The 144,179-nt window shown below is 39.6% G+C and overlaps 2 protein-coding genes across 2 annotated transcripts; one reads left to right on the top strand and one right to left on the bottom strand.

The window, feature by feature from the left end:
- Window positions 1-45,957: 45,957 nt before the first annotated feature.
- On the bottom strand, window positions 45,958-64,734 carry LOC103299778 (neurofilament light polypeptide-like). The gene is given in 2 exon segments (XM_054724639.1): window positions 45,958-47,113; window positions 64,673-64,734. Coding segments are annotated over 2 exon segments (1,218 nt in total).
- Window positions 64,735-84,827: 20,093 nt separating this feature from the next.
- LOC114229997 (uncharacterized) lies at window positions 84,828-90,293 on the top strand. Its single transcript, XM_054724645.1, is given in 2 exon segments — window positions 84,828-85,475; window positions 85,704-90,293. Coding segments are annotated over 2 exon segments (5,238 nt in total).
- Window positions 90,294-144,179: the final 53,886 nt, after the last annotated feature.

Genomic DNA, 144,179 nt, shown 5'->3' on the forward strand with positions numbered 1-144,179 from the left:
CCCTGCCATGCACAAATTTCATGCACGAGACCACTAGTTGATAAATAAAATCCTGAGATTTTAAGATAAGATAAAACCCAGAAAGACATTGCTATGAGAGACAATCACAAACAAAATATTAGTTTGTTTTAATTTTTCATTTCTTATTTTTGTTTTCATTTCCTTGGTTGATAATATAAGAACAGAATGTGACATCCTAGGCAAATATCAAAATACCTACAACAGTAATATTTATATGTGAAAAATTTAAACATGATGTAAAAAACATTAGGCAGAAGGTGGATGCTCTAATTGGTAAAAACATAATACTTTGGACTTACATTAATGCCTCAGAATAAATTAGTAGCCATCAGGTTTTTACATAAATACAGAGAGATGTAATAAAGTTAGCACCCATAAAATACATATTTAACATATAAATAATGGCCACTTTGATATGTTACCTTCAAAATGACCTACAGTCCCCAGTTATTCAATCAAACACTATTCCTAGTGTTGCTGTGGAGATATTTTATAGATGTGATTAAAATCCATAATCAGTTTGAAGGCAGATATTTTAGATAACCTGTGTAATACAACCAGTTAAAAAGTAGAACTGATGCTTCTTTGAAGAAGAAATTCTGCCTGTGGATAGCAGCTTCAGCCTTTGCCTTCAAATTCCAGGTTGTCTTTTCTGACAGCCAGCCCTAGGGATTTTACACTTGCCTAGCCCCATGATCACATTAAGTCAAGTTCTTACAATAACTTTCTCAATATATATCACCTACTTATTCCGTTTCTCTGGTTGAACTTTGACTGTTATAGCATACATGGAGCTGAGGAACAATATTATATTCTCTGGGATATTGAGACAATAAATGTGCTTATTGATTAAAATGTGGCATAAACCAAGACAGTTGATATGTCTTCAAGGTAAGACCAGGAAGTTACACTGCTATGAAAGTCCACCTTTCACTACCACATGTAGTGTTTCATGTCTACTAGTACAGATGTGATGGTTAATTTTCTGTATTTGACTGAGGCATAAGGTGCCCAGATATTGGGTTATCTGTGAGGGTGTTTCTGGATGAGACTAGCATTTGAATAAGTAAAGTGAGGAAAGCAAATTGGTCCTCTATCGTGACTGGGCATGATTCCATCCACTGAGGAGTGGGAATAAAATAAAATGTTGGAAAAAAGGATAATTCAGTTTTGCTCTACCTGACTGCTTGAGGTGGGAAATCTGTCTTCTGTCCTCAGACTAGAACTTACACCATCAGTTCCCCTGGTTTTCTGGTCTTTGTGCTAGGATGAAAACTATGCTACTCTAAAGATCACTAGGGTCTTCAACTTGCCAACTGCTGATCATATGACTTCTCATCTTGCATAATCAATTAAGCCCATCTAAAAATATTTTATGTATATACCTATTCTATTGGTTCTGTTTCTTTGAAGAACACTGACTAATACAAGAGCTATAAAGGAAAACATAGCCAGGCTTGTGTGGCTCTGTGGTTGAGAATCAACCAATGGACTGGGAGGTCATGATTTGATCCTTAGTCAGGGTACAAGCCCGGATTGTGGGCTTGATCGCCAGTGGAGGGCATGCAGGAGGCAGCTGGTCAGTGATTCTCTCTCATCATTGATGTTTCTCTCTCTCCCTCTCCCTTCCTCTCTGAAATAAATAAAAATATATTTTTTAAAAAAGAAAAAGTAAACATAGCTGCATATCAAATTCCAGGATATGAAATTTTTTTCCAGATAAGAAGTAATATCTTGAACAGTAAATGCAAAGTTAAATAATAAAATCTGCACATATTCAAGTGGTAATCAAGTGAGATAAATTAGGATATAATAGGAGTACCTACTTCTGTACCTTTCAAATTATTTATGGTGGCATTTGTTTCTGCAAATCCTCCCAAAATAGAATATTATCTTTGGCTCACAATTTTGAAAGCAAACTCTGGTTCCACAGGCCTTTTCCACCAAAAGAGTCATCCTTCTATGAGTAGGGAAATCAATATATGGAAAGATGAAAATTTTCAGAATAGAAGCATAGCTCCTAATTAACATATTAATTAAATAAAGTCATCAATGAAGTTACAAAGTTATATACTGTGATCAAGTAGGGTTTATCCTAGCAATGCAAGAATGATTTAATATTTGAAATATATCTATGAAAACCACTTCACTAATGGAGTTAAAAGAAAATATGTCAAGGGACATGTGGTAAATTCTATTTCATTGAACATTTTTGTTAAAATAGAAATAGACTATTTAATTTGAAAAATCTGTTAAAAACATGTCAGAAGGGAAAATATTTTTCTCTGTCTGATATAGAAGACTAACAAGAAGTATGAAAGAGTTGATATTTTAGTCTACTTAAAAATTTACATTTTAACCTGCCACAGTTCCATGGAATCCAATGGAAATAAAACTCTTAGATCAAAGACACAGGACTGTATTAGTCACAGTACAGCAAACACAAAGAGCATCAGCATATTGTGTCAGTCCTCATTATCTGCAAGTGCCACCGCAGCAACTCAATGGCTCAGATGGATTCCTCCACATGCTATAAGAAAATAACTCTGGCCTTAGGAACCGAATCTTTTAGAATATTCAGTAAGCATGCTTATCCTTTGCTTTAACATGAGACCAGGTCTTCGGTATACTAGAGAATAAAAATGCCTTCCTCCTTTGCTTTGGAGAAAGTTATTATATCTATATTCCAAGACTCTATGCAAGCAAATCTACCTTTTGGTTCCTATTGAATCACTACTTCCAACTTTAAAGATTGTTTTCATTATAAACATTAAAAAAATAGTCTTGAATAAAGGCAAGCATGGGTTCCTTTCACAAGAGAGGCAGGAACATGAAAAACCCATAAAGGATTATCTCCCAACAATATACACCCCTCAGTAATGAACACATCTGGGTGTCTGGTTATTTTTCCCATAAGTACTCCACTCTGGCAGCTGCTCTGATTAATTTAATAGTGTCTGGTGCTAAATCTATTCAGTGTGTCTCATACAACATTTAATTTAGGTTACTATTAACGGGATTCCAAGCATCAAGTAGAGGCCACCCTACAGTACTGAACTCAAACTTGTTCCCAGGGTTCTGGACCTGATTATCTAAAGAAAACCATCAGGGAACATTTTTTTAATTGATCTTACCGCTTGGCCTGATATATTAATTGCATTAGCCCTTGCACAGACACTGCCTTGACCTGAATGCTGGACATCTAGAGCAATTCTATCATTCATTGCAACCTTGGCCAGGGAACAGAGGCTGACCTGAATGCCTTCTATGGTTGATGTGGTTTCATTGATCATTTCAGCTTTTCTAATTGGTTCATCCCCATTCTAGGGATAATGAGTCATTTAATACTCCAGTGAGATTCCCTGAGTAAACAAGGGTAGCTGAATTTTGGAGACATTTCTTCCAATGTCTGGGGCTACATGGCTCTCAGTGGAGTTTCCTTATAGATTTGAATATCTTTTATGATATGTCTATGGTAGAAATCACTATGTTTTTGGCAGGGTGGCACATTGAACATTATGTTTGGCTTTGACACAAGAAGCACAGTTTCTAAAGTGCACATGTTGTCCCCGGAAAGAAAATAGTTTTTGCAATTTTTATCCTCCCCAAGTGACTTACCTCATTCGGGAGTCAGTTTGGCAGTGACCCCAGCATGGCACACCACTAGTGGGAGGAATTCATTTGCCTCTTGAAATTACTTAGTAAGCACTATGGGGAGATGTCCAGTGGTGTTGACAGGTATTTTTATCATTGCTTTGGAGATTCCTGTGATCAGCATACACATAGCCAAATTGCCCTAAGTGGGGATGGGACATGTGTTGTTCCAGTGTCATGAGAATGGCTCTTTCCTTGCCTGTTTAAAGGATAGTAAGCAATAACCCCACTACTATCTGGACACCTTGCTTCAGTTCTTCTTCCGCTGCTCATCCTTTCAATACTCATTAACAGGTAATACAATGAGGAAACTTTGTTACTCCCATATCCGCCACAACCACTTGGATGACAGCATTTACTACTGGATTTCAGGGAATCTTTTCACATCACAGAATCTAGTCCACAGGGACTTTGTCCTTCTTCTTCCACGAAGTCCTATCTCTTACAGAATCCCATTCTGATTGGCAAAACTGTCAGAAAGTATAAAGGGTCTGATATTTTGCTTTAAAGGTAAGCTTACAAATTAATCTGCTGGTAGAAGACATGGAACTCTGAGTCTATGAGAAAAGTCTAGTTTTTACAGCACAGAAAGTAACATAAGCAGGAACCATCTATTTTGCTTTTTTGCTGATGTCACTCCAATTTTGTCCTGCTTTTATTCATTATATCTCAACAATCTATTCTTGGCTATCAATGTTTTATGTTCTCCCCTTACACAATCAGAGAAAGAGAGAGAGGAAGAGAGATAGAGAGAGAGATTCAAAAGAAGGGGGGGTTGTAGCAACTAAATAGTTTCAATATATAAAAAATGATTAAGCAAACAATTAATGAAAAACCATCATACCATATGTCATAATAGATATTAGGAAGCTTACATTTTGATATCCATATTTCTGTCTTCACCATATGCAAATAAAAATGCATTTTTTCCCACCTGCCTAGTGCAGGGTATTTCATGATTTTTTTTTAATTTCTAGTAGCTTCCAAATCCATAAATCTTTAATTTGTCAAAACATAGGTAATTTTTCTGGAACTTAACAGATCTATGTTTAAGGGAGTTGCCCAGCTGCTGAGGAATTAGGCCCAGAAATTAACACTTGACCAATCACTTCCCCTTCACAACATGCTATGTCATTATTCCTTTCCAGCCCATATGCGTTCATTTGTTCTCTTTGTGTCTATGACATGGCACCATAGTATGCATACATCCTGACCCTAATAAGTTCTGTTGTTTCTTTCTCTATGAAAAAACTTTATCCCTTGGTCAAGCCAAATATGTTTTAAAATTGCTTTACTAATTGACAAAAAGAAAGAGTGGAGGGATGTTGTCTTGGAAGAACCTCAGACCACATTCTGAATTAAATTCTGTGTTTTATAATATTGGGGAAAATCTCAAAATGATATAGAAGGCAACAATTCCTCTTTTGTGTCTTATTGAAAATATTTCCTCATATAAATTTGCACTGAAAAGTATAAATGCTTCCCCTGATAACAAAAAATAGTAGACATATAAGAGTCCCAGAAGCTTGTCATAAATGAGTCCTCTAAAATGTGAGCCTTAAAAATTACAATTTAATTTCAAATTTTCATAGCAGTCTAAGTGAAGAATATCATGTATGACTCACTAAATGCTTGCCTCATTGTTCTCAGTAGATTTTCATGGGAGAAACATTTGGTTTGTTGGCAATAGTACCAGATTTTGGAAGGCTCCAATTTTGAACTTATCAAAATCTTCATACTCCTCAAAGATATCATCTAAACATGAGTGTAGTATGGCCTTTTACAATTACAAGCACTGTTTTTTGCCAGTATATAATAACAAACAATTTGTAGTATGCAGTAAGTTATCTAGAAGGTATGCTAAAATATGCCATCCTCGTAATTTGAAGACCTGTTATCAAGAATTTAAATAACTCTGAATCTAGTTGACAACAACAACAAAAATATTCAATATGAAGTGAGAGGTTTTCAAGAATTCATTAGACTTTTTCTGTAACTCAGTTACTATAAAACGCTGAAAATAATTACATTTTTCTTCATCAAAGATTTTAGGGATTCAGTTTTATTATCTAGCAAGAGGAGAATGGAAAATATTTGTGTTGAGTCATTTGTTATAAAATCTAAAGATATATATGACTCAGATGATTCAATCTTGTTATAAAGAAATTAGTTTACTGCCTTATACTAGTAGTACATTTTAATCTTTAGAAGTACCTGAGAAGTATAAAACGATTTTATCAATTTTTGGCTAACATTGACTCAGTTTATACCATGTGCCATTTTCTAGTTAGGCACATCCTATTTATTATTATATTGAATACTCATTTGAATAGTCTCATTCTAATTTAATAGATTAGGGACCTAAAACTTAGATGCTGAAAAAACAATTGTATTACACTGCTAACATGTGGTGGATCTGAGCCATTGTTTGAATTCAAAACCCTTGCATATTAACTACTATACATTAAATTCTCATGCTAAATGGACTTTGTTGTACTTCTCAAATAATGCAATCTATTTTAATGACTTTCTATTTTTCCTAACTTATATTGCAGGTAAGTAAATTTATATGTATGTATGTATTTTACATACATCTATATAGAATCACACATGCATGCATAAATTTGTCTGCATATATATGTGTCTATATGTACACACATAAATGTATTTACCTGCACAATAAGTTTAATGGAAAATTATAAAAGTTGATTAAATTACCTTAAAAAGACAATAGTTTACTTAACAAAAACTGTATATACACTAATATGCATACTAGTTAATGTTTATACACACACAAACTCACAATTATATGTAAACCCATTAATTCTGTTTACTGTTGGAAAGGTAAATAATGATGCTTATTGATGACACTCTGGAACTTAAAATATTTTATTTTTGAGTTCCAAAATATATAGAGTGCATATTTACACAAACAGAACAAAGGGCAACTGAGAACTCTTTTTCGTTTCTACCTGCGTCACTATACTCTAGTGTGTTTAAGTTTTAGAAATATATTCTTCAAATAGGTATGATGCTGCTATTGACCTAAGATTTCAAGGATAATCTTCTTCTAAAACAAACTTTAAAAAATCCATCTGATCATGATACAAGGAGATATATTTTAGAAATAATTTTCACTCTTAATAGTTTAATCTCCTTATGTCATGGGTTAGATTATAGTAGAACAAATAGAATATCAGATATTTTTATATTAGTCATTTACTAAATATTGGGATGAGTCTTTTCCTTAATCTATGGATTTGTATATTATGATGAGATTTTTCCTGAATATACTTTAAAATTATATATAAATAAATGAATGAATTTGATAAAAAATATTTTATAAATAAATTGGCACTGCTGAAAGAGCATAACCGACTTTATAGAAGTTTCTTTAAAGAGACAAATTTTACTTTCTCACCAAGTTAATAAGGGCATTCATCATTACTTGACACACAGATGCTGTGAAATAAATGTGCTTCCAAAGAACTCAATACCTAGTTCAATTTCCTCCTGACAATAGCTTTCAAGTTATCTTCCTGGTAACTTTTGTGGGTCGACAGATAGTGTTGTAGAAGTGCTAATTGACAGGCACATTCCCCAAGTGACAGATGGTAACACACACCCAATTGTTAGAGTGCAATAATGTTAACTGTCAGAAATGAAAAACAAACATGTCAGGATCCTGTTTTACACACACACGCACAAGCACACTGCACTAAACTACAGATAGAAAGTTCATGTGATAGAAGGCAAATATCATCCTTAAGATTTAAATCTAAATTTTATTGGAACATAAATAATATTCCAGAGAGTTCCTTAGAAGAGATACAACTTTTCATAATAGTATAAAAGATGATTTTAAGGTAATTGGAATGGTTCTCAGAACAATTCCACCAAACTGATGGGCACTGTTAATATATTTTTAACTTTCCTCAATCACCATACTATCTAATAAAAAGGGAATATGCTAATTGACCCTCAAGCCATTGCAAAGATGGAGGTGCCCACAGCCAATAAGGAGGGGATATGCTAATTGACCGTCATGCCCTCAAATATGGTGGTGCCCACAGCCACAAGATGGTGGTGCCCAGTCCCCTCAGCCCCACCAGGGCGCCTGCTTCCAGAGTTCCCCAGTCCCCTCAACCCCCCAGCCACCCAGGGCCGCCCAAGGCACAGGTAACCAGGGCCGGCCGAGGCTTGCGCTGCCGTCAGTGGCAGCAGCAGAAGTGTGATGGGGGTGTCACCTTCCCATGATCACCAGGTCATCTCCTGCCCCTGAGGGCTCCCAGACTGTGAAAGGGGGCAGGCTGGGCTGAGGGAACCCCCCGTCCAGTGCATGAATTTTCATGCACCGGGCCTCTAGTAATTCACTAATGCTGTCCCAGGATTGAGAATAAAAACTTCTGTGCACTGTATCACTTAGAAATAAATATTTTATGCTTCATTTCCAACTGTATTTCAAGAGGAGAAAATGAATGTTAGTAGTAATGAAAATCAAGTGATTAAGGTCTACATAAAATCTGGTTATTTTAATTTTAAATATATTTGTAGAATTCAAAGAAAGAATCCCAACTTGTATATTGTACATTTTGCTGTTCTTAAGCACTTACTTTAAAAAGGTGGATATTACCAAAACAATTGAAACTTGTGAAGGAGACAATACTCATATAAAGAGTCATCAGAAGACAGAAGACATCTGATCTTTAAGATCTCCTCCAGCTTTCACATTTCAGTCCCAGAGACTGAATTTTCAAATTTTCTCCCATATGTCATTTTATGGGTGGGGTTATAGATAAAACTTGGCATAAATTTCATATTATGAATCTGAGAATAATTTTCTTATTATGCCCAGCTGTTAAAGATGTGAATCAGATCGAGAGTAACTTCTGAAGAACTTCATGTTTTCCTCTTTCCTGTTCTCAAAAGCTGTTCCTTTAAGTGGAAGTAGTAAACACAAGACGCACACCAATAGGTCTCGTTCAAAGCTTATAAACTGTTGTTTGTTTTAGACTTGGAGGCATTGTAATCCCACTGATGACATCAACTTAAAAGCAAATTTATGTATATATTGATTGGTTAATGTATAGTTAGTTAAAGCATGTTAAATCAAGAGATTGGCTTTTTTGGTCACTAAGAAGGAATACTGGAATTTGCATTGAAATCAACTGCCTTTGATTAAGTAGTGAACACAACAAAAGAAGCTGAGCTTCCTCTTCAAACCACACTATAATGACAATAAAATTATTTTTAAGGTATAAATCCAAAAGTACAAAGGAAACAGGAGAAATAATGATAGCTTCATATTTTTGAAATTGTTAATGGAAGAGTAGGTTGTAGCTGATTGCGTGAACCCAAGGAGGTCATATTTTAAATACAATTGTTATATTTAGCCAATCTAAATATATTGGCTATATTTAAATATAGCCAGTTAAATTTGACTCTAAGGAAAACAATGAACATTTCTTTTAGAATAAGTATGTCCAAATTTAATTGAGAATCCTGAGCCTTATCGGGAAATTCTAATCTAAGTTTTAAGTGGGAGAAGCTGGAAAACAAAAAGACTTAAAATAGAAAACATTAAAAAAAAATCCTCAGGAATATTTGGGAACAATAGATACAAAGAAAGGTTTTATGAAGCAATTACCCATTTAATTCAGCCAACAGAAGACTAGAGAATTATTCTCTGGAGAGAATGAAACAAAGAGTGTGTGATATACAGAAAATTCAGAGCCCATTGAATTAAATAGTATAGTGAAAACTGGGATTATGTGAAACAGGTTTTAGGACCATGATTCCTCTTTTACTCTGTGCTCTAAGAATACAGGCAGCAAGGTTTATTCCCTCCAAACTGGAGATTGAGATAGCCTTCTTTATGAAATCTGAACACTTAAGAGAAACAAACTATAGATACCAATAGAGAATTCTTAAGTGATATAGCCCATCTATATTATTCTACATTGATGACCGGAAGTCATGACTATGCACATGCACAGTGTTGTCTTCACTTCTAAGTAAATAGCCAAGAACGTGTCTAAGATATCTGAAGAAAGTGTTTAAGAAAAAGCACAATTTACAATAGCTAAGATTTGGAAACAGACTAAGTGCCCATCAGTAGATGAGTAGATAAAAAAGCCATGGTACATTTACACAATGAAATACTATGCAGCGGTAAAAAAGAAGGAACTCTTACCATTTGCAGCAGCATGGATGGACCTAGAGAGTATTATGCTAAGCGAAATAAGCCACTCAGAGAAAAATAAGTATCACATGATCTCACTCATATGTGGAATCTAATGAAAATAATAAACTGATGAACAAAATAGATCCAGAGACAGAACCATGAACAGACTAGTGAATTTCAGAGAGAAGGTGGGGGTTGGAAGGTTGAGGAGGAGAGATTAACCAGGGAACTTATATGCATACTAGAGGCCTGGCGCACAAAGATTCTTACACTGGGAGGGGGGGTTCCTCAGCCTGGGCTGGGCCCTCTCACAGTCCAAGAGTCCTCAGGGGATGTCCTACTGATGGCTTAGGCCTGCTCTCCACAGTCTGGGGAGTGGGGAGCAGGCCTAAGCTGCAGTCTGGCCTCCCTCTGCGGCAGGCCACCAGGCTGGCCAATCAGGGGACGACACCATCCCCATCACCCTGCTGCTGCCACCCAGCCCCCCTCTGTGGGGGGCAATCAGGGGATGGCGCTGCCCCCATCACCCCACCATTGCCTCCTGGCCTCCCTCTGTCTGCTGGCACATGCCTTGGCTGGCCTGGCACTGCCTGCTCACCAACCCCACCCCCCACTGACTGGTCATTCTGCTGTTTGGTCAATTTGCATATTATGCTTTTACTATATAGGATATGCATAGCTCTTGGACACAGACAATAGTGTGGTATAAAGGCTTGAGAGAGGTGGGTGAGGAGAGGAGGAGGTCAATGGGAAAGAACAACAACAAAACAAAGGGGGCATTTGTAATACTTTCAACAATAAAGGTAAATTTAAAAAATTTTAAATCATTAAAAAATAAGAAATACAAACAAACTGAAGGAAAGAACTTGGAGGAATAAGACTGTGCAAGGTGAAAACAATTCCAAAACCTCACTGAATATGAGAACATATTGCATCTATGAAAAAAGAGAAGTACTTTGAAAATAAAGCAAAATAGAAAATAAATAAAATGGGTGTTGAAAACAAATTATGGAATAATTCAATAAGCATTTCTTAAGCAAATTTGAGAAAATATATAAATTAAAGTAAAAAATAGATTAAAATTAAGGGACAAATTGAAACTCTTATATAGTTTTAGTGGGAATGTAAAATGGCAGTCACTAGTCACTATGGAAAGTAGTATGGAGGTTCCTCAAAAATTTAAAATAGAAATACAATATGAACTAGAAATTCCACTTCTGGATATCTATCCAAAATAACTGAAATTAGTATTTCAAAATGGTATTTGCATCCCTGTGTTCATTGAAGTACTACTCACAATAGCCAAGATGTGCAAACAACTTAGATGCCCATCAGTGGATGAATGGATAGAGTAAATGGACTATATACATGCAATGGAATATTTTTTACCCTTAAAAAGAAAGAAATCCTGTCATTTCTGACAACATGAATAAACTTGGAAGACATTATGCTGAGTGAAATAACCCAGTCACAGAAGGACAAATAATGTATGATTCTGCTTATGTGTGACTAGGGGCCCAGTGCACAAATTTGTGCACCTTGAAAGGAACTGTGGGCTGAGAGGCTGCAGTGGGCACAGGGTGGGTCTCGGCCCATTCTCCATGCCCCTGCCCAGCCCCTCCCACCATGGCCCCCAGTCCCCTGTCTGCCAGCAGCCCCGCTCCTGCCGCCGCCTCTCCCATGTGCTGATGGCACCGGACCCATTCGCACCCACTGACAGCATGGAATGATTGGGGCCAGCGCCAGCAGCGAGTGCAAGTGGGGCCGGCTCCGTCAGTGGGTGTGAGTGACGGCTGCTGCCCCGCTCACCCCTCGGGAGCAGGGGGAGGTGGAGAAGTCCTCAGGGAAGATCAGGGCCAGCAACCGCCACTCGCACCCACTGACGGCGCCAAGTGATTGGGACTGGCTGGTGCGAGTGGAGGCACCGGCACCGGCACCAGCAGCAGGTGCAAGTGGGGCCAGTGCCAGCAGTGGGTGTGAGCGGTGACTTCAGTGCCCACAGCGGGTGCGAGCAGGACTGTTGCCATCAGTGGGTGTGAGTGGCAGCTGCCAGCCCCGATTGCCCCTCAGGAGCAGGGGGAGGTGGAGAAGCCTTGAGGGGCGATCGGGCTGGCAGCTGCCACTTGCACCTGCTGATGGCGCCAAGTGACCAAGGCCAGCACTGGGCGCTGGCAGCAGGTGCAAGCGGGGCCGGCACCAGCAGCAGGTGCTAGCGCCAGGTGGGACCATGGTATGCGGGAGTAAAGAATTTTTAGTAACCACCAGAGGCTCGCCCCAATGACAGCGACTGGTGCCCCACCTTGGTCTGGCACCCCCGCTCACCTTCTCCACCATCCCACCACAGCCAATGCCCGCCATGTTCCACGCTCTGCCGCCCGCTGCCGACGCCTGCCATGTTCCGTGAATGCCCCCTGGTGGTCAGTGCACATCATAGTGACCACTTGTTCGGTAGTTTGGTTGTTCCACCGTTCAGTCTATTTGCATATTAGGGTTTTATGTATATAGAATATATAAAACAGCCAAAGTTGTAGAAACAGAGAATAGACTGGTAGTAGCCAGGACCTAGGGGAAGGGAAAAAAGGGGAATTGCTAATTAATGTGTATAAAATTTCAGTTATAGAAGATGCATAAGTTCTAGAGATCTGATGTAAAACATTGTGCTTATAGATAATGGTACTTAATTTTACACTTTAAAATCTGTTAAGAGGGTCCATCTCATGTTGTGATGTTATTAAAAAATAAAAAATAAAAAAAATAATTTGATTCTGGAATCACTTTTTGATCTCCTGGCTCATAAATTCAAGTCTTGCATCATTGAGAAACCTGGACTATTCCTCTTCTGTCTGGATACTATTTTCTGAAAAACCCACCTCTTTTTTTACACATGGTGTAACAGGCTACACATTCCTGAACATAGTTGGACAGAAAGTAGAAGCAGGGTTGGACTAGGGTTAGTCAATTGCATCTTTGAGGACAGGGGTGATATAAAAAGCCACTGGAGTAACAGTATATGATGACGGAGTTAAGACCTTTTTACTCCATTTTATGTCAGAGGACTGGGAATATAGGCTTTGAATAATGTTATTTCAAAACATCAGAACTGCATTCATTGCAGGGAATTGGCTAGAATCTTCTGCTTTTACCTGACTTCTTGCTGTGACTGTAGCTCTGAAGGGATATTTGATTAATAATCAATTAAAGAAATGATGGGAACAAGTGCAAGCTACCTCTCAGTCTATTATAGAAAACTGGTTCAACCTATTTTCTCAGTTGAGAGATAATCTGAGAAAGTAGTTCAAAAGGGATCAACCTATTCAAAATGAAATCAATGAAGCAGGACCAAAAATGAAAAATGCAATTATCTTTTTAAACTATAAGATAAAGTAAAAGTTTCAAATATCAAATTGGGTGAAAATCTAACCTATTATGTTATGAAATTCAGACTTGCCTTGTACTTCTGTTTTTCCTTCAGCAATAAATGCCAACATTTGTCAAGAACTGGGTTTAGCAATAACTATTTATTGGGGATTTACTGTGTGTCTGGCACAGTTTATCCACAAAAAGGTCCTATCAGGTAAAAATAGGCACAGGGAGATTAAAATTCTTTTTTATGGATAAATTTTATGAAATTATTGATGTAAAAATTATAGCTGGGATCTCAAGCTTTATAGCAGGACTTCTCTGCTCTGCTGTGTTCCTTTTCTAAAATGTAGGACCAAATAATTTAATATTTACATAAGAAAGAAAAGCAAGATGTTGTAAGATATGCATAGGTTCAGGAAATATATCACCTACTTGCCTGACTCAAAAATATTATAAAAAAAGAGAATGATAAAAATAGGACAAGCTAATTGATTGGAATAATTCAAACCACTTAAGGACAGAGGACATATTATATAAAATATGAGTTGAATAATAATATTTAACATTTAAAATCCCAGCTTATCTTAAAACAAGTCAGAAAATGTGGAAAGTATAATTTTGCATTTAATAAGTGGGCTAAATTCTTGCCTTGCAATAGAAGTGTTATAAAATTATATTAATCTTGAAAGTTGATAATTATATTCAAATAAACAGATACATTTTCACAGCAAAGAAAATATTCCTGAAATTTTCAAGAACAGTTTATTTAAATATAATGGATCTCTGTCTCAATATATTAAAAATGTGAGCAAGAAATACATAGATAATATTGATTTTAACATATATTAATACCTAAAGTAGTCTATTTTAGATATGAATCTCATATCAATGGTCAAAGATAGAAAGTTACTCTGGCTGGTTGCATTACTATTAGAATGCTTGCAAGAGCTGGTTTAGAGTGTATTTTCTGCACAGTAAGGATCCATAAACATGGCAATGATAAATCACATAACCAGAAAAACAACAAAGGAAAATAATGCACCAACACCCTCAGACTTTGAAATGTGTCATTAGTGGTTAAAGAATATAAATAATATCTGGGCTAGCAGCTAGCATGACTCAGTGGTTGAGCGGCAACCTATAAACCTGGAGGTCATTGTTCAATTCCGGTCAGGGCACATGCCCGGGTTTGAGGGCTAGATCTCCCCTGTGAGGCATGCAGGAGGCAGCAGATCAATGCTTCTCTTTCATCATTGATGTTTCTATCTCCCTTTCCCTTCCTCTATGAACTCAATACAAATATATATATTTTAAAAAGAATATAAATAATCATTTTATTAGAAACTAATGACATTTTCTTTATCATCGTGTTGTGTGCCATGTCACTGCCATTGTCTGATGTAAAATCTGAATCATTTGCCCAGTTGTGATTAAACTGAAAATGAATGAATCATTTTTGTTAGAAAATTAGAACAATACAACATTTAAAAACATATTTAGGCTGAGAAAGAAGAAATAAAATAAATTCAGATTATATTTCTACACATGTCTATTGTTATGCTTTGGAGTTAACAAAGGAGATTATTACTATTCTGAGGATGCTTCTTGCTGTCAATTATGTACGCAACTCAGGAAACAGAATTATAACCTATTTTTTTTCATGAAGGAAATGGAAGATATCCATTAGTTCTGGTTAAATAGTCTAATCCTTTCTGTCAAAAGGCCAACACAAGGCCTCTTTGGACTCATGGTAACAAATCCTGTAACAAAGGAAATCTGAAAGGTAATTAAAAAGGACTAAGCGGCAATTAGATCTTATCTAAGAACCTCAAAAAATGACACGGCACATAATAAATACTAAGGAAGTGGCAGACCCCATCTACTCGTATGCGTCACTTTACTTCCTCTCCTGCTGCTTTTCATGTTGTAAGTGGAACAGCTGTGGAAAGTGCATTGTGTGCCCATCAATATGCCACTTCCCATTATAATTCTGAGTTTGACTTACTTCTGCCTGGGACATTCATTTTCTTCCTGATACCCATACTTTATAAACAGCTAATTATGTACAACATAATTATTCCAAGTTTTGGTAATATAAATATGAAGCTTTGTCTTTTGAAATCTGCACTCTGCAGCACATGGCTTCTCTTCCCACTCTTACACAGCCAGAGTCTACGTTTTAACTTTGTAGCTATTGTTAAATGCAAACACTTTGAATGCATGAATGTTGAATATTTTCAGTTACATAGAGATAATTTTTGAACATTCAAGTGCTTTGCCTGAAATGTGTCATTTTTTTAATAGTCACTTATTTGCATGCCATTAAAATCACTTCACATTATTCTTCAACTGTTACGTTAATGAAACAAAATTTCATTAAGAGCCAGCCTTATACAAAATACTCTGGAATCAAGTAGTAGGAGACAACATGGTTAGGAAACTCACAATCTACATTCAAAAGGCTCCAAAGTAGAATCTGCGCTTAGATTTAGCAGTCAGGTGGCTTCAACTGAAGAACGGCATATATTACATATATTCTAAAGTGAGCAGTCTTTCACGGATTAAGCTCCTGCACTTTCCATCTTTCCTTTTTTCCACCATCACTTCTTCCTGAGGCAGAGCCCTGCTTATCTGGAGATGGCTTCATGTTCCTCTTCTCTACTTAAGTAACCTCTCCAGGACATAGCTCGGTTTTCTGAATGGAAATGAGTGACTTAGGATAAATGATACAACCTTAAATAAATTCACTTGTAAGATCTAATTGCTTTCCTATAGCAATTTTACTTAAATACAATTTTTCTGACTGTTTTCTATGTGCAAGGATCTAGAGCAGTGGTTCTCAACCTTCCTAATGCTGCGACCCTTTAATACAGTTCCTCATGTTGTGGTAACCCCCAACCATAAAATTATTTTCGTTGCTACTTCATAACTGTAATTGTGCTACTGTTAATGAATTGTAACGTAAATATCTGTGTTTTCCGATGGTCTTAGGGTCTACAGCAGCGGTTCTCAACCTGTGGGTCGGGGCCCACAGGTTGAGAACTGCTAGCAGGGTTGCCTAGGACCATCCGGACGAAGCTGGGGCTGCGAGGGCCGAGCCCCTTGCACAAATTTCGTGCATCAGGCCTCTAGTATATTATAGTCATGTAACAGACTCACATATTGTTTTGATAAAATCATGTGCTCTTCTATACTTATAAGTAGAATTTGGATTATAAACTTTACAGTATGTATAATTAAATAATGGATCATTTTTTTAGATCTGTTATTTATTTGCCTACTTAGCTATGTTAAAGTGCCATGATGTTTTATATTTTATTCTTTTCTGACAGAATTCATAGAGCTCTTTTTACAAGTTCACTTTGGGAATGATTCACATACAAAACTTGATGAAGCAGCATATTCTTTGCCATGTTTGTCTTCTTAATTATAGAGAGAAACGTTCCATGTAGCAGCTCTGAGCAGTTAGTATTAATGTGAGTATGGTTTTCCAAGGCAGTGTCTTCTGACAGGTTATCACTCATGCGGCTTGATTTGCATTATCAACAACTAAGAGAAACTGGAAGGCAAGCAAACTATGGCTAATATATCATAAGGTTGGTTTACAAAATTTCTACAAGCAAGTCTATTTGCTGGACATCAAATTAGCAACATGGGCAAGATGTAATTTGCAATTGCTTTCAGGTAATGTAGATGTAAAATTATTATTTACTAATGAAAGTATAATTAAGCTTCTGAAATGCTTTGTATGGATGTAAAACAAGAGCTTTCTCTTAAAAAGCAAAATATCAAGTAATTATCAATATAGGAATTGTACTCTGTTGCAAGTTCACATGTGCATCTAATGTCCCCAATCTTTGTGCAGTAATATTGATGGCAACTAATGCATCAATTCTTTGAACTTCTTCATTGACAGAATTGATTTAGAATTTAGTAATTATTTAAAAATAATTCTTAGGTTTCCATTAGCTATATACATATTTGTCATTTAAAAATTATTCTGGAAATGGGCACTTAAAAACAGATTTATTGCAAATATTTTCTCCCAATCTATGGCTTGACATTTCATTGTCTTGCATTTATCAACCAAAGGCAAGACTCACCTGTTCAGCCAGTAAAGAAACACACTTTTTAAAAAATTCAGACAATACATTACTAACATATACAACATTATCAAGGAAGTCAAAGGTGCCTCCTCCCTAAGTCCCTTCTCCCACAAGACAACACTAGAACAAACTGGTCTGAATGACTGTAACATGAATGATGGGCAACTTGTTTTTGAGGAGGTGATTTTGTGGACAGCTAAACAGTTTTATAATCTGCAGGTGTATCTCAAGGGAGGTGAGGCAGAAAGCAACATCATCATCAGAGCCAGAGGCAATGAGAAGAAACTGACTCCAGCCTCCTAGGAAAATTGAGAAGCAATAAAAAAATGGCCTTGTAGCATCTCATCACAGAATCTTCCAGGCTTCCATTGTTCTAGAGGATAATAGGCCATTCTGACCAAATTAAGTCAGCTGCAGTTAAACCTTGCCCAGGAGGCTTGTATGAATATATGCAAAGTCATCAGGATGCCATGGCAAAGCCATTCCCCCACATAGTTTTATTTTATTAACATGTTTTAATTTTACTGAACTCAAATATATCATTTATTTTTATTTTACTGTTAATAATTATTATTGTTTTCCTAGAAAATCTTGCTGACCTCAGGGTTCCCTTATATTTATTCTTTTACTTATTTCTTATATTGGCTTTATATTTGACCTTACTTTTTAGGACTTTAATGAATCTTGAATTAATTTATGCCTACAGAATAAGATTGGTTTTGAAGTTTATTCTGTTTTGCCTACATATATGTCTAGCATTTCTATCACTGCTTGTTGAAAAGGTTTTCCTTTCAACATTGATTTTTTTTTTCACACCTTTATTGAAGCTTATTTGGAAACATCAGTAAGAGTTTATTTAAATATTTTTTATTTATCTATTTGTTATCTTTATACAAATACCAAACTATTTTTCTTACTGTAATTTTACAGTATTTTGAAATAAAATAGTATGTCCCCCACTCTTTTGTTTTTCAAATTGTACTGTCTATTTTCCCCCCTCTGTAATGCCAAATAAATTTTAGAACAGGTTGTCAGGAAAAAAAAAAAAAGGAAAAGAAAAAGTTGCTATGTTGATTGGGATTGCACTGACTATAGGCGTCAATATGGAGAATATCAATATCTAAAATATATTGTATATCTCAATCAATAAAGACAGTATAACTCTTCAATTAATTATATCTTTAGATTTTCTCTTCAAATGTTTGTGAGAAATGGTTAGGAATGATTTTGGTATATTAAAACATCATGTGGCCATGGTAATCCCCTTATTAGGCCTTGTAATTTTGCAATAAATGCATCTACATTATTTTCTTTATAAATAACTAGTGGCCCAGTGCACAAAATTCATGCACTGGGGGGTGTCCCTCAGCCTGGCCTGCACCCTCTCCAATCTGGGACCCCTCGGGGGATGTATGACTATGTCGGACATCCCTCTCGCAATCTGGGACTGCTGGCTTTTAACCGCTCACCTGCCTGCCTCCCTGATTGCCCCTAACCACTCTTCCCGCCTGCCTGCTTGCCCCCAACTGTCCCCCTGCTGGCCTGGTCGTCCCCACCTCCCCTCCCCACTGACCTGCTCGCCCCCAACTGCCCCCTGCCAGCCTGCTCACCCCCAACAGACCCCTCCCACTGGCCTGATCACCCACAACTGTTGTCCCATTCTGGCTTGATCACCCCCAACTGCCCTTCCCTCTTGGCCCCTAACTGCCTTTACCTCGGCCCCACCACCATGGATTTGTCCAGAAGAATGTCCGGAAGGTCTCCTGGAAGGTCTCCCAGTCTAATTAGCATATTACCCTTTTATTAGTATAGATAGAGGCCTGGTACATGGGTGGGGGCTGGCTGGTTTGCCCTGAAGAGTGTCCCAGATCAGGGTGAAGGTACCCTTGGGGAGCAGGGTATCCTGGGTGAGGGGCTTGTGGTGGTTTGCAAGCTGGCCACGCCCCCATTGGGGTGGGGGTCCCCACGGGGGATGGTGCTGGCCTGGGAGAGGGGCTGGGGCAGTTTGCAGGCCAACCACGCCCCCATGGGGTGAGGGTCCCTGCTGGGGGGGGGGCATGGCCAACCTGGGTAAGGGGCTGAGGGCTGTTTTCAGGCTGGCCACACCCCCTTCAGGGTGGGGGTCCCTGCTGGGATGCCTGGCCAGCCTGGGTGAGGGGCTGAGGGCCATTTGCAGGCCCTTCCCTTAGTGGCTGGCCCGGGCGACCCAAGCCTCACATGCGCTCAGGCCAGCTCCGTGGCCACCACACATAAGCCCCACCTTCGACAGCCGGCCCAGGCGGGCAGGAAGCTTGGCTTCCTCCATCACTGGGGTAACCCAAGCCTTCTGCCTGCTCTGGCTGGCTTCATGGCCACTGCCACCTTTGTCCCGCTAATTTGCATATTCCCCCCTGGTTGGCTGTTGGTGTTGTAGAGTGACGGTCAATTACCATATTACTCTTTTATTAGATCGGATGGTTATATATAAACTATTTTTCTTCTGCCTTTCAAAAATTCACTGATTTAATTTCATGTTTTTGCAACTTTGTTCCCAACTAGGACCTCTATTAAATGTTGTAGTCTGGCCAGTGTTGAGTGGTTGAGCAACCAAGAGGTCACTGGTTTAATTCTTGGTAAGGACAAATGCCTGTATTGAGAGCTCGATTCCCAATGGGAATGTGCAGGAGGCAGTACATGGATGTTTCTATCTCTTTAGCTCTCTCCCTTACTCTCTCTGTAAAATCAATAAAAATATATTTTTTAAATGTTATAAATAAATAGAGAAAGCACAAATACAGCCTTGAAGATTATTGCTCTGTATTTAGTTTGCTAATTGTTTTAATCAAAGATTGGTATCAAATCTTTTCAAAAGTGTCTTTTGCATCTATTGATATGATCTTATCTTTTATATGAGTTACATGGATGATAGAATAGTAAAACAAATTCAGCTTCTTGTGATAAACTCAGCAATGATTTACTACCTTTAACAAAATACCTGCAATTTATTTGCCCAATGTATTGTTAAGGATTATTCTATTTAAATTTATGAGTTTTACTTGTCTGCATTATTTTTTTTAACCTAGGAAATGTGTTAGCAAGATTTAGTTCTTTTCTTGAGTATGATTGTTAACAGACCCTAATAAAACTGGCAAGTTTTTCCTCAAGAAAATGGATCTGGTAAGCATGTTCTAAGAGCCAACCTTAGTGAGCATGGTAAGAGTTAGAAGTGGGGAATAACAGCCATTCAAAGGCATAAAGTTCTAATCACTGAGACTTACACTGAGTGGCCAGATTATTATGCATTCAGATATATATATTAGAGGCCCGGTGCATGAATTTGTGCATGGGTGGGGTCCAGCCAGCCTGGCCAGGGGGAGGGGACATGGACGGTTGGCCAGCCTGCCTGCTGGTCAAACTCCTGATAGAGGGAACTATTTGCATATTAGCCTTTTATTATATAGGATATACACTGAGTGGCCAGATTATTATGTGTTCGGAGATCATAATAATCTGGCCACTCAGTGTATAATGCACATTATTTAGAAAAAGGAGTTAATATTACCTGATAACAGATGTGATGAATCTATGAATCTTAAATGAAGAAATTGTCTTGCTGGAAGCCAATTCCAGCATGTCAGCAGGGCTGAATCATCTGGGATGGTTGAAAGGCATTTCCCCAAACCTGAAAAGGATACATAAATTGATTGATTGCTGCCAGACAGCTGAGGACATCTCAATCTACATGTTATTGCCTCCTGTTGGCCAGACACCTGAACAGCCAAAGGCAGTTTCTCCCAAACCTGACAATCTGACAATGGATTCTGTACCTAACCCTACCCTTTGATGTGTATATCTCTACCTCGCCTTAGGACAAATTGTGTTAATAAAAAGCAAGGGATCCTGAGAGGAGGAGAACTTAATTCCTTTAGCTAAGTCTTCTCTGACTCCCTATAATGCCTTTCAAAATTATGTTTCGTCTCTGGACTCTTGATTAATTTACACACAGTGCCTTTTCCAGGTTCCTGAACCCTTCTAGATGCTGGATCAAGACCATCAGCATTATTGTATGGAGTTATCCAGGTGGTCCCTAAATGCCATCACAGTCTCCTTGTAAGAGAGATGCAAGGGAAATGGGACACATAGAGGTGATGTACAGACTGAGACAGATGTGGCCATAAGCCAAGGAACAACCAGAAAGACCTCTGGCAAAAACAATGAATGATTCTCCTGTTAAATCTTCAGAGAGATCTTGACCTGGCTGAAATATTCAGATTTTGGACCCCAGCACTGTGAAAGAATAGATTTCCCTTGTTCTATGCCACCAGGTTTTCGGTAACTTGTTATGGCAGTCACAGGAAACTAATAACAGGGAAAAATAGCAGAGTAAATAACAACCTAACATTATTGGGAATTTAAATGATATAATTCATGTGGAGTGCTGAAAATAACACTTACTGATTTTGAATGACATTGATCATTGATGGTATATTCATGGTGCAAAGAGACAACACATGATTGATTGTGGGACACATACAGCTTCATGCTTGACCAAAGCTCATGAGCAGATTTCTGTGAACTGTCAACCTGAGGGATTAAGGAATTTTCTGAGATGCATTGGAATATAATGACCTTTAAATTGCCCTGGAGCACCTCAGCAACCGAATATGGATAATTCTAGGTGAGATTTGACACAAATGAATATAGCTGGTAAAGACCTACAGTTTGGTTCTATTGCCTCCTAAACATCCTTCTGGGTTCCTGTACTCTCCATGAAGATGGACATTAGTGAGGGTTTGGGAGGTACTATTTAAAATCTCAATTGGTTCACCCAGAACTCAATCTAATCTTATGTCAGTTTGTTTGTTTACATGCAGGTTTTTTTTTTTTTTCTTGGTAGCACTATCATTATCAAATCTAATACTTCTGAACAAAGGGTCATTTTCCCTGACTCCAACTGAAAGCAAATTTTTGAACTGGAACCCGGATTCTTTGTCCGCTGGAATTGAAGAATGAATCCACGGACAGAAAGTGGTATAGCAAAGGTGGAGATTTATTGAAGAACAACTATAGACTCCCACTTGGGGAGAGGGAAAGAGTCCCACAGAATGGACTCCCAAGTAGGAAAGGGTTCCCTTTCCCTATGGCTTATAAAGTCTACAGATCCTGATGATATTCCCTCTGATTGGTCACTATCCCCTTAGACTGGTTACTATAGTAACTCCTGGGCTCAAAGGAAGAGAAGAAAGCCCAAAGGGAATAGGAAAACAATAAGGAAGGTGGAGGGGGTGAGAGAACCTCACATGTTCCATGTGAGGTTCAACCTTTGAGCGCAGGAGTTACTATAGTAACCAGTCTAAAGGAATAGTGACCAATCAGAGGGGATATCAAGGCACCAGGATCTGCAGCCTTTATAAGCCATAGGGAAAGGGAACTCAGCAGGACCTTTTCCCCTCCCTACTTGGGAGTCCATCCTGTGGGACTCTTCCCTCTCCCCACGTGGGAGTCTGTACTTGTTCTCCAATAAATCTCCACCTTTGCTATACCACTTTCAGTCCCTGTATTCATTCTTTGATTCCGGCAGACAAAGAATCCAGGATCCAGTCCAAAAATTCGGTATCATTTAGACCAGAAATTTTATATTTTGTATGCTTGAAGTTATTTTTAATATGCCTTGTTTTTTCTCTCCCCTCTCCCTCCTTGTTTGTAATGAGAAATATTATTTAACTCACATGAACTTCCTGGTTTGGTTCTAACATAACTGACACATACAGACTAAGGTAAGCAAATTAGCTTCTGTCAGGTAAATTCCTAAAAGTAGTAATCCAGAGGTATAATGTTGATTACTTCCATTTTCCCAGAAATTATTATAATAATGTTTCACTGCCCTATTACCTTCCATGTTTAAAGGACAGAAATCATGGTTTTCACATGTGTTTATTAATGTGCTGTCATATCACTAGAGCTGGGAGCATACTAAACGTTAGAGTACACACTGGATGAATGTCCTGGTCTGAGTAGGATATTTTAGGCACATAGCTGCATATGAAGGGTTGATCTTATTTCATAGTAGTAGACTATAATATACAAAAAAATGAAATTTATCTGTAATTATGATGTTCCTAAAAAACTTTTTAAATTGTATTGTTACAGAAAACTGAAGAAGAACAAAGCAATACTTAAAGAGATGGAGTTACATTTATTACGCGCGGGTCCAGAGGAAAATGTATCTCAAATTCTAGGCCCCAACATGCAGGAATTCTCCCTATTTATATGATTTTACCTTCTTTGTCTCCCAAATATGGAGTGTTTCTGGCCCCTTTTGTAAGTTCTTAAAGAGCCCATATGTGCTGGGCCTTGAGACCTCAACCAGAGGCCTAGCCTGGTGCCAGCACTGATAAACTTGTCTGGGGAAGATTTAATGGCCTCGCTGAAGTGGGAGTAGTCTTAGCAAGCAAGAATTTACAGAAGCCAATTAGCAGGGTTAAAATTTCAAACAGCAGCTTTCATATAAGATGGATGCTTCAGTATACCAGTACAAAGAAGATTAATTCTTGTTGAAACTATGAACATAACTATATTTTAATGAAGAGTAAAATGAATCAATAAAGGTACTTCAAATAATTTTTGTACTATTTACATAAGTATTAAACCACATTGTTTTGCACCATATTTTAGACACTACAGAGACACTATCTAAGAATATGTATAATTGTTTACCAATGTGGTGTGGTTAAAAATAAATTTAACACAGTATGTTTTATCAAGATAGTTGTGATTCCCTAAGCTTAATCAGAAGAGTAAAACACTCCTCTGACTTCCAATTATTACCAGCATTGTGCTCAGTTCTCCTGAGAGAAATTTGCTTCTGTTAGCAATGTTTCACTTTATAGCTTGTTACAGATTAATTTCTTTTCTTATGATTTCACCCTGGGAAATCTATGCATTTCCTTAATTCGATGGGCTCAACAATGTGAGAATTATACTGAAGAATTTAATCTCTGACTTCCTGAAGTGAATCACCTAGGACTGAGATATTATTTTTAAGTGGATTCTAAGGTACCTGTTACAACAATAAATCAACATAAAACACGTATTTTAAAAAGCCAATAAATGAAGTATCTTAAGTTATTGACTCTTTACCATTGCTTTTAATGAGTATTCATTCTAAATCATTTAAGTATACCTTAAGAAAAAGAGGGTTAAAGATAAAATAAATAGGGAACAAAGGGGAGTGGACTTTATTAAGGTCTAGAAAATAGAACATCAGAAATAGTGTCAAGAATATTCTCAGATAAACACAAATCAAATACCCCTCAAGGTTTCACCATACCCATGTAATAAGTTTTGTTCTGTTGGCCTAGGGTGAGCAGATAAATCTATTTCTCAAAATCATAGATTTCTAACATTTCTACACATCCTGGGTATTTCATTTTTCTGTGTTATTATGATGTCAGCTTACTCTGGAAGCATTTTCCTCAAAATATCCTTTGCAGTATCAACAATTGAGTGTAACTCAGTTCTTTCAGTCTCTGGCCAAAAGCTCACAAAGGAGATTTCATACAGATGAGACTGAATAGTTCAGTAGATTTATGTCAGCACTTAAAAATCAGGATTAAGAGGAGGCGAAACCCCTACCAGTGTATGATATAAGTGTATCTTCTCATATTAAGAAGTATATTAAAATTAGGCAATGATTATGGTAAGGCATAAAATATTCAAAAATAGCCATAGCTAGTTTGGCTCAGTGGATAGAGCATTAGCCTGCAGACTGAAGGGTTCCCGGTTTGATTCTGGTCAAGTGCACATGCCTGGGTTGCAGGCTCAATCCCCAGTAGGGGACTGTGCAAAAGGCAGCCAATCAATGATTATATCATCATTGATGTTTCCATCTCTCTCTACCTCCCCCTTCCTCTCTGAAATCAATAAAAATATATATAAAAAAAAAATATATACACTAATAAAAGAGTAAGATGCAAATTGACCATACCTTTGCAACTCCCACCAGACAATCAGGAGTGAATATGCAAATTAACCCAACAAAGATGGTGGGTTAATTTGTATACGCAGGCGCCGAGCGACCGGGAGCGGGGCAGGACGCTTGCATTGTCACCATGGCAATGACAAAGGTGTTCCACACCACCCCAGCTGCTCAGGGCCTCTGGGCAGTGTGGGAAGGACAAAAGGCGGCTCTGGGCCAGACCGAAGGTGGTGCTGGCAGCCAGGGGAAGGAAGGCCCATTCTAGAGGCCTGATGCACGAAGATTCAAGGCCCCACTAGAGGCCTGATGCACGAAGATTCAAGACCCCACTAGAGGCCTGATGCACGAAGATTCATGCATATACACACACACATACACACACACACACACACACACACACACACACACACACATATATATACATATACAAAAATAGTGAAAGATATTTTTATGTAATTTTCAGACTTTATCAATAAAAGATACCTCATATATTCTAGGACATGATCTAATATTTTGAGGCAAAATTAATTTGACATCACAAACCAATGTTACTCATAATACTTTTACACATCTGTGTCACATAAACATAAGCATTGTGATAAATTCTGTTTTTGCCTCATATCTACTAATATATATATATATATATATATATATATATATATATATAATGCACTACATTAGTAAGGGTATTTCCTTGGGGAGCAGAGAAGTGCTAAATCTGCAAATATCACCTGTGTTATAATCTAAAATTTTTTCAATACTGGCTTGAAATCTACATACTGAATTTTTATTTTTTTTTGTCCAGGAACAATAGAAAACCACGATACAATCACTGGGCTTGTAATTATTTCATGAGCTGGGAGCTATTTACCATACTTTGCTCTACTCCTCAAAAATTAGCTATGGTTATTTGAATTTTTGAAGTAACTTAAAGAAAGTAAACCTGTATCTTACATATGAAAAATCCAGCTGGAAGTCAGAGTAGCCAAGCCAATACCTGTCCGCTGCCAAACTCTAGAAAAACCAAATTCAGTATGAGGAAAAAAATTCTTCCATGACCATATGCCAAGGTAATCCTGTAGTTTCGTTCTTCTCCAACAGTATACAACCAGCTTCAATTTTCAGTGGGTACTTTGCCTTGGCAAATATATTTGATTTGGAAGGACCCTTGTAGCTTCTTTCTGTAAGCTCTTGAATTTAGCTCCATAAACTATTATTCAGTGCTCTAAACTATACAGTAGATCCTCGGGTTACGTTGGAGATTCGTTCTTATGGCGTGATGTAAAGTGATTTTCCCCGTAAGAACCCACCTACATAAGCACCTATGTCACTCACATGGAGCTCATACACAGCAGTAATGAAGTGAAACAGTAAAAAAAAATTTAAAAGAAAGATAACAATTCCTGACCTTTACTTGTGGTAAATAAATAATAAAAAACATAAAGCACATATGTACATACATACGTCGAAATGACGGAACTTTTTTTTTTTAAATAAATGGGAGATGGCGACGTAACCACGAAACGACATACTTTGAGTCTGACGTAACCCGAGGACTGCCTCTTCTAGTAATTTGGATACTAAACATAACAAGTGAGTCCCTAGCACACATCTAAGGCGAACAGAGAGACCAGAGGAGGAGGGGAGGCTGAGACAGGGGCCATGTGACGTTATTTGTCAACGCTGTAAAAGTTTCAGTACAAGATCCTAAACCTCAGAGTGGCTCTGTGGAATATTACTGGAAATGAAAATTTCCAAAGAATTAGGTAAAATGCTTTGGCTTTTGACCCCTCTAGTATAAGCAGAGAATTAAGACTCCCACACCAATTTTAATCACAGCCATTCTAAAATTTTTATTTATATAAAGACTCACCACTATTTTGCCTATAGCTAAGATATATGTTTAATAAATTGTTGCTATTTTATAATTACTTATTTAATAATGTTAACTTTAATTAATATTTAACATGCACCATTTAGTGTTTACCATGTGCCAAACAATGTGCAAGGCCTTACAAGGGCTACATTGTTTCTAATTAACTCTACTTCGATGGTAAATTACAGGTGTCAACTTGACTGGGCCATGAGGGTCCAGATATTTGGTTAAATGTTATTCTGGGTGTTACTGTAAAATGTCTGGATGAAATTAAAATTTCAATTGGTAGAATCAGTAAACTAGATTGCTCTCCATAGTTCGTGGACCTTATTCAATCAGTTGAAGTTTTGAATAGGGAAAAAAGCTTATATCCTATATAATAATAGACAAATATGCACATTGACCATACCTCCGACACACCCACAAGCCACGCCCACCATCCAATCAGAGCGAGCATGCAAATTAACCCAAACCAAGATGGCTACAGCCACAGAGAGCAAGGTTTCCTAGGTAACAGAGGAAGCCAAGCTTTCTGCCAGCCGTTGCAGGCCTAACCCTCCACTCAAGCTACAAAGTTTCAATTATAGAAGGTAAACAAATTCAAACAAATGGCGGCAGAATGGAGCTTGAGAGAGCAGGCCAGGGTTGCCGCCAGCAACAGGGGAAGCAAAGCTTTCCACACACCCTGGCCGGGCCCATCCGCTTAAGGCAACAAAGTTTCAATTATAACCCCAACACAAATGGCTTCGGGCCTCGGAGGGAGCCCCAGGCTTGGCTCCAGGCTACAAAGTTTCAATTGTAGAAGGAAAATAAATTCCAGATACCAGGGCCTCCGCTTTCCTTGCCAGGGGGCATGGCCGGCCTGCAAACCACCACAGGCCCCTCGCTCAGGCTGCCCCATGCCCCAAGGGTACCCCACCCTGATCAGGGACACCCTTCAGGGCAAACCAGCTGGCCCCCACCCCTGTACCAGGCCTCTATCCTATCTAATAAAAGAGTACTATGCAGATTGATCATCACTGCAACACACAATATAGCTGCCCCCATGTGGACACAGGATCGCCACCACAGCAGCAGGAGAGGGCAGTTGGGAGGCACCTGGCCTGCAAGGGAGGGCAGTTGAGATGGACCAAGCCTGCAAGGGAGGGCAGTTGGAGGTGATCAACCCTGCAGGAGAGGGCAGTTAGGGGTGACCAGGCCGGCAGAGGAGGGAAGTTGGGGCAAACAGGCTGGCAGTAGAGTGGTTAGGGGGTGATCAGGCTGGCAGGCAGAAGCAGTTAGGGGCAATCAGGAAGGCAGGCAGGCAAGCAGTTGGGAGCCAGCAGTCCTGGATTGTGAAAGTGATGTTCGACTGCCCGTTTAGGCCCGATCCCAGGGATCGGGCCTAAACGGGCAGTCGGACATCCCTTAAGGGGTCCCAGATTGGAGAGGGTACAGGCTGAGCTGAAGGACAATCCCCCTCCGTGCACGAATTTCGTGCACCGGGCCTCTATTCTCTCATAAATTAAAAAGGAATTCCTCTTGCTTGTTTGCCTTCTAGCTGGGAGCCATTTACCCTACCTTGCTCTACTCTTCAAAAATTAGCTATGGTTATTTGACATAATTTTTTTTTCCTGCCATCAGGTTTTTCTGGCTTTCTAGCCTGCCAACATTTCAGAATGAAATTACAACCTGGGCTCTCCAAAGTCTCCAGCTTGCCAACTGCAGATCTTAGGACTTGTCAGCCTCCCCAATTACCTGACCAAGTCCTTATAATAATAAATCTCCTTATATGTGACTATCTGTGTATTTGTGTAAATATACTACTGGTTCTTTTTCTCTGGAGAACCGTGACTAAATACATCTACAAATCTTTAAATGCTTTTGTTGTTGTGTTTTTTCTTTCTTTTAAAATTTTGTTTGTATCTTTGATTTTCACATAAAATATATCAAGAATGAGAGATTAAATGACTTGTCCAGGTTCAAATATTTAGTAAGTGAAAGAACACAGTTACAAAGACAACTTGTAGAGCTCAGTTTTACGGTATATGTGTATTCTCAATGAGAATTTTTGTGGGACATTCCATTTAGATTAAATCACTTAGTGATTCAAGTTATTATATATTTTAAAAAATAATTTGTGGACGAAACCGGTTTGGCTCAGTGGATAGAGCATCGGCCCGTGGACTCAATGGTCCTGGGTTCGATTCCGGTCAAGGCATGTACCTTGGTTGTGGGCACATCCTCTGTAGGGGGTGTGCAAGAGGCAGCTGATCGATGTTTCTCTCTCATCGATGTTTCTGGCTCTCTATCCCTCTCTCTTCCTCTCTGTAAAAAATCAATAAAATATATTTAAAAAAACGGAAAAAAATAAAAAATAATTTGTGGACTTTATCTATATATCCTAGCTAACATTTTCTTAAAAAACAAACAACATTAAGCCTTGGCCAGGGAGCTCAGTTGGTTAGAACATCATCCCAATACACCAAGGTTGTGGGTTCAATCCCAGGTCAGCGTACATACAAGAATCAACCAGTGAATGCATCAATAAGTGGAGCAACAAACTGATCTCTCTCTCTCTATTTTATAAGTTGAATTTTCACATTTCCTTGTGACTCTAAAGTAACTTAAAATTGCATCTGTGTCATATAAAACATATTAATGAATAATATACAACAAAGCTAACTTTTTAAAAATAGATACAAAGAAAGATGGGTAGATGGATATATTTAAAGTGTCAAAAACAAAACAAATCACTTTGCCAGACAGTTTGGTGGTTTCTTACAAAACCAAACATATTATTAACATATAATCTAGCAATCACATTCCATAGTATTAACCCAAAACAAATAAAAATTATTTTTATGCAAAAAATAACCTGCCCACAGCAGTTTTATTCATCATTACCAAAACTTAGAAGCAACCAAGATATCCTTCAATAGGTGAATGGATAAACTATTTTTATCTGTTTTTGTGCATAAACATCCAGACAACTGAGTATTATTCAGTGGGGGGGGGGGGGGGGGAAGAGCTATCAAGCCATGGAAACAAATGAGCGCATTACTAACTGAAAGTAGCCAATCTGCAAAGGCTACATACTGTATGATTCCAACTATATGATATTATGGAAAAGGTAAAACTATGGAGATAAAAAGATCAGTGGTTTGTGGGATCCAGTTGGATCAATAGGCAGAAAACAGGATTTTTAGAGCAGTGAAAATCCTCTGAATGATATTATAGTTATGGATATATGCCATTATATATTTGTCCAAACTCCTAAGATATGCATCACCAAAAGTGAACCCTTAAGTAAATTATAAACTTTGGGTGATTATGATGTGTCAATATAGGTTCATTTCGGTAAAAAAAAAAAAAAAAAAATGCCATTGTGGTGAGTGATGTTCATAATGGGGGAGGCTAGACCTGGGAGGGGCAAGCAGAAGGTATATGGACATCTCTGTACCACCTCTCAATTCTGTGGTAAACATAAAAACTCTGTATCAAAATAAAGTCTTTATAAAAACCAAGTAGAACCTGTTAACGTAAAAAAAAAACAACATTGAAATCTGTAAAGAATTTTTTTGTGAGTTTATTTGAGCCAAACTGTCGACATATGCCGGGAAGCAGAACCTCAACGAATTGAGATAATGCTCCGGAGAATGGCGGGTTACATTTGTATTTATACATTGCCATCAAAGGAGGGACGTAGGTGGGTTACATGAAATTCATTGGTGATAGATTAAGGAGGTGGGATAAAGCAAAGCTGGGAAAACCCCTGGGATTGGATAAAAAGTGAAATGATAGACACATACTTAGGTGGGTGCAGGAACAATTAACATGATAATGAAGGAATTTGTGGTATCTGTCCTGGCACCCACCACATTTGGTTGTGCCCCAGGGGCTCCAGAAAAAGGGAAGTTACAAGTTACCCAGACATTTCAAGGGTATGTCATCATAGATGCAAAAAGACAGATAGGTTCAGTTAAGGTCAAGGTTGACCTTCTCAGTGAAGATACCAGCCTAGGATGTAACTGCCCGTCATAACTGCATTTTGTTAAAGTTTAATTTCAGACCATCCTTTGTGGTTACTTTAGGTCTCTGAGTTTGCAAGACTGCCATGCAGGCCTCCCCTGAGCTTGTCAGGTCAGCATGTGGCCCCTTTCGTCCACAAACCATATATAATCTCCATAAAACAGACTATCGACACAGAATTTATAGAGCATTAATATTATGCACAACTCTATTGAGCACCATTACATAGCATTGCACCTTGCTATAATAAAATTTTGTATCTTTTTCTAAACATTAGAAAAATATGAATCTCTGAAATAGACATGGAAAACAACATACTACTTATGTGTTTTCCCAAGGTTTTTCATCAGATACATGATGAAGAGAGTAAAAATCTTTGTAAACCTATACCTTACATTCTTTCTAACTTATGATATACACTTAATACACATTGGTAAAAAATTATATACTTATAAATATATGCATAGCTTACTCATTGTGTTATGATATCTAAGTTAGGCTTGAAAAAATAAAAAGACTAAAATTTCTAAAAAGAGTAAAATGAACAATTTTAAATCTAGACTGTCATATCAACTGTGTATTTTAGGCTATTTACTCTTTATAAGTTCTTAGCTATAATATTCTCTAGACAAATGGAAATAATTAAGCATGCTTCACAAAGCTATTAAAGGAATAAATGAGATACTTTGGAAAGTATCTGTAACTAATAATCCATATTATAGATTATAAAAAAATAGTTAAAATTTAAGTTCATATTTTCTCACAAAAAATAGATCAAAGAGGATATAGTTCATGATCTCATGGATTGACATTCTTAAAATTAATTTTACTTATAACTTTTGGAATGTTTTACAGACAGGAGCAATTGAAATGAGAAAATATTTTATATTGTTTATTTACCAAATGTTTACTGAAAGCACACTATATGTCAGGCAATATTCTAATCATTTGGGATATATCCATGAACAAAACAAACAAGATATAGCTATCTTTACCTATGGAGACTATACTAGAATACAATAATGACTTCACTGAAAAGTTTAATGAGCCAAAGCAAAGGAAGGACAGGTTAATTGGAATGCTTGTGGTCATGGTTTTGTGGGATTATGTAGCTAAGATAGGTGTGTTGCCTTTTCCATTTTCTACCACTGTCCAGATCCCGTCTCTGCTTTACTTTGTAGTCTGGAAGGCTTCTACATGTGGCATCACCCAGGGTCCCTTTCCTATTGCTTTGTGACTAGGGTCAGCCAATGGGAATTAGTGATAGAAAGTCAGAAAAGAATGAGAGTGATTCTCCACACCTCCCTTTCGGCATCCTCACATTTATTCTAGAAATGATTGCCTTTTCCACAGCTATGCATACCAAGGGAAGATCAACCACCATCCCTGCTACAATTTCAGCTTTGATGAGCTCAAAAAACACAATTTGCTCACTTTTTTCCTTTGTTCTCATGAGTCTTAGAACCTAGTTATTGTTCTGACATGTGTGTGATGTTGAAAATTCACGAACCTCATGGAGCTTCTTTCCATTCCATCTTTGATTAGAGATGTTGAACTCCTCTTCATGTACATGCTGGCTTATTTCTTCTTTAAAGAAATGTCTATTCAAGTCTTTTGCTTATTTTTTTGAGTTTTGTTGTTGTTGTTTTGCTATTGAGTTGCAGGATTTTCTATAATTAACAATATAGTGCACTTTAAAACTTAGGATAGATCTCATGCTGAATGTTTCCACCACTTAACACACACACACACACACACACACACGCACACACACACACACACACAGCAGGGGACTCCTTTGAAGGTGATGGATATTCTTATTACCTTACATGTTGTGATGGTATCACAGGTGTATGCATATGTCCAAACTCAAATTGTATAAAATAAATATATGCAACTTTGTATATTAGTTCTACTTCAGTAAAGATGAAAAACACATTTAATTTAAATGTTTCTTTTCTTTCAAATCAACTAACTATGTGTTCATTTATATTATTTACTCATTTGTACATTTATATTTGCTTTCCACATACTAAGTGGCACCTACTATAAAAATGCATCTTTATATCTACTAACATTTTATAAAGATAATATTTTTTTTCATTGTAATTGTGGGGTGCAAATTCTAAGCTAATAATTATTGTTAATTTAAAGTCATACCCCTAGATGAATCTGGGTGCTCTGAAAGAAATGTGGAATAATGAATCTGGGCCAGAGCATAAGCATGAAGCATAAAATACTTAAGAAGAGAAATTGGCTATATATGTTACAATAATAAATGCTGATGAAATTGGTTGCAGATGTAATTCTCTTTACTTGTTTCTTTATTAATTTACTTATTTATTATTCATTTATTCACAGTTACATAGAAATCAATTAACCTGAATACTTCACCCATTACATTTATATTCTACTAGAGGCTCGGTGCACAAAATTCGTGCACAGGAAGGGGGTCCCTTCAGCTCGGCCTGCACTCTCTCCAATCTGGGACCCCTCAGAACCTCTGGCTCCTAACTGCTTACCTGCCTGCTGGCCTGATCCCCCTAACAGCTCTCCCTTGCTAACCTGATTCCCCTAACTGCTCTCCCCTGCTGGCCTGATCTCCCTAACTGCTCTCCCCTGCCTGCCTGATTTCCTCTAACCTCCTCTGCCTTGGCCCCGCCAACATGGCTTTGTCCAGAAGGATGTCCGGAAGGTTGTCCAGAAGATGTTCAGTCTAATTAGCATATTACCCTTTTATTAGTATACATGCCACCTTGTCCTAAAAATGCAGGTTGTTCCCAGGTTTTCCTATCGTGGGAGGGGAGCCCACAGTAGCATCCTGGGTTCTGACCAGGGCTTATGTGCTTGTGCTTTATCTCAGCAGATGTGATTCCTAGAAGAAGACTCTTGGATGTACCTTGAACATTTCTATCGAATTTACCAAATCATCCTCCAAAAATGTTGAACCACTTTAAACTCCCACCAGCAACCATGTCTGTGCTTTCTGTCCCACTTTGATGCCAATATCATTGATTTCTCCCTAGAAGCTTCCCTCCCAACAGCCGGGACTGCTTGGTACTTGAGCCAACCTCATTGTTCAGCTGGGGACTTGATTTCCCGAGATAGAATTATGGAGGAGGAAAAATAGTTTTCCTCTACCTTTCTGAGTTCTTAGTGGAGACCCTTGCAATGAAAGACAGATAACCAAGAGAAAAACAAAAGTTCATTAACATGTGTACCTCATGTATATGTGGGAGATCCCAGGGAAAAATGAATAACTCCCCAAGGTGGCTTAGAATGCAGATTTAAATACCTTCTTCCTAGGGAAAGGGGACGGGAGATATAGGCCTCTTAGAGGAGAGTAAATGATTTTTAGGAAAGATGAATGGGGGTGGGGGGAAATAGTTTGTAACAAAGTTTGGGTGTGATGTCAACTTCTACTCTCCTGTCCTATGACAGGAGTCGATCTTCTCTGCCTGATGACACTTCTCCCGTCAAGGGTACCTATGACATTTAAGCTCCTTTAGGGGGATCCGATTTTAGGCAGATCAGGAGACTTCAGTGAAAGCCTCTGCATGCAATTTGCTGTTTTTCAAGCATCTGCAGCTTAAGTTCATGAATATAACAACTCAGCATATGTTGGAGTGGCATGCTCTCTGACCTTCAGAATAAACCCCACAAAAGCTTATTTCCTCTCTTGGATGATTTGCCACAGTAGCATTATTCCCTGGAGATGGTATTCTGACCAGACCTTCCTGGGAGTGGTCATAACATACCCTGTGCTTGTAGAAAGGTATGGGCCACATCACTAAATAAACCAGGGGCAGTTTTCTCATCTTGTGGAAAGGGAGATAATATTATGATAGTTTATCTCCCTTTCTACAGGTTTCTTGCAGGTTTGTGTCTCTGCTGCCCCCCTCCCCCCCCCACCCCCCAGCAGCCCCAGTGCCTTGGCCGCGGGTCTTGGGGCTGCTGGGTGCCAGGACTGCGGGTTTGTGGTTTGTGTCTCTGATCTGGCCCCTAGCAGCCCCAGCACCATGGTGGCAGGCCTTGGGGCTGCCGAGTGCTGGGTCCCTCTGTGGGTTTGTTTCTCTGATCCGGCCCCCAGCAGCCCCAGCACCACGATGGCGGGGCTTGGGGCTGCAGGGTGCCGGGCCCCTCTGTGGGTTTGTGTCTCTGATCTGACCTCCAGCAGCCCCAGCATCACCTGGCGACTATGGACAACACCATCTTTGTTGGGTTAATTTACATACTCACTCCTGATTGGCTAGTAGCGTAGTGGAGTGATGGTCAATTTGCATGTTTCTCTTTTATTAGTGTAGATAAACTCTCTCTCTCTCTCTCTCTCTCTGTCCCTCCCTCTCCAGACTTCAGAACTGCAATATTCACTAAAACAAATCTACTGATGTGATCTTCCATCCTTCAACCCCACTCCTTCCAACAACAGTAACTACTATAATAATTCATATTAAATTATATGCCATCATTCACTTTCTTTCCTTCTTATATTCTTATTTTCACACACACACACACATAAATATATCTGTATAAAATCTTAACTGTTTTTAAATGTATTAAAATAATATCATGTTGTTTTTAATATTTGGGGATATCTCTTGCTAGAATTGTATTCCTAAAGTACATTTATTCAATTGCATATATCTATAGTTGATTTATTTTGATGGCTACATAACATTGCATATATGCCACCATTTATTAGTGCCATAACTTATTAATTAATAATTATAAATGTACCTCCATAAATGTTTCTTAAAATGCTTTCTGTTGCACATGGTTAAGACTTACTAGATTGTATGTTCAACTTTACAAGAAAAAGCCAATATGTTTTATATAGTGATTTTATCAATTTATACTCCAATCTGATTTGAGATTTTATTGACCCACATGTACTACAAAAATTAGTTTTGTCGGTATTCTTCCCCTCCCCTGAAATATATATAAAATTATCTCTTATAATCTAGGGTTCTAAGTCCCTGATTACAAATAAGGTTGAAAATCTATTTAAATCTTCTTTGGTCATATGAAACCTCTTCTCTAGGAAAATTCTGTTTATATCTTTTGTTCATTTATATTATGTTGCTTATTTGTTCCTTATTTTATTTATAGAAATAATTTATACATTCTCAATAATTTATCAGTTATGCATTTCAAATATCTTCTATCAGTTTTTCAGATATTCTGAGGTGTTTCTGAGGAAGAGGTATTCTTAATACAGAATAAAAAATGCCATTCCTAATTTGTATTAGTTCTTTATGTGTTCTCTTTCAAAAACTGTCTCTAATTTGCTGTCTAAAATACATTTGCTCATAGAGCTAAAAGCCTTAAAATTATGCATATGTATATATACACACACACACACACACACACACACACACACATATATATATATATATATATATATATATATATATATATACACATATACATATATATTTAATATTTAGGTATTTAATTTATTTGGAGTCAATATTTGTGTATAGAATAATATACCCAATATTATTTTTATTTTATATGCATAATGATGTCTTATTTCTTCATTTATTGAATCATTCTTACTTGACCCAAATTTCTATAATGTGAAATCTATCGATATCAATGTCAATGTCCACATAGACCTCAACTCTGCTTTTGGTTTTGGTTTTCCTTTTACATTTCAGTAGACCGCTACTCCTACTTTAAAAAAAAGGAAAAATAATATGACAGTATCTTATTTACGATGTCTTATAATGTTTAATAATGGTTAGGATGATCTTACCCTCTATGTACTCTTTTTTTTTTTTTTCTTAAAATAGTGTGAGCTTTTTTTACCCTTTAATCTTTGACGTGAAAATTAAAAATCAACAATTTCCATATAAAAACCTTGTATTTTGATTGGAATTACATTTAGAAAATTAGTGGCAAAATCACAACTTAGAGAAATGATTTTATGACACTTTTTTTCTGGTATGATGCTAATTTATATTTAAAAATATTTTAAAACCATACTTCAATAAAATCACTTTGGTAATGGTATAGTACATTTTTTCAGTAATTGCTGGCTTTGATTTAGTAATATTTTGTTTAGTTGCCTTTTGAATCATTTTTTGAATCTTTTTTTTAATAACAATTCTCTCTCTCTTTCTCTCTCTCTACCTCTCTCTCTCTCTCTCTCTCTCTCTCTCTCAACTGGAATCATAGAAAAAGTTAAATATTTGCTATTTCTACTTTGGAATTTTATAAAAATATTTTGAAGCTGTATTATTTGAAAGTCATTTTTTAATTTGTGTCATAGTGAAAAAAAAGGACAATCAAGTCTACAGAGTTCTTATCCAAAATTTTCACTTTCCTCATAAAAAAATCAGCTGTGTCAAACCTTTAAATAATTTTAACCTGATGTGTTTGCACATCAAATAATTTAGCTCTCTAGTGTAACACGAAATTAAATTTCCTCCGTTTCCTCTGTTTTGTCTAGATACTATCTATTAAAATAAATTAAATTTGATTATATATTCATTATCATTAATTGTTTTTGAGATTATTTTGATTAGAATGTTATTGTAGCTGAACACTAGAACTGGTTTGAAATTACATAAACAGAATAATTTTTGAGTCTTGAGACTCAGACTTTCCTTTGAGAGATAACTTGCAATTTCACTTAACAATACATTCTTGATAAACTTCAAGTAGAGTCCTTTGATGTAATCTAACAAAATGCAAAATTGATCATCAGTTTTCTCAGATTAATTCACATAGTGAATATAGGCTAAGAAAAAATTGGGGTTTCCATATAAAAAGTATATGATAATATATCTTCATTTCTTATCAATATTAGATTAGACTACGATCAGTGACCTACTCTTTGGTACAGTATAATCATAGAGATTGTTGCTTTGTTAACTGAATTCTGTTTTATGAGTGCATTTTACTTATAAAAATATAGAGTGCATTGTAACAAAGTCATTGAAAATATATTTTGATCACAATATATATTAATTATATTGATTACACAATATAAATGAATTTTGTGTTTATTTTGGTATACAAAAAATGTGAAACTAATAGCTGGAAAGATTTTTTTAAAAATATATATTTTTATTGATTTTTAGAAATAGAAAGGAAGAGAGAAAGAGAGATAGAAACAAAATGAGGAGAGAGAATCATTGATTGGCTGCCTTCTACACATCCCACACTGGGGATCGAGTCTGCGAACCATGACCTCCTGGTTCATAGGTTGATGCTCAACCACTGAGCCATGCTGGCTGGGCTTAAAAGCTTTTTTGTAAATAGTCCCTAAATACAGATTAAGGAGAAAACATAGGTGAATTAAGATAATCTGATGGGAACTTTAATTTCTCTCAGTACTTCTCCCAAACTAATAAGCTGTCATACTAAAGAACAGTCATGTGAAATTGTTCAATTTCAACAAAAAGAATTGAGGGTACTAGCAACATCTATTGATAGACACTAGAAACATTGATATGAGCGTTAGTTGATAGAGGTTTATCAAACTGTTAGCAGGAATAGCAGTTTGCCTTACTTTCCTCATCTTCCTTAAAAGTAGACTATTGATACCGAATTTTTGGACTGGAACCCGGATTCTTTGTTTGCCAGAATTGAAGAATGAATCCACAGACAGAAAGTGGTATAGCAAAAGTGGAGATTTATTGAAGAACTAGAGGCCTGGTTCACAAAATTCGTGCACGGGGGTATGTGTCCCTCAGCCCAGCCAGCACCCTTTTCAATCCGGGACGCCTCGAAGGATGTCTGACTGCCCGTTTAGGCCCGATTGGGCAGTCAGACATCCCTCTCACAATCCAGGACTGCTGGTTCCAAACCACTCACCTGCCTGCCTACCTGATTGCCACTAACCGCTTCTGCCTGCCAGACTGATGACCCCTAACCACTCCCCTGCCAGCCTGATTGATGCCTAACTGCTCCCTGCTGTCCTGATTGCCCCCAACTGTCCTCCCCTGAAGTCCTGGTCCCCCCCAACTGCTTTCCCCTACAGTCCTGGTCCCCCCAGACTGCCCTCCCCTGCAGGCCTGGTCGCTCCCAACTGCCCTCCCCTGCAGGCCTGGTCACTCCCAACTGCCCTCCCCTGCAGGCCTGGTCACTCTCAACTGCCCTCCTCTGCTAGCCTGGTCGCTCCCAACTGCCCTCCCCTGCAGGCCTGGTTTCCCCCAACTGCCCTCCACTGCAGGCCTGGTCACCCCTTACTGCCCTCCCCTGCTGGCCTGGTCACCCCTAACTGCCCTCCCCTACAGGCCTAGTCCCCCCCAACTGCCCGCCCCTGCAGGCCTGGTCACCCCTTACTGCCCTCCCCTGCTGGCCTGGTCACCCCTAACTGCCCTCCCCTGCAGGCCTAGTCCCCCCCAACTGCCCTCGCCTGCAGGCATGGTCACCCCTAACTGCCCTCCCTTGCTGGCCTGGTTGCCCCTAACTGCCCTCCCCTTCCGGCCATCCTGTGGTGGCCATCTTGTGTCCACATGGGGGTGGCCATCTTGTGTGTTTGAGTGACAGTCAATTTGCATATTACCTTTTTATCATATAGGGTAAGTACAGACTCCCACGTGGGGAGGGGGAAAAGTCCCACAGAATGGACTCCCAAGTAGGGAGGGGGAAAAGGTCCCACTGAGTTCCTTTTCCTTATGGCTTATAAAGGCTGCAGATTCTGGTGCCTTGATATCCCCTCTGATTGGTCACTATTCCCTTGGACCAGTTACTATAGTAACTCCTGGGCTCAAAGGTTGAACCTCACATGGGACATGTGAGGTTCTCCCCCCTCCTTCCTTATTGTTTTCCTATTCCCTTTGGGCTTTCTTCTTCTCCTTCTGGATGAAGGGCTTCCTTCCCTTTATTTTGTAAATATAGACCTTGTGCTGTTCCCAGCTCCCTCACTCTATGGAAATGTACCTGTTGCAGCTTTCCAGCTCCCCCATTCTATGGAAATGTACCTTCTGCTGCTCTGCAGCCCTGTGCTTCCTTTATGGTCCCCCCAATTTCCAAAATTTCTAATATTTCCTAAACCTGTCCTATCTTACCCCTAAAATTCCTGCTTCAGTATTACTATGTGACACCTGATATTATTTTACTCCAAGCTTAGCTTTTGTTGTTTATATTGTTGGTTACTATACAATTACCTTAATGACTTGATTAAATAGGGGGAATATTGAATACTTTTGAATATCTTCCCAAGATCAAAGCAAATAGTACTTTAAAGTTGTTAATTACCCATATAGGACAAGTGTTGTTAAGAATAAATTTTAAAATATTCATTCTATTGGGTATGTTTATATATTACAATGAAATAAACTCCAACAGATAATCTGAGATTGAGCAAAAGTATGCACATAGATTTCTTAATTCAAAGATTTATTCATTAATATATCCAACAATGTAACTACATATATATTGTACTATTGCTTGATACTTAGCACTGAAATTATCATCGTCGGTACAACAGTAATAATGAGCAGACATCATGGACTCAGTCCTCAAATATTAATAGTGCCAATAGTTATGATCTTTTGTCCTTACATCAGTAAAAGATGTGTACGTGTAAGTCAATAGTTAGGAACAAATAACTTCTGCCTTTAATTTTTCTGCATCCCAGTTACTGCTTATTTTTGTCTAACTAAAACACAATCTAAATCTTAGTATACTTTTAGCAAAATCAGACTACTGATAGTAACTGCCGACTACAGATTTTTAAAATTAAAAATTATATAAAATTTTGTTTTAATGTATTCTGACTATAAAGAGAATTCAGAAGTCTCTTATCTGTTGTCTTAGCACATGGTGCTAAGGGCTCCCATGCTCCATTAGTCTTATTTTGAAATGTTTTTAATTGTTTCAAATATTAACTTACTGTGCACATTGAGAAGACCACTTCAGCCTTTAAGTAGTCAGAAAAAAGTTAAAATAAGTTACATTAATATATAGATTAGTTAAGAATTATAAAGTAAAGTTCCATCCCAATAAATTTAATAAAGTAAAAAGATAAAGTAAAAAATATAAATATCACATCTGTAAAGCAAAGTTCTCCATGTTGCCAGGAAAACTGAAGGGCTTTGGAACTAATTAATTTTCCATTCAATTTTTTGTTTCAATCTTGTTCTTAGTATATCTTCAGCCTTTGTTTTCTGGCCTTTGTTTTATAGTAGCATTGAAAATAATCACTAAGATTTTATTTGACATTTTCTCTTGTTCTTTTTGTAAAGACAAAACTAAGAGGTCACAATGAAAATCTTAGAGAATAAAATGCTGTCTTGTATAAAGAGACTGACTATTATTAACCTAAAGGATTCACCTGATATAAGAAAGAAAAATGATAATATTGTATATTTCACACAGGGAAGTAGAAAGCATGGTGGTAAGATAATAATTTCTAGGTTCGAAAAGATCTGCTTTATGATGTGTGTGCCACAATTGGCAAACTGTGAGTTTATAGTTTACTTAATTTCTCTCTGCCTCAGTTTTATTTCCATGAAACAAACAGGTATATATTTTTAAAAATATATGTTTTTATTTATTTCAGAGAGAGGAAGGGAGAGGAAGAGAGGGATAGAAACATCAACGACGAGAGAGAATTATTCATCATCTGACTCCTGGATGCCCCTTACTGAAGATTGAGCTGGCAACCTGGGCATGTGCCCTGACTGGGAATTGAACTGTGACCTCCTGTTTCATGGGTTGACGTTCAACCACTGAGCAACACTATCCAGGCTAAAATTTAACCTATAGTGCATTTTAAATGATTAAATGAAGGATATTAGTGAAGTGAGTAGGACTGTACAAAACTTTAAGTAAACTTAAGCAATAAATACATATTCGCTATATTCACTTAGTCACTTGCCTCTTCTCTGGATCTGAGTTCATTATACAGATTCTGTTTAGGTTATGTAAACTCATCTATAGTATAAAGAAAGTTGAGTTCTTCAGCCATTTGCAGGACATTTAATGGGCTCAAGCAGAGAGTAAGGAAGAAAATCACCATGATTTCCATAAATCAAACTTTTCTTGTTTTTCAAATCAAGCAATTTTCAGAAGTCCCCCAGGAAGGTAACACCAATATTGTGAACATGTGCAAGGATGTGGCATCAGGATGTGCTGTCAGTACTATGACACTGAATCAAAAGGTGATGAAGCATCTATCGTATATAAAAACTGCTGTTTGAAATTTTAACCCTGCTATTTGGCTTCTGTAAATGCTTGCTTGCTTAAATAATAAGGAAAATAAGACTACTCCCACTTCAGAGAGGCCATTAAACCTTCCCTGGACGAAGTTATCAGTGCTGGCACCAGGCCAGGCCTTTGGTTGAGGTCTCAAGGCCCCAGCACATAGGGGCTCTTTATGAACTTGCAAAGGGGGCCGGAAACCCCCATATTTGGGAGACAAAGAAGGTAAAAACATATAAATAGGGAAAGTTCCTCCATGTTGGGGCCCAGAATTTGAGAGACATTTTCCTCTGGGCCTGTGCATAATAAATGTAACTCCATCTCTCTAAGCGTTGCTTGGTTCTTCTCCGGTTTTCTGTAACAGTGACAAGGACGAAAAGATCCTTGATGGCCAGCACAGAAGCAACTTCACTCACAGAGCAGAGAAGATGGCAAGATCAAGTTGAGATTGTTAGATACAAGGAGATGAATACATTAAAAAAATCTGTAAATAGAGAAAGACATTAAACATGAAGGTAAGAAATGTAAACTGAAGTAGAGAACCCTTCCTTCATTAATAAGAAAACCACACATTATCTATTAGTAAAGTGAAAACAATAAATTTGTCTTCTTTTTCATTAATTTCTTTCCTCAAAAGAAGAAATACGAATGGCAGACAAGAAAAAGAACACTAATTGTCTTAATATAAAGTGGTGGGGAAGAAAATACGTAAGAGAATGCTTCTGAATTAATGAATGATGCTAGTATATGCCATGGCAACCCAGTGCTGACTGCTTCTGCTGCAGGCCGGGTGCCCCAGCACTGACTGCTGAGGAGGCTGTGAATCAGGGCCAGAGAGAGGCCTGAAGAGAGAAGCAGAGACTAATCCGTTGCCTCTGTGGCAGCTTTAGATCAGCACTTGCCTCTCTCTTTCTCTCCCAGTCTGGCCAGCAGCTGTGCCTCCATTTCTCTCTAGGCCTCCACCAGGGCTGCTGAACAGCCCCGCCTTTCTGATCAGGCCCCGTTGATAGGCCCAGAGACACTGACTGGCATAGAAACCGACCAATAAGAACCAAATCTCGGTGAAGTGTGAGGAACCAATGGCTGCCTAGGAGGCAGAGTTTTTGACACTGACTAGCATAGAAACTGAACAATCAGAACAAAATCTGGGTCAACTGTGAGGAGCCAATGGCTGCCTAGGAGTCAGAGCTTTTGATGCTGACTGGCATAGAAACCAACCAATCAGAACCAAATTGGCTGGCAGAGGAGGGAAGTTGGGGGTGAGATCAGGCCTGCAGGAGAGGGCAGTTTGGGGCAAGATCAGGCTGGCAGTGGAGGGCAGTTGGGGCAAGATCAGGCCTGCAGTGGAGGGCAGTTGGGGGCAACCAGGCCAGCAGGGGAGGGCAGTTGGGGGCAAGATCAGGTCTGCAGGGGAGGGCAGTTAGGGGCAATCAGGCAGGCAGGCAGAGGCAGATAGGGGTGATCAGGCAGGCAGGCAGAAGCAGTTAGGGGTGATCAGGCAGGGAGGCAGGTGAGCAGTTAGGAGCCAGTGGTCCCAGATTGCGAGAGGGATGTCCAACTTCTGGTTTAGGCCCAATCACTGTGGGAGAGGGAGCAGGCTGGAATGAGGGAACCCCCCTCCATGCACGAATTTCGTGCACCAGGCCACTAGTATATAATAAAAGGCTAATATGCAAATCAACCGAATGGCAGAATGACCAGTCACTATGACATGCACTGATCACCAAGGGGCAGATGCTCAATGCAGGAGCTGCCCTCTGGTGGTCAGTGTGCTCCCACAGGGGGAGCACTGCTCAGCCAGAAGCCGGGCTTATGGCTGGTGAGCGCAGCATCAGTGGTGGGAGCCTCTCCCATCTCAATGGCAGCACTAACCCCCGATGGCTCCTGGACTGCAAGAAGGTACAGGCTGGACTGAGGGACCCCCCCGCCCCCCCCTGAGTGCACAAATTTCATGCACTGGTGTCAATAAAATCTAGGCAGTCTTGCCTAGTGGATAGTGTCAGCCACATACTGAAGGACCTTGTGTTCAATTCCAGTCAAGGACATGTACCTTGGTTGCAGGCTGGATCCTGGCCCTAGTTGGGGTGCATGTGGAAGGCAACCAATCAATGTGTCTCTCTCAGATTAGTGTTTCTCTTTCTCTGTCTCTCCCCATCCCATTCACTCTCTCTAAAAATCAATGGACAAAATATCCTCAGATGAGGATTAACAACAAAAAATAATTCAACATAACTGGGAGAATAGAACTCCTTCCTTATAAGAATTTAATTATGACCCTATCATTAACTACCTATGCTACTTTTGACAAATTAACTTTATGTTTATTAACCCACTCATCAAGGATAATAAATGTCTGAGAGGTTAGTGAAAGATTCAAAAAAATTTATGTGATGTGCCTTGCCCACACTGGTCATAACTTGAAGATAATAGTTACTGCAGATATTATCAAAACCTAAATATAAGTTTATAATCTTTCCCTTCCAAGATATACTAGTACCTGTTGATGTGACATTGACTAGAAATAATACTTATATCTTCTTTCTTTCTTTAATATCTTCCTGAGTCCAAATTACTTCTAACCACCTTTATAATTTACACTAGTGGCCTGGCGCACAAAATTCATGCACGGGGGGAGGAGGGGTGTCCCTCAGCTCAGCCTGCATCCTCTCCAATCTGGGATGCCCTGTGGGATCGGGCCTAAACCAGCAGTCAGACAACCCCCTTGCAATCTGGGACTGCTGACTCCTAACCACTCACCTGCCTACCTGCTTGATCACCCCTAACCACTCTGCCTGCTGGCCTGCTTGCCCTCAACTGCCCCCCCCACCAGCCTGATCACCCCCAACTGCCCTCCCCTCCTGTCCTGATCACCCCTAACTGCCTCTGCCTCAGCCCTGCCACCATGGCTTTGTCCGGAAGGATGTCTGGAAGGTCTCCTAGTCTAATTAGCATATTACCCTTTTATTAATATAGATAGGATATGACATACTGCCATAACTATAACATATCTACCAGTATTACTCTATGAGAATACGTACTTCATGTGATAGGAAGGCATCTAATACATTAAATTGTATATGTTGTAAGTAATAGGAAATACTGTATTCGTAGCAATAATATACACCCTGTGACTTCCCTTCCTGATTTGGGAATGGTTCCCAAGTTCTTTGAACATTTCCTGGCCCCTAATGTATTATTATTATTTATTTTTTTTTTGTCATTCAGTGTAACTTTATTTACTGTTTATTGCACATGATTTGAGGTCTTTATTTTCTAACCACCACAGATTCTAAGGACTATTTTTTTCCATGAAGTAGTTAATTCATGTACTCATGTGTTTTTATTGTAAACATCTGAATTATTCACATTGTCATAGATCCTGAACTCATAAGCGTGGACCATGCACAGGCTGGCAGCAAGCCAGCAAGCCACTCTGCAAACAAACAGATACTCTGCATAAGGAGAAAAGTCATACAACATTTAATGTCCAACCTGAGTCACCTCAGAATGTTATATATATTGACTTCTTAATTCATATAGTATCAGGAACTCAATTGCTTGGTTGGTGATGGGGTTGAACTGGTTTCGGGAGGATTATTCCTGAAATAATTAAGGAAAGGAGGGCTCAATCTTTCTTCTTGGTTGCTTGCTCCTCCCCAGCACCTTCATCTTTCTTCTCATCCTCAACTTCTTGGGCATCTTCTCCTTCACCTTCACCTCCTTCTTCCTCCTTTGTGTCCTCAAAATCTTCCTCGACACCATCTTCCTCTTCCATGCCTTCCTCTTCCTCAGCCTCTTCCTTTTCCTTTTCCTCCTCTTCAGCTTCTCCTTCAGAAGGGGGTTCATCCTTAGATTCCTCGGCTTTTGCAGCCTCAATGGTCTCCTCCACCTCAATCCGCTTCTCCTGGACATGGCTGGTGTATTAAGAAGGGAAGGAGTGAGCAGACATCAAGTAGGAGCTGGTCTGTAAACCACTGTAGGCAGATCGACCAAAGACCTGGGAACTCTGGGAGTAGCCGCTGGCTATGCTTCCCATGCTGGTGAAACTGAGCCGGGTCTCCTCACCTTCCAAGAGTTTCCTGTAAGCTGCAATGTCAATGAGCAAAGCCATCTTCACATTGATGAGGTCCTGGTATTCTTTTAAATAACCTGCCATTTCACTCTTTGTAGCTCTCAACTCATTTTCTAATTTGTTCATAGTGTCCTGCATAGCACTAACGTCGGCGTTCTGCTTATCCTCCAGCTCTTGCAGCTGCTTTCTCAGAGCTTCGTTCATGCCCCAGCTTGCTTCAATCTCCAGGGTTTTGGCCTTGAGCAGGCGGCAGCTCTCGGACACCTCATCCTTGGCGGAGCACACCGTGTAGGTGTTCTTGGCAGTGCTCTCAGTCAGCACGGTGAAGCGGCTCTTGTACCATTCATTCTGCATGTTCTTGGCAGCCAGCTTCTCGTACTGGGCGTGGATATCCTTGAGCGCGATGGAGAGGTCAGACTTGGAGAACACGTCCATCTCCGCGAAGATCTGAGCGTACCAGATCTGCGCCTGCAGCTCCGCCATCTCCTCTTTGTGTACCTTCTTCAGAAATGTGATTTCGTCCATCAGGCTGTCAATGTGCTTTACGAGCTCAGCGCCTGCGAGAGCTACCTCATGTGTACCTTTGTGCACCTCCATCAGCCAGCCCTTGGCGTCCTCATGGTTCAGCACCTCTTCCTGGTAGCTCGCCTGCGGGGTGCTCCCAGTCCCTTCTGAGCCCCGGTGCCTCCTAACTGCCCACTGCCCTCTCCTCGCCAGGGATGGGGCACGGTGGGGTAGGGCACAGGCATCCCATTTTCATTAAAATGTTCAACCCGGGTATGCTCCACCGGTGTCCTCAGGAGGCCCGGGGGCAGGCAGTGATCCCGGAGATGTTGGTCACCCCAGCCTGCCCAGGTCCCCAATCATGACCTGGACCCCGTGGGTGGTGTCTGGCACTGCCTGCTCTGCCTGCTCAGTCCCTAATTGCAGTCTGGACCCCACGGGCGACGTCAGGTGCTGCCCGTCCGGCCTTCCTGGTCCCAAATGCGGCCTGGACCCTGAGGGTGGTGTCTGGCACTGCCTGCCCCCCCTGCATATGCAAATTTACCTGTCATCTTTGTTGGGTTAATTTGCATATCACTCCAGATTGTCTGTGGGTGTAGCGGAGGCACGGTCAATTAGCATCTTTCTCTTTTATTAGTATAGATTTCTGAATCAAATTTTGCCAACTGGTAGACAAGACAATACTGATAAATGCTGACAATTCATGATAAGTTACTTAGTTTCCTATATGAATACTGGTTTTGAAATGATGGCTGCCAAATAATCAGTGGAACCCAGGAAATGAACATTCCATAAAGTATGAAGTGCAAGCTATATAATATTTGTGTAAATTAATGACACTCTGACTAAATTTTGTGCAAAGCCAGTTTATGTATTCGTGTTGTTAAAAAATTAAATTTTAGACCAGAGACTAATACCTGATATAGCATATCACATAAAATTACATATTTTTAATAGATACTGTTTTACATTCAACAGACATAGACAGCTTGGGGTGGGCGTGGGATGGGGGAGGTAGAGATTGAAAAAAAAAGAGAGAGAATTCATGGACATGGAAAACAGTGTGGTGATTGCTGGGGTGGAGGGGAATGGGTGGAGGTGATAGAGGACATAGAAGGGATAGAAAAAATTATTTAATTTTAAAAAAGAAACGCTTTAAGACTAAAAAAGGAACATTGAAAATCTATGTAAAGATAAATTCAAAATTATACCATCATACTTTATTGGCCATAAGTAGAAGATGTAAGTCAATGGAGGTGGTTATTTAAAAAGATCCTCCACATTATTACTCCTAAATGGACACTGGCATTACAATTGACATTAACATCCAAATGTCAGAAGCACAAGATACATGCATGAAGAAATTCATGAACTTAAAACTACCTAACTATAATACATTGTTAATAGGCTTCCAAAGTTACTATATGAGGAATTGGCAAATTATAAATAAAGCCAATGTTATTCCATTTGGATATAGTTACTGAACAATTTCATTTAAGAACATACATTTTTTTCCCAAAAGGGGAAAAGCTCTTGAATATTAAAAATATAGGTCCATATTTTGATATTATAACAAAAAGGACATAAAACTAAAACCCAGAGACTAACTTCTGCCAAAAATTTATGGTCTGATCTCACCTCTATCACATTCCTGCATCTCAGTTTTCCCACTATGCAATTAACAGATTGTTTAGTCATATCCTAAATTCTTTTTCTACTCTATCATTTTTAATGTCTAAACAACTATATATGTAAAATATGGCATATATGTTATTATAAATCACAAATCTAGTGTTAATATAGCCAACAAAATTTGGCAGAGTGTATATTATAAATTATGACGAAGACTCTCTCTTTGATTAAACTTTAGTCAGAATCCTCTCAGCCATTTTCATGACTAGGTTTCCACCTTTGAACATCCAAGTCTATCTTTGCATTCCCAAGAATCCTGTGCGTTTAGACAGAACTCTCAACCACTGTTAATGATCACACCTCATATCCTCATCCCTCACCACCCCAGTGATATCTAAAAATCCTGGCCTGCCTACAGCAAGAGATTTGTCAGTTGTGTTTAGCTAGAAGCACCCTTTACCCCTGGTTGTCTCTTGGTAATTTTCCATCCACTCCCCCATCTTGCTTTTGGCCATGAACCCCCACTTTTTCTTCTTGTATTCAAAATTCAATCTTATCCATCTCTCCTACTACAAACCCCATTACAGTAGTCCCTTATTCTTTTAAAGTATATTTTTATTAATATCATAATGGAAGGAAGAGGGAGAGAGAAAGAGAAATATCAATGATGAGAGAGAATCATTAATTGGCTGCCTCCCTCAGGCCCCACACTTGGAGATCCAGCTGGCAACCCAGGTATGTGCCCTACCCTGGAATCAAACTGTGATCTCCTGGTTCATAGGTCAACACTCAAGCACTGAGCCACACCAGCTGGGCAGTAGTCCCTTCTTGAATAAAGTCTCCCTTACCATCCCTGGTATTTTGTAGCTTTTAGCATACTAGTCCTTACATGTTTTGTTAAATTTGCATTTAAGTATTTCATTTTTAGAGCAATTATAAATTATGTTGCAACATTTTAATTTTGATTATTCTCATGGTCACTACTCATTTATAAATATATATAATTTTTGTGTTAATTTTGTATCCTATGACCATGATGAACTCAGTTCTAGAAGTTCTGATTGTATTTATTCTTCATTTCTTAGATTCCTTGGGATTTTTCTCCATAAAAATTCTTATGATCTGTATTTCTTTCTTTTTTTTATGAATCTGCTTATCTTTTATTTCATTCATTTATATATTCATTCATTTATTTTTTCCTTATTTCATTTTCTAGAACTTGTAGTCATATGCTGAAAAAGAGTGTTGAAAGCAGATAATCTTGCTTATTTCCCAGTCTTAAGGGTGAAAACACTAATTTTTAAGTATGATACTTGTTGTAGGGTTAAAGTCCACTAAAGTTTATGATCTTTATCAAAATTAGAATTCACCTTCCAGGTTTGCTGAGAGTTTTTTATTGTTGTTGTTTTAAACTTCCAGGTTTTTTTATTTAAAAAAAATATATTTTATTGATCTTTTAGAGACAGAGGAAATGAAAGGAAGGAGAGAGAGAGAGAGAGAGAGAGAGAGAGAGAGAGAGAGAGAGAAGAGAGAGAGAGAGAGAAACATGGATGAGTAAAAACATGACTGACTGCTTCCTACACCCGACAACCGCACCCCCCCAACCCCCACCCCAGGAATGAGGATGGAGCCCAAAACCTGACATTCAACCAACTGAGCCCCACCAGCCAGAGTATGCTGGGAGTTTTTAAAAGAACGGGTGTTAAATTTTCTCAAGTGATTTTTCAGAATAAAATTATATGATTATGTGATTTTTCTTCTTTAGTCTGATGTTTAATATGACATTTTACAGTGATTTATTTTCAAATAATGAATAAAGTTAGTATTGCTGGAATAAATCCATGTGGTAAGAATATATAATTATTTTTATATAATGTATTTTTATTATTTTTTCTTTTCTTCTTTTCTCCTTTTCTCTTTTTTTTTTCTCTTTCTTTATTGATTAAGATATTACATATGTCTCCTTATCCCGCCACTCCTCTCCGCCCCGCTCATGCCCTCACACCCCTGGTGTCTGTGTCCGTTGTATATATCATTAAATTATATTTGCTAATATTTTATAAAAATTTTTGCATGTATATATTAATAAGTGATATTGGTCTATAGAAGTTATTTTGAACCTTTTCATCTCATGGCACACATGAACTGATTACTAAAATTCTGCAGCTCACCAAAAATTGTATTTTTTTTACCACCTGACAAACAAATAGGTATAATTTTGATTCATTCACACCAGGTGGCTGTTGTTGTGTTGGCTGTTTTCAGTTTTTAATTTGACAATCTAAAGGAAAAGAGGTCCCTGTCCCTGACTAAATAGTTATTGCATGTTTTTAAAATTCTTGCGGCACACCAGTGTGCCAGGACACACTGTTTGAAAATTACTGGTCTATAGTTTCCATTTTGTGTAATGCCTCTAATTTTAATATCAGGGTAATCCTGGCTTCCTAAAATGAGTTGAAAAAGTTTCCTCTTCTTCTATTTCCTGGAAGAGATTGTCTAGACTCAATGCTCATTCTATTTTATAAGTTTGATAGAATTCTCCAATAAAACCATATAGGCTTGGCAATTTCTTTTGTGGGAGTTTTTAAATAAATGAATTCAATTTATTTAATAATTACAGGGCTATTAAAATTAGTATTTCATTTTCTGTGAGTGGCAGATTGTGCTTTTTAAAGACTTATTCCATTTTACCCAAAGTTAAAGTTTATGAATATGGAGTGGTTCCTACAATTCCATTATTATTATTATTGTTATTATTATAATTATTTATGTCTGTAAGGTCTTTAGTGATATCCCATTTCATTCCAGGTATTAGTAATTTGTCTTCTCCTATTTTTCGTTTTATGGTGTTCTGTGTTGTTGTTTTTTTAGGTCTGTCAATTTTATTGATTTCTTATAAATAAATTAGCTTTTTGTTTCATGAATTTTCTTTGTTGCTTTTCAGTTTTGTTTCATTGATTTTTGCACTTACCGTTATTATCACGATCTTGCTGCTTGCCTTGGATTTCGTTTGATCTGTAATTATCTTAAATATTCTCTTGACATATATTTAGAACTATTTTCACTTCAACTATTAAATAGAAAATTTAAGAAGGAAATGACATTGTATTTGTCCACATATTTGCTATTTCTATGTTCTTCCTTCCTAATGTCCCAAGATTTATTTTTTAAATTTGAATATTTTGTTTAAAGAATGTCCTTTAACTATTCATTTAAGATAGTTGTGCTAGCAACAAATTTTCTCAGTTTTCCATTATTTGAGAATGTATTTATTCTCCCCTTCACTCCAAATAGTAATTTCAGTAGATAGAATTCTTGGAAGGAAATATTGTTCTCATTCAATAATTGAAAAATGTTGTTTCACTTCCTTCTGGCTTCTATATTTTTGGTGAGAAATCTATTGTCATTCACATTTTTTTTTTTTTACAGAACTAGGTAAGCACTCGCTGTTTTAAGACTTTTTCCTTAATTTCCAAAAGTTTGACAGCAAGGTGTCTTGGTGTGGATTTCTTTAGGTTTTCTTAGTTTTCATTATTCTCAGCTACTTGAATCTGTCAGTTTGTCTTTTTTCCTTTCCAAATATGGAAAGTTATAAGCCATTACTCCCACTTTATTAGTCCCAACCACTTTCCCCTGGACTTCTGGGACTCTGGAGGTATTACTTTGAAACCATATGTGATAGTCTAAGATTCTGTTCATTTTTCAGTCTATTTTGATATAATTCAGATTCGGTAATCAGTATGGTTCTATCATCCAGTTCATTGATTCTTTATTTTATTCATTCTATTATTGAGCCTAATCTTGAAGTTTTTTATTTTTAATATTTTTTTAAATTTTAGTATATTTTTACAGATAAAGAAATGTTGCAACGATAATACAGACTTCCTAAATACTAGACACCAGTTTTCCACCTGATTAAAATGTTTCATTAGTATAATACATTTGTCACAATTAATGAACTAATAATGATGCACTATTACTAACTTTAGTCCATAATTTATTCAGATTGCACTGTTGTGCCTCTATTTTCTGCTGTCCATGATTTCTATTGAAAAGTCTGCCTTCATTCAAATTATTATTCCCTCTAGGCAATACATCTTTGTTGTTCTTTTTGTGTGTGTTTTTTTTTAAAGATAGTTTTCTTTATTTATAGTTTTCAATAGTGTCATTATAAAGAGTCTAGTCATGGATTTTTTTGTACTTACCCTATTTCAGATTCACTAAGCTTCTTCAATGTCTACTGTTATATCTTTTTCCTATTGTTTTCAAATATGGTTTAAATTGTTTTTCTGAAGATCTGTGAAATAACAACTTCTTTAAAATCTGTCAAATGTTTTCAACATATGTGTCATTTTATTATTGGTGTGTTTTAATGTTTTTATTCCACATTAGTTGAGATTCTCCTAGGTCTTTACATTTCTAGGAATTTTGAATTGTACCCTTGACATCTTAATGTTATACAATGAGACTCTGCATCTTGATTAAATCCTTTGGATAATGTTGATAATCTTCTGTGGGCTACAGAAGTCAATTCTGTAGTCAAGTCTAATTCAAATCCTTTAGTGCATTGTTTAGATCTTTTCCATGTATGCACTAACCAATATCCAGACATGGATGGTGGACTACCTGTTCAATTCTCAAAGTGTTTTTTGTATCGAATGGGATCTGATTTATACATGCAAACTTGAGGAAAAGCCCAGAAATTCATAAACAACTTCCTGTATCTCTTTCCTCAGCATATTCCTCCCCACATCCTCCACTGTATTTTCTAGTTTCTTTTGGGCTTATCCCTGGAATGTGAGACAAAAAGCTGGGGCTGTGTGTACTTTGCCTTGCTGTGTACCCCTGAAACTGCTCCTGCATGTGGAGCCAGGCAAAACAAGGACAGAGAAATAAAAAAAGAAAAAAAAATGTGATGGAATTTTACCAATTCTTTTGGAAACACATTTCATTGAAGGCAGAGGAAAGCTCCCATCCCTCAGAATTTTGGCTCTTCAGACTCCATTGCTGCCAGCTGCTAAAGGAATGGAGCAAAGGAGAACAGAGGAAAGAAAACAATAGAGAGAAAAAAGAATGAACACTCTTTGAGAGTTAGAGGTTCCCTCCATATTCCTTGAGTCAGAACTAGAGGCTTTCTCATGGAGCTGTGACTGTTTGGGCCCCAGTGACCTCTTCTTGTGCACTGAGTTCAAGTCAGAAGATATCAGAAGAGAGAAAAATGATAAATTCACTGCAGCTTTGATTGTATTTTGCCTACTCTATTTACTTGTGAGAGTCCTCAGTATTCATTAGAACACACACGTAGTATGTATATACATCTTATCCTGAACTTGAAATCCAAATATATATATTTTAGTGTAGTTTTATTTATAATGAAACCAAAAAGGGTTGTGAATGGTAGAATAACACTGGCAAATTTCACTTCTTTGACACTGACATATAAAATCCTAAATAAGTCCTAGCCTCTTTGGCTCAGTGGATAGAGCATTGGAACCTGGGTCTCAGGTTCGATTCAGTTCAAGGAAAGGTACCTTGGTTGCAGGCTCAATCCCAGGCCCTGGTTAGGGCACATGTAGGAGACAACCAATTGCTGTGTCTCTCTCACATAGATGTTTCTCTCTCACATTGATGTTTCTCTCTTTCTGCCCTCCCCCCCTCTAAAAATAAATGGTAAATATACTCAGGTGAGGATTAACAAAAAAAAATCCTAAGTAAGATAAATTATTGAATCCATTATTATGTAACATTTCAAGAAGCAAAGCAAAGCAATGCTGTATGTGCTCTGTATATTACATATTAAAATTTACACTATAAGTGCTTGCTTCTGTTAACACATATACTTAAAAACACATCTATATATATAAAAGCCAAGTGACTGGAATGATGGAACAACCAGAATGAATGGAACAACTGGTTGCTATGACAGGATTGCAGCAGTCAACCAGCCCGATTGGGGCCCTATCGCCCCTCCAACCTCTTATGACCCCACCCCCCAGACGGCCCAGCCCCCAATCAACCCCCCAACCCCAATCTGGGGCGCGGCCAGTGGCCAACCTCCCTCAGACCCTCCCCTCTGCCGGCCCGGCTCTAATGGGCCCCCATTGGGGTGAGCCAGCCGGACCCCACCCATGTACAAATTCATGCACCAAGGCCTCTAGTATATAATAAAAATAGTAAGAAATATGGAAATGATACTCACAAATTTCAGGAATTGGATTAATTCTTGGGAATGAGAAAGTGGAAGAAAGTATTTTGTCTATGTTTGAAAGATTTTTTTTCCTAAAAGGAGAAACAAACTCCATTAAAAGTATTATAAGGTATGTTTAATTATAACAATAAAAATATAGGTATATGTAGTATTAATTTCTGCTATTTCCTCTATTTTGAAATATGTTACAATGAAAAATTAAAATATTAAAATTCTTGTGAAATAATAATTTTAATTAATACTATAAAGTCACATTTATGAGCAGAATAATTTTGGTAATAAATGTCATTTCACTGTTAACTATAGTAAAAATTATCCAGGAAGATAATAGGAATATGGACAAAGAAATTAAAGAAACTCTTTATTAACAGTTTTAGTCATATTTTTAGTGTTATGTAATGTAGAAAATGGCAGAAAAAAATATCATTATAGCATATATCTCCAAATACAAATGATAAAGCATTTGGGCACATATATTTGACCTGTGGGCTGGTGGACTACATAAGAGAAGCAACTACATCATTAGTTGCTTATTAATGCATTTATAACTAAGAGGGTGTGTGTATTTACTTACTCAAGAAAACATACATTAGTACTGTATTAGCATTTCAAAATGTTTGAGTATGTCTAACAGACTACTTAAGAATGACTATTCTTACAAGACTCAAAAACCCCAGTCATTTAGTAAATTTGGGGATGATCTTAATTTTGAAAAGTAATATTTTCTTTTGAAATATCAATAATGAATGCATATTATACTAAATTTTATAAAATAGACTCCAGTGGGGTACATTTATTTGTCAATTATTTTTGTTTGTACAATTTAATGCTATTCTAAGCTTATACATCAAAAATCAAAAAAGATTTAATCATGCCCATTATCATTACTTTTTTCAATCTTATTTTAATAAGGACAGCATAACAATTTCTTAAAGCCTGATTTATATGTCATGCACTGAATCATCTAAATCCTTTTCAATCTTTCCTTCTTAAGAAACAGAAAAGTAAGAAAAAAAAAACTATTACTAGCTTGACCCTTTATTTATCTGAAATCATTGTAATTTCACAATTATTATTATCACATTTCATAGCAGTTAGCTAGCAAAGTTATCAGAATATAATAATACACAGTAAAAAGTGTAAAATAAGATAATAAAGAATTTAAAGACTTAGAAATTGTTAGTGTTATTCTCATATTTTAGACAAATTTATATAAATTTGTAGTCATATAAAACTTTTTTAGTTTAAAATAATTGAAACTATTTTAAAGCACATTATAAGGGATGGTTTCCTCATTTTCCAAAAGGGATATTTGTAAAGTGAGTTTATGCCCTGTATTTCTTTCCTTTTTTTTTTTTTAGCTCAATAAAAATCTGAGATTAAAGGTTATAAGCATATTGAGAGTGTAATTGAAAAACTATTATTTCTTGCCTTTAGTCTAAGTCTGAGAAAAAAAGAACACAGTTACTAGAATGTGACAGTCAGAAACCTGATAAAGTCTAGTAACCGAACCATTGAAATTCACTATGAACAGGATTATGTGTTTTATTTCCCTCTAGTGGTTAAGTAAATGAATAAGTACATGGGGAAAAGTCAATTGCTCTTTGATGTGCTTGCTTAAAAGCCATTTATATTATTGAGATGTCTCATGTGGAACACTTACAGAATTGCACTGTAAAACTTGAAAACAGGAAGTATAAATAAGCATGCTGGGAATCAGTAAAATGAATCACTAGCAAATAAGCAATCAGTACCAAATTATTTGTCTGTATTTTGAAAGCCAGTGTTCATGAGGCAGAAACAATGAGATAAAGTGATGTTTTTTTCTCTTTCAGACTAATAGCCAAAAGATATAGAACAAACATTCGGAAAAGAAAAATTATAATTTTATTTGATTTTGAGAGAAATAATTTTTGGCAAAAAAAAATAGTATTTACTTTGCTAACAATTATTCTTGATAAGGCCAACTCTAAAGTCATTTGCATCACCTGAACATGTAGTCATGGGCAGAAAAATCATTAAAACAAAAGCTATAGACAGACCACATAGTAAATATTTAGATGAACTATTTAATTTAATTCCAAGACCAGCATCATAACAAATGTACCATTATTGCTTTTACCATTTTCAAAGGAGATTGGTAAATCGTTGCTTTGTAGGTGACAGAAAATTGTACAGCAAAGATTTAAACCCACATAGTCTAGCTTTTGAATGTATATTCTAATAAGAAGGCATCAAGGCAAGTTATCTGGCAGAAAAAATTGATAAAGTTTTAAATATTTATCATGCATAATAGATAGCTTGAATAATCTGAAAACACTGATTTTTTTTATCAGAAAGTGATTGTTTTATAAATCTTATCAGCAATTTTGTGATATTGATATTGTTGTAATTAGCTAGTTAATATTAATAAAGGGAAGTCAGACATTATAAGCATGATCCCCTGGGCAGCTTCACCAGGGAGCTACAGCTTCACACACCTTTGTCCCTCCAAGGAGATTAACACCCCTCCCTTCCCCCATCTGGCTCTGGTTTGTGGGGAGACCGGCACAGGTACAGTGAGGTTGGGATGATGTAGGGAAGGTGCTTACCTGTCAGTCTAGCCTGGGGATCAATTGCTTGGCAAGGGGTTGGGTCCCTTGGAGGTGCCAAAGTCTTGGAGAGTTGATTGGTTATTTTGAAGAAACTCCTGCTTAAAATCCCCAAAGTGTTCCCTCTCTTTATTTGTTTAGTGAACCTGTGTGCTTGCCTGTTCTCTCTCCATAACTATGTGGCCCTAGAAGTCACATGCCCATGGTTATGTGGACCCCACACACAATGGACTGTAGCTAGGAACACAAGCTAAGCTAGCCTGATGCTGGAGTGGACTATACTTTAATAAGGAACAGAAGTTCTGGACAGAGATGAAACCTTGGAGGGAAACTGCCTTAATTTTGCACCATCCATAAAGCTTTCCACAAAATTCTAACCTCCATGGGGGACTCAGAAAATTCATTTCCAACTGACACCCCAAGAACTCCAATTCCATCAATAACAATATTAGTGACACAATTTGTAAATTATTAATTTATATATGTTAATAAATTGGAGGGAGAGAGAGAAACATCAGTGATGAGACAGAACCATTGATTGGCTGCCTCCGGCACACCCCCCACTGGTGATCAAGCCGCAAGCTGGGCATATGCTCTGACCAGAAATCGAACCATGACCTCCTGGTTCATAGGTCAGTAGATGCTCAACCACTGACCCACACTGTCAAGGCTGTAAATTTTAAAATATATTTTATATACTTTATTGTTAACACATTATTCTGGGTAAAGATGATCCAAAATGCTGGAATAGAGAAGAAAAATTAGAGTTATTTTGAGATATAGAATTATATTTAAAAATTAAATTAAGTATACAAAATCAAAAGAGCTAATTTTGTTTGTTTCTTTTGTTAATGCTTTCCCATGGATATTTTTTTCCATTGATTTTTAAAGAGAATGAGGGGGGTGAGAAAGAGAGAGAAATAGGAGATAGAGAGGGAAAGAGAGAAATGTGAGAGAGCCAGTCAATTGGTTGACTCTCATACTTACCCCACCAGTGTGGGGAACCTGCAACAAAGGTATGTGCCCTTGACTGTAATCAACTGGAATTGAACCTGAGACCTTCAGTGCAAGGGCCAAAGCTCTAACCACTGAGCTACCAGCCAGTGCAAAAGAGCCAATTTTAATTCTAAATTTTTCAATAGTCAGTATAAAATAACTTGTAAAATCAAATGGTGATAACATATATTGAAATTAGTTTTCAAGAAATCTTTCTATCAATGGATAGAATTTAAATCAATTATTTTAATTTTAATAGTTCCATAAGGATATATTTAATTTTCAGAAAAAATTCTAACAATGAGGAATAATAATTTTTGTCCATAATAGATATGAAAATACAATAATTTTCTCTGGTGTGTTCATATCTTTCAAGAAAGTTTTAGAAAAGTGATTTCTTAAAAAAAATTAAGTGATTTAAGTTTCATTGGATAAGTGTATATCATATGTAAAAAACAGTAAATGATCAATTTAATTGACTTCATATAATTTGGAATTTCAAAGAACACTTTAATTGGTTAAATATTTCAGTTATTTTATAATCACTTCACTGCACACTGGAAATGATTTATGATCTTAGAAATTTCATAAAATGAAATTCAGCAGAATTGGCTGCCAACCACAAATGTTTAGTTGCTGAAATGAAAGCAGTAAAAAACTAAAGCAAACCAAGTAAAAATGTTTTAACTTATCCATTGAGAAAAAATAATTTTACTATTCCTACCAACTTACACTGTCATCATCCATTATCCTATTAGTGTTAATGTGAAGATGAGAGGAATGGTGATGCTAATTATCTTAGGCTTTCTTTCTAAGTTGATGTTTTAACTTCAACTAGTCTTACCTATTTAATAATATCTTATAGAAAAATAGTGTGACAGATACCTTGCAAATTACTTTATATACTCATACCATTTAACGTAAAATGCATGCATCAGTTCCTAATATCTGGGGCTGATGGGGTTATGAATTTATTTTTTAAGATAGTTGCTCCATCTGGGTCATCAGGATCCAGACTGGTATATTTGATCAGATGTCAGAATAATATTGTTAGTTATGGAAATGATCAAAATCATTAAATTCCACTAACCCTCCTATTCAACTTCCAAAGATACCCCTGTTGTTAAATAGTTGTTCTGGGATCAGATTATAGAAACTCAAAATGCATGGCAAGGGTCTCTTAAGGACTGTGTAGCCCTACTGAGTAAGCTTAAGAAGTTCATACAGCATTTTTATCAACATAAATCCCCTGGAAGCTTTGATAATCTGAGTCCAACCAGATTCTACGAGGGATCACTCATCTCTTCTGAACCTTTTCTTGACAAGATTTAAATGCTTACTAGAGCTGCCAATTAACCAGAAATTACAGTAGAATTCAAACACTAAATATATCTATATATATAAAACCCTAATAGGCAAATAGACCAAAGGGCAGAAAAACCAAACAACCAAACAACTGGTCGCTATGATGTGTACTGACCACCAGGGGGAGCACACGGAACATGGAGGGCATCAGCTGTGGGGAGATGTTGAGCAGGTGAGCCGGGTGCCAGACAAGGCAGGGTCCCGGTTGCTGTCATCGGGGAAACCTCTGGTGGTTACTGAAAATTCTTTGCTCCCGTGTGCCACAGTCTCCCCCCCACCCCCCAGGTGCTTGCACCTGCTGCCAGCGCTGGCCCCACTCGCACCTGCTGCCAGTGCCCGGCGCCGGTCCTGATTGCTCAGCGCCATCAGTGGGTATAAGTAGCGGCTGCTGGCCCTGATTGCCCCTGAGGGCTTCTCCACCTCCCCCTGCTCCTGAGGGGCAATTGGGGCAGTAGCCGCCGCTCGCACCCGCTGCTGGCGCCGGCCCCAATCGCTCCGTGCTGTCAGCGGGTGCAAGCGGGGGCAGTGCTGTCAGTGTGTGGGAGTAGTAGCGGCAGGAGCAGGGCTACCAGCAGACAGGGGACTGGGGATCATGGCAGGAGGGGCCAGGCAGGAATGCGGAGGATGGGCTGAGACCCACCCCTGTGTCCACATCAGCCTCACAGCCCATAGTTCCCTTCAAGGTGCACAAATTTGTGCACTGGGCCCCTAGTGTGGTTATAATAGTAAGAAGCTTTAGAAAACATAGAATTGAACTTAGTGCTCAGATGGAGAAAACAAATTACTTTTATTTTTTTTTTTTTTGCATGTGGATATATTTGGTTCACATTGGATTGTTAGTTCCACCTTAATGGATAAATTTATATTAAATCTGGAACATCCATTTATCCAACCAATAATGGTTAAGCGTCTATTATGTGAGATGAAATGTAACATTGAAATGAATTTTAAAATGTACCAATACATGAAAATAGAAAATGACCTCTGTTTTCACACTGGTTACATTTCACTGGAAGGGGAGAGTGCTGATACAACACAAAGAAAATAAAATGTAGAGGATATGTTGAATGGTGGGCCCTTAACAGACCAGAACAACCCCTATGAAGGCTCCCTGTTTATTCCTCTTCTTAGAGATAACGCTAAGGTTTGGATGATAATGAGCTCTGTAGGCGAGTACCCATAGTACCTGCAAACAAATGTCTGCAGTTTTGTAGCAACGAAAACGTTAAACAGACAACTGCTCTGTGGAAGGTTGGGGGAGAGGGTGAGCTGAGGAAGCAGGCTGCTGCTGCTCTGCCTTTGTAAGAGGCAAGCAGTTTGCCAGGATTGTGAGGAAAATGTCCATTAATTCATCTGGTGTTGTGGCATCATTGGCTTCTGCCCCTGCAAGGCAGCCATAATTAGGCCTGTTTTCTCTCCTTGCATTTCTGCTTTTCTAATGCCCTCTCTTCCGCCTCTTGATCCCAGTTGTAAATTATTGACAATACTATTTTTAACAATTCTTCCATAGAGGTAGTTGGCCCCATTTCTAATTATGTAGTTTTCCTCCGAATAACTAGGGCTGATGGAGTTATGAATTTATTTTTTAGGATAGTTGCTCTAGCTGGGTCATCAGGATCCAGATTGGTGTATTTGATCAAAGCTGTCCTTAGCCTTTCTATGAAGGAGGTGGTATTTTCTTGGGAACCTGGGTCAATGGCTGCTAATTTATTGTAATTAATAGGTTTTCTTTTGGAAGCTTTCATTCCCAGCAGGACACAAAAAAGCATGTGATCTCTATCCATCACCCATCCCAATTTGGCTTAGAAGGGGGGATGGCCTCCACTCCTGGTGGGTAGATATCATTCTGAGGGGAACTTCATTTGCATAGGCTAATGCCTTTTCCTTAACACTCTCACTTTCTGATGTGCTCCCGGCTTCTTGGAGGATTATATTAATATCCCTCCAAGATAAATCATACCTTAGGGTGAGCTTTTTCCATTTTTGGATAAAGTTTTCAGGGTCATTTGTAAAAATTTCCAACCTGTCCTTTATACCTATTAATTATTGTATGTTAAATGGAACCTAAATTTTTATTATTTCCCCTGTCCTGGAGCTTCCCTCAAAGAGAAAAGCTGAGGTGTTATTTTTTAATTTTTATTTTTTTGCTTGTTTTGAATCTATTGTTTTATCCTTCCCCAAATAGTTGATTTAGTATTGGGGTGGGGCTAGTTTTGAGGCAGTTTTGGGGCTTTATGGGTGGAATTGGGCATTTACTCTTAAGATTTCTTCCTTCTTTGCTATGGCTGCTAAGAGTGTAGGGACTATCTTACAGCTCTGGTATAGTTTGGAGTGCTTTCTCAAGGCCATAAAGACCTGGACATAAGGTATTTCAGTCCACTTGCCCTGCCTTCGACAGAATGAGTCCAATTGCAAGATTGTGTTATAATTTAGGCTTCCATTTCCAGGGCAAACTTTCCCATCTCCTAATTTATATTGGGGCCAAGCTATATTTATAAAAGAAAATCAATCTCTTCTTCTTAAGGTCTGAGGGTCAAAGCTGTCCCAGTTCTTTAAAATGCATCCCAGAGGAGAATCTTGTGGTATTGAATTTTGGTTTCCCATCTGAAAGAGAATTGGGGAGATCATAGGAGAGAATGTGTATCCCTCTTCCATCTCCTATGTTACCCCTAGAGGAGGCGTCCCTTCTCAGGTGCAGGTTTCCAGGCTTAACCAGTCCTTACTGTGTAATCCCGTTGCATCTCTACTTTCAATTGATTTAAAATGTCCTCTGCCTCCCACCCCTCCTTCCCTGTGTTTTGGGGGCGGCCTCATTCCTCCTGGGTGTGCTTCTCTTCTATTTTGGCAGCAATACCACTTGTTGATTACTGACCCTTCTTTCCTGCCAAAGGCCTTGCTGGAGTAACAATTGTGTTTCTAGCCCAGCCAGCCATTATAATCACGGGACTCCTCTAAATTCTTGTACTATTTTTATTTCCTTAAAAAATTTGCTGTTTAACATATTTGTCCACTGAAGTGTTTTAAAATCTGCCATTCCTGTCTACTCCTCCTGCCTCATGGTTCCTCTGGAGCCATGCGTCACAGGTGCCTGATTAGAGAGGATAATATTTCCTTTGTCTATGTCTATGTAGTTTACAGACATCCCCTAACTTTTGATAGAACTCACCAGGAAAAAGCCAACATTCCCTGCTTTTTCAAGATACTTAACAAACTGTTTTTGAATCTCAAAGTTAGGTATCAGGGCCTGGAGTACATGCATGAAGAAGATCCCTTTATTTCAGCCATTCCACAACTAGCATGGAACTAGTCCCCTAATTAGTAAGGAGCCCTAATCAGCCTGGCAGTTTTAAGATTTTAGTCTCAATTTGTTTACTGAAGCCTTTGTTTACGTATTAGTAGTCTGTTCCTTAATCGCCTCTGGCCCATGCCCTTTTCTGATGTCTGTAAAGGGAACCTAAGGAAAGAACTTCTCTGGGTTTGTTATATACCATCTCTGAAACTTGAGGGGTCCCCACTTGGTTCTTTCCTTGCCACCCCACAGATGCGACATCTCCCTGTCTGCATTTTCTACAAGAGGAATACGTATAAAAGTAGAGCTGCCAAAAGCCAAGGGGGTGGGGCAGAGAGGCGCAGCAGACTGGCAACTGATTGATGACTTAAATGTATTCTTCTTCCCGCCATGCTCCAGAGGCAGGACAGCTAAGGATTTTATGTAGTGGGTCAAAGTGTGCCGCTTGTGGAGGGGGCTCCCAGAGGCAGCAAAACCACTGGTCATCTCCACTCCCTTTACGTGCCTCAGTTTCTCTCCCTGGCTGTCTGGAACAACTGTGAAGAATTGGAGGGCTTCTGGATGAGTCAAAGTTTAATTACAGTTGTATTCTGGATTCCCTATGAGGTCCTTGCATGTCTTAGGGTTCACCCCCAAACTCCTCTGCAAGGCCCTTACTCACATAAGGACATTTGAGATTCTTGAACCAGAAGGAGGAATTTACCTCTTTGATCCTGGGAGCCTGGGCGGGGACCCACGCACTCATTTGGCTTTATTTTCAATTTTCTGTCCCTGAGCACAGGCCTAGCATGTTTTGCTAATTTTTATTATGCTGCAACCCTCTAAACCCCAGTGGCAAAACAGAAAAAGAGTCCAGCTGGTGTTGCTCAGTGGTTGAGTGTCAACCTATGAACCAGGAGGTCATGGTTCAATTCCTGCTCAGGACATATGCCTGGGTTGGGAGCTCAATCCCCAGTGTGGAGCCTGCAGGAGGCAGCCTATCAATGAATCTCTCTCATTATTTATGTTTCTATCTCTCTCTCCCTCTCCCTTCCTCTCTGAAATCAATAAAAATATATTTTAAAAAAACATAAAAAGAAATCCCTGAAAGGACTGAACGCACGGCGATCCATCGGAAGGAATCAAGGACAACTGTGTTGCCAAGAGTTAACTGGGAGCAGTTCACCTCCGATCCCTGTCACACTCAGGATCCTCTTCCCAGCACCAAATGTCAGAGGCACCTCTCACTGACACCAGAGAGGTGTTATTGGGCAGCCCCCTGAGTCAGTGGCCGAGGGCTGTTTCCAACCTCAAGCCTTGTCTTTTCATATAAATGAGTTTATGTGAGAGACCTTTTATTAAAAAAGCAAAGTAAGCATATGTATATATTTGGCCTATGAAGTGCAGATGGGCTCCTAGCTAATTTGAAGAGTGAGGTGGGTGGGGATCCAAGGTGTTATATACCCTCCTGTCTATAGGTTTCAAAATTCCTTCGTTGAATATTTTGGTATAGATTAATTTTTAAGGTATTTTTTTATTTTTATTTTGTTGTGGTCTTCCCAGAATTCATGAGAAGCCTCTGGCAAGCCTTGAGACTTCTGGCTTTTCTGCTTAGGGAGTAAAACTGTCCTTTTTTCCCTTTCCCCTTTACTCCTCCTCTTTTGCATTTTCTTTTTCAGGAAGTGTTTAACCATTTGTTCTTACCTGTCTTTGGCTGGGGAAGAAAATGGCTCGGTAGTCACAAGCTGGTTGCAAATTGCCCACATTGTTTGGCCTTGTTTTAATTTTCCTGTCTCAGTTTCCCTATACCTTCAACCCTGGAATCCTATTAACACTCAGACCTTATACTTTCCATCATTTTATCTTCAAGTTCACTGATAGTCTTCTCCCTGCTGAAATCTACCTTTGAATCCCTCTGACAAATTTTTAATTTGTTATTGGAATTTTCAGTTCCAAAAACTATTTTTGTTTTTTTTTTTTAGGCTTCCTGTCTCTTTATTGACATTTTTGTTTTGTTCATAAATACTTTTGTTGACTTTCTCCATGTGTTCCTTTAGTTTTTTTAACATCTTTAAGGCAGTTTGTTTGTTTTTTAAGTCTTTTTCTAGCAGATAGGAGATCAGATCTTTTTCAGTGATAGTTCTGTTGATTGAATTTTTCCTCGTTGAATATGACAAAATTTCATATTTTTATATGCCTTGTGATTTTTTTGACTGAACACTCATCTGAATTTAATAATGTGGTAAATCTGGAAATCAGATTCTGTGCATTTGTAAGGGTTTGCTGCTTTTTGTTTTAAAAGTTTGTTTAGTTTTTTTTCTTTTCTCTCTTATTATAGACTAGAGGCCTGGTGCACGAATTCATGCACTGGTGGGGTCCAGCTCGCCCCGATAGGGCCTGATTGGGGCCAGGCCAGCAGGGTGGGGGGTCTGTGGGAGGTTGGCTGGCCCCATCCCAGATGGGGGAGGGGGAATGGGGTCGGGGGAATGGGGTCGGGGTGGCCTGGGGGAGACGTGGGAGGTTGGCTGGCCCCACCCCCAATTGGGGTGGGAGGCCAATCGGGGGTGGGGCAGGCCACGGGAAGGGGACATGGGCAGTTGGCCAGTTGGCCCCACCCGTGATCGAGGTGTGGGGCCATCGGGGCTGGCCTGGGCTGGCAGGGGGCTACGGGAGGTTGGAGAGGCCGATCAGGGCCCCAATTGGGCCAGTTGGCTGCTGCAGTGTGCGTTATTGCAACTGGTCATTCTGTTTGTTCCAGTCGTTCTAGTCGCTTGGCTTTTATATATATATATAGACTGTTTATGTAGCAAGGATCACTGAGGTATAAACTTAAGGTCTTCTCAAGTCTTTTCTGAGCCTGTACCTTTTCCCTTGGCATGTGTGGGGATTTCCTAATTTCCCCCATACATTCAGTTTGCTTTTTAATGTCCTAGTCTATAATCTATGGCTCTCCAAAGGGGGAATAAGGATAAATAAATGGGTGTAGGGAGGGAAAGATCACTATCCCTTTGAAGTGGCTGGAAATCACTTCAGGAAGAGTGGGAGAGGCAACAATGTGGGAGATGTAACAACAAGGACTGCTTGCCTGGTTGCCTGCACCCCTGAGATCAAAAGCAACAGTCATCAATAAGACCACAGATCTCAGATGTTTCTTGGACAGAGTCCTTTTTGTTGAATCTGGCTTCCACAAACTACATTCAAGCTGCTTCTAGAATACATTCACAGCTGCCTGCCACAGGACTGGGAGTAGGAATGGATAGATGCTACTATGCTAAGAGCTGAAATTGACAGCAATTAACTGCAATTTATTTTCCAAGTCTTCTTTTGTAATTTACAAGCCTTCAGTAGACTGGAAAGTTCCAAAATAGTTACATCAGACACATTCTGCCAGTGCCATTGCTGTCTAGTTGGTGAGACAGTTTCCTGGTGATTCCTGCTCTCCTTTCTTCCAAGGTTCTTCTAATTCTTCATGTTCTGTTTTGTATGCCAGCTTTCAATACTTTTCCGTTACTTTTGCCTTTCAGCTGTATGGGATTACTCACTAATTTCCTTATCCAGACATATATAGTGTAGTGTTTTTAGGCTTTTATTTAATTCTGGAAAGTAAATCAACATGAGTACACAGCCTTGGTGTCACATATGAAAAGGGATTCAGAAAATTGCTTTAACTTTCTCTTTGCCTACTTTGAAAAGCATAGCCATTTCAATGATTACAATGTTAATAAAAAATACCATATTACAAAATTATTCCTCAATGTCATCCCAAAAAAGTGAGAAATACATGTATTCCCTATCTCAACATTGCCCAGTAAACAACTGTGAATTCTTAGTCCCACTTCCATGGAGGCTATTGCATCTGCTCACCAAAATGTTGCTGACTAGTGAAAATGTCTAATAAGTGAAATGATCAAATTACACCTGAAACCATTGGGGAGTTTCCATAATTGATCTGCCACTATGATTCAGAGAAACTGCCATTTTCATGGCAAAAAATTCTGTTCAACACTTAATCATGCATTAGAAGCTTTTCAGCCTCTAGACAGGATGGCTATAAAATAGAAACTATTTGAGATTTTTCTTTAGGAAAAATATATAGCAGTAAATATTGAGTTTTGTGAAGCACACATTTGCTTAGGGATCTTTGAATAATCACATCAACCTCAGCATTAGAATTTTAAATTGTTTTAAATAACTCATAGGATTTGATCCTTAAATATTGGACAGTTTTTAAACTGCATGCATGGTATTTTTTATAGTGTCACTAGAGGACTGGTGCATGAAATTCGTGCATGGGGGTGGGGTGTCCCTCAGCCCAGCCTGCAGCCTCTTCAATCTGGGACCCCTCGTGGGATGTCCGACTGCCCTGTTTAGGCCTGATCCTACGGGGATCAGGCCTAAACAGGGCAGTCGGACATCCCTCTCACAAGCTACGACTGTTGGCTCCCAACTGCTCACCTGCCTGCCTTCCTGATTGCCCCTAACCACTTCTGCCTGCCAGCCTGATCACCCCCTAACCACTCCTTTGCCAGCCTGATTGATGCCTAACGGCTCCCTTGCCAGCCTGATTTCCCCTAACTGCCCTTCCCTGCAGGCCCAGTCGCCACCAACTTCCCTCCTCTTCCGGCCTGGTCACCCCTAACTGCCCTCCCCTTCAGGTTTGATTGCCCCCAACTGCCCTCCCTTGCAGGCCTGGTCCCTCCCAACTGCCCTCCCCTGCTGATCAGCCACAACTGCCCTCCCTTGCAGGCCTGGTCCCTCCCAACTGCCCTCCCCTGCTGGCCATCTTGTGTCCACATGGGGGCAGCCATCTTTGACCACATGGAGGCAGCAATCTTGTGTGTTGGAGTGATGGTCAATTTGCATATCACTCTTTTATTATATAGGATAGAGGCCTGGTGCATTGGTGGGGTCCGGCTGGTTTTCCCTGAAGGGTGTCCCGAATAAGGGTGGGGGTTCCCTTGGGGCATGGGGCGACCTGGGTGAGGGGCCTGTGGTGGTTTGCAGGCTGGCAATGCCCCCCGGCGACCCAAGCAGAGGCTCTGGTATCTGGGATTTATTTATCTTCTATAATTTAAACTTTGTAGCCTTGAGCGGAGGCCTCCATTGACAGGGAAACCCAAGCCTCCTGCTCTCTCTGTGGCTGCAGCCATCATGGTTGGGTTAATTTGCATACTCGCTCCTGATTGGCTGGTGGGTGTGCCTTGTGGGTGTAGCAGAGGTACAGTCAATTTGCATGTTTCTCTTTTATTAGTGTAGATAATTATTTTCATTGTGCATCAAACAGTGAAACATCAATAAGAAAATGATCACTCTTTTGTTGTAAAAGTACTAGCAGTCCTGATTTTTTACATAATATAACTTTCATAATTCTATCCATTATGATACAAGCTAACTTCTTCATATCTAACTGATGTTCTTTGTTGACAGATGTAAATGATTCTAAAATTATTTGATTATCTGGCAATAAATTAAAGTATCAAACAAAATATTTTCAAAATAATAACTGGGCAGTGTCTTATAATGTAAGACTTGCCTAAAGCTAAAAAAATTGGAATTTTCAAATTTTGACTTCACTGATATTCAATATTTTTATAACAGCTTGTGCTCTATAAGAAAATGTTTCACGCTTAATGGAAGATGATTTATTCTGTAAAATATTTAATTTATTAGTTATTGACTCATAATTTTCTAACATAATTGAAATACTTACTTTAATATATCTCCATCTAAAAATGGTTTTCCATTCTGAACAGAAATCCAAGTCATTTTATTACTGATTGAATTTATAAGATCAAATCCTGTTAAAGATTATCTAAACATTTTTATTGACTGTGATTTTAGTTCCTTAATTTAATCAATTATTATTTGAGGGGATTTCTTATTAAATAGATATGTGATTGCTGAAAAAAAATCTTAATATTGTCTATATTATATCCAAAGGAATCTATAATGTCTTATGCAATGCAATAAATAACATTTTTGTTACAACAATTTGCACTTGTCATTTCATGAAATTTGTCACATACCTTTTCTAGTTGTTATTTCCTTTCAATGTTCTGGTATTCATACTGGCTCCTGCATTCCTGCTTAATTTGGCATCAGTAGTATGACTTTATTTTAAATTACACATGTTTTTAACCATAAAATTAATTTATGTATATTATAATTTAGGTAATTATTATTATTTCATTTTAATTACCACTGCTGATTTTCACAGGTATCATTGTAATTCATGTCAAATCATCAAATGACATATTAAGTCAGTATAGAAAATATAATTCATACTAAATCAACCCATTGACAAAGTGAATAAGTGACCTATTTCTTTATATTACTGGAAACAAACTATTCATCTGACAGGCACGCTATAATACAGCAATCACATCTTATGTAATGCAGCAGTTAAAGTGAAACGTAGTCTTACCAGAAAAATAATATTAAGTGCAATGCGAAAATTATTTTATAGTGCTTCACTTTTTATATTAAAACTTACATTTAATAAAATTAAAAATTCTGTTGCTTAGTTGGAATAGCCACTTATTAAGTGCTCAATATTCATGTGTGGTTACTAATAGAAATGTCTTGGACAGTATAGCTCTAGATCCTAAATTAACCATATAAGCATAATTTTGGGTTTGTTTCTAAACTCTGCTCTCTATCAGTAAATTGCTCAGTTCAGAAAAATATTTTATTTTTTCTTCAGCAAGTAAAATGCAATGTATAATATCATTTTTTATACTGTTTGGCATTTAGGTTTTTATGTGTGTGTATTTTTTTTTTTTTACATAAGTCAATTTTAGGGTCAATGGATGACATTCCCTGTTGCTAGTTCTCTTTCTGAATTTGTCACTGGGAGCTGTACATGTGTTCCCTATGTATGGAAAATATATCCATGCTTTACAAAATATCAATTATCTCTCTTTTTTTTTAATTCTCTCAGTTATGTCAGCAGACTGCATTTTATTGAAAAGTCTACAGTAAAATACCTTAAAACTCTCTTAACAGGTAGTCATTGAGAACTTTTAAAAATATTTTAGAAAATTCGGAGAAACCAAGATGGCGGCATAGGTGAAACACCTAACCTGCAGCCGGGCACAACAATTTCAAAGGCACAACTAGAGGTCAGAACGGGCATCGTCCAGAACCACAGGAGAGCTGGCGGACTGAAATGCCCACAGCTGGGGGGAAGGAGAAGGCCACGGGGACAATCGGGGGAGCCGTAAAAGCCTGAGGTATGGAGAAACTGGCGGAGACACGAGCACGCGCGCCTGCGGGGAGGATGGAGCCGGAGAGGAAGGGGCGGCTGACGGCCTGGCCGGCATTCACTGGCAGGAAGGAGATAAAGGCTCCGGAGTGCGATAAGCACCGGCTCCAACTGCACTGAGCGCCAGTTCCGGGCGAAACCCTGGAAAGCCAGGCGCAGGCTGGGGGAATGAATCTGGGCTGTGGGGCGCAGGCACAGAGGAGCGGGGGAAGGCAGAGCTCCAGAGGCGCGCACGGGAAGGGGCGCAAAGGACGGACTGTTGCCTGCACCACTGAACTGCCCTAGCGGGAAGGAGACATAAGCTCAGGACCGTGCTGAACCCCAGTTCTGACTGCACTGAACCCCAGTTCCGGGCGAAACCCTGGGAAGCCAGGCGCACGCTGGGGGAATGAATTTGGGCTGTGGTGGCGGAGGCACAGAGAAGCGGCGGCTCCAGACGCACGCACTGGAAGGTGCACAGAGGACGGACTTTTGCCTGCGCCACTGGGTGGCCCTGCTGGGAAGGAGACAGGGACGCCAGACTGCGCTGAGACCCAGTTCCAACTACACTGAAACCCAGTTCCAGGCGAGAATCTGGGAGTCCAGATTCATTAGGGGAGGGACTGGACTGTTTGGCAGTGGGCGAAACTCCAGGGCGCGTTTCTCTCAGAGGTGTTTGCAAGGAATACAGAGGGACACAGACACAGGAGCCTCATAGGGCGGGGCTGACAGGAAGCCAAGGTTGTAGGCTCCACCCTGTAGCTCCGCCCCAGCCAAGCTGAGCAGAAGCTTTTTCCTGTTGAGTGCCTCAGGTAGTGGCTGACCCACACTACATTGGAGACCCAGAAACGAGGGCATCTAGTGGTTGGTGGGAGATGACACCAGATTTCAATCACTTGCATAAGGGAGGCATTCTAGAGGCAGACTCAGTGAGCGCCAAGGCATTGCTGCATCAAGACCCGGCCCACAAACATGTCTCCTGCACAGCAACTCTTCCTATATAGACAAAGAGGGTCCTCACGGCCAATTGGCCTGGAGGACAATTCCTCCCAGTGACACCAACAACAATCAAGACTTAACTGTACAAAGGAGGACCAAGATGGAGACATAGGGCGGCAGCCTGATCGTTGCCTACCACAACAATATTGAGACTACGACGGGAGAGCAGAGCAGACACCAGCCAGAAAGACCGGGGGGCTGGCTGAGCAGATGCTCTACAACTAGAATAAAAGAGAGGGGTACACAGGATGATGCTGATGCCGGTGACCCAAAGTCCACACTTTAAGAACTATGGCTCAGGCGACACAATGGTGGCCTGGAACGTGCTCGGCGCAGTTCCCCCGGCGGTCTCCGGCTGAGGGGACGGCTCCACTCGCTGCCGAGCACGGACAGACGAGCCCCTGGGAGACATGGGGTGGGAGACTCCGTGCTTGCTGACCTCCGAGTCCTTCAAGAATCTCAATGCCCCGAAGTGGCGAGGTGCGCACGCTCAGCGACTGGCCACCGTTGCAGACCCAAGGGCCGACGCAGCGACACCGGACCAGCCCACCGCCGGGCACCAGGCACACCGGAGCCTTGCCGAGCCCGCCGCCCAACGAGTTCTGCGGCAGCCACCCTGGAGCTCTGAGAAAATGACCGAAGGAATTGCTGAGAGGGAATTGACCAACAGGAATTGGGATCAAGAAGACGAAACCCCGCTGAGACCCGAGTCCAGGCGAGCCTGCGAGCCTCTGGGCTCAGATGTGGTCACACGCCTCTGGGTCTAGGTGAGGCCTCACGCCCCTGGGTTTGGGTGAGGCCACGCGCCCCTGGGTCCAGGTGAAGCTGGATTCCGGGTTTGGGTGAGGCCATGTGCCCCTGGGTCCGGGCGAATCTGAACCCTGGGTCCGGGTGAGGCCGTGGGCCCCTGGATCCGGGTAAGGCTGGGTCCCGAGTACGGGTGAGGCCGTGAGCCCCTGGATCCGGGTGAGACCACGCGACCAGGGGTCTGAGAGAGGTAACGCGCCCCTGGGTCCGGGTGGCTTCGTGCACCTAGGTCCAGGTGAGGCCACGTGCCCCTGGGTCTGAGAGAGGCCACGCACCCCTAGGTCCGGGCGAGACCATGTGTCCCTGGATCCGGGTGAGGCCTCGTGCACCTAGGCCCGGGTGAGCCCAAGTGGCCCTGGGTCTGGGAGAGGCCAAGCGTCCCTGGGTCCGGGTGAGACCATGTGTCCCTGGATCCGGGTGAGGCCTCGTGCACCTAGGCCCGGGTGAGCCCAAGTGGCCCTGGGTCTGGGAGAGGCCAAGCGTCCCTGGGTCCGGGTGAGACCATGTGTCCCTGGATCCGGATGAGGCCTCGTGCACCTAGGCCCGGGTGAGGCCACGTGCCCCTGGGTCTGGGAGAGGCTAAGCGTCCCTGGGTCCGGGTGAGACCATGCATCCCTGGATCCGGGTGAGGCCTCATGCACCTAGGCCCGGGTGAGCCCAAGTGGCCCTGGGTCTGGGAGAGGCCAAGCGTCCCTGGGTCCGGGAGAGACCATGTGTCCCTGGAACCAGGTGAGGCCTTGTGCAACTAAGCCCGGGTGAGGCCACGTGCCCCTGGGTCTGGGAGAGGCCAAGCGTCCCTGGGTATGGGTGAAGCCAGATCCTGGGTCCGGGTGAGGCCGTGCGCCCCTGGATCCATCCGGGTGAGGCTGGGTCCCAGGCCCGGGTGAGACCACGCGCCCCTTGGGTATGGGTGAGGCCACGTGCCCCTTAGTCCGGGTGACGCCGTGCCCCTGGGTTCGGCCGAGACCAAACCAGAGGGAGTCGGACCTCCATTACCACCATTTGTCCACCATCCAGAGCTGAGGGGTCAGTGCTGACATGTACACATAAGGAACTACTGGACATTGAAATTGGGTCTCAAAAGAACTGTTGGTCCAGGGGGAAGCTCGCTACAGATTGATTCATTTGCCTGTCAGCATAACTATTATTGCTCGTCTCACATTCAGTTCTTATTAGTATATATCTAGTGACATATGATCTCACTCATCTAGGGGAAATGATGAACAACATAGACTGAGGAACAAGAACAGAACCAGAAGCAAGGAGGCATCGATCGGACTATCGGGCCTCAGAGGGAGGACAGGCGAGGGTAGGGGGAGGGTCGGGGGAGGGGGAGAGTTCAACCAAAGGACCTGTATGCATGCATATAAGCCTATCCAACGGTTAAGTTCAACAGGGGATTGGGGCATGCGTGGGGAGAGGGGTGGGATGGGAATGGGGGGATGAGGACAAATATGTGACACCTTAATCAATAAAGAAATTAAAAAATATATATATATATTTTAATGGCTTTGGAAATACAATATTTTCCCTTGAACTCACATTAACTCAGACTACTTTAAAGTTCATATACCACCATTTGTTTTCTTTATTATCAATTGTCTTTGCAATATAGGTTTACTACCAATTGGAGTAAAGCCTGAAGATATAGAAAACAATAAAAGATATCCAAGAATAGAAGTGTCAATTGCACTGATCAATATGAGTAATGAACAAGCTTACAGGGGATGATTAAATTAAATTGTATTGAAATCCACTTGGGCAAAGACACTAAACTTATATGATATCCCCTCAGTCCTTGCTAGCTGTGGAAAGCCAAAATCTTGAGAGTATTTTTCAGAAATTGCATTGTAGAAACAACAGATGTTGTACTTATTGGACAATAAGTATTCCAAATGGCAGTAAATGATTGATGGAATATGTAAACAACAAATGCTACTACAGAAGCAAAAGGAACTGATCTATTTCAAAAGGGTTGTCTCCATCTATCCTCTTCTGCAAAACAGGAAAACACTTGGGATTGATAATTAAACCATATTGCCAAGGAAGAGTGGCAAATTTATGAAGTGGTTGTGTGATTCAGTTTTCACTATTTATTTTCAGGTCAAATAATTTCTAGGAGAAATAATATTTTTGTCTTTTCCTAAAGTCTAGACCTTGTGCATAAGTCTTTCACAATATCAACAGTATGTTTTAACCACCTGTTTATTAAGCATTTCCATCCTCTCATTCTCTTTACACTTACTGAAACACAGGATAATGAAAACTATTAAACTGACAAATATCAATTATCAGAGAGCATATGAAGAACATCATCAACATATTTTTACAATGGGTAATGAACAAATGAAGAATAAATAATAAAGAGCTTGTAAAATTTTTATCATAGAACTATGGACCTGTGAAACCCAGCTGCCAATAGAACAGCAAGTTTTCCTGAGGAAAAAGTTCAGCTGTCTATTTACTTATCTTCCCATTAAATAGCTATAGTGGCTGCTATGCTAATATTTATTCAATAAATCTATTGAATAAAAGAGTGGAGAAAACATCACATTTTTTTACATCTCTTGACTCATTTCTTCTTTTCATCCAGTTTTAAATGATCAGTTTTATCACACTTTTAAGACAAAGGTTATGATAAATTTAGTAAGCTGAGTATAACATTACTGACAATTTACCTTACTGATTATAAGAATTTTCCCTATATTAAAAAAGACCCTCTTCAATAAGGTAGACTTGTAATATTAAAAAGAAAGGTTAAAAGTCTATTTTGAAAATTACAAACCTCTGATGAAGGAAGTTAAAGAAGACCTAAATAAATAAATATACAGATATTCTATACTCATGGAGAGGAAGATTGAATATTTTCAAGATATCAGTTCTTCTCAACTTGATGTGTAGATTCAAATATCAATCAATATCCCAGAAAGTTAGTTTATGACTATCAACAAACTAATTCTAATGTTTATACAAAGAGGCAAAAACCCAGAATAGCTGAACAATATTGAAGTAGAAAACCAAAGTGGAGAACTGACACTGGCTGGTTTCTAGACTTACTATAAAGGTATAGTATTCAAAAGGTGGTGTTGTGAAAGGAATAGATAAATTGGTCAATGCAACATTACAGGAAGTCCAGAATAGATACCCACCAAAATACAGTCAACTAATCTTTGACACAGGAGTAAAGGCAATACAATAGAGCAAAGACTGTCTTTTCAACAAATGGTGCTGTAACAACTAGACATTCACATGCAAAAATTAATGTATTCATAAAGAGCAAGCAGACAAGTCTGGCAGGAGCCTTTTTGGAAGGTGGAGGGACTTAGCAAAAAAAGAAAACAAACAAACAAACAAACAAACAAAAAAAAACAGAGAAAGAACTCATTAGACAACAGTGTGGTGATTGTTTGGGGGAGGAAATGGGTAGAGGTGGAGGAGGATATAGGGGGGATAAATTATGATGGAAAAAAATGAAATAAAATAAAAATAAATTAATGTAGGCAAAGACTTTATACTCTTTCCCCAAATTAACTCAAAATGGGTCAAAAATCTAAATATAAAATATAAAACTATAATACTCCAGGAAGCTAATGTAGGACAACACCTAAATTACCTTCAGTATACAACACCAAAGATGTGATTCATGAAAGCAAGTGATAAGCTGCATTTTATTAAAGTTAAAAATTTATGCTTTGTGAAAGGCAATGTCAAAAGAATAAAAAGATAATCCACAGACTGGGATAAAATAATTAAAAAAGACACATTTGATAAAGGACTGTTATTTAAAAATGTATAAAAATCTCTTTAAACTTAAAAATAAGAAGAAAACACACACACACACCAGAATTGAAAAATGGGCCAATACCCTCACAGACACCTCACCATACAAAGGGCAAATAAGCATATGCAAACATGCTCCACCTCATATATTATCCAGGAAATAAAATTAAATCAACAATAGTATACCACTCAGACCTATTAGAATGGCCAAAATCCAAAGCATGGCCAACCATGTGCTGATGAGAGTGTGGAGGAACTGAAACTCTCATTCATTGCTAAGCCACTTTGGAGAAATGTTTGACAGTTTCTTACAAAACTAAACACACAGGTGTTTATAGCAGCTTTATTCATAATTGCCCAAATTGGAAACAACCAAAATGTCTTTCAGTAAGTGAACAAATAAACTTGCTACATCTAGAAAATGAAATATTACTTAATGCTAAAGAGAAATTACCTATTAAGCCATGAAAAGACATATAGGAACCATAGGTGCATATTAGTGACTAGAGGCCCAATGCATGAAATTCATGCAAGAGTAGGCCTTCCTTCACTGGTAGGCTGCCGGCACTGGCTTCCCTCTGGCACCCAGGACCTGGGCTTCCCTCCAGCTACCAGCAGGCACACGGGGTCCAGGCTTCCCTCGCAGCTCAGGCTTCATCCAGAAGGTCTCCGGAAGGACGTCGGGCCTAATTAGCATATTATGCTTTTATTATTATAGATAGAAGCCAATATAAAAAGACTACATATTGTATGATTCCAACCATTTGACATTCTCAAAAAACAAAACTATGGACAAAATAAGAGATCAGTTATTGCCAGAGATGTGGGGGCAGGGGAAGAGATAAGGAGGCAGAACATAGAAGGTTTTGTGGTATTATAATGATGGATATATGTCATTATTCATTTGTCCAAACCTATAGAATATACAGTACAATAGCAAGACTAAACTGTAAAGTAAACTATGAACTTTGAGTGATTGTTATATGTCAATGTGGGCTCATCCTTCTTTAAAAATGCACCACTCTAGTAAGTGATATTGATAATAAGGAAGGCTATGTATGTGTGGGAGTAGAAGGCATATGGAAATCTCTGTAACTTCCTCTCAATTTTGTTATAAACCTAAAGCTATTCTATAAAAATAAAGTCTTATAAAATCAATTTAATAAATAGTGATATTATAGTAGGCAGCAAGGAAAGAGAAGTGAGACAGTAATCTAATTAAGCTGAACTAAGAATCTACAGCTTCTAGACCCACCAGAGGGCTAACATCCCTCCATTCCCCTGGAGTAGGGAGGAAGAACCAGCATTCCAATCTCTCCAGGGAACAACTAGCCCTTTCCCATAGTCTCAGGTGTTTACACTCTTCTCTTTCCATAGCAGCCTCATCCCCAGGGCCTACGTGTGGCAGCTGCATGGGCACAAGTGCAGCCTTGATGGAGGATATATGACATGAAGTTGGGAAAATATGACATGAAGTTCTGCACCTCTGGTTCCCAGCCCTCCTGGGCCTCATAGGCATGGGTATTGGTTTTCAGCCCCAGAGGCTGGACTTCTTACACAGTGAGATGGAGCTAAGCCACCCGGTTGAGGATGAGGCAATGGGGCAGTCTGTTCAAGGGCATTCATGCCCTGTTGCTCTACCATTAACTATTTCCACTATTGCTCAAATCTTCCTACATGTGTGAGTCCCCAAAATGCTTTTCTCATGACTTTGCAAAAATGCATTTCCAGACTGTTCTGGTCCAGCAGACCAGCCTTGGCCTCAGTCTAAGTCTGGTAACAGTGATATTTAAATCATTTTTTCATATTGGGTGGATTGTAATTTATTGCCATTTATAAGAAAATAGATAGTTTGATCCAAAGTTGCCAAATTCTCGAGTGTAGAGTTTTATCTTTTTTATCAATAGGACTGCTTTCCATAAGAATGTAACATTTTACATCTTTCAGTAATATAAAAATTTTATAATTCACCAATATTTTCCTTCCTCTACATTTTTTTTTTACTTTGATGGATTTACATTTCACTTCCTTTATATTTTTGTTCGAAGTCATTGTTTGATGAGTATTTCCTTTTGAAAAACTTTTGGTATACTCTTTAAATTCTTGTATATTCAGAAATATGTATCTTCCACACTAAAACTAAAAAGATGTCTTGGCTAAGTATAGTATTATTGTGTTCTACTTATCATTTTTTTCTTAATAAATTATAGATAATATTCTAATATCTTCTAGCTTCAAGTGTTTCAGAATATCTAACATCTTCCTCCACTTATTAAGCTATTTTTTTTTCAATTTTGGAAATGTGATGTTTTCTCTTTACTCTTGATTATCCACCCCCTCACCCCTCGCCCAGGAACTCCATAAAGCTTTCAAATTTAAAATCATGTATTTTCAGATAAAAATATTTTTTAATTAACTAACTTTTTTTTTCTCATATATTACATTTTCATTTTTAAATTCTTTTTCAGATGTTAGGTCTCCTGTGTTTATGACATGTTTCTAACATCTTTCCTCATATATTCTTTCTCTTTCTAATTTTGCTCTTATTTCACTAAATTCTCTTATTTGATATTCTATTCTAATCCTTTAGATCATTAACTGCAATCCAGTGTTTAATGTCAGATCCTTAAAAAAAAAAACATCAATTTATTCATTAACTTGATTTCCTGAGAAATCACGTCATCATCTGCCTTCCTACAGCAGCTCTCCTTTATGGATTCTGTGCTTATTCTCCCTCTCTGATATTCCTTTATTGTGCTGCAGGGCTCTATGACTATGCAGTTGTTTATTTGTCTTGTTTTTTGTTTGTTTAATTATTCATGTATTCATTTATACATTGGAATTCCTGTCTTCAACCTGGATCACTCTAGGTGTCTTCAGTCTGCAAGTAGAGAAAGGAAATTTAAAAAAATATATCCCATGGTGAGTCAATTCCAATAGATTATAAAGGCCTCCAGTCTCTTGCTGAAGTCTGGGAGTAAACTGCATTCTTTTCTAAACTCTACTCTCCAACACTCAGGGACAAGAATGACTGGGAATATCCAGTCAGCAATTCTTGTCATGTGTGGCTCCTGGGGAGTGAAAGACAGTTATTTGGACTGTCCAAGCAAAAATGCATCAGACAAAGTAAGGAGGACCTTATTCAAGGCTATTGCAATAGGAAAAAGCAGAGAACAAGCTGAACTTAACTTCAGTGAAACAAACGGCGGGGCAGTGCTTAAGAGCTTGAGTGGGGGATAGTAGGTCATCTGTTTGCTCATTGGTTTTACCCAAAGGAAAAGTAAACTTTCTCATATATTCATGATAGGGGGTCATTTTATAACTTGGAGCAAAGTGCCCACTAAATTAAGCTTCTACCTTCCCACAGAGACTAGGTTATCTAGACACATGATGATTACATTTCAAAGGGATAGCTGGCAGGTCCTTGAGAAAGTCAGTCCTGGGTTATAAAACTGAACAACAACAACAACAAAACCTTTAAAAAGATTTACATGTTAAAGTGGCAGAGAAAGAATTTACCAGTTTTTAAAAATAAATGCTTTGAGAAAAGGGAAGGGAGGGACACCTGTGGTCAGGCCATCTGGCTGAGAGGGGCCTGGCGGCAAGAAGAAACCTGTCTAAAGTTGATTCAAACTGAGGGAAATACTGATGAAGAGGGTTAACTGGCTAGCTTAATACAGGAAGGGAGGGGCCCAGGGAGGCAGAGGCATCTTGGCCTGAACAATTAAAGCAGCCATAAACCAAGGACAGAGGTGGGAGAGCCATAGGGGTAATAAAACATCTCTGGCCAAGAGGAAAAGAAAAGAGGCCATTTTACTTTTGAACAGAGAAGCCAGAGGTTTCTGTCTCAAGGTTTGGCTGGATAAGGTTACTAGATACCATAAAATAGATTTAAAAAAATAACTCCAACCTGAACAGATAAGATGACTATGTGAAGGGCAAAAAAAGACACAGGATATCGGAAAAAAGGAAACATATTTCCACAGAGGATAGAGGAATGTTGCAAAGTAAGGGAAAGAAAGAGGGGGGCAACCCATGGGCTTTGGCCTTTGCAGAGTGACCAATGAGGAAAGTACAGGGGTCATAAATTGGGAAAGGGTCCAATTAGAAAAGGTCATGTTCAGACAAAGAGCTACAGCCTTCATAATACATCCAGACAAAGAGAGCAGTAGTAGCCTCCCTCTTTAGGGGACTCCTCTGTCTCTCCTTAGCCAGGAGAGAGAGAGTCTTAGAAATAGAAATTTAGAAATTAGGAGTTTTAGAAATAATATCTGCTTATAATAAAGTTTCTTCTGCTTGCAATAAAATTTCTGTACTTCTCACCTACCACCTTTTGTCCATGGTTTCATTCTTCAAATCCATCTGGACAAGAACCCAGGAAAGAAATCACCCTTGTACCCTGCTCATAAAAACCGGAACCACTAAGGCTTTGTTGGGACTAAATTTCTACATAATATCAAGCAAGCATCTCAAGCATCCGAGGAGAGGCTAACATTTGGAGTAGTAATGAAAGAAAAAAAGCCAGATTCAGAGTGCCATTTGCTAAAAATTAACTCAGCCACCAGCCTCATGTTTTTTTGTTTTTGTTTTTAAAGAACCAAAGAAAATCTTTAGTTTCACTAACTGTATTAGTTGCTAAAATTAAGATTCTTGAAATAAGAGAAACATTTATATTTATAGTACTGATACCATTGTAATTAGCTAGTTATGAGTAACAGGAAAGGAACAAAGGGAAGGCCATACACTATAGGCCTACAGGCATGTCATTTGGGCAGCTTCACCAGGAAGTTACAACTTTACACTCCCAGAGATTAAACAAAGAGAAGATCGACTGTGCCCAGTCAAGTTGGATTGACATAAGGAAGAGACTTGCCTATCAATCACACCTGGGATCTGAGGTCATTGGCCAGAATGGGAGTGGCCACTAGAAGCAAGTGAAGATTTGGGATACTTAATCCCCTGAACAAGGAAGTTCACTCTCTTGATTCCTCTTGTCTTGGCTCATGTTTGGCTCATGACTTATGCTTGGCTTCCTGGCATTCTCCTGTGTGGTCCATGACCATGCAGACCCCCACAAGCGGTGGACTAACGGATTGCAATTAGCCTGATGCTGTACCGGACCCAGCTCCAACATGGAAAGGAACCTCTGGATACTGGCTCTGATTTTAGCTCTGCTGAAATCCCAGCTATACTTCTATGAGTGGACTGAGGGAAACAGGACTTTAGAAATCCAGGAGTGTAATTCCATGGCAATAAAATGTTGTACTGTATCACATCTTCCCATGTGAGTCTCAGAAAATTCCTTTTCTTGGGATATTGCAAGGACTCCACTCCCACTAGCAATGAGGGTACCCAAGACACATTTTTCTCTGATAACACTGTTAGGGTCACCGAAGAAGGAACACATGAGGCCAAAGGGATAAAGAATTATAAATTTATTATTACATCTGCTAGCAGAAGGGCTGAGTAGGGGGAGCGGGATATTTATGTCTCTTGTAAAGGTCAGTCAGAGTAACCAGTGGGACCAGGTGCAGGTGGGGGCCAGGTGTAGGCGATCACTGGAAATTGGGTGAGGTGGTTTACTGGAAGCATAAGGCCTTTAATCAAGAAACCTATACTGAGAATAACAGGAAAATTGCCGGGAGGGGCAAGAGCCCCCAGCAGGGCATAATGGAGCGCAAGAATGAACCTTATAAACACGACCTATATACCTAAATTTAATGGCAAAGTAAACTTACATAGTACATTGTTATACCAATCCAATAGTTGCCTATAAAATGACATTTTCATCAACATAAAGTTTTTAAAATAATATATGGTACTCACATGTATATTTACATGATAGAATTCTCAACTACTAATGACTTATATAACATTTTGATTACAAAACAGTGGTTTAATTAAGGACATATGTCACTACTGTTAATTCTCTAATATAAAAGATTGGTTAAATATGCTTGGTAATGTCTTGTTTTCTGTTCTTTATTCTCTTATAAGTGACTACCTTACTGTGCACATAATTTTAATGTATAATCCAAGAAAATGACATTCTTAGAGAGCTATGCTATTTAATGATTAAATTATGGAAATGTAACAAGACAGGATTCTTGTTACATTAAAAATGCTGACTCCTTCAAAAATGCTAATGTCCAATTGTTAAGAACTTCCTCTGAGAATAACTTTCATGTAAAATTAACTGTGCTAACAAGATTTGACATAAATGAAATATGCAAATGAATGAATAATTTATAGGTACAGTATTGAATGCCAGAAGATTTCCTGGATAGATTTGCTTATTCTGAATTGCCAAGTTATGTCTCTAAATAAAAATTAATCTTCAATCCCCAACAAAGTGTCTGATACTTCATCTATTTAATGAGTACATTTAACATATTTATTTGCTTGCCTCTTTTTCACTTTATACTCTTAGTCAAATAGTTTAAGAACACAATTCACTAAAATCATTTAATTATTCTTCTCTTAGGCTAATTGGAATGTTGGATAAAAATAGATTGAGTCATGAATGAGTAGGCTTGCCGAATGTAAATGGCTTTAATGATGTCTAAGGGGTTAATGTCTATGATGAAACCTCCAGTGATTCCACTAAGGAAGAAAATATGCAGTTAAACTTTGCTTTCTTAAAACCTGCATAGAGAAATAGACAGTAGAAATCAGTAAATAAAAATTCTACTTTTACATATTTTAAAATTAATTTAATTTGCTTACTCAGGAGCTTTTAGAAAAGATAGAAAGAAAATGACAAATGAAGATAACATAATAATTTAGCAATTAACTTGATAAAAATCAAGTTATTTAGGTCTTTTTTCTTCTAAGATGAAAAATGTTTGTAAATGAAAACCAATCAACTCTGTGGAAGAAAACTTTTTAAATTGTTGTAAAGACATGAATTGATTGAGAGTCGAGTACAACTTGCTAATTTTTATCGGAATTTCTAATGGAAAAGGACTGTGACCTTTTTGTACGAGTGGAAACTCTGGCAGCACCTTCTCATCAAGAATGGTGGTCAAGGAAACATCCTAATAAAAGTAATTCCTCAAAGCCATTGGTAATTTTCATCCCCATGATAACATAATGTCAGTATTTACATTTAAGAAAAGTTCTCAAATAAACTGTGGATTTATTTTCAAAATATGTTTTTAGTATAAGATGGTCATTGGAGACAGCATTACTTATTTCAAAATTGCCAGGGACTGCACATTCCGTATTTATGAATCAATTATAATATTTACACAGTCCAAGCACATCCCTGTTCATTCAATTATAATTTGGTAACTCTTTTGAATAAACTTAGCAACAGTGTGGAAAAACAACAATAGACTATATTGCATTTTACAAATAAATTATATTTTATAAAATAGAAAATTATTTTTTTACTTTAGGGTTATAATCAAATCCACATGTGACTGAAGACAGAAGTGGGATGTCTCCCTGGCTGTCATGTACATGGGTAAAATAAATTATTTTATAAGCCATGCTACATATTATTATTATGCTTTGACACGTGTTGTCATCACATTGTTTATTTGGGTGCATTTTAATTACCTAGTTAATAGGAAAGCATTAATTCATTGGAGACTTGACACAGTTCAATATTTATTTATATTATGATCTTCAAACATTATTTACCTTTTCTGAAAATATATAAGGAATTAAAAATACTACTAAAACCAAATTATGAGGATAGCCATTATAGGATATGGTCACATACTAATTTAAATGTATCATTTTATCTTCTGCAGATTTAAATAAAACAATTTACTAGGGCCTTATAAGAATGTTCTGATTGGAAAAAAAGCTTGGTATGCATTTATTTTATCCTCCTTGACTTTGTATAGTTTATCTTCGCAATAGCATTTTTTGTTTTACCTTTAATGCTTTTTCTAAAATGTTAGCATGGTGTATCTTTCTATATCCCATTGCTTTTAATTCACCTGTGTCTTTATATGGAAAGTGGAGTTCTAATAGACAACAAATTTCAGTTCAACAGACGTTGAAAATGATTACTTTTCCCCTCCCTCTGCCAAAAAACAGTAGGATTATTTTGGGCTTTTCACTATGAGAACCTGTTCGGGTGCCTGTGGGTGAACCCATGAATGTGTTAAGGTCTTTTAAGAGGTAATTCCCCTGGGAGTTTCTTACTCTCAAGATAGTTTACACTCAGCCTCCAGCAATTTGTCGTCATTTAAGTGTTTCTACCAGATGTGAGTTCAACAACTTCAGCTCCAGGTAAAGTCATCTTTGGATGTGCTTGTTGATAGAGCCAAATTACTGTGCTGCCCCTCCCTGTAGACTGCAAGAATGTAACAGTTGCTTGTACCTGCCAATAGGAATGTAGAGAGATAGACTCAGTCCATTTTAGGCAAGCTGCCCAGTGTGCCCCTGTGTAACTGGACCCCTCACCCTACCCCTGACCAATCATGGGGGTCATAAACACTCTCCCTGCCCACTACTCGAAACCCCCTTAAAGTCTTTGTGTTGGCGAGAGAAGTTCTCTTTGTCCCCGGTGAGCGCTGGAGATGAGAGCTCGTGCTAGCACGAATAAAGGTTCTCTTGCAGTTACAGCGGGTCTTGGCTCCTTCCTGGGGGGTTTTTGGGGATTCTGAACACTGGGCATTACATTTGGGGGCTCGTCCGGGATCCCCAAGCCCTCCGAGGGACCCCAAACCCGGAGAACCTGACTGGCCACGGTAGGTGTCTGTTTGTCCTTTGTCTCTTTGTGTGAGCTCAAATCTGAATTTCTGGCAGTGCCCGAAGCGGTCTAGGCAGACGTGCTGGAGGACCACGGGCTAGAGGCATCGGGAGACGTCTCGATCCTCTTTCAGGAGGGATGTGTATGCCCCTCAGTTTCTGGGACGAGGTGGGTCGCTCCCACCGGTCGGCGTGAGGCCGTCGTCCACGCTTCTGGTTCTGCTCCAACGCACTCGCGTTGGAAGGCTTTTCTTAAGGATCCTCTGTTTGTGTGTGTTGATTTGTTTTTGTTTTGTTTTGTGGACTCTCTTGACGGACGCTATGGGACAGACTCAAACCACTCCTTTAAGCATTATGATTGATCATTTCAAGGAGGTTAAGGGAAGAGCTAGTAACCTCAGTGTGGAGGTCCGGAAGGACCGGTGGCAAACTTTTTGTTCTAGGGAGTGGCCGACTTTTAGTGTTGGATGGCCGCCAGAGGGGACCTTCGACCTCCCCACCATCCACCGGGTGAGGGACATTGTCTCTCAGCCCAAGAAGGGACATCCTAATCAACTTCCTTATATTATTACTTGGCAGGACCTCGTGGAAGATCCGCCCTACTGGCTTAAGCCCTTTCTGCCCCCACGCCCCCCAGAGCCAAAACCCATACTTGCCTTACAGGAAACGGAGAAGGTAAAGGAGAAGAAGAACCTCACCCTGCCTTCAGCACCCCTCTACCCTGTCTTGCAGGGGGGAACTGAAGAGGAATTAATCTTTCCTCCACCGTACCAGCCCCCTAGGAACTCACAAAGGGGCAGTCCTCCACCGCCGCGAGAGGCAGAAGCGGCTCCAGCAGCAGAGAGGGGAGGAGGGGCTCCGGCAGCAGAGAGGAGAGGAGGGGCTCCGGCAGCAGAGAGGGGAGGAGGGGCTCCGGCAGCAGAGAGGAGAGGAGGGGCTCCGGCAGCAGAGAGGGGAGGAGGGGCTCCGGCAGCAGAGAGGGGAGGAGTTCCGGCAGCAGAGAGGGGAGGAGGGGCTCCGGCAGCAGAGAGGGGAGGAGTTCCGGCAGCAGAGAGGGGAGGGGCTCCGGCAGCAGAGAGGGGAGGAGTTCAGGCAGCAGAGAGGGGAGGAGTTCCGGTTCCTGCGGGGAGCCCGCCCCTCACTAGACAAAGGGCTCAGAGGGAATTGCTTATCCCGGCCGCTGACTCCACAGTGAAGACTCTGCCTTTACGAGCTGCAGGGCCCCCAGATGCGGAGGGAAATCAGCCCTTTCACTATTGGCCCTTTGCCACTAGTGACCTGTACAACTGGAAGGCTCAGAATCCTAAGTTCTCTGAGAAGCCGGCAGGACTTATCGATTTGTTAGATTCTGTCCTATTCACCCATCAGCCGATATGGGACGACTGTCAACAGCTTTTGCAGGTCCTATTCACCACAGAGGAGAGGGAGAGGATCCTCAACGAAGCCCGGAAATTAGTTCCGGGCGTGGATGGAAATCCCACCACCAACGCAGCCCTAATAGATGCTTCCTTTCCCCTGACTAGGCCTGAATGGGATTTCAACACGGCAGAAGGTAAGGAGAGGCTCCGGGTCTACCGCCAGACTCTAATGGGGGGTCTCCGCATGGCTGCTAGGAAGCCAACTAATCTGGCCAAGGTAGGGAATGTTCAGCAGGAAAGGGATGAGTCCCCGGCTGCCTTTCTGGAGCGGATCATGGAGGCATTCCGTACCTACACCCCCATGGATCCAGAAGCTCCCAATAACAGGGCGGCTGTGGTCATGGCCTTTGTAAACCAATCAGCCACAGATATTAGAAGGAAACTGCAGAAGGTAGATAGGTTAGGGGAGAAGAGTTTAAAGGACCTGCTGGAAGTAGCCGAGAAGGTGTACAATAACAGAGAGCCCCCGGAAGAAAGGCAGGCTCGTGCTTCGGCGGCTGCTAGCAGCAAACAAACCCGAGACCTAGCTAAGATCCTGCTCGCCACCACCGCGGACTCTCCCGAGGAACGGAACCGCCGTCTCCGCCGACTCGCCGGCAGCCAGGAAGACGGTAAGGGGACCACCCGGGGCGGGAGGCGGAAGCTGCAGAAAGATCAGTGTGCTTACTGTAGGGAGATAGGGCACTGGAAACAAGAGTGCCCAAAGAAAACCAGCAAAAAGGGTGGTGGAGCGGATCGAGTAAAGGTTCTGGAGCTGGATGAACTGAGTGATTAGGGGAGTCGGGGTTCGGACCCCCTCCCCGAACCCAGGGTAACCCTTAGAGTGGAGGGGACCCCCATTGACTTCCTTGTCGACACCGGAGCACAACACTCAGTCCTCCGTACACCTCAAGGAAAATTAGCAAATAAGAAGTCTTGGGTGCAAGGGGCAACTGGTATGAGCCAGTATTCATGGACTACCCGAAGAACGGTGGATTTAGGGACGGGACGGGTATCCCACTCTTTTATGGTAATTCCGGAATGCCCCTACCCCCTGTTAGGACGAGACCTACTCACTAAGATCGGAGCCCAGATAACTTTCAGACAAGGGGGGCCTCAGGTTACTGATGGCAAGGGCCACCCTATTCAGGTCCTGACCATGAGGCTGGAGGATGAGTACCGGCTTCACCAAAAAGCCTCTCCAGTAGAGGACAGCATGGACGAATGGCTGCAGGAGTTCCCCATGGCTTGGGCAGAGACAGGGGGAGTGGGGCTCGCCGCCCACAGGGCCCCAGTCCTGGTAGAATTAAAACCAGGGCAAGGCCCGGTAAGAGTCAAACAGTACCCCATGCCCCAGGAGGCCCGGAAGGGAATTCAGCCACACGTTCGGAGACTGAGGGGCCTAGGGGTGCTGGTCCCCTGCCAGTCTGCCTGGAACACCCCCCTCCTGCCAGTCAAGAAGCCTCACACGAATGATTACCGGCCAGTACAGGACCTCCGGGAAGTAAATAAAAGAGTTATGGACATACACCCAACAGTCCCCAACCCATACACTCTCTTAAGCTCTCTGGCGCCCTCCCGTGTCTGGTATACTGTGTTAGATTTGAAGGATGCCTTTTTCAGTTTGCCGCTGGCACCCCGCAGTCAACCCCTGTTTGCCTTTGAGTGGCATGATCCGGAAGAGGGCTACAGTGGGCAACTGACGTGGACCCGGTTGCCTCAGGGATTCAAGAACTCGCCCACTATCTTCGACGAGGCTCTAAACGAGGACCTGGGTGAGTACCGGAGAACACACCCCTTCCTCACTCTCCTTCAGTATGTGGATGATATCCTGATTGCAGCAGACACGGCTGAAGACTGCAAGCAGGGGACAAGGGACCTGCTGGCCTCCTTGGGGGCCCTTGGGTACCGGGCTTCTGCGAAGAAGGCCCAGATATGCAAAGAAAGGGTGAGTTACCTGGGATACATCCTGGAGGGTGGACAGCGGCGGCTGTCAGATGCCAGAAAAGAAACTGTTTTGAAAATCCCAACCCCCACCTCCCGAAGGGAAGTGAGGGAATTCCTAGGGTCGGCTGGCTACTGCCGCCTCTGGATACTGGGTTTCGCGGAGATAGCCAGGCCCCTATATGAGGCAACCAAGGAGGGAAAGGCATTTGAATGGACTGAGAGAGAAAAGACAGCCTTTGAGCAGTTAAAGAAAGCCCTCCTAAGTGCCCCGGCCCTGGGCCTGCCAGATATCACGAAGCCATTCCACCTCTTCGTAGATGAACACAAAGGAATAGCGAAAGGGGTCCTGACTCAAACCCTAGGCCCCTGGAGCCGCCCAGTGGCTTATTTATCCAAAAAGTTAGACCCTGTAGCTGCCGGATGGCCACCGTGCCTACGGATTATTGCGGCAACGGCGCTTTTAGTCAAAGACGCTGACAAGCTGACTCTGGGGCAGGAAGTCTGGATCACCACCCCACATGCCATTGAGGGAGTCCTGAGACAACCTCCTGACAGATGGATGAGCAACGCACGTATAACACACTACCAGAGTCTCCTTCTCAACCCTCCCAGAGTACGGTTTCTTCCCAGTGCGGCTCTCAACCCTGCCACCTTGCTGCCCGACCCCGACCTAGATGCTCCCCTACATGACTGTGCAGGAATCCTGGAACAAGTGCATGGGATCCGGAAGGACCTGACCGACCAGCCCCTTCCAGATGCAGACGTCACCTGGTTCACGGACGGAAGCAGTTTCGTACGGGACGGAAGCAGGTATGCGGGTGCAGCTGTAGTCACTGAAACGGATACTGTATGGGCAGAGGCCCTGCCCTCCGGGACGTCAGCCCAGAGAGCAGAGCTTGTGGCCCTCACCAAGGCCCTGACACTGGGAGTTGGCAGGCGGCTCAACATCTACACAGACAGCCGTTATGCGTTCGCCACCGCTCATGTTCATGGGGCAATCTACCAAGAGAGAGGGTTACTGACAGCAGAGGGGCGGACTATAAAAAATAAACAGGAGATACTTGACTTGCTCTCGGCCTTATGGCTCCCTGCCAAGTTGGCCATCATACACTGTCAAGGGCACCAGAAGGCCGACGACCCGGTGGCAAGAGGAAACCGCAGGGCTGACCAGGCGGCCAAGGCAGTAGCCTTTTCTCCGATCCCCACCATGGCCCTACAGCTCCCAGACCCAGGGGACCCAGTTTTGCCAGTTCAGCCAGGATATTCCCTGGAGGAGTTACAGCGCATTAGGAAGCTTCCCCAAGCAAAAGAGGAGAAGGGGTGGTGGTATACACCGCAAGGGGAGCTCATACTGCCGGACCAGCTTGGAGTGTCCATGATAAAGCACATGCACCGGTCCACTCACCTGGGGGCACGCAAATTAAAGGACTTAATCCGACACGCCAGAATTAAGATCCACCAACAGGACATCAAAATAGAACAGGTCGTATCTGCCTGCAAAACCTGTCAACTCACAAATGCAAGAACCGGGCCGAGTGAAAAAGGAGCTCGGCTCAGAGGAACCAAGCCCGGAGCACAATGGGAGGTCGACTTCACTGAGGTTAAACCAGGAAAGTATGGCTATAAATATTTATTAGTATTTGTAGATACCTTCTCTGGATGGGTAGAAGCATACCCAACTAAGCATGAAACAGCTCAGACGGTGGCCAAGAAGCTGCTGGAAGACATCTTGCCCAGGTACGGTTTTCCCGCTGAGATAGGGTCGGACAATGGACCAGCCTTTATCTCGCAGGTAACGCAGGCAGTGGCCAAGGCCATTGGGGCAAATTGGAAATTGCATTGTGCTTATAGGCCCCAAAGCTCAGGGCAGGTAGAGAGGATGAATAGAACTCTAAAAGAGACCCTTACCAAACTGACCATGGAGACTGGCGGGGACTGGGTGGCTCTCCTTCCATATGCCCTTTACCGGGTTAGGAACTCCCCCTACACTCTGGGTTTTACCCCTTATGAGATCATGTTCGGCCGGCCACCCCCTATTATCCCCAACTTTAAAGCTGACTCTCTTGCAGAATTTGAAAGTCAAGAACTGTTTCTTTCCTTGAGAGGGCTCCAGAAGGCGCACGAGGACATTTGGCCGCGCCTCCGCGCTATCTACGAGACTGGCCCAACCCCGACTCCTCACCAGCATAAGCCGGGGGACTGGGTATACGTCAAGAGACACCGCCGGGAGACCCTTGAGCCACGTTGGAAGGGTCCTTACGTCGTGGTGCTGACGACCCCCACCGCTCTCAAAGTGGACGGCGTCACCACCTGGGTCCATCACACCCACGTTCGGCCAGCAGACCCCTCGGCGATCCGTGAAGACTTCATCGCCCAGTGGAGCGTTAGTCGAGACCAATGCAACCCGCTCAAGCTCAAGCTGAGGCGTTCTCAACCTGCCTGATGTTGGTAACCCTGCTCGCGGCCACTCCCACCACCGGGAGTCCCCACACCCCCTTCAACATCACCTGGCAGATCATAGACACCAGCTCGGGGACAGTAGTTAACGAGACTTCTCAAATCCACCCCAGAGACACTTGGTTCCCGGACCTCTATATAGACCTTCTTATCTTCTTTCCTGACATAACAGCTGGAAAGCTTATTGGGAATCTCAGAACATTCTATTTCTATGTTTGCCCCGGGCACTCACGAGGACACACCCAGGACTCATGCGGGGGAATGGGGAACTACTTCTGCGCCTCTTGGTCGTGTGTCTCAACTGGGCACATCTGGTGGGTTCCCCCGAAAACTGACGACCTGATAACCGTGACAAGGTCGGAGGCGCCGCCTTGCCCTATGGGATTTGGGAGGTATCTCTGTAACCCCGTGCGAATGTCCTTCACAAAACAGGGGAAAAAGGCAACAGGATGGGATGCTGGAAAAACTTGGGGAATCAGACTTTACCATGAGATGAGAGACCCGGGGGCGCTGTTTACCCTCCGAGTACAGGCGACACCCCTTACCCAGAAAACCCGTGCAGTCATGAGACCCAACCGAGTAATGGCCCTCCGGCCTGCCACCCCCCGAGTGTCCATGCCCAAGAGCACCCGGACTCCAGCTTCACAGCCCTCTACATCCCCAGTCCCTATCAGGACATCGCCTGCATCCCCTATCCCGGCCCGCGGGCTTCCACCTTATGCAGACCCCTTGTGGAACACGGTTGTCGGAGCATTCCATGTTCTGAATGCTTCGAGGCCTGACCTGACTGAGTCCTGTTGGCTCTGTCTAGATATCCAGCCACCATACTATGAAGGCATTGCTCTTAGCGGCAAATACACTACAGCCATTAATTCCAGCTCCTGTAGGTGGCAGCAGTCTGCTGCAAGGCTAACCCTCCAGACAGTAACAGGACAGGGCACTTGTATAGGCCACGTGCCCCCAGAACAGTCGCATCTCTGTAACGAGGTCCTTACTGTTCCCAATAAGACAGTGTATCTACTTCCCCCTGAAAATACCTGGTGGGCATGTTCCAGTGGCCTCGCCCCCTGCATCCACACAGGAATCCTCAGCTCCCCGAGGGAAGGCTTTTGCACACTCGTCCAGTTGATCCCCAGACTCATATATCATACGGGGGACGAGATACTTAACAGGTTTGGCTCTGCCAATCCCAGAAGCAAGAGAGAGCCTATTACCGCCCTGACTATGGCTGTGCTCTTGGGGCTCGGGTTGGCAGGAGCAGGAACAGGGATATCATCACTCGTCATCCAGGATAAGAATTATGGGATTCTGAGGGCGGCCATAGATTTAGATATAGAAAGAATCGAGAAATCAATCTCTCATCTACAGGAGTCACTCACTTCCCTATCGGAGGTGGTACTACAAAATAGGAGGGGATTAGACTTATTGTTCATGCAGCAAGGGGGCCTTTGTGCGGCTTTGGGAGAGGAATGTTGCTTCTATGTCGACCACTCCGGGGTCGTAAGAGAGTCTATGGCCCTCCTGAGAGAAGGATTGCAGAAGCGCAGGTTAGAAAGGGAGAGATCACAGTCCTGGTATGAATCTCTATTCAACTGGTCCCCCTGGTTAACCACCCTCCTCTCTGCCCTAGTTGGGCCCCTTATAATCCTACTCCTGCTGCTGACCGTCGGACCCTACATCATCAATAGATTAGTTCAGTTCATCAAGGAACGAGTAGGGGTCGTGCAGATGATGGTGCTACACACTCGGTATAAGCCTCTACCAACGGAAGAAGAGATGGGGGTGCCAACTGACCCATGATTGGGTCTGTAAGTCTCATGACAAAGGGGGGAATGATAGAGCCAAATTACTGTGCTGCCCCTCCCTGTAGACTGCAAGAATGTAACAGTTGCATGTACCTGCCAATAGGAATGTAGAGAGATAGACTCAGTCCATTTTAGGCAAGCTGCCCAGTGTGCCCCTGTGTAACTGGACCCCTCACCCTACCCCTGACCAATCATGGGGGTCATAAACACTCTCCCTGCCCACTACTCGAAACCCCCTTAAAGTCTTTGTGTTGGCGAGAGAAGTTCTCTTTGTCCCCGGTGAGCGCTGGAGATGAGAGCTCGTGCTAGCACGAATAAAGGTTCTCTTGCAGTTACAGCGGGTCTTGGCTCCTTCCTGGGGGGTTTTTGGGGATTCTGAACACTGGGCATTACACTTGTCTCTTCAGAATTCAAGGTGACAATTTGCCCTATGTTCTCAAATTTTTTTTTATGGGTGCAAGAAAAGTCATGCCTTATAAGTTTGTTCAGATTTTTCTTTCTGTAAGGAATAAAAACATAACTGATAGGAATGACTACTTCTAAGCTCTTAGCATGTCAGATCTGAAACCAGAACTCTAAGTACATTTAAGAGTAATTAAAAGTACATTTTTAAGAATATTGGTTTATATCAGAAAGCCAAATAATCTGTTCAAGCCTTGAAGTAAATAAGAATTTTGTTTTCTGAACAAAGAAAGCATAAAACAATTAACTTTGCGTTAGAGATAGACAAGGGCTATTGACAGTTCAGAGGAGGTACTGATATAGTAGGCAGTTAGACATGAGCAGAGTAGGAACGATAGGCCAAGTACAGGCAGTCACCAAGCTGAAAATCCTTGGTGCCTAGCAATGGGCAAAACTTGGAAAACAAGTATTGGAGGGACTCCCCCACTCCCAGGGTGAGCTTTCCTCCCCTAGCATGTGGCTGGTCATGTGATTTAAACCCCCTGCCTTTCATAACACTCACTGGCATGTCACTAGTGATGTGGTAGTCCCTCTTAGAGCAGGAACAAGCCCTGTCATAATCACTCCCTTAAGCATTAAACCCTCAGGACAAAGAGGTCCTGGCCCACATCCAGTAATCTTAACAATAAAGCCTCCATTCTGTTGACTGCAGAGTCAGGGTTTTGGTCAAACTACAGATAACATCTAGGCCTCACTTGTGTTTCAGCTCCAGGTCCAGAAAAGCAGCAAAACCAGATGAAGTGATGCCATGACTGACATCAGAACCAGATGCATTGACTAATGACCCCCTACCCCTAGTACAGACCATGATCCTGAAAAGGACATACCTGGAAAGGTGATGAATATTCTATTGAGATGCTCCCCTGAAACATCCCCTAAAATCCTTGCCTTTAGAGAACAGATAAAACCCCTTAAAACAAATGATCCAATGTGCAATCTCTCTTTCTATTGATTATGCCTTTTCCTCCTCCACCCCCTTTCTTACCTCGAGGCTCAAAACTTTGCTTTCTTTCTTCTGAACTCCAAAGGGCCTTCTTTTGCCTCTGTAACTTGTTTTAATGAGTCCACAAAACCCAGCTCACTCCCTTCGTCTATGGCTCGGTTATTCTACCCATGTGACTTTCTAAATAAGCTTTCAATTGTATTTGAGTCTTGGTACTGAATTCTTTCTTAACTAAACTCAAGGACTGAGGTCTAACTTCACTGGTAGCAGTACCACATTAGCTAATTCTAAAAAAGTTTTTTTAGGATTTTAACCAATAATGAAAGGGTGTGAAAGAATTATATTATATGGCCACTTAACAGATAAAGGCAGACTTCTTTCTGAAGAAAACTATACAAGGAGCTTTTTTATGAACTGAATAGTTTGGAAAGCATGAATTGTCAAGCCCCACAGATCAAGAGCTGTGTCTCAGCATAGAATGAAATTGAAGAAAAGGCATTAAAATCAGATGGAGTCGGGTTTAGAAACATCAACACTTAATCAAATACAAAATTAAAAAGAAATGTTCAGTCTTAACAAGCTAATAATGGTCTTTTTTCCCCTTTGCTGGTGTTGAGTTTACTATATTTACACATTATGAAATCTTTCTCTAAGTAAATTTGACCCCCAAAAATCTAGTTCAGCTATTCTACAAAATACTGGCATATAGTAATGTCATATTCGAGATGCAGTTTCAGTAAGGAAAAGAATTCCCAATTCAAAGTGATTTACTACTAAAATGTTCTAAAAATAAAAGCCATACATCTGTCATTGAATGATAATAATAATAATAGTTGAAGATGTATTGGGACTATATTAGGAGATATATAATATTAGTATTAAATATAACATATAATGTACATTATAATAAAAGTATGATATGTAAAGATAAGTAATAATATCATTTTAGCTAAAGTTTCTAGCAAGAAGAGGTTTTACAAAATATTTCATTGAGATTTATTTATTTACAGTTTTATCTTTGAACACAATAATTCCCTTATTTCCTCTTATTTATTTATTTATTTATTTAGGATTTGAGGGTATGTTTATTAAAGCTGAAACAAGAATGGCTTAGGACAGAAAAAGCCTAGGTGGGCTACTTTGGCTTTCTATAAAGGTGATGGGAAAGAAGTGAGTGTGTGTGGCGGGGGAGGCTGTGTCAGCTCACAGGAAAGTCAGAGAAAAGGGGCCCTGGAGACAGGTTCAGGGGGCTAGCCCAGGATGAGCTGCCGCTGCCCATTGCTCCCCTTGTTGGAAGTCTTGTGGAGTCACCTAGAGTTTAGGAGATACATGCCTGTGTGGGGAAAAAGAGGGGAAAGGGGAAGGCAGGGGTGTGATCCCATGAGGAGAACATATTATTTCCTCCTATTACTGTGAATTTCTATGTTGATTAAGGTTAGTAACATCTTAATTATGCAAAATTATACTTTTGTTCCTTCAGTAGTAGTCAACATATGATAAGACTAACATATAATCTAGGCATACCATCTTAAAGTTTTAAAAGTAAGGAGACACATAGTATTTCTGATCATATTATTTTTTATCAAATCATAAGGCAGCTAAACTTGTAGTTGTTTTCTTAGAAGTTTCTGGGTCATTTAACGTGATAGTTTATTAAACATTATGGTGAAAGTCAATTTTCACCATAAATTTTAACTTAAAGCAGAAAAAACAAAAGAATGCAGTTTTTAATTGAATTTACTATATACTGGTCAGAAAACATATTAAACAGTTAAAAATTATCTATAATTATAAAAGTGTAACATGCTAATTAGACCTTCCAGATGAAGCTAGGGCTGCCAGGGAAGCCCGTCCCAGGTACCAGAGGGAAGCCGGTGCCAGTAGCTGGGGAAGGAAGGCCTACTCTTACAAGAATTTTGTGCATCAGGCCTCTAGTATTTTAATAATATATAAGACCTTTATTAATAACTAGTGGCCCGGTGCATGAAATTCGTGCATGGGGAGGGGGTGGTCTCTCAACCTGGCCTGCATCCTCTCCAATCTGGGACCCCTGTGGGATCGGGCCTAAACCTGCAGTTGGACAAACCCCTCGCAATGTGGAACTACTGGCTCCTAACCGCTCACCTGCCTGCCTGCTTGATCTCCCCTAACCACTCTGCTTGCTGGCCTGCTTGCCCCCAACTACACTCCCCTGCCAACCTGATCACTCCCAACTGCCCTCCCCTCCTGTCTGATCACCCATAACTGCTTCTGCCTCAGCCCCGCCACCATGGCTTTGTCCAAAAGGACATCTGGAAGGTCTCATGGTCTAATTAGCATATTACACTTTTATTAATATAGAGAGGATATGACATACTGCCATAACTATAACATATCTACCAGTATTACTCTATGAGAATGCATACTTCATCCATTAGGAAGGCATCTAATACATTACATTGTATATGTTGTAAGTAGTAGGAAATACTGTATTTGTAGCAATAATATATACCCTGTGACTTCCCTTCCTGATCTGGGAATGGTTCCCCAGTTCTTTTGATGTTTCCTGGCCCCTAATGTATTTTTTTTGTCATTCAGTGTAACTTTATTTACTGTTTATTGCACATGATTTGAGGTCTTTAATTTCTAACCACCAAAGATTCAAAGGATTCTTTTTTCCATGAAATTTAACATTAACATTAGTGAATTCATGTATTCATGTGTTTTTATTGTAAACATCTGAATTATTCATATTGTCATAGATCCTGAACTCATAAGCATGGACCATGCACAGGTTGGCAGCAAGCCAGGAAGCCACTCTGCAAGTAAACAGATACTCTGCATAAGGAGAAAAGTCATAGCATAACATTTAATGTCCAACCTGAGTTACCTCAGAATATTATATATATTGACTTCTTAATTCATATAGTATTGGGAACTCAACTGCTTGGTTGGTGGCGGGGTTGACCTGGTTTTGGGAGGATTAGTCCTGCAATAATTAAGGAAAGGAGGGCTCAATCTTTCTTCTTGGTTGCTTGCTCCTCCCCAGCATCTTCATCTTTCTTCTCGTCCTCAACTTCTTGGGCATCTTCTCCTTCACCTTCACCTCCTTCTTCCTCCTGTGCATCCTCAAATTCCTCCTTGGCACCTTGTTCCTCTTCCTCTCCTTCCTCTTCCTCAGCCTCTTCCTTCTCCTTTTCCTCCTCTTCAGCTTCTCCTTCAGAAGGGGGTTCATCCTTAGCTTCCTTGTGCCCCGGCCAGCGGGGTCTTCTAACGGGGGTACCGAGGCGGCGCACCTAAGAGAATGAGAGACAGACAAGGGACGCAGAAGAATGGAGGCAAGACAAAAGGGTTTCTGATCAAGCCTCGAAATTTTATTTTTTACAGAGTTCCTTATATGTGGTTTCTAGAAGGGGAGATGCCTAGGAGGGGTGGGGGCTGACCTAGATAATCGGCTAAAGTCGTAAAGGGTGCTGACTATAGATAAAGGGTGTGGCGGTTGAAGGGCGGCTACAGAAGGAATGCTTTGTCCTCAGGCAAGAGGAAGTGGGCCTAGTTTCCGTGAGTTTCTGTTTCAGTAACAAGAGCATTCTGCATGTTCTTGGCAGCCAGCTTCTCATACTGGGTGCGGATGTCCTTGAGCATAGTGGAGAGGTCGGACTTGGAGAACACGTCCATCTCCACGGAGATCTGAGCATACTGGACATGCACCTTCTTCAGAAAGGAGATTTTGTCCATCAGGCTTTCGATGCACTTTTCCAGCTCAGCGCTGGCAAGAGCCGCCTCATCTGCACCTTTGCTCACCGCCATCAGCCAGCCCTCTGCGTCCTCATGGTTCAGCACCTCTTCCTGGTAGCTCGCCTGCAGGTTGTTCCCAGCCACTTCAGAGCCCCGGTGCCTCCTAACTGCCCACTTCCCTCTCCTCTCCAGGGACAGGGCGCGGTGGGGCAGGGCACAGGCATCGCATTTTCATTAAAATGTTCAACCCTGGCCTGCTCCACCGGTGTCCTCAGGTGGCCCAGGGGCAGACAGTGATCCCAGAGACCTTGGCCACCCCCGCCTACAGAGCCAGGTGCTATCCATGCCACCTGTCCAGTCCTGATAGCTCCCTGGATCCCACAGACAGCATAAGGTGCTGCCTGCTAGAACTGCCTAGTCCCAATAGCCGCCTGCACCCTGCTGGTGACGTCAGGCACTATCCATGCCGCCTGCCAGGTCCCGATCGTCCCCTGGACCCCACAGACAGTGTCAGGCACTGTCCATGCCACTTGCCAGGTCCCCATCACCCCCTGGACGCTGCGAGCAGCGTCAGGCAATGCCTGCTGGAACAGCCCAGTCCCGATCGCCACCTGGACTCCACTGGATGACATCAGGCGCTATTTGCCAGGCCAGCCCAGTCCCGATCGCCACCTGGACCCTGCGGGTGACGTCAGGTGCTGTCCATGCCACCTGCCCATCCGGATTGCCCCCTGGACCCCGCGGACAGCTGCCATGTTTAATCCCGATGGCTTCCCGGTCCCGCAGGTGATGTCAGGCACTGTCCGCTGGGCCTGCCCGGTCCCGATTACCGCCTGGACCCCACGGACAGCATCAGGTGCTGCCTGCCGAGTCTGCCCGGTCACTATCATGTCCTGGACCTTGTGGGTGACATCAGGTGCTGCCCACCAGGCCTGCCAGGTCCATGGCAGCCTGGAATCTGCTAAGTCAGGTAGCACCGGCTTGCCTCCCTTCTCTGCCTGCTCCGCCTGCTTGCCTCCCTTCTCTGCCCACCCGCCTGCTTGCCTCCCTTCTCTCGTGGCCCTCCTTCTCTACCACCCTGCCTGCTTGCTTCTCCGCAGCTTCGCTCCTTCTGCAGCGCTTAGCTTCTTTCTACGCTGTCTTGATATGCAAATTAACAGCCATCTTGGTTGTGTTAATTTGCATACTCACACTGATTGGCTGGTGGGCGTGGCTTCGGCATAGCGAAGGTGCGGTCAATTTGCATATTACTCTATTATTAGGTAGGATATCAACACACAGTGTATTGAACAGCAAGGCATAATGGATTAATAATTAAATACATCCTAGGATGGGTATAGGACATATCATAAATGTGCAGTTGTCAAATATATTCCATAGACTTTAAGTCACTTTCATATGAATATTCCTCACAGCATCCTCTATTCAGATAGGCTTTTAATATGATAACAGCACTTTGACCATTTATGATACTGGAATGTTTATAAAGCAGTCACCCTTACCAATGTCTTGCCTTGTTTTAATTTGTTTGAGGCTGTTTTGTGGCTGCATATTAGTTTTGCAGTTAGTGTATAATTATACCATCTTCCCCCTTCCTTAAAGAAACTAATAAATGACCAAGTCTGAAGCATAATTTGTTGTTCAGTCGGCTGTATTTTGTTTAAAAAAAGTCTTAAATGATCCTAATTTACTGTTTTTAAGCTAACTGACACATCTCTCTTCCATTATCATATGTATTTTTCTTCCTACAAAATTAATATATCTTAAATAAATTAGAGGCTTTATCATAATCAAACATAGCATATCAATAATACACTTACATTATTGAAAGTTAACTTTTTAAAAAATCTTTTATTTATTTATTTATTTATTTATTTATTTAATTTCTTTATTGATTAAGGTATCACATATTTGTCCTCATCCCCCCATTCCCAGCCCACACCCCTTCCCACAGATGCCCCCACCCCCCTGTTGTCCTTAACTGCTGGTTACGTTCATATGCTTGCACACAAGTCCTTTGGTTGATCTCTTCCCTTTACCCCCACCTTCCCCTACCCTTCCTCTGAGGCCCAACAGTCTGATCCATGCCTCCTTGTTTCTGGGTCTGTTCTTGTTTATCAGTCTATGTTGTTCATTATTTCCCCTAGATGAGTGAGATCATGTGCTATTAGAAATACACTTATAAGAACCGAAAATGAGACAAGCAATAATGGTTATGCTGACAGGCAAATGAATCAGTCTGTAGTTAGTTTCTTTCTGGGCCAACAGTTCTTTTGAGACCCAATTTCAATGTCACACAATTCCTTATGTGTACATGTCAGCAATGACATTTCAGTTCTGGATGGTGGAGAAATGGTGGTAATGCTGGTCTGACCCTCTCTGGTTTGGTCCTGGGAAACCTGTAGTGACACACAGCTGTTAACTGCTAGTATGGCAAGGCGACATCAGCGTCTTCCATCTCTGGACTGCTTCTCTTCTGTCTTGATGGCTGGAGTAGTCATGTCGATTCCTCTCTGTTGCTGGAATCCACATGGTCTCGGAGTTGTTTTCTGAAAATATACAAACATATTCTCGACCAAAAGTTAATAAAAGAATACTTTCTATAAATTTGACTTGGGATCCTATTTCATTTTTTGCCCAAATGATTTTCCTATGGCTTGTTTTGACACCTTGTGTGTTTTTCATAGGTGTCTTGCTTTTAGCCTTACAATTAATTTTCTAGATGTAATTACTTACAGGATATTTTTCCTTACATGATATTCTTCTACTACCCCCCCTTTTTGATTTAAATATTAGGATGCTTTTGAAAATTTTATAATGTAGTCTTGATGGCTTTTAAATTTTAATTTTTTGCACTATAATATTACTGTTTTAGGTTCATTACATGGTACGCATTTTTATCATGAGATGAACTACCAATAAAAATTTTAGTTAATACTTTAGGAACTGCTTTTTGTCCAGTACAATTAATTTTTCTAGAATATTCGCTTGTTTCAACTAGCCAATTTAAATTTGCCTGAAAACTTGACTACTATTTTACTGTCAAATTTATTACTCTGACAACAATCTTATTTTACCCTGTAAATATTAGTGGAAAGGATTATTTGCCTTCTTGAGTAGGTCCTGAGCATTCCTAATAATAGGCTGGATTTAGATATCATAAACCAACTTCCCCACACCATGGGTACAAGACAACTCAAACAATTCTTGTTGGAGTGAGAGGGCATCTGCTGTCGACCAAGTCTCTGTCGGTCACCTGAGTCCTCATCTGTACTGGGCATGGGATGCACAAAGCAGCCATGGGGGCAGGAGACCTCCTTCAGAAGGGGCTAGGGTTCAGGCCCCTGCAATGTTGGGGGGGGTGAGGATCTGTGCCCCACCTCTGTTGACCCCCAAGTTCTCTCCTGATGTTTCCTCTGCGACTGTGCCTGTCTTAGGTTGTTCCTCCCTTGAGGAATCTTACCCATCTCTGGCTAACCAGCCATCCTCTGGGGCCACGCAGGGTGATGTGAGATTCAGTTTTGTCTCCTTGGTAACTTATGCCCCCATGGCCTCCATGCCCAACACCTGCCTTGGGATCCCCTCACCTGCTGGTGGGGCCCCAGCACTGATCACATATCTTGGGGAACCCAGGTTTCTTCTCTAGGGAGGGCTCAGTTCGTCCCACTGGGTGAGAGACAGATCCATGGCACCAGTCATCACGAGACTTCAACCTCGATATGGACAGAGAGCTCATGCAACAGCTGTGAGCAATCGAATTGTGAGAAGAGGGTCTCTCTTGGCCTAAAGGGTAAGAGGGACCAATATAGAATGCTAAGGTGTCTTCCCAGGAGGCCCTCTACACAATGAAAAGGATTAAATCCTTACATGTCCTTTTTAAATTGCTGCCATTCAAAGAATTAGTTTGTAATTTTGCTTGGGATAATTGTACATTATGCTGTTGTAATTCTAAAATATCAAGAGATGTGTTAAGTTTGTCTCCAAGCACCAAACAGATGATTTTTTTTTTTTATCCCCAAGGGTGCGAGGAACTATTAGAAGTATTGGGGGTGATCCAAATCTGGGAAAAATTTTAATGATAGTGTAGAATAATATCATGTAAGGTTATTCTTTGTTCTAGTCCATGGCAATTCCCTTTCAAACTGGCTGTCCATTTCTTTTTATAGAGACAAGGTCTTAGTTACATTTTCTGCACCTCTACCGGGGGCAAGTAGTGATAGTAGTGACACCTTTTCTTTGGTGTTCACACAAGCCAGAAACCTCTCTTTAATTGTACACACAAAGGGGCATTGTTTTGATTTTGTGTCATACAAAACGGAAGCTGGGTGGAGACCCCTGTGTATTTATACTTTCTTGCCCCATCCATGGACCTCCTCGATGACCAAGGTGTTTGGTATTATTGGTAACTACATTAGTCAGGGGATCAGCCCATGTAAGGGGTCTTACCCATGAAGGGTTAGGAGCATAAGTCCAAAATACTTACCCTCTTGTCCCAGGTAAAATTACCGTACTTCTGATGATTGCTAGTGTGGCTAGAAAGGCATTCTCAGGCATTCTTGGGTGAAAGTTAACTCTTAATTATTAAAATCAGGTAGATCAATCACATGAAAGAATTTAATATTGTAATTTTTATTTATTTATTACTTACTATTTTTGTTTTTTAAATCTTTATTGTGGAAAGTATTACATATGTCTTCTTTCCCCATTGACTCCATCTAGCCCATCCCCACCCCTGCCCCTGACCCAGGCCTTCACCACCCTATTGTCTGTGTCCATGGGTTATGCATATATATGCATACAATGTCCTTGGTTAATCTCTTCCTACCCAACCATCAACTCTCCCTCACTTTTTCTCTGAGATTTGACAGAGAAATCATAGTTCGATGCTTCTATGTCTCTGGATCTATTTTGTTCATCAGTTTATTCTGTTCATTAGAATATATATATATATATATCTATATATATATATATATGAGTGAGATCATGTGATACTTGCCTTTCTCCCACTGGCTTATTTCCTTTAGCATAGTACTCTCCAGGTTTATTAGGCTATATTCCTATATATGGCATCACTGGATCAAGTAGAAGTCTCATATTTAATTTTTTGAGGAAAAGAGAGAAAGATAGAAACAAATGGAAGAATATACTGTCTTCATGGATTGGTAGAATTAACATTATTAAAATGCCTATACTATCCGAAGCAATCTATAGATTCAATGCAATCCCCATTGAAATACCAATGGAGTAATGTTATAACTTGTAAACAATGTTTGGTTTGATCACTAGCAGCCATGAAGATGGAAAAACAGGAAGCCTATCAGATAATATATGTATCTGTGTGCCTATGGGGTTAGGAGTTAGTAAATGAGCTACTTTTATAGGGTTTATTTCATAGGTTTTCATGTCTTAAAACTTTTGGTATTGATTGCTTATCTTTTTTAAAAAATAGTGTACTTATTTTCTTATATTATTTCTCAGATAGTCACCATTCAGAATTACCCTTATCCCACTCAACTGAATTGAAGATCTTCCTTCCTTCCTTCGTTTATCTAGTTGTATAAGGTACAGTCCTTTAAAACTAATAAACAGATTGAGTGGTTTAGAACAAAGGGTTTGGAATCATTAACCATGTCGATTGGGCCAAGTACTTAATACTTAGGAACCTAAAATTTTAAACTCTATAAAAAAAAAATAAAATAAAATAGCATTCCCCTACCTATGAGTATCCAGTGAAATAATTATAATTCACATTAGAATATTTACAAACTATATCTTCTTATAAATGTATTTGTGTTCACCTCTAATATTAGAAGATGTTTATGTAGTCTCCCTTTTGGGCCTAAAACTATCCTATTTGGTTCCTATTAGACTTATCGCAAGCATTTATTTTGAATATTTAATTTTAATCTTTTTCTGCTCATTCCTCTCCATCTTTGAGATCTTTGCTCACCTTTCAGGCATCTTTATGCTTCCAACATATTTACTGAACCACTCATACTAGCAAGCTAAGCAGCAACACCCTCAAATTACTTTCAGTTCCCCTTGCCAAGTTCCCATTCTCATGGAGTGTTTCTCTTAGCTAGCTAGCTAGCCTGGTGCTCTTCATCAAATCTTATGATATTAATATTCCTCTAAACTTAAGGTGTTTCTATACCAAATAATATTTATAGTTTTCAGATATTACTGCTAAAGACAAATTTTTTCTTAAATAAGGGGTTAATATCTAATGATAGAGCTTTGTCAGTTCATGTAGGACGAAATATTTTAATAGGGTAACCTGCTCACATATCCTTATTGTTATAACACATGATTGAATATCTACTTTGAATAATTATGATGTATTCATTTCAATCACCCATGGGATTAGTTCAAGAGATCTTTGGGGTCATAGGCTTAGTGAGTGGATGTCAGAAATTGTCTATTATTTTTATAGAACTGGGAAAATTAGAACTTTATCATAAAAAAGTATGTCATTATATACAATTCTATCTTACCTCTCAGTGGTATTCACTGTTAGCATCAGAAAGCACATAATTTCCTCTAACATTAAAAAAAATCCAGTAGCATACAGTGTCTTATCAAAAATTATAAATAGTAAGATATTTATTTGGTTATCTTTCTTTCAGTATTTTAATTTTATTTTGTAACTTTTTTATGCCTTAATGATCATTTTTTTTAAATATATTTTTACTGTTTTCAGAGAGGAAGGGAGAGGAAGAAAGAGGTAGAAACATCAATGATGAGAGGGAATCCTTGATTGGCTGCCTCCTGCATGTTGGACTGAGCCTGCAACCCAGGCATGTGCCCTTGACCGGAATCAAGCCTTCTGTCTGCAGGCCAACGCTCTATCCACTGAGCCAAACCAGCGAGGGCCTTAATGATCATTTTATTTTGCTTTCCTGCAAAACTCATTTAACTTATTTTTTAGCATCAGCTATATATGTGAAACCATTAATGTTGCTGATAATGCAAGGGAACCAAAATAGACAAGATCCATGCTCATTTTATATGGATTTACACATGTTGCATTTTAAAAATTAAAATCAATTCAACTAACTGTATATTAATTTAAAAATTACTATATACCAGATGTTGGCTGGATAAGAAATAACCCTTTCCTGGTCTCCAAAATTAGTCTTAAGGAGGCAGACATAAAGGTTTACAGTTATCAACAGTTTTACATTTTTATAAAGTTCCACAGGAAAAGTGATTGCTGACACTTCTAGAACTAATAAGAAATTTCTAAAAGAAAAGAAGTGTCAAATGATTGGCCCCCTCAGATTTTGTTTCTCAGCCCCATCCATATATTTCAACTAGTAACTTCTTCAACCTATATTTAATGTGCCTTTATGATTACAGGTAAACATTACTTTCAAACTTTATAGAAATACTTGAGGCCTAGTGCACGAAATTTGTGCATGGGGGATGTGTGTCCCTCAGCCCAGCCTGCACCCTCTCCAATTTGGGACCCCTCGAGGGATGTCCTACTGCCCGTTTAGGCCTGATCCAGGTGGGATCGGGCCTAAACGGGCAGTAAGACATCCCTCTCACAATCCAGGACTGCTAGCTCCCAACTGCTTGCCTGCCTGCCTTCCTGATTGCCCCTAACCACTTCTGCCTGCCAGCCTGATCACCCCCTAACCACTCCCCTGCCAGCCTGATTGATGCCTAACTGCTCCCCTGCCAGTCTGTTTGCCCCTAACTGCCCTCACCTGCAGGCCTGATCACCCCTAACTCCCCTCCCCTGCAGGCCTGGTCCCCCCAACTGCTCTCCCCTGCAGGCCTGGGTCCCCCCCAACTACCCTCCCCTGCAGGCTTAATTGCCCCCAACTGCCCTCCCTTGCAGGCCTGGTCCCTCCTAACTGTCCTCCCCTGCTGGTCTTCTTGTGGCGGCCATCTTGTGTCCACATGGGGCAGTCATCTTTGACCACATGGGGACAGCCATCTTGTTTGTTGGAGTGACAGTCAATTTGCATATTACTCTTTTATTATATAGGACAATGTAAACCACAAATAAAAGCTACATTTTTTCTAGTGACAACATAAAAAAGCTAAAATAAATACTTCCAATAAAATTAACATTATATTTCATGTAGCATAATATATAAATATATTATCAGTTCAACATGTAATAAATATAAATATGTAAATGAGATTAAATTATTTTACTTTCTTTTTATATATGTACTCAATCTTTAAACTTCCATGTGTATTTTACACTTATAGCACATCTCGATTTGATGGACCACATTTCAAGATTAGTCCCTTGTGGCTAATGGCTATTATAGTATTGATGGTACAGCTCTAGAATTTTGTAACCATGAGAAGTAAATGAATGATATTAGTAGTTCACAGAGAAGATACTTTTCAAACTTCACTGCCATTTAACTATCTCAGGATGACAATCCCCCAGGATGGTACAAATCAGATGAAAATCTCAAGGACATAACATGTAGAATGTCAATGACCATTGACTGAAAAGTATGTGCTATCAGTTTGAGGGATAAATTATAAGAATGGGTCTATATGTGACAGAGAAAGGAGAGATATCAGTGAGTTTAAAATGTGACTGAACAATAGCCAATTGATAATGTTACAAAGGGGTTGAAGTTAAACATCTCAATGTGCTTTCAGGACATACTGACCACTATGAGAAGGGACAGATAAAACAGTGTAAAGGTTCAAGAACAGGGCTGCCAAAATGACAAAGAAATTGAATGATATATGTTCAAAGTTTCAGGTCATTGTGACCTTCATAGGAGAGTAGAACAATGCTGAGAGGCTGAGAAAGGATAATACAAAGGTGGTCAAGGTGCAAGAGGGTAGGTGGGGAATAAATGGTGGCAGGAAAAAATAATTAAATTAAAGTTATAAAAAAGTAAACAGGTAGTGTGGTACTGGACATAACAGATTTTTTAAATCAGATGGCCTGTTATTCATTATCATCAGTTTTCATATCTGAAAGGGTATAGAGGGGATTATTCCTTTCCTGCAAATTCCTTGTTGAATTTAAGAAAAATTATATTCATTGTTTATTTATAGTCCCTAGGACATAGCAAGTGCTACATAATTACATCATATATTTTCTCTCTTTCTCTCCTGTCCTGGCTCCCTCCCTCTATCCCTCTCAGCTATGAACAAAAGGGAAATATGCAATTGGTATTGTGACAAATCATTAAATAAGCTCTTTTGTGAGCTGATAATTTTGTTATAATCACTTTGTCATTCAAATCGCATGATGGATAGGTCTGTCATCTTAGAACACAAGGAAAAAGATTACACTTTGCTCAGGAGTCAGATGATTGGGTTATGAGCGTTGCTGTCAACTCTTAAGCAACCCACCCCACATATTCTTATGATGATAACTAGAGGCCCGGTGCACAACATTCGTGCACTTGGGGAGGCAAAAAGGAGGGGTCCCTCAGCCCAGCCTGTGACCTTTAGCAGTCTGGGAGCCCTCTGGAGAGGCTCCCCGCCACCACTGCTGTGCTTGCCAGTCCAGCTTGTGGCTGAGCAACGCTCCTCTTGTGGGAACGTACTGACCACTAGGGGGCAGCTCCTGCATTGAGTGTATGCCCCCTGGTGGTCAGTGCACATCATTGCAACTAGTTGTTCTGCCGTTCGGTCGATTTTCATATTACCCTTTTATTATATGGAAAGGATATATTTATTTTCTTTGACCACTGTAATAGCAATAGGTACTGAAACTTCGAGTTTTTATTGAGACAGACAGCCCATGTCCTAACAGGAACAGAGTTGTTCATTATGAATTATTAGAAGCTGTTAGTTTTTGGTTTTAATTTTAGAAAAGTACAGCCATCTGGGAAATAAGTACTTACTAACTGATAGGAGTAAACTATATCATCAACTATATAAGGTAGTCTACATAAAATATTCTTGTTCTGGAAAATGAAATACGTAATTTACGGGACAGAACACCTCAGCTCTTTCCCTTACCCTCAAATGCCCAGCCCTCAGCCCACTGACAGAGAATTAAAGAAAAACTACTCTCCTAATTTTGTTCTCCTCACAGACAGCACGTTTCCATAGATCTTGACATCATTTTGTAGCCATTTCCTTAGTGAAAATGGCAATTTATTAAACAGTGGCCTAGTTTAATGTACCTTGCCAAAGTGAATCAGTTACTCCCTCTTTGCCAAAAGGCTCAGATTGATTTTTAAAAATTGCACTAAAGTTAACTTTCATTATTACTCAGTTGAGTTTTTTTTCTAAATGAAGACTTTGGGTTATTTGTTCAAAATAAAAATCCAATTGTCAGAACATGTTGGGAACATTGAGTCTAGGGGGTTTGGAAATGAAACGATGTTTTCATCATTTCTCATTGATTTCTTCCTGCTATTTAGGTGATCAATTCAATGTAAATTTCCACATTATTTTTTTTAAAAAAGCTTTTTTTGAGATAGCATATTGGGATTCTATACAAAAGTAATAAAAATCCAAGTTATGATTATGATTATTCTTGCTGTTCTATAAAATGCATAACTTTATAGTTTGTAAAAATTGCAGGTTTAAGGGTAATACTATTATAGGAAATAATATTTTACTTTCAGGAAGCAAAGGCCGGATATTAGTCTAACATGTTGTGTAGGAAAACAATATTATTTTCAGATTTTGAGAAGACCTATTTTGTATAAAGAAAAATGAGAATAAGATAAATCCTCCATGAAGTTGATTGTAGGATGACATTTTAAAAAATTCATTAAAATCTGCTTGAATTTTAAAAAACTCTATACACTGCAATTTTTATAAAAGTCTCATTTATGTTATATATAGGTGATCATCTTTAATGGGTCATTTTCTTGAATAGTTCCCTCATTTTTCATTTGAAATATCTTCAAAGCTTATCTTGATAAGAAATAAACCTTAAATTTAGAACTCATTCATACACTCACATAATGTTTAGTAATTTAATCTAATTTAGAATTAATTACTAGATCTATTATCTCCATCTGCATAATAAACTACTAAAGAGTTAGTAGGTTAAATCGACCGTTTTACTGCTCATGATTCTGCGGGTCAGGAGCCACGCCGGCCTCCTCAGGGTTGGCTTGTCTCTTTGTTCGCTAGGGCAGCTTAGCTGGGACTGGAGGAGCCAAGATAACTTTACTCACGTGTGTGGTAAGAGTAAGGTGACCAGACGTCCCGTTTTTGGCGGGACAGTCCCGATTTTTAACAATTTGTCCCATGTCCCGCGGCGTTTTAAAAAAGTCCCGATTTTTGGAAAGAATGCACGACAAGCTAGGGAACTGCGGGAGGACGGGAAGGGAATATACGGTTTTCGGTGGCCATGTGGCTATTTAGCCAGGATATGAGTTTTATATTATTTGTGTTAATTTTATAATGTTAAACTTTAATAATAACAAATAATTGAGAACTGATTATCGAGAACTGCTTATCAAAGTTCGCATTGTTGATCAGTTGTTAGAATTCGACCACCATTGTTTGGACTTAATGAACAATGGCATTTTTTGGGATTGGCAACGACGAAAACATTTTGTAACTGTCTCTCAGACGATACACATCGTACTGCGTGCTAGTAAGCTAGTTAAACAAGTGATGTCATTACAAATCAGCTATTCAGATAATTTAGGTAAGTAATTTATTTATTTCATAAATACATAAATGTTCTTGAATTTAGCAGACAGTACTCGTATTATTTATATTTTATAGTGGCGGCAAAAAGTCTAGCGCCGGCCTTGAAAGTGACACTTACGACTTACATTACGGCAAATTCATGACCTTTTAAACAACAACAGCAATCTACTAAAAAAAAATCACTCAAATGAGAAATATGCCAAAGAATAAAATAATACTATACATAATTTTTTATTTTTTATATTTGTTAAGTAATGACTCAAGGCTCAAAGGGGATGAAGACATTCTATTAGCTTTAACTAGCCAAGTAAGTCAGGGGAGAGGAATAAAAAACTCATCTCTCAGTGGGAGGAACAGCAGGTCACACAGAAGGAAGGAATTATCGGTGGCTGTCTTTGCAGACAATCTATGACAACCACCACCATTTATACTCTATTCCACACAAACTGTTCATTCTTCTTTCCCTTTGCTTATGCCTCCACACTATCTCTATTTGCTAACATCTTATTTATCTCTTAAGGTTCATTTCAAGCACTCTCTCACACATTGCCTTTTACATGATGGCTTTCATATGTAATTTAGATTTTATTCTCACATTGAAAAGAGTAATTTTTTTTTCCATTTTAAGTAATCCTCTTTGGCAACTGTGAAAATAAAACCACTAAATCCAGTAGTTACTACACCATGATTTCACCTGAGATAGCAGCAGCATTTGATATAGTATATTATCCCTGTTTCTTTAAACCTTTATTTGGTTTCAGTCTACAGACTCTGATTTTGTTGCTACTTCACGAGTCTCCTGCTTTTCATTGTCCTTCATTGTATTTATTTCATCTTCTTCACCTCAAATTATTGAAATGTCTCAGGGCTCAGTAATATGATTTCTTCTCTTCTCTATCTACAATAATGTCCTTGCTTTCATCTATACTCAGGGCTTCAATGCCATCTATAATCAGGAACCCAATTTCATGTCTCTTTAACTCTAGAAGTTTATATCCAACTGATCAGTTAACATCTCTGTTTGTAGGTCTAATGAACACACAATATTTCCAAAATTAATGTATTTATTTTAAAACTCCACTTCCATCTGTTGCTCTGCTAGCTTCCTCATGGCAGTAAATGGAACCAGTTACCCAGCCTAGACATCGTATGATCATTCTTAAATCCCTTCTTTTTTTATCATATCCCACATCACAACCATCATCACGCGTTATCCTTTAGCTTTACTTCCAAAATATATCCTGAGTTACATATCACCACATTCACTGCTAATGACTTGTTCTAGCCACTGTCATCTATCAATTAGACCATGATAGGAGCCTCCAAACTCCTTCCTGTTTCCACTCTTGTTCTCCTGTAACCTATTCAGAATCAGTTGGAAAAATCCTTTAAACACGTAATTCATATTTTTATTCTTAGCTCAAAGCCCTACCAAAGTATTTTAGTACACTGAGAATATTATACAAATTTGTTATCCTGAGATACGTTGTTCCCGTATGTTTTCAGTTCTTACTCTTGTAAGTTTACTGCGCATTTACTGTGTCCAGCCACACTGTCTGGTTGCTTTTCCTAAAATATGTCCAGCATGTTCTTGACCTCAGGCCCTTGAACTTGACAATTATTCTTTCTGGAATGTTCTTTGAGATATTTGTTAGAGCTTACTTCAATAACATCCTCGGGTTTGGGTCCTTAGCCTATCATAAAAAGGTCTTTCATGACATTCTACCTCAAATAGAAAACCATCTTAACACTCTTTTTCAGTTTTATTTTTATGATGCATTTAAAACAATTTGATATCATATTTTATATGAGTTAAATTTTTAGGGAGATATACAATCTCAAAATCCAGAATTCAGGGGAGAGTTCTGTGTAGAGAGATGAAGTTTTAATTTAGTGATTAGCCACTTTCTAATTTTTTAACTTAAAAAAATTATTTTAAAACTAAACCAGTCTATTAAAATATATAAAAAAGTCTTATTAACCCCAGCTCATATATATAAATTTATCTATTTAATTTTTACATATTTAAATTTTTAAAATTTATATACTTAATATACTAGTATATGTAAATTGAGAGACTATGAGATTTAAATTCTGACAATAGGTGTCTACATACTAATGCAACATCATTCATTGGCAATACAACATTGGAAAAAATTTCTAAACTTAATTGAATGTCAATTTATTGACATTTAAAATAAAATAAAAAGTAACTGTTCTTCATTGCTTTGCTTTGTTTTTTAAACAGGATTGTTAGAAATACTGAGGTAATGTTTTGAGCACAGTGTAAATGTTATTATCACTTAATGACTATAAATCTAATTTATTCACTACATTTGAATACTGTCTTCATAACTCTAGTTATATCCTATAGATATAACTTTAGTTATATCCTGTAGATACAACTAGAGGCCCAGTTGCAGGTCTGGCCTGCAATCAGAATTGATCAGGGCCTTCCTGCTTTCAGCCGGGGGACCTTCCTTCCCCGGCTGCCAGCCAAGACCTTCCTTTGTTTCACTCTGCCCCCTGGTGGTCATTGCATGTTATAGCAAGCTATCAAACTCCAGGTCTCCGGGTCGAACTCCAGAGGGGACACTTTGCATATTAGCCTTTTGTATATATAGATTATATATATAGATAATAACAAGTGTTTGTGAGAATACTTGGGGTAAAAGAGCAATGTTTTTTGTTTCTCTCTAAATTTTTTTCACTTTAAAAAATATTCTTTATTTCTGTCTTTTTTGGGGGGAATAATTAAAGTCATATTCAAAGAAAGCACATGAAAAGCTGTTTAAAAGAACACAACTATAATTTTTGCACATCACTGTTTACTAAATCAACTAATATCTTAACCATTAAATTTTACCACATGAAAAATGTTATAAAACTGATTAACAAGTTTTTTGAATATCAATAAAAGAATTGGTAGAATAAGGAATTTAAACCCCTATTCTTGCTTTCTCATATCAATATCCTCTAGAGACAATTTTTCCTTTTAGGTTAAAATACAATCACAGCAAGCCACAATCCGCACTTAGTGTCTGACTCGTTCAAGTGGCTGGTTATTTAAACTTGAAATACATTTCCATTGACAGCAACAATAGAACTACAAATGGATGAAAACCATTTTGAATGTTCCAAAACTCTTTTGAGATTTAGGCTTTTCAAGTTCCATGGAAAGAAAATAAATTGGTTGGTATTAAGCATCGTTTTTACAAATAATTATACATTTCAAAGCTGTCTTTGGAGATTGAGCAATGAAATGTCATTGAAAGTAAAGAGAACTGTTATTTTGAATTTATGAAAAATTGTATTCTCTTAATAGGAAGATATGACATACAGTGCATGTTGGCATCTAATACCACAGATTGATGGAATTTAGCTACATTATTTTTGTGAAAAGTTCAATTTGAAGTTCACTTGTTTCACTGTTATACTATTTATCACTTTAACCAGACATGCAATATTTCAAACAATTCAATTTGAAATACTAAGATTTTGTGATAAAAATAATCTACCATACACATAAAAATCAAAGCATGGAAGGTGACATAATTTAGTACATGTTCCAACTGCATTCTTTTTGATGAACTTCCAACAATTCACTCCATAGACTGCAAGGTTTTCAGTATTTTCAGTTTGCTTTTCAAGAAACTCACCTCCAAAGCGTTTCAATTAATTAAGAGTAGGTTCAGTTACCTCTTGCAGAAGTTCATCCTATAAATAAAAGGCTAATATGCTAAGTGTCTGGTCGTCCATTCAATCAATTAAAGCATAATATGCTAACGTTATGCTAAGGCCACTCAACCGCTTGCTATGCCGTGCACTTACCACCAGGGGTCAGACAGTTGACCAGTTGACCAGTTGCTATGACATGCACTGACCACTAAGGGGCAGACTCTCAGACCGGTAGGTTAGCTTGCTGCTGGGGTCCGTGATCAGGACTGAGCGAGACAGGCCAGACATACCTTGGAGCCCTCCTGCAGTCCCTCCCCAGCTGGCCAACCTCTGGCGTTTCTCCCCAGCCCCTATCATGCACCAGTGGGGTCCCTTGGCCTGGCGTGTGCCCTCTCACAATTTGGGACCCCTCAGGGGATGTCGGAGAGCCAGTTTTGGCCTGACCCCACAGGCCAGGCCGAGGGACCCCACTGGTGCATGAATTTGTGTACCAGGCCTCTAGTCAGTAATAATAGGATTCAAGTGTTTTTAACAATTCAGTTTGCCTTCCACTGAAGTAGCTAAAATTTCAGATGCACTTCCACTGCCCCCCTCCCCCGGATGAGTTTAATGTACATTTGAATTTAGTATTTCACACTGCACATGTAGTAAATTTACCTCAGTTCATTTATTTTTGAGTTTACCTATGAATCTATGTGATGGATATTTTGACTGTTTAGAGAAAAATAATATGGTAATAGAAAACTGATAATTGCAATGTAATTAGATCATTTTGACCATGCTCAAATTTAGTCGAATGTCTTTCCATTAAAAAAAATTAAAGTCAACTATTGAAAGCAAAATTATTGCATATTTGGCACTTTTTAAAAATCGCCACAGATTTAACTTGACCATGTCCATTTTTAACTCATAAAATTTTGAGGAAAATAAGTGCTGATTAAAATGTTTTATTTTCTTTAATGTTTTTAATTTTAATTTAATTTTTAAAATTTTATTGTTGAAAGTATTACATATGTCCCCTTTTCCCCCATTGACCTCTCCCATCCCGCCCCTGCCCCCAACCCCAGGCCTTCACCACCCTATTGTCTGCGTTCTTGGGTTGTGCATATATGCATACAAGTTCATTGGTTGATTTCTTCCCATTCATTCACCCTCCCTTGCCTTCCCTCTGAGGTTGGACGGTCTGTTTGATGCTTCTATGTCTCTGGATCTATTTTTGTTAATCAGTTTATGTTGTTCATTAGATTCCACATAGGAGGATATACTTGGAGAGCATTATGCTAAGTGAAATAAGCCAGTTAGAGAAAGATGAGTATCACATGATCTCAGTCATATGATTAAAATGTTTTAATCCTAAAGTAAGTTCTATGTATATTACTATATTATTGCACACATGTATCTCATTTTGTTTTCTCAGGGTCAGAATGTATGTTTTATTTTCAGAACCACTTATAACATTAAATTTTAATCCTTTAAAATTGATAACGATATCCTGAAAGTATAAAGTATTGCTGGTGAAATTTTAATTTGTAAACTAATAAAGCCTTTTGTAGGCTAGAGCTGATTTATAGATGGACAGAAAAAACCTCTCTCTTTATCGCTTGAGAGGTCTGATGTCTGGTTTTGACTCCTGGCCATGATAAGGCAGCAGGACTTGCAATATGCTTTATGAAATCTGAATTCCCCTGGCAACCTTCAGCCCTCAGAGTCATTTTGGTTACTAATGGTTTTTATCTGACATACAGTTTAGATGGCTTGGCTTGCCTATGTGATAGAAGGCATGAAACCTCTGCTGGGATTTCTGCTTCAAGCTCTTCTGAAGCCAAGATTCCTAGCACAGATCTTGGTGGTTCAACTCAGAAGCAAAGTGAGGTGTCTATGCTACTAAGGGCCCTAGGGAGCTTGCCTCTAGAATAGTGGTCACCAACCTTTCGGACCACATGGACCACCAGTGGTCTGCGGAACGCTTCTCTAGAAGTAATACATTTTACAAATTCAATGAAATAATTAATCCAATTTACACAAGGGAAGTCAGTAGACAAGCTGGATTTATTTGTAGAGAATATTATTTAGTTACAAAGAATCTACACAACAGATTTCATAAATAACTAAAGTTAAATGGCACTTTGAGATTGTATAAAACCTAGAATATTACAGGACACCTGGGGTCAGATGTCCCCTTATTATCTAAATGAAGGTGTGCACTTGTTGATTATGATAGACAAAATGGGAAAACCTGTTCCCTTACCATGAAGCTCACAGTTTATTCATGAACATTCTTCCTCACTGGAAGCTTTGATATCTATATATATAAAAGCCCAGCGAACAGAACAGCAGACCGACTGGAACGACCGGAACGACTGGTGGCTATGACTGTGGCAGCCAACTGGCCTGATCCGGCCCCTGCTCATCGCCCAACACCCTGATTGGGGGCAGGGCTGGCCGGCCAACCACCCATGGCTCCTCCCCCCAGCTGTCCCCACCCCGAGTGTCCCCCCCTCACACACCCTGATCGGCTCTTCCACCCCACCGGTCCAGCCCAATGGGCCCTGGGCCTCTAGTTAACTATAAAAGAATTGTCAGACTATAAGAACAGGGCATTTCCTGATTTTAATAATCTAGCCTACGAAAGGTGAACTTGCCAGTGGCTGCACATCATGGAGCCAGATGTCAGGGAAGGCTTTGCTCAGCTGGGATGCATGTGCTCCGTTCCTGGTTAAGTGTCTATATCCTCCAATAAATCGCAACATACTCCAGATGTGTGGGTGCGGTCTCTTCTCACCCATTTGTATTGCACATGAAAAGGTGCAGTAACATTTGAAATTTATGCCATGTATCATAGTCTTAAACTTGGCCTATGATATAATGAAAGAACTGTGGCAGGAAATAGCATGGGAAAAGGGAAGGAGTAGAATTATTTTTCTACCTATGTTTTATTTTGTCTCTTTAGATTGTACAGAAGTATAAGCAATGATTTTCCCAGAGGGTGTGTTTCAGAAGTGAAGCTTGAATGGAGTTAGGTGACATGTACACAAATTAAAATCACCTCAAAGATTATTGATGTTTAGATATAAACTTCCTAGGAGGTACTGAGGACAGTGGTGAGATTCATTCTTTATAAGTCTTGACGTTCATTGGAGGTGATATTTGTTCCAGAAACTCTCACTTGCCCCCTCTTCAAAATCAGTAATTCCTACCCCCCACTTCTACACATCCATTCACTGTTAACACATAAAAACTGTAAGATTACAGTTTCCTCAGCTCTTTGGAGGAAGAAATGTGTGGAAGAAACTATCACCATCAAGTTTCATGTATAATAATTGTACTAGAACTAGCCATATGATGCAACTGAAGAAAAAGAATATTGTAAATTATTTCTTCAATAAAAGCAATATTATTATAAAATATATGAAGTAATTTCCAGTAAGTGTATCCAAAGCTACATTATTGAGAAGAATTCTAGGAGAAAAACACAGTTCTATATACCACTTCTAGCAAAGAAGAAATATTTTTTAAACAGGGAATAAAATTAGAAGCTTTTATTTAATATATCCATATTATTGAGCAAAATGGGAAAATGCTATGTGTACCATGTAACAAATTTAGTAAACAGATTATTAAATCTAGTTTAAAACATATTTTTCTCAATAATGTCTGCCAGAAGCAATATTTCCATGCTCAATATTTTTGTGTTGAAACATTCTTTTAGCCTTAGGGAGCTCATTTATAGTGATTTATACTATACTTGTTTGTTTGTTTTTTATCAAGTACATTATACAGTTTCTTGTACTTTTATAAATAACAACCAAGCAAGTGGAATATTTAAATGAAAAAATGTGTAGTATAAATGTAATATTATTTATACTTTTATAAATAATACATATTTGTATATGTATATATGTATTTACATATGACACATATATTCAATTAATTTATTTAGAATAAATTTTCTCATTTTGAAAATTTATCTAATACACTAATATACCAAATTAAAACTAAAATAATGTCTTAAATTTAGAATTGTAGTCCATTTGTCCAGTCATTTCCTTAAAAAAAATCTGTTTGTTAGGTTGGGCTAAAATTGAGAAGCTTCTCTTATTGGATGCCGATTGCTGTCCAGGCTGAGGAGAGCATCCTCCTTCCGATGCCATTGTGGCCAGACAGTGGGATAGAGAAAAGGCCACCCCTAGGTAGAGTCCCAATTCAGCTTTTGGGACATTTATTAACCTATTTTTGTTCCACTCATAATACATAGTGAATTAAAAGTCAGATTATTGATTTTTTCATCATTCTTGTTTTCCTTTTCAATAATGTGAGTATTTCTCAGTTCAATGCTTTGGTTATGAAAATTATTTAACCATCTTTTTAAGTACAACCAGTTCTCTACCACATTCAAGCACACCAATTAACACCCTCAGCATATAGAGTTTCAGGAATTACTGGGCTCCCAGGGTCTGTAAAAAAAGTCACGTTCAGCCATTATTTAGTGTAGTTGAATTTTTGCTTAATCTCTATAATTTAATTTTAATAGTCTGAAATGTTTTAGTGATGTTACTGTTCCTTGGATTACTTTAATTTTTCTTTGTCTTTGCTATCTTTGGCAGATTTTGTTGTTATTTTTATTTTGTTTGTTTTGTGTGTTTTTTCTTTTAGCCATGGAGTCCACATTCCTTCTTTCTTCCCTATAAGGTATTCTGCATTAGTTCTATTCAACTCTGCTTTAAAAAATATATTTCTGAAATAAGCCATGTCAGTACCTAAGGCATATATCTTTATTTTTAATTATGTGACATATGCATATATACTACCCCAATCTATTTATCATTTCAAATGCTACAAGAAAAATATTAGGAAGACTAAATAATTGTCTCCCAACACCAGTGCTTGCTTCCTAGAATCATATTTATCTGCTTGTATTGAATTAGGTTCATATATACCTTCTTCAAATACAGCTTCTGCTTCAAGCAACTTTGACTTCATCCGTGAAGGAAATAAAACCAGAGAGGGTTGGACCTGCATTACCACCATTTGTCCACCATCCAGAACTGAAATATCATTGCTGTTATGTACACATAAGAAACTGTTTGACTTAGAAATTGGGACTCAAAAGAACTGTTGGCCCAGAAAGAAACTCACTATAGACTGATTCATTTGCCTCTCAGCATAACCATTATTGCTTGTCTCATTTTCGGTTCTTATAAGTGTATTTCTAGTATCACATGAGCTCACTCATCTAGGGGAAATGATGAACAACATAGACTGATGAACAAGAACAGCATCGATCAGACTGTCAGACCTCAGAGGGAAGGTAGGGGAGGGTGGGGATAGGGGAGATAGATCAACCAAAGGACTTGTGTGCTTGCATATGAGCTTAAACAGTGATCAAGGACAACAGGGGGGTGGGGGCATGTGTGGGGAGGGATTTGGGATGAGAATGGGGGGGATGAGGACAAATATGTGATACCTTAATCAATAAAGTAATTAAAAAATAAAAAATAAAATAAATAAAATAAATAAAAATATAATTTTGAAAAGAAAAAAAAAAGAAAAGAATGGCAGTGTTTCTCAAAGATGATTTTGGTCTGTCAGTAAACAGTAGATTATCACAAGATCACTCTTGCTTCCAGCTATCATGCAGTGCTGCACAGCTTATTACAATAGATATACTTGTGTTCTCTGAGATCATTAGGCACATTTGGAAAAGGGGTTTTGGAACCTGCCATTTTGAATACTGAATATCAAAGTACTAAATGGCAAACTAATATATAAGCAATCATTTCACAAGTGTCTATTGTTTTTCAAACCTATTTTTAAATATGGCCATTGGACAAAGCTGCATCAGGCTTCAATATTCCAAAGAGGATATTCTGTGGACTACTCATTCTCTGAAGATATTTTTGTAGCAAACTACTTCAGAAATTGATTTTATTAATATTTTTCTTATCATTTAAGAAGTCTATACTGCAATCAACTGTAGGAACTGATAGACTCATTAATATCAGTATCTTGCATATCTCACTCAAAATTTTTTCAATATACCCAATAGTCATATTTCAATAAATATCTTATGTATTTGATATCCTTATGTTATTTCTCTTAGAGTCAGAGAATCTGTAATTTATGTGTATCCCCACTGTTGCCCATGGGTACTTGCTTGTGCTTTTAATAAATTCTATTCTTTCTATGGTATCATTGAATGATGTTCATTATCCTAATCAATGACATATTTCAGATGCTAAAGAAAGTAATATTTCAATAGATCAAAGCACATATTTTCAGGGAATATATAAGTGTTTTTCATTGTTTATCTGGTTTTAATAATAGACTGGTTTAAAGAGAATTTTAAAAAGAGAGTTTAAAAGTGCCATAAATTATTTTTAGAAAGATATGTGACACTTTATTCCTGATGAGGTATTTTCAAAGTATTGTCATTTCCTGTTTATTGCCATATCTCATCTATTGCTTTCTAAACTCCTTCGGCTAAATTTTAAAAAGCTTTAATTGTAAACCAAACACTTGTTAGAAATAACACATTGACCAGACTATGTTAGAAGCACAGTATTTTTAAAAAATATTTTTGTTGATTTCAGAGAGGAAGGGAGGGGTAGATAGAGATAGAAACATCAATGATGAGAGAGAATCATTGATCTGCTGCCTCCTATACACCCGCTACTGGGAATTGAGCTCGCAACCCAAACATGTGCACTTGACTGGGATCGAAACTGGGACACTCCAGTCTGCAGGTTGATGCTCTATCCACTGAGCAAAACCAGCTAGGGCCACAGTATTTAAAAAAAACAACATTGAATACATAGACAATTGACTCTATCATCAGTATCTGTGTAACAAAAGTGAATTTTTAAAAAATATATTTTATTGATTTTTTTTTTTTTTTTTTTACAGAGAGGAAGGGAGAGGGATAGAGTTAGAAACATCAATCAGCTACCTCCTGCACGCCCCCCTATGCAGCCAAGATACATGCCCTTGACCGGCATCGAACTTGGGACCCTTCAGTCTGCAGGCCGACTGAATCCACTGAGCCAAACCAGTTAGGGCACAAAAGTGAATTTTTAAAACTGGTTTTGATGATACATAGTGTTATAAATTAAATGGTTTGACATCTTATTGTTGATGGGGATTAGTGGGGTATTCCAGGCATAAACCATTTTATTACTGCAAATATAAAGACAAATTAGGGTGGTTAAGGAAATACACATGTATGATTTCCTACAATATTTGATGTTGACATTTTAGTAACTGGGTACTTTGAGATAGACATTTATATATCTAACCCATTAATGTGGACAAATCTTATACTTGGAGGATTACAGATATATTTCCTTGTGCTTCTAAGTATTGGAGCTGATATTTATCTCAAGAAATACCTTATTTTTGGACATAGTTATATGGACACCATTATTCTATTCCTATATCACAATATGCTTTTCACTGCTATTAGGTTTATCTTCCAAAAATAAAAATCAGCTCCCAGACAAATACACGAAGATTCCCATACATTTTAGGAAGTTCCGTTCATCCTTAACCTAATATGTAACCCCATGGAATATACAATTTAATTTTATCTCTTCAGTCAAGTTTTCTCAAACTTGATGAACCTCTTAATACCACCCAAATGGATTACACAACTGAGTGCCTCAAAATTCCTGCTCTTCCCATTACCTGGGGCTCTTCTCTATACTCCATTTGGCTTTTTATTTTTTTATTTCTAGTCCTTGAAGACCTAGCTCAACATTTTTCTTCCTCAAATAAACAGTCAAGTAATTGCATGAAGTAAATTATAGGACTCCCTTATTTTGCTCCTATAGTATTTCCCTCACACTGGTAATATCCGGCCTACCATGATGCTAACAGTAGACCATTGTCTGGGACTGTCAATTGCACTGTAATTTGAAACCCACAAGACAAAGACTTTATGTTCATAAACTCCAAAATCTGTACCTGGACTAAAGAGACATTTAAAATAAATAAATTTTAAAAGTTGTCAATAGCCGAAACCGGTTTGGCTCAGTGGATAGAGCCTTGGCCTGTGGACTGAAGGGTCCCAGGTTCGATTCCGGTCAAGGGCATGTACCTTGGTTGCGGGCACATCCCCGGTAGGGGGTGTGCAGGAGGCAGCTGGTCGATGTTTCTAGCTCTCTGTCCCTCTCCCTTCCTCTCTGTAAAAAATCAATAAAATATATTTAAAAAAATAAATAAATAAAAAGTTGTTAATAAATGCCATAAATCACTTATTTTTATTTCAGCTTTCATTAGGTATTTATAAGCTAATAAGATAACTGGTTAGAGATTATTTTTCACTTCACCTATACTATTAAATGAGGATTAGAAAAAAATTGTTCATTAAAATAACTATATGATCTACCTTTGACCTAGTTAAAATTTTTATAAGAAAATTAAAATCTATATTCATTAATTAAGATATTTAAAAGTTATCTAATTAATCTTTGAAAGAAAAATTATTTCTTTTTCTGTAGCTCTCTTATAGAATCCATCAAATCTATACACTCTTGTCCTGCTCAACTATCAACATCATACAAATTAACTTTTATTTTTACAATTACTAAAATTACTGTTGTTGAAAGACTATATTCTGTGCAGAGGAAGCTTGGTAAGTATAATTTTCTCAGACAAAATATATATTCTTCAATTGATATTCTTTCAAACCTATCATATCCATTAATCAAAGATATGGTAAAACATGTCATAATGAGGACCACATGCCTTAGGGAAAGAAGTATAATAAACTTAGATTTTTATGAGAACTTATAAAATCCTTAATATTTTGATTTTCATAAAAATAAAACATTAAAGTCAGATACTAATCATAGAATATATAGTAAAATATTTTAAAAAATGAATATTTTACAAATAATTTATATGTAACATTGCTTCTGTCCTAGACATATTTTAATGTCTTGTTTTGGGCATTTTTTAAATTTTATTTTGAAATAACTTTATATTTACTGAAAGTTGCATATATAATACTAAGAATTACCATGTACCCTATAATTGGCTTTCCCTAATATTAAAATCTTGCATAACCATTGTCTATTTATCAAAACCAAGACATTAACTTTGATATTATACAAACTACAGACTTTGATTTGATTATCCAATGAATGTCCTTTTTCTTCTCAAGGACACAATCCATGTTAATCACATCTCTTAAATCTTCTCTAATCTTCGACAATTCTTAGTCTTTCCTCCATGACTTGGATTTTTTTAATGAGTACTGGTTAGTTCTTTTGTGGAATGTCCCTCCATTTTGACTTATGTGATCTTGTCCCATAGTTAATAAACATTTTTAATAATGATAATCTATATACATTTTGCTTTATTACTCATTTATCCATTGATTTTGTCTTTTATATAAATGTTCCATATTCAGAGCCATCATGTTTGTGCAGAAAGTGCACTGAACATGATTGGAGGTTCCATAAACCTTACAGCGCTGCAATTACTTTTCACAGGATCCTCAGAATACATATCTTACTAATAAAAAGTAAATATGTAAATTGACCATCACTTTGCGATGACCACAGCCAGTCAGGAGTGAGTTTGCAAATGAATCTGACAAAGATGGTGGTGGCCCCGGCCGCTCCGGGCCTCTGGGCAGTGCACCTCCTCAAGGCCTCCCTGTCGCGCTCCTTACCTGTCAACCACCCTTGCAGCCCCCCTGTGGCCCAGCCCCTGGCCTCAGAGGCAACCCTCTGGTGCCTAGGTCGTAGCTTCCAGTGTCTGGCATCTCTCTCTACCCCACCCCTGCCCTGATGCTCTGGTAAACAAAACCCTAGTGTTGGAGCAGCCCCGCGGGCACGGATGCGTGCAAAAGCTCGCTCAGTGCACAGTTAGTGCGCCCCGGGAGCCCCGGGGCAGCCAAGGGGCGATGGTAGAGGCGGTGGCAGCAGTGGCAGGCGGCTCAGCTTTGTTTTGAATAGATGAAAAAGGCCACCTACACAGTAACCCGAATTATCAGATCTCCCTCCTCCCTATCTCGCCAAATCAAGAAGGGAGGGGTGAGGCATGGAGGGAGGATAGGCAGGCAGGAGACGGAGAGTGGAGGAGGAAAAGGATGAGGAAGGGGGCCAGTTGCATCCCACTTTCACAATGGGAAAGTGAAACGCACCCAGCCTCTCCAGTCCTCCCACCTGCCTCGTTCCCCCCACCTCTTCTCCTCCACACCTCCCAGGGAGTGCCAGTGCTGCACAGAGGAACTCTCTGTTCCTCTGTGCAGCACTGGCAAGGAGGAAGCGGTGCCAGAGCACGCAGGGCTAGCCACCACCACAGCCGCTGCACAGGCTGCCAGAGCAAGCCCGCCGCGTGCCAGCAGCCAGGGGAAGGAAGGCCTATTCTTGCACAAATCTTTGTGCATTGGGCTTCTAGTATAGTTATATTATGAAAGTTTGATTTATTTGAACTATTAATAAATCTAAGGAAAACTTTCATTTGCAAATGTATTGGTTTTTAAAACATGTTTATTGTTGAAAGTATTACAAATGTCCCCTTTTGCTATTTACATTTATTATGATGTCTATATTTTATACATATTAAAAGATTTCTAAGACAAAATTTGAAATATTATATATGTTGGCTTTCCTCTCCTATATAATAAAGAGGAAATATGCAAATTGACTGTCACACCCTTGCACAAGATGGCCGGCAGGGGAGGGCAATTGTGGGTGATGAGGCCAGCAGAGGAGGGCAGTTAGGGGCGACCAGGCCAGCAGGGGGTAGGGCAGTTAGGGGCAACCGGGCCTGCAAGGAGGGAGGGCAGTTGGGGGGACTAGGCCTGCAGGGGAGGGCATTTGGGGGTAACCAGGCCTGAAGGGGAAGGCAGTTGGTGGTGACTGGGCCTGCAGGGGATGGAGGGCAGTTGGGGGGGGACCAGGCCTGCAGGGGAGGGCATTTGGGGGGGACCAGGCCTGCAGGAAAAGGCAGTTGGGGGTGAACAGGCCTTCAGAGGAGGGAAGTTAGGGGAGACTGGGCTGGCAGGGGAGGGCAGTTGGGGTTGACCAGGCCAGCAGGGGAGGGCAGTTGGGGGTGACCAGGCCTGTAGGGGAGCAGTAAGGTGTCAATCAGGCTGGCAGGGGAGCAGTTAGGGGGCAATTTGGCAGGCAGACAGGCAAGTGGTTAGGAGCCAGCCCAGATTGTGAGAGGGATGTCCCAGATTGGAGAGGGTGCATATTGGGGTGAGGGACACTCCCCACTTGAGCACAAATTTTGTGCACCGGGCCTCCAGTCTACACTAATAAAAGAGAAATATGCAAATTGACTCTGCCTCCATGATGCCCACCAGCCAATCAGGAGTGAGTATGCAAAATAACCCAACAAAGATGGTGGGTTAATTTGCATACACCGGTGTGGAGCAAAGACTGAAAGCTCTGGCCTGAGCGAAGACTGAAGACTGAAGAGTGAAGACAACTGAAGACTGAAGACTGAAGAGGCTTGGCTTCTCCACTGCGGCTGGAGCGAAGGCCTGGGTCCTGGGTGCCGGAGGAAAACCAGTGCTGGCAACCAGGGGAAGGAAGGCCTATTGCACGAATCTTTGTGCAACGGGCCTCTGGTCCTATATAATAAAAAGCTAATATGCAAATCAACAGAACAGCAGAACAACTGCTATGATGTGCACTGATCACCAGGGGGCAGACGCTCAACACAGGAGCTGCCCCCTGGTGGTCAGTGTGCTCCCACAGGGGGAGCGCCACTCAACTACAAGCTGGGCTCACTGCTGGCAAGCACAGCGGAGGTAATGGGAGCCTCTCCTGTCTCCGTGGCAGTGCTAAGGATGTCCCCCAAGGGGTCTTGGACTGGGAGAGGGCACAGGCTGGGCTGAGGGACCCCTCCCCCCCCAGTGCATGAATGTCATGCACCAGGCCTCTAGTTTATACATAAACTTCTCATTTAAAATAATAAATCTGTGATCCTTATCTAATCACTGATACAATCTTAAAATTTGTGGTGTGTTAATAATATGGTTTTATCATTTAAAAAATTTTAAGTTATTTCTATATCCAGAGTCCTGATCAAATCAAAATGTTCCAAAAATAGATGGATCCTGATCAGTGGAATCAGTAACAACAAAAAAGGTTACCTTACAAGAAGTTAGTATTATATGCTCAAGCAAAATTGTGAAGTAGGACAATTTATTTTTAATTTGATCTTTTTTCTATTTCTGTATTCTCTTTAAGTAACACTCTGCCCTGGGCCCTAGTGTTCATAAGTTTCTACTTCAAAAACTATATCTGTCCAATGGAGTTTACATGTAAAAATACTCCCTTTTCCCCCACATTAAACCCTAGAAACTATGACCCACACTGAATGCTTTCCACAGATGCTCAAATTATCACCCAGATCATATTCAACTTATTCAACAATATTGTGTGTTTTTATCTGCCAAGATTTTTATAAAAATCATATTTTAACCCCCAAATGAATTAACTAATACTTCTAATAAGAAAGAGATTTGGGGGTCACATATATTTCTAGATGATACTTAAATTATATATCATGAAATGCCTGCAATCAGAGATGTGATGTTAAGATAAGAAGCCCTGAAGTCTAGATTTTGATTAGAGGTGCTTTTAAAATATTTATCACATATAATTTTATGTTCAATTTATAGACTTATTAAACTATTAAAAATAAAGTTTTTCCCTGTGCTAATTTAGCATCCAGCGTTTCTTTAATTATACTGCCTTTTCTTACTTATGTTATGCACTCATTTAATATTTTCATTTACCTCATTCAATATAGCAGTTTCCATTTTATAGATATTAGAAAATATATAGTTAACAAGCCAAATTCTGACATTATAGTGCTTTACTTCATAGTTCCTTCTGTTCATACCAATATATTAGAATTCTTGTAGTATAATCACCTAACCCAGGAATGACATTTATTTCACTTAATTTTTGCCTTTGATGAGAAGAGCAAACACATTTTTGACATCTCAGAAGCTACTTATTTAAGCTGCAAAACACACACACAATAAAATAATGAAAATAAAACTACTGACCTAGTTTGAAAACAAAAAAACATATTAATATAGTGAATTAAAATAAACTCCTTTATAAGTAAAACAGTGCAAAAGTCAATTAGAAAGATGGGAAAACTAATAGCCTAAAACTCCCTGAATATGTCCAAAGAAATAAAATTTTGTATTTGTTTTGTATTTCAATTAGAATATAGTCTTTGGAAAAGAAAAATTACATATGTGTTTCTATAAATTTTCAAATCATAGCAGAATATTTATTTATATGTATTTGTATTTTTCTTAATTTTTATTAAATTATAGAAATAATACTCATGCTTTCAAATGTATTTTCAATTGGTTGGTAAAATAATTTTATTTATGCACAATTAGTAATTTTGCAAATAATTCTAATAATTCTGAAGTTGGAGATTTTTTTTAAACATATAAAGATAAAATAACCTGTGTGAAAGCAGTGTAACTCTTCTCAAATGTTAAATGTATTACTCTACCCTTATTCCTAAGTGTTTCTAAATCTCAAGAATATTGAAATGGGTAGCAATTTTTATTTGGCAGGTTTTAATTCAAGTAAAATTAAGGCTGCAATTAAAATTAACATATGTTAAAAAGGATATTATAAAGGTACAAAGGAAAACGTCAATGTTCTTTTACTTCCCTTTATTTATTTATTTTCTATTCTTTTTAAATATTGACTCAGACTGTTTTAGACAGAGACATAATGTTCCTTAAGTAAATAATTAAATAAAAATAGTAGAAGTATAGACAGAAAATTGTTGACATGCATGGAGCAGACATTTCTTCATCATCTGATATGTAAATACACACACAATGATAACATTTTTATAACACACCAGAATAAAGTTAAGTACTAAACTTAAATGATTTCCCTTCTTTATACCCACTAATATGATTATCAGAACTCTATTATATATCATTTATTTTATTGCCTGTGTTTTTGTGGGGTTTATTTTAAACATTTAATCACCTTTATCTATTGTTTGTTTGTTTTTATTAATCCTCACCCAAGGATATTTTTCCATTGATTTTTAGAGAGAATGGAAGAGAGAGGGAAAGACAGAGAGAAACATCAATATGAGAGAAACACATCAATTGGTTGCCTTCTGCAGGAGCCCTGACAGGGCCAGGGCCAGGGAGGAACCTGCAACCAAGGTTCATGCCCTTGATCAGAATGGAATCCGGGACCCTTTGGTCCGTAGGCTTATGCCCTATCCACTGAGCCAAACCAGCTAGGGCTTTGTGGTTTTTAAAAATAACTCTGATAAGTGCTCAGATTCTAAATGCAATTACTTTGCAGAGGACAGTAGTAGAAAGAGATTTCCTATGTCCTTAACTTTCTGTCCCTCTAAGATCTTGTCTTTCCCATTTAAATTCCTCTTTTCTACAAAACAGTTGTTCATGTTTGCTATTTTTAATTTGCTTTTTTCACTTTATCTTGAACCAACTTCAGTCAGGTTTGACATCCAATAAAATATTTTTTGTTCTTCACTCCACCAAAGTTATTTATTTCCACACATATACCTTATAGCTATTTATACTGATAATATCAAGCTATCCATAATCTCATTTTCATTCTTTCTCATGCACTGAATACAACTTCTTGATCTCAATGGAACTTTAAACCCTCCTAATCCTATGACATATTATTTACAGCATTCTAAATACCTCACATTCTTGTTTCCCCTTAATCCATCTTAAGTAATACAAGGAATCATTACATTCACTCTCTCAAATATATTTTCAACTTCTGTGACTTTCTGTGAATTTCTCTGTGACTTTCTATTAGGTAGTGAAACAAATCACAAATCTTGTAAAGTTAAACCCCCTCGAAGTTAAACCCACTGCATTTCTGTAGCTGAATAAGGCTGAAGAAAACACAGAATCATGGTGACTGATCTCACTTTAAAGTCCTGACTGGGAACATGTGGTGCACTTATAATGGCACCTAGGTATAGTATGACTCACCTCGCCCATATGCCCTTCCAGTGTGCTTGACGTATGTAACAGAATCACCCCACCTTTCTCAGTTCACAGTGCCCTTAGTGTCTCATTAATTTTTACATAGATGAAAAGAAATACTGAACAGTTCTGTTCATTAAGTAATTAGGTTAAATAATGTAATAAGAATTTATGTCAAAACAAGAGCAGACGTTTGAGAAAAATATATAGGTATAAATTGAAGGAAAATATCAGTGAGTTCTTACAGTGCCTGGGTGCACAGTGTTGGAATTTCAAGACTACACTCTGTCCTTCTCTTCTCAAAGTGTTAACAATTCTTCCCCTGTCCTAACGTAGTTAGTGTCTGATGATTGTTTCACAAACTTCCTCAAAATCGATGACTCTGTCTCCTGAATATGTGCTAATATGCTTTGTTTTATTTTCCTATTATGCTGGTTGTGCTGGTGACAAAGCAGTACCAAGTGTTAGACCTCTCAGTTCAGCAAACTCGCTACTTGAGTTCTCGCTCAGAAAGAATTCAGAGCCAAGACAAACTATAAGAGAAAGTTTATTTAGAGAGTCACAGAGGTAGAGGGAGTGAGCCTGGAAGAAATGGGCTCAGGAAATGAGGTACTGAGGCAAAAGAAGGACCCTTGGAGCTTAGAAGGGAGAGAGAGAGATATACATCTTGAGAGACAAAAGAGGGAGGAAAGGCAGGGGGTGTTCTGAAGAGAGAGAGAGAGAGAGAGAGAGAGAGAGAGAGAGAGAGAGAGAATGTTCAAGGACCCTGTCTTAAGGGCTTTCATCTGGAGGTGTCGGGGAGGATGTCAATAGAATATTCATCAGCTTTCCAGGTTGCCTGCTCTGGGTCATGGTCTCCACGAATTGGTTGGTGTCAGGGCAAGGGGTCATTAGTCAATGTAGCTGATCCTGATGTCAGCCATGGCAGCGCTCCATCTGACTTGGCTGCTTCTCTGGGCCTGGAGATGAAACCCAGCTGACCCCTCTATGTCATCTCCAGGGGTTAATGTTAAGGGAGTGGTCATACAAGGGCTATGTTCTGCCTGCTGCTGGGCACCCAAGGCTCTCTGCCCTGGTGAACCTCTGCACGTGGCCTATCATCCCTACTCTATTCAAGTCTAACTGCCTATCACAGTTGGAACCCATATGTTCTCAGACACAGCCAAACTGCCCTTTATATCTAGATCCCAAACAAGTATTTTTGCTCTCTTGTGTATCAGATACTTTGCTGAATTTACTGAATACTTTATATTGGCAAGTAAGTATTTCTCTCGCTGATTTAAATAACAACAACACTAACCTTCTAAAACTGCCATCCATTTATTCAATCCTTTAGAGCAAAGTTCCTCCTCAACACAAAACTTTTCTTCAAGTTTTCTCTTCCCACTCTCTCTTGAACTTACTCCAGACAAAGTTCCTTCTCCTCACTCCACTGAACCTTTTCTTGTCAAGATCATTAATGACTAAGGTGACCAAATTTTAACATTGGTAAAGCAGGACACCATAGACCAGAGGGCGGGGGGGAGGGGGAGGTTCTTTTTTTTTTTTTAAATATATTTTATTGTTTTTTTTACAGAGAGGAAGAGAGAGGGATAGAGAGTTAGAAACATCAATGAGAGAGAAACATCGATCAGCTGCCTCTTGCACACCCCCTACTGGGGATGTGCCCGAAACCAAGGTATATGCTCTTGACCAGAATCAAACCTGGGACCCTTGAGTCTGCAGGCTGATGCTCTATCCACTGAGCCAAACCGGTTTTGGCTTGGGGGGGGTGGGTGGGAGGGGTTCTTGATTAAAATTTTGGTCTATATTGTAATCGCTTTTGTTTTTTTTAATAAAAGGAAATTCACTTCTTAGATCATTGTTGAATTTGCATCCTCTTTTCTTACTCATGTTAAAAATCTAAAAAGATAATTTAAAATTATATTATAAATTATTATATACATATTGCTTAAAAACACAGTAAGTAGATACATAATTACATGAACATATTTTATTGTTAGTTTATAAATTAAATTAATTTGATTGTTATAAAGTAACTATATTTTAAAAAGTATTTTAATCCTATATTTCTTTCTAAATAATAACAATACTAACTTGTATTATTTTTCCTCTGAATTTGCCATAATGTAAGTCATACGTGTCACTTTCAAGGTCAGCGCTAGACTTTTTGCCGCCGCTATAAAATGTAAATAACACGAGTACTGTCTGCTAAATTCAAGAAAATTTATGTATTTATGAAATAAATAAATAAATTACTTACCTAAATTATCTGAATAGCTGATTTATAATGACATCACTTATTTAACTAGCTCACTAGCACGCAGTACGATGTGTATCGTCTGAGAGACAGTTACAAAATGTTTTCATCGTTGCCAATCCCAAAAAAAATGCCATTGTTCATTAAGTCCAAACAATGGTGGTCGAATTCTAACAACTGATCAACAATGCAAACTTTGATAAGCAGTTCTCGATCATCAGTTCTCAACAATTATTTGTTATTATTAAAGTTTAACATTATAAAATTAACAAAAATAATATAAAACTCATATCCTGGCTAAATAGCCACATGGCCGTCGAAAACCGTCTATTCCCTTCCCGTTCTCCCGCCGTTCCCTAGCTTGTCGTGCATTCTTTCCAAAAATCGGGACTTTTTTAAAACGCCGCGGGACGCGGGACAAATTGTTAAAAATCGGGACTGTCCCGCCAAAAGCAGAATGTCTGGTCACCTTGTTAATGACTAACTCCTGACTAAATCCAATAGTCAATTCTCTGGCCTCATGTAATTTGACCTAATAATAGTATTCAACATAGTTCATTATTCCCTCTTTGACACACTTTTTCTTCTGGATATCCTAGACACCAGCTCTATTCCCAACCCTTTCACCTCTTGGTTTACTTTGCTAATAATTCATCAACATCTATCTGATCTCTAAACTGAATGTTGCATGAATTAATCCTTATACTGCTTTATTTTTTTCCTATTTATGGTCATTTACATAGATTCTCATTGAATTTCATAACTTTGAATACCATCTCTGTGTTAACACATTTCAATTGTATATTACTAGCCCACCTTTTCCCTAACCTCCATATGTATATATACAAACCCTGTTCTGGGCTGCAAACATTGCACAGCTCCCCCGCTGCCTGGAGGCGGGATGCCTTGGGACAGAGGGAGGTGGAGTGGGTCACTGAACAATGGGCCGGTTGGAGTTTAGAGGGAGGTGGAGGTTCAAGCTCCGGCCAAGCGTGCCCAGGCGTTGCACCTGTGCCCTGAGTTCCTTGGAAACGGCTGAAACAGCTTTTGTAACCTTTGGGTTGTCATTGTAACTGTCCTAACTCCCTCTTGTGGTTTCCGAGTATAAATTTGCTGTAACACCTGAGGTCTGCACTGCAGTTCGGCCTTCACCGCGGTAGAGTGCTGCAGCTGCAGTCACTGGCCAGTTTACTAAAGGCTCATGAATTTTGATCTCTGTCTCTGGGGGTCGTCTCTTGCGGGTCGCCCCACAACAACCCTTAATTAACTTGGGTGGCAAATGTAGCTTCTTATTTGCTTCCCTTCAAAGCTGTTTGTATCAGTTGTTATTAGTCGCATCTTCCCAAGTTTTCAAGGCCAAACTTTTTTTTTTTTATCTCTAATAGCATATCTATTTCATGAACAAATCCTTCTATTCCTATTTTCAAAATATATCCTTAACCCAGTCAGTTCTTACCATCCCCACTGCTAACTTCTTCTTTTAAAAAAAAAATATTTTTTATTGATTTCAGAGAGGTAGGGAGAGGGAGAGAGAGATAGAAACATCAATGATGAAAGAGAATCATTGATCGGCTGCCTCCTGCATGCCCCCAATTGGGGATTGAGCCTGCAACCTGGGCATGTGCCTTTGACCGGAATCAAACCTGGAACCCTTCAGTCCACAGTCTGATGCTCTATCCACTGAGCCAAACCAGCTAGGGCCCCACTGCTAACTTCTTGATCGGAGCCACAACCATCTTTTACTAAATTAAAGCAAGTGCTACATCTGGCTTCCATGCATTTCCCTTTACTTACTTTCCGTTTTCAACAAAACAGCATAATGTTCCAGGCAGAACTATCAGATTATGTCATGGTTCTCTTTGCTCAATACCTTCAAATGGCTTCCCTTATAACTGAACTAAAATCATTAAAGTATGGTGTAATTCATTTTCTAAAATATATTGTTATTGATTTCAGAGAGAAATGGAGAGGGAAAGAGAGAAACAATGATGAGAGAGAATCACTGATAAGCTGCCTCCTACCCAGCCCCCACTGGGGATCCAGCCTGCAACCTGGGCATGTGCTCTGACTGGGAATCACACTGTGACCTCTTGGTTCATAGAATGCTCTTCAACCACTGAGCCATGCTGGCCCGGCAGTGTGTAAATCATTTGTGATGTTTTCTGACAGATTTCAATTCCCACTCTCCTTCCTTTGCATTTCCTCCCTATCTGGGCAAGCTGATAAGAAAGCTACTATGCTCTCTCTCTGACACAGGCAGGAAGTTCAAACCATGCAAACCCACACCTTCATGCACAGGAACACTTGCCTCACCCTGCCCCTTAACCACTATAACACCCAGGCCAGTTGCTCCTTCCTGCTCTCTCAGTGACTTTCAGCCTCACATGGGAGCATGCCCTGCTCTCTGCAGACAACTACATTATGTGAGTAGTGAACTCACACTTAGATGGCATGTGTGTAGCATCATCAGTTCAACATTTGAGATAAATTTTGATTGGAGCGTCTATCTCACTTCCATGGGATAATCATAAGATATGGTCACACAATATTTATTTGATTTAATTCCCCAATGCTCTACATTTCATTCACTTCACACCAATTTTTTGGATTCTTTGCTCCCCCTATGTTACACAAAGTAAAATTGTTCCTAAGCTTCCTTGCACATGCTCTCTACTCTGTCTAGAACTTTACTTTCCTAGATATCCACGCGGCTCACACCCTCATACTTAAAATCACCTTCTGAGACAGGCACTCCTTAAGAAACCTTTATATTCCATAGTACCTATTAACATCTAACATAATTAGCACTGCATATTTAGTTTGTTTATCATTGGTAAGTCCTATGTGAGCAGAAATTTTCATCTATTTTGTTTACTTTTTTACTTATAGCTCCCAGAATAATACCTTGTATATATAATAGGTATTAATCAATATTGGTTGAATAAATAGACTAACACTTGTATATTGGTGGTTATAGAAGTATAGTCATTCAAAATGAGCACATTTTATACAGATAACTTCCATACAAATAAAGATAAATATAGCAACATTTCATGGGACTATATCAACTTCCCTAGTAATGAAATAAACTCTAAAATAGTTTTTATTTCTTTTTTTATTTTAGTCACCAATAAAAAAAGATTAGAAATAACAAAAATATTAAACTCCACTAAAATTCAATGAAATAAATGCTCTTGTACATTTTAGGTAAAACATACTGTTGAGATGATTATTTTGGAAAGCAATTTAGAAACACACCAATAACTTGATATTTCATGTAATTCAAAAATTAATTTTAATTTCAAATGTCTTTTGTTAGGCAACATACCAAAATTATGGAAATAAAAAACTTATACATGAAGGAGCAATTCCTTCATATTGTCCTTTAAAGAACAAAATCAAATTAAAATATGTTTCTAAGGTCACAAATAATGATCAACTTTGAAATGAAGATTCATAGACTGGTCTTAGTACAAAAAATAGACAGAAAATAATTATGCATAGGCCCGGATAGTGTTTATTATAGAAAAGAGAAATAATTTTTTTTTTTTACTGTAGGGTGCTGAAATATTTTGTATTAAATGTATTTAGGTGACATCTATACTAATAATAGAGGAATATGCAAATTGTCCAGGACTTCATCATAGTAAAGACCGAACAGCAGGCCGTGTGGGGCAACCAAACCGGCAGGGGTGTTAGTGAGGGACGACCAAACTTCTGAACAGAAGGCTGCGTGGGGTGACCAGGCCAGCAGGGGGGTTAGTGAGGGACAACTAAATGACTGAACAGCAGGCTGCGTGGGGTGACCAGGCCAGCAGGGGGGTTAGTGAGGGACAGCTAAATGACTGAACAGCAGGCTGCATGAGGCAACCAGGCCAGTGGGAGGGGGGACAGTTGGGGGAGACCAGGACAGCAGGGGGCGACAGTTAGGGGTGACCAGGCCGACAAGGGGGGCAGATGAGGGAAACCAGGTTGGTGGGAGGGGCAGTTGGGGGCGACCAGGCTGGCAGAGGGGGGCAGTTGGAGGTGACCATGTCAGCAAGGGGGCGGGGCAGTTAGGGGCAATCAGGCCAGTAGGCAGAGGCAGTTAAGGGTGATTAGGCTAGTAGGGGGGACAGTTAGGAGCAATAAGGCAGGCAGGTAGGTGAGCAGTTAGGGCCTACGGTCCCATATTGTGAGAGGGATGTCAGACTGCTGGTTTAAGCCTGATCCCTGAGTTTGGGCCTAAACCAGCAGTCAGACATCCCCCAAGGAGTCCCGGATTGGAGAGGGTACAGTTTGGGCTGAGAGGACCCTCCCCCCAATGCACAAATTTTGTGCACCAGGCCTCTAGTTGCTTAATAAGACCATATAGGATCTGGTAGGCACACAGTGCAATATACAGACCTTGTAACATAGAAATCCACATCAGAAATAATTTTTGAAGCATCAACATTCTAAGTAATTTGTATGCTTTACTTTTAATTAAATAAAAACATTTACATCATGTTATTTTTCATCAATGTATTTATGTTGAGCAAGAAAAAGAGATATTAAAATCATATTGTCAAAGCAACAATAACAGAACATATTGAGTGCTTACCATGCCATGGACAATGCTTTACCATGTCAGCACAGTGCTAAAATTTTTTAATAAATTCTTTAACTATATTCTTAGAATGCCTCGCAAATTATAAAAGTTTCAACTTCCTTATTTTTATCATTCCCCTAATGTCATCTATATTATAATTATAATAATTTATATTCTTTCAAAAAATGTTTGAATATAATAAAAAAAGAAAAGCCATTGATAATAAAATAATTTAAAAATTAAGTATCAGGTAAATCCAAATGTTTGGAACAGAAAAATATGTCCTTTGTAATAATGATGATCAAACTCATAATGTTACTTAAAATGAATTGGTGGTTTTTAAGCCATTTACACCAGGAAAACAAAGTAAAATATCATAAACAGGGCAATATAAGTTAATTTTAAAATCATTTTATTAAAACAAACAAAATGGCCCTACCTGGTTTGGCTCAATGGATAGAACATGGGCCTGCGGACTGAAGGGTCCTGGGTTTGATTCCGGCCAAGGGTACATGCCCAGTTGCAGGCTCGATCCCCAGTGTGGGGCGTGCAGGAGGCAGCTGATCAATGATTCTTTCTCATTATTGATGTTTCTATCTCTCTCACCTTCTCCCTTCCTCTCTGAAATCAATAAAAATATATTTTAAAAATAAAAAAAAAACAAATGGTTTAGGTATAATCCTGTCACTGAGGTCAAAATATTAGAGAGAAAAAAAGGGAAAATCTGTAACTTTGCAGTGTCTTAAAAAAAATAAGACATATTTTATGTAGGATGAGTAAAGCATGACTCTACCTAGAGCAAATATTTCACTCAATTTCTCCTTAATATCTATCTACTTGTATTGAGTTTTATAAGTTCCTTATACATTTTGTATATTAAGCTCTTATCAGATGTATTGGCAAATATGGTCTCCCATTCAGTGTGTTGTCTTTTCATTTGTTGATGGTTTTCTTTGCTGTTCAAAAACTCTTTAGTTAAGTTTGCTGTAGTCCAATTTGTTAAATTTTTCTTTTGTTTCCCTTGCCCAAGGAGATATATTAGAAAAAAATTTTGCTATGAGTAATATCCGAGATTTTACTGCCTATATTTTCTTCCAGCATTTTTATGGTTTCAAGTCTAATATTTAAGTCTTTAATCCATTTTGAGTTAATTCTTGTATATGGTTTAAGAAGATGATCTAGTTTAAATTTTTTTTGCATCTATCTGTCCAATTTTTCCAACACCATTTATGGAAAAGACTATCTTTACCCCCATTGTAGGCTTTTACCTCCTTTGTCAAATATTAATAAAACTCAACACCAAATACAAATAATCTGATTAAGAAATGGGCAGCCCTGGCTAGGTGGCTCAGTTGGTTGGAGCATCTTCTCAATACACCCAAACGGTGCAGGTTTGATCCCAGTTGATGCAAGTTCAGGATGCAACTGATCAGTGTTCTCATTCTCTTTCTCCTTTACTCTCTCTAAAAAAATCAATGACCATGTCTTCAGGTAAGGAGTTTTTAAAAAAGAAAAGAAAAGGACAAAGGACCTGAATAGACACTTCTTCAAAGAGGACATACACATGGCCATATGAAATGGTGCTCTTTGTTACTAATCATCAGAGAGATGAATTAAAACCACAATGAGCTATCACCTCATACCTGTCAGACTGGCTATTGTCAATAATTCAACAAGCAACAAGTGTTGTTGAGGATGTGGGGAATAGGGGACCTTTTTGCACTGTTGGTGGTAATGCAGATTGGTAAAGCCAGTGCAGAAAGCAATATGGAGCTACCTCAAAAAAATAAAAATGGATCTGCTTTCTGACCAACCAGTTGCACTTCTGAGTATATATCCAAGGAAATGAATATATACTCACTAATTTAAAAGAATACATGCACCCCTTTGTTCATTGCAGCATTACTTATAATACCCTAGATTTGGAAGCTGCCCAAGTGCCCAGCAGTAGATGAATGGATTAAAAAAAAAAAAACAAAAAAAAAACCCCCCAAAAAACAAAACCCTGTGGTACATTTGTACCATGGAATACTATACAGATGTAAGAAAGAAGGAAATCTCACCTTTTGCCACAGCTGAAAGACCTGAAGAGTATAATGCTAAGTACAATTGATGGGGAACATAAGACATTTTGAGGAGGGGGGGCGGCTAGCAATCTCAATCTGTGCCAGTAACCTGCCTGCTAACACACACTCCTGCTAGCCAATAATTAACTCCATTTGTGAAAGAATGTAGGAGGCTAGCAGCCTGACTCTGTGCCTAGTTAATCAGTATCCCCAATGCACATTCCTGTTAGCCCATAATCAAGTCACTGACCCTTCCTTAATTATCTGGTCTTGCAAGACCTATTTACCTAAATACTCCCAACTCACAAGGCCATAAACCTAGCTTAGCTAGAGGGAGGTCACTGGTGCCATCCAGGATAGACATTAGATGCAATCTAAATTCCCCATTCTGACTGACTCAGGAGGGGCTGTGAAAGCCCACCACAGAAGCTTGGTAGTTAGGAAACAAAGAAACTCAGAAATATATAAGGAGAAAGTCTCATTGTCTAAGTTGTTCAGGATCTGGATCTTTGAGTCCCCTGAACCAGCAGCGCTGCTTTGAATAAAGGCTTCCTTCCCTGAACCTCCGAGTATTCAACTGTCCCTTCTTCTGGGCCAATTCCATAACAAAATAAGCCAGTCAGAGAAAGACAAGTACCATCTGATTTCAGTTTTATGTGGCATCTAATGAACAAAATAAAATAAAATAAATGGAGACTGGCCGGGCTGGTATTTCTAGGTTAGAGCATTGGCCCTGGAACTGAAAGGTCTCCAGTTAGATTCCTGGTCAAGGGCACATACCTGAGCTGCAGGTTCCATCCCCGGCTTCAGGTTGAGGCACCTGCAGGAGGCGAACAATCAATGGTCTCACATTCATCTCTCTCTCTCTCTCTCTCTCTCTCTCTCTCTCTCTCTCTCTCTCTTTCTCTCTCTCTCTCTCTCTTACTTTTTCTCCCTTCCTCCCCTTCCACTCTAAAAATAAATGGAAAATATCTTTGGGTGAGGATTAATTAACAACAACAACAACAAAAAATGTGGAGGCTGCTGAAACCGGTTTGGCTCAGTGGATAGAGCGTCGGTCTGCGGACTGAAGGGTCCCAGGTTCGATTCCAGTCAAGGGCATATACATTGGTTGCGGGCACATCCCCAGTGGGGGGTGTGCAGGAGGCAGCTGGTCAATGTTTCTCTATCATCGATGTTTCTAGCTCTCTGTCCCTCTCCCTTCCTCTCTGTAAAAAATCAATAAAATATATTTTTTTAAAAAATGTGGGAGGCAGACTCACTGACACAGAAAACTGATAGCTGTCAGAGGGAAGGGGCTTGGGGGCTGGGTGAGAAGGATGAAGGGATTAAGGAAAGAAAAAAAGAAAGACTCATGGACACAGACAACAGTATGGTGACTTCCAGAAGGAAGTGGGGGTGGGGGGAGTTAGAAAAAGGTAAAGGGGATGAACGGTGATCAAGAAACTTGACTTGTGATAAACACACAAAACAATATACAGATGATGTATTATAGAATTTTATACCTGAAACCTGTATAATTTTATTAACCCATGTCATCCTAATAAATTCAATAAAAGTATTCACATTTTTAAGTTTTATTCTATCTGGATTTGATTTTTTTTTTTCTCCTTGAAGTTCAGAAATGCTCCCATCCCAAAGGAAATTTATTTTCCTATTTTGAAGCATATTATTTCCTGTTCTTGATAACCCTATTGATATTCCTTCCTCTTGAAATCAATTAGATACTAATAGTTTTGCCATAAAAAATACACATCTACATTTGATCTTCTCCAAATACTCTAACAGAGAGATATAAAATACTTATCTTGAAAATATTGTTAAAATAATGTGCGAGATTTATTGGAGAAAATATAAAATTTATGATAAAACCTCAAAATATCAAGCTTAGCTGGAAGTCATTTATATTGTTTGATTACTGCTAAATTTCAAGTTTTTATGGTCTGGTTTTTACTAATAATAGTATCCTGACAACCAATAGTTTATTACTCAGTTACCATTCATTCCAATTTTTCTAGGATAAACTATTACCATTGACAGTTATTAAAGATATTTCAATATTGAGAGGAAATGTACCAAAGATACAAATTTCTAAAAATAGATTTCCTGAATATAATCTAAAAATCATTGTGTAAATATAACATGTTGTCTGTAAAAGCAAATGCTATTTAAAGCAGGATAGTAATTTTGACTGTCCTGTATAAACAGCAACAAAAATAATTACATGTCATTCTTATTTGTTGAAGGGCAAAATTACATGTACTTGTACATAATGCATTTTCAATAATGGCATAAAGTATACAGAGACATAATCATCATTTCTATCAAGTGTTGAAAATTTTAACAAAAGTTTCAGCATTTTCATTCCTTGCCTATAAAATGACCAAATGCTAAGTTCTGGGTACATAGACATCAAATTACATACATATTCACTAAAGTCATTATAAAAAATGTAGAGTGTCAGATATATTTAGATACACTAACTTATGAGATAAGTTTTAGAATATAGAAAAGAAAATGCCATTTGAATTATTTTGAACATGAATCAAAGGATGCAAAACTTAGTTTTATTTTAAATCTTGTAGAACTTTCCCTTAGTCATTTTTTAAAGTAATAAAACCATCCATTCCAATTTTCTAACATTCCTGTTAGCCCATAACAGGGCTATGTTGATTTTTAAAGATTTTAATGTGTACAAAGACAAAAGTAGATACAATTAAAATATAATTTTGAGCTTATATATGTATAATTTATAAAAACAGAATTATATCATAACTAGTGGCCCAATGCACGAAATTCATGCACAGGAGGGGGGGGGGGGGCGGGGTGGTGTTCCCTCAGCCCAACCTGCACCCTCTCGCAATCTAGGACCTCTGGCTCCTAACTGCTCACCTGCCTGCCTGCCTGATTGCCCCTAACTGCCCTCCCCTGCCAGCCTGATCACCACTAACTGCCTCTGCCTCGGCCCCCACCACCATGGCTTTGTCCAGAAGGAAGTCAGACATCTGAAAGATGGCCGGTCAACTCTGTCTAATTAGCATATTACCCTTTTATTAGTATAGATAGATTATATAGGATAGGATTGCTTAAATGGGGGGGGAGCCTTTTTAAGCAGAGGAGTTGCTCTTGGCAGACAAAAATACATAATCCCTATATCTGGACTGATAGCCAGCTATATACACTATACTGCCAAACCAGTTATTAAAAAATTGAACCACTTTCTTACACCTTACACCAAACAACTGTTGCCCTTAAAACCCCTCCTCAGCCCCCACCTTAGGTTCTGCCTTTGCAGTTCACCCAGATTAGGTTCTGATTGGTCAGTTTCTATGCCAGTCAGCATCTCCAGGACTATCTCCGGGCCTGATCAGAGAGGTGGGCTGATCAATAGCCACCCCAGGCTGCTGGTGAGCAGGCTGAACTGCTGACCTCTCAGAGAGAGGCATGGCTGCTGGTAAGTCCCAGAGAGAGAGAGAATCAAGGTCTGATCCGCAGTCTCGAGTCTGTGGATCAGACTCTGCTTCTCTCTCTCTCGGGGCCTCGCCAGCAGCCACAGTAGCCACTGATCAGCCCACCTCTCTCTCTCCCTGAGAGGTCAGCAGTTCAGCCCACCCAAGCCTGCTGTGTGCACAGCCTGGTATTTGGTCAAACCTTCGGTCGTTACGGACCCTGGGTTTTTATATATTAGGATACTTTTCTACAATTGTCTTCCCCTGCCCCCCCCCCCCCCATTTTTACTCATTTTATTTGGTTTTGCTCTGGGAATTCTATCCACATAGCAAGACTTGCCTACACTATTCTTACCGTGTAATTCCATTTCAACAACCTAATTTTTATCTTTCCATAGATCTCCATGCTGAAATGATCCTATAAATTATATTCAGAAATGTGTTGTTTGTTCATTGCCTAATTCAAACAGATTGATTTTTCCATTAATGTTGTAAGACGAGTAATTTAAAAATTTGAATAATAAAGAAAAATGTGCTGTACTTGGGATTTAAGGAGAATTTTTTAATGAAAGTAAAACTTTATAATATTAGAGGACTCCTAGGCTCTCTGATGCCAGAGTCACAAGACTAGAAAGCCTAGATTATTGAGTGGCTATCCAAAGATTAATGTATCAATAACCAGGTAGAGATTTATTTTATTGTTGCATGATTATAAAATACATACTGGATTAAGCCACTGGAAAATTGCAGTTTACTAGTATGTATTACAGAAACTAGAAATCAACTAATAGAATTGGAAAGTACACGCGCAGGCGTACACACACACACACACACACACACACACACACACAATTAAATCCCAGTTGGGAAGGAGAAAGAGTATAGAGAGCAAGCAGTTTGAAGGAAACCTGGCCAACACTTACTGAAAATCGAGAGATATAAAATACAGAAGAAAACGGAAACACCAAGAAGTGAGCCATACTGTATGCTATTAGCCCCCAAGCTCTTTGGTGCCTCCTAAGCTCCATATGCGTGAGGCGAGACTCCAGAAACAAAGCAGATAACATATGTTAAGAGGCTACAAATAATAAAGATAAGTATTGGCAGTAAGATGTAGATACAAAAAGTGGAGTCAGGGCCACAAAGGTAAAGGGGTCATAAAAAGTATCCAAACCATCATTTGAGACTATTGAAAACTTTCACTTAAGAAACAGTAATGTGTAAATAAATCACTCTCAAGACAATCTACTTTTATTCCATTTATATACTAAAACAAAATGTTAACTATTTTGGAGGAACATAACATAATCCAAGAGGCCCCAAATAGTTTAAAACACAATATCTGGCATGTAATAAAACAATACAAGACACAATAAAAATATATACTAATGACTAAATTCAAGGATTAAAAGGGACAAAGAAAACACATCCATACATAATACAGATTTTAATATTATCAAACAAGGACATTAAATAACTAAATACTAAAGAAAAGATATGAATATATAAAACATTTTACAATAAATTAACATATCTAATAAAAAGATCAAAATAATATTTTCATTAAAATATTTATGACATCTGAAACTAATAATTCAATAAATGCATTTGAAAGAAAGTTCTAAAGAGTAGAATTAAGAATTAGTGACTTTGAATATATGTTAGTATAAAATAACCACATTGAAACAAAGAGGTTATTTATAACACTAGAGGCGTGGTGCACTAAATTTATGCACGGGGTGTGTGTGTGTCACTCAGCCCAGCCTGCACCCTCTCCAATCTCGGACCCTTCGAGGGATGTCCGACTGCCCATTTAAGCCTAAACAGGCAGTCGGACATCCCTCTCACAATCCAGGACTGGTGGGTCCCAACTGCTTGCCTGCCTGCCTTCCTGATTTCCCCTAACTGCTTCTGCCTGCCAGCCTGATCACCCCCTAACCACTCCCCTGCCAGCCTGATTGATGCCTAACTGCTCCCCTGCCAGCCTGATTGCCCCTAACTGCCCTCTCCTGCAGGCCTGGTCACCCCTAACTGCCCTCCCCTGCAGAACTGGTCCCCACAACGGCCCTTCCCTGCAGGCCCAGTCGCCCCCAACTTCCCACCTCTGCCAGTCAGGTCACCCCTAACTGCCCTCCCCTGCAGGCTTGATCGCCCCCAACTGCCCTCCCTTGCAGGCCTGGTCCCTCCCAACTTCCCTCCCCTGCTGGCCTGATTGCCCACAACTGCCCTCCCCTGCTGGCCTGATCCCTCCCAAATGCCCTTCCCTGCTGGCCATCTTGTGGTGGCCATCTTGTGTCAACATGGGGCCAGCCATCTTTGACCACATGAGGGCAGCCATCGTGTGTGTTGGAATGATGGTCAATTTGCATATTACTCTTTTATTAGATAGGATAGAGGCCTGGTGCACAGGAGGGGGCTGGCTGGTTTGCCCTAAAGGGTGTCTCAGATCAGGGTGGGGGTTCCCTTGGGGCGTGGTGCAGCCTGGGCGAGGGGCCTGTGGTGGTTTGCAGGCTGGCCACGCCCCCTGGCGACCCAAGCGGAGGCCCTGGTATCTAGGATTTATTTATCTTCTATAATTGAAACTTTGTAGCCTTGAGCAGAGGCCTGGGCTGGCCAGGGTGTGTATGAAGCTTGGTTTCCTCCATTGCCAGGGAAACCCAAGCCTCCTGCTCACTCCATGGCCACAGCCATCTTGGTTTGGTTAATTTGCATACTCACTCCTGATTGGCTGCTGGGCGTGGCTTGTAGGTGTAGCGGAGGTATGGTCATTTTGCATATTACTCTTTTATTAGATAGGATACTCTATAGTGTACACCTTGATCTGAGTTTTGCTTACATGGGTATGTGTAAGAATACCCATGGGTACATTATGATATTGAACAATGTCATAAGATTTGTACTTATAATTGGTGTACTTTATACTTCAATAAAAAATTATGTTATGCTTCAATTAAAATGTTAAATAAATAAACAGTTATAATAATTTAACTTTCTACCTGCAGAAATTATAGAATACAATTTTAAGTGATTCTTTAATCTTTTCTCTACATAAAGCATTCTAGATTGGCAATTATTTGCTCTAAGTACTTGAATGAAATAATTTTCTTTGTGTCTTCCATCATTTCTGTTGAGAAGTGTTCTGTAAACCAAATTGTTGCTCCTCTGATTTATAATTAAATTTATGTGAATACTCTTAAAAAGTAGTAAGAACAACTAAAATTCTTAAAATAAATCAATAATAAGTTGTCATCTTGGATGATATGTTCAATTCAGACAATTTATAAATTTCTAAGGGAATAGTTTCTTATGCTGCTGTCAAATGTTGTCAACTTTAACCAGAACACAACAGATGTTTAATAGCTACAATAATATTTATTCTGAAAAAGAATATCCCATTTTCAAAGCATTAGACAAACATTAAATACTTAAACTTTACAACTTTCTAATGCTTTAGATAAGTAAACATTCATGATAATACCTGTTTAAAAAAGATATCCTACATAATAAATGCTTAGTATGCTAAGTGTCCAGTCATCCAGTTGTCCATTCAACCAATCAAATTGTAATATGCTAATGATATGCTAAGGCCACTCAACTGCTCTCTATGATATGCACTGACCACCATGGGGAAGATGCTCTGACTGGTAAGTTAGCTTTCTGCTGGGGTCCGGGCGATTGAGACTGAGTGAGATCGGCTGGAAATGCCCTGGAGCCCTCCCTCAGTACCCCACCGCTGGCCAACCTCCCACATCCCTTCCTGGCCCTGATCATGCACTGGTGGGGTCCCTCGGCCTGACCTGCACCCTCTCGCAATCTGGGACCCCTTAGAGGATGTCGGAGAGCCAGTTTTGGCCTGATAGTGGAACAACCAGTTTCTATGATGCTCACTGACCACTAGGGGGCAGACGCTCAATGCAGGAGCTTCCCCATGGTGGGCAGTGTGCTCCCACAGGGGGAACACTGCTCAGCCAGAAGTCGAGCTTACGGCTGGTGAGTGCAGCAGCGGTGGCGGGAGCCTCTCCCTACACTGTGTCAGTCAGACATTCCCTGAGGGCTCCTGGACTGCAAGAGGGTGCATGCTGGGCTGAGGGACACCCTCCCCCCACCGAGTGCACGAATTTTGTGCACCAGACCTGTAGTATCATTATACTGGTGAGTGGATTCAGAGAGAGAAAAAGCTATCTTGTGTATGTAAGCAAATGGGTATATGTTTCTTTGGAAATAAATATTTTTAGGATTTAAATATTCAAAGAATTTTTAAAACTCTGACTCTACCTGCACAAATTTAAAGCAGGTTTTTCTCAAAATCAGCCTGAG

The sequence above is a fragment of the Eptesicus fuscus genome, chromosome 2, assembly GCF_027574615.1.
Source record: "Eptesicus fuscus isolate TK198812 chromosome 2, DD_ASM_mEF_20220401, whole genome shotgun sequence".
NCBI lineage: Eukaryota > Metazoa > Chordata > Mammalia > Chiroptera > Vespertilionidae > Eptesicus > Eptesicus fuscus.